The sequence below is a fragment of the Miscanthus floridulus genome, chromosome 9 (assembly GCF_019320115.1).
Source record: "Miscanthus floridulus cultivar M001 chromosome 9, ASM1932011v1, whole genome shotgun sequence".
Classification (NCBI taxonomy): domain Eukaryota; kingdom Viridiplantae; phylum Streptophyta; class Magnoliopsida; order Poales; family Poaceae; genus Miscanthus; species Miscanthus floridulus.
In genome coordinates this window covers 142,262,366-142,374,950 of record NC_089588.1, presented here as the reverse complement: position 1 = coordinate 142,374,950, position 112,585 = coordinate 142,262,366, and the positions used below count along the sequence as shown (strand labels likewise).

The 112,585-nt window shown below is 44.9% G+C and overlaps 6 protein-coding genes, 1 long non-coding RNA gene and 2 pseudogenes across 8 annotated transcripts; 5 read left to right on the top strand and 4 right to left on the bottom strand.

The window, feature by feature from the left end:
• Positions 1 to 19,147: 19,147 nt before the first annotated feature.
• LOC136483157 (putative disease resistance protein RGA4) lies at positions 19,148 to 49,382 on the bottom strand. 2 transcript variants are annotated; one of them, XR_010765326.1, is made up of 4 exons: positions 48,454 to 49,382; positions 44,972 to 47,998; positions 35,662 to 35,757; positions 19,148 to 19,186 (listed from the first exon to the last, which is right to left on the bottom strand). XR_010765326.1 is itself a non-coding variant. In XM_066480241.1 (2 exons), exons 1-2 carry the CDS (start codon positions 49,269 to 49,271, stop codon positions 44,992 to 44,994), a joined length of 3,825 nt encoding a protein of 1,274 aa, XP_066336338.1. In that variant the 5' UTR covers positions 49,272 to 49,382; the 3' UTR covers positions 44,314 to 44,991. The 2 variants fall into 2 exon arrangements, 1 of the variants encoding a protein (XP_066336338.1); XM_066480241.1 differs by lacking the exons at positions 19,148 to 19,186; positions 35,662 to 35,757 and having other exon boundaries at positions 44,314 to 47,998.
• LOC136481153 (uncharacterized) lies at positions 30,552 to 31,007 on the bottom strand. The gene has a single exon (XM_066478510.1). It carries the CDS (start codon positions 31,005 to 31,007, stop codon positions 30,552 to 30,554), a length of 456 nt encoding a protein of 151 aa, XP_066334607.1.
• A 12,970-nt stretch (positions 49,383 to 62,352) lies between the features above and the next one.
• On the bottom strand, positions 62,353 to 63,087 carry LOC136483156 (uncharacterized). The gene is made up of 4 exons (XR_010765325.1): positions 62,996 to 63,087; positions 62,799 to 62,923; positions 62,658 to 62,733; positions 62,353 to 62,570 (listed from the first exon to the last, which is right to left on the bottom strand). It is a non-coding gene; the product is annotated as an uncharacterized lncRNA (long non-coding RNA).
• Positions 63,088 to 73,557: 10,470 nt separating this feature from the next.
• LOC136481152 (protein FAR1-RELATED SEQUENCE 5-like) lies at positions 73,558 to 75,807 on the top strand (annotated as a pseudogene).
• A 448-nt stretch (positions 75,808 to 76,255) lies between these two features.
• Positions 76,256 to 78,573, top strand: LOC136481151 (ABC transporter G family member 39-like). The gene is made up of 8 exons (XM_066478509.1): positions 76,256 to 76,268; positions 76,944 to 77,020; positions 77,109 to 77,163; positions 77,245 to 77,328; positions 77,444 to 77,724; positions 77,803 to 78,084; positions 78,129 to 78,367; positions 78,462 to 78,573. Exons 1-8 carry the CDS (start codon positions 76,256 to 76,258, stop codon positions 78,571 to 78,573), a joined length of 1,143 nt encoding a protein of 380 aa, XP_066334606.1.
• Positions 78,574 to 79,923: 1,350 nt separating this feature from the next.
• Positions 79,924 to 81,434, bottom strand: LOC136481150 (uncharacterized). Its single transcript, XM_066478508.1, has 4 exons — positions 81,090 to 81,434; positions 80,693 to 80,863; positions 80,555 to 80,620; positions 79,924 to 80,478 (listed from the first exon to the last, which is right to left on the bottom strand). The coding sequence occupies exons 1-4, from the start codon at positions 81,432 to 81,434 to the stop codon at positions 79,954 to 79,956; spliced, it is 1,107 nt and encodes a 368-aa protein (XP_066334605.1). The 3' UTR covers positions 79,924 to 79,953.
• A 1,524-nt stretch (positions 81,435 to 82,958) lies between these two features.
• LOC136483155 (scarecrow-like protein 9) lies at positions 82,959 to 85,645 on the top strand. Its single transcript, XM_066480240.1, has one exon. It carries the CDS (start codon positions 83,017 to 83,019, stop codon positions 85,027 to 85,029), a length of 2,013 nt encoding a protein of 670 aa, XP_066336337.1. The 5' UTR covers positions 82,959 to 83,016; the 3' UTR covers positions 85,030 to 85,645.
• A 2,285-nt stretch (positions 85,646 to 87,930) lies between these two features.
• LOC136483152 (scarecrow-like protein 34) lies at positions 87,931 to 90,242 on the top strand (annotated as a pseudogene).
• Positions 90,243 to 98,159: 7,917 nt separating this feature from the next.
• LOC136483151 (scarecrow-like protein 9) lies at positions 98,160 to 100,254 on the top strand. Its single transcript, XM_066480239.1, has one exon. It carries the CDS (start codon positions 98,203 to 98,205, stop codon positions 100,153 to 100,155), a length of 1,953 nt encoding a protein of 650 aa, XP_066336336.1. The 5' UTR covers positions 98,160 to 98,202; the 3' UTR covers positions 100,156 to 100,254.
• The last annotated feature ends 12,331 nt before the right edge of the window (positions 100,255 to 112,585 follow it).

Genomic DNA, 112,585 nt, shown 5'->3' with positions numbered 1-112,585 from the left:
TAGATGAAGAAGTAGATGGACAAGAAAGAATCACATTTAGAGATAACTCAAAGGGCAAAGTTAAAGGATTGGGCAAAGTGGAAATATCAAATGATCACTCTATCTCCAATGTGCTATATGTTGCTTCATTGAGCTTCAACTTGCTATCCGTTGGGCAATTGTGTGATCTTGGCTTCCAATGCTTGTTTACCAAGAAGGAAGTTGTTGTATCCAAGAAGGATGATGATCAAGTGATATTCAAAGGATTTAGAAACAACAACCTTTATCTAGTGGACTTCACCTCTGAAGATGCTAACTTGAAGACTTGCCTATTCACCAAAACAACACTTGGGTGGCTATGGCATAGAAGACTTGCTCATGTTGGGATGAGCTCACTCAAGAAGCTAATGAAGAATGATTTTGTGAGAGGGTTGAAGGATGTGAAGTTTGAGAAGGACAAGCTTTGTAGTGCATGTCAAGCCGGCAAGCAAGTTGCAAACACTCATCCAACCAAAGCTTTCATGTCAACCATAAGAGTGCTAGAACTCCTTCACATGGACTTATTTGGACCAACAACATACAAGATTTTGGGAGGAAATCTTTATTGTCTTGTGATTGTTGATGACTATTCAAGGTATACATGGGTATTCTTTCTTCATGACAAATCTGAAGTTGCATCTTGTTTCAAGAAGTTTGCCAAGAGAGCCCAAAATGAATTTGAAGTGAAGCTCAAGAAGATAAGAAGTGACAACGGCAAAGAATTTGACAACACAAACATAGAAGCCTATTGTGATGAAGTTGGAATCAAACATGAGGTCTCCGCAACATATACTCCTCAACAAAATGGTGTAGTTGAGAGGAAGAACCGAACATTGATCACTCTTGCAAGAACAATGCTTGATGAGTACAACACCCCCAAAGCTCTATGGGCGGAAGCAATCAACACCGCATGCTATGCATCAAACCGCCTATTCCTTCAAAAGTTCCTTGGCAAGACACCTTATGAGTTGCTCAATGGGAAGAAGCCGGACGTCTCCTTCTTTAGGGTGTTTGGTTGCAAATGCTACATCTACAACAAATGGCAACACCTAGGGAAGTTTCAAAGACGTTGTGATATTGGTTTTCTTGTTGGTTACTCATCAAACTCCAAAGCATATAGAGTATTTAATCATGCCACTGGCTTGGTTGAAGAAATATATGATGTGGAATTTGATGAATCTAACGGCTCCCAAGGAGCACATGAGAATCTTGATGATGTAGGTGATGAACCATTGAGGGAGGCTATGAAGAATATTCTGGTTGGAGACATCAAGCCTAAAGATGATGAAGATGATGTATAAGTGATTGATCCACCTTCTTCATCAAATGTGCCACAAGATGGTGAAAAAGATGGGAGAGTAGAAAATGAAGATACTCGTGTCTTGTAGCACCCGGTTTTAAAGGCAAAACCAGATACACACTATATGTGAGCCTAGGTAGTCAAATCTCACATATAGCCACAAATAAGGGTAATATCAAGAGACAATACTTATTACATAACGTATTAGTAAAAGGAAAATAACCTCAGAGTATAGACAGTGGAAAGATAACTCCGATCTTCAGGTGAAGACTCCAAATCCATAGGGACGACTAACTGGTTGACCACAAGCCTAACTCCAAACCAGCAATCTAGTACCCATCCGGGATTTTTATCCAAAGTATAGAAAAGTAAAGCAAGCGTAAGTAGATGTCGTACTTAACAATTATATCATGGGGTTCATGAGGCTCAAAAGGCTGCCACTGGTTTACTGCGATTAGCTTTAATGGGTCATCTTTTTAAGCAATTGAGTGGCAAAGAATTTATCATTCCCATAAACACATGATCAGGTAAACATGAATAATGTATAGCATAAATAATTAATCATTAATACCATTATCCATTAGTGATCATCTCTATTCCATAAGGGTCCAAGGTCGCTCGTGACCGTGAGCACGGCTATTATAACAGTTTTACACTCTACAGAGGTTGTACACTTTCACTGTGAGTCGTGATTTACCCTTTCACCCGAGGTGATCAGCCTCTTGACCCACTACCAAGGAAGGTCGGCAGGGTTCACTATGAAGCCTTTCAAAGGTTCGTCTGACAAGTTAGGGCCGCTAGGTGTATGTGGCCCATCTCTAGGAGTGGCACGCATGGGCGCGCATCATGGTACACACATCCCAGTAGGAAAGGAAACATACCCTCTTGCGCCATAAAGGTAACCACTAACAAGCTAGAAAAGGTCCTCATACTGAGCTAAAGCCAGAGCCATATAGCCCTCACAGCTATACTGTAAGTCCTGAATGATCGCTTACAGATAAGTCCTTAGGGAGAGGAATCTGAAGCATTTAGAAAGTAGCTAAACACTCTAGCCCCAAGTTTCCATGTTACTAAAAAGTCATGTTTTAATGTTTATTGCATATACCATTAGTCAAGTTACAAGATCATGGTTTTGATTAAGCACTAGCAAAAACTACCAAATGCAATATCCCAAAGGTATCAAGATATAAGATATCAAATATCTAGGATATCCTTAATGGCAACAAGGTAGACACATGCAATATGAATTAAGTGATTAAATATGAATAGGTAACAAGGATGGTCCCATGCTATACTTGCCTTACACACTGATCCTTCGGTAAGCTTTAATCTTCACATCCTTCTTCTTCTTCTGGATCACCACGTATATCTCACCGACTGGACGTATTCGTAGAACACCACACGAACATCCATACACATACATGCATAGCATACAATTGCATCTATATCAGAACAGTACACCAATCATAGAAAAATAAGTAAAAGAGATTGAAATACGATTCTACGCATCGCTACGAACACACAATTGCGAGAGGCACACTAATCGGAGCTACGGTTGAAAAGTTACAACTACCGAGAGATTTACTTTAAAAACAAAACTACATACTTCATTTATTTTAATAATTATATAAAACTTGTATAAGATATTTTAGAGAAAATACTTAAGTTGAATTAAGTCAACTTATATTTGGTTTTAAAAATCAAAGTGGAATTTATTATATTTTATTTATAAATCTAGTGACATATTTATTATTTAAGTTGGGATTTAAACCATGAAATTCTAGAGATTTTGACATAGAAATTATTGCTACTAATGCGTAGGTCACGTTGTTATGAAACAAACGCAACTTAAACGGACTATTTCACAGTTAAAATGAATAAGTTATGATTTAAACAAGTTTTCCTTTAGTTAAATAATAAATTAAATCTACCCATGAATTTGAAATATTGGAAACATATCTAACAGTTGTATAAACATGTAGAAAACGTAAATACGATCCTAACGCAATTCAAACGGGTCAAATCGGACTTAAAACATAAAGCTTATAGCGTAAATAAATCGAATGGCAAAACCGTAAATAACTAAAAACGTATTTTTGGAACCAACCGAGCATAATACGCTTTTAAAAGAAGAAAGCGTAAACTGAGAAATGCGTAATGGACTGCGGGTTCTATTTTGAAGAAACTGAGGGGCTCTTATGAAAATTAGCCACGCGAAGGGGTATCGGTGATTCTGGACCGTTGGATCATGATCGAACGGAGGTGATTTGATCGTGGGGAAGAAGGGGAGTGTCGGCCGGTGGCTACGGTGCCCGCGCGGTGACCAGCCATGGGCGACGGCGGAAAGCTCGTCGGTGTCCATGGTTCCGGCGATTCCGGCCATCCCGAGACAAGCCAAGGGCACAGATGCGTAGCGCGGGGTCCTGCGAACTCAACGGGAGGCGAGACTAGGACGGAGAGCACGTCGGGGTGGCGTCCCGCGACGACGCCATTGTTGGCGGCTCGGAAGCTTGCGGATGCGGCGTTCTAGCGCACTAATCGATGAACGGAGGGCATTGGGAGGACGAGTAGCTCACCGCGATGCATATGGAGGTGGTTGCGGCGTCAGGAAGGCCTCCGAAGCGGTGGTTCGACGGTGGCGGCGATCTGGAGAGAGAGAGGTGCGGGTGAGGATGAATCTGAGGAAACCGTGACCAAAAGACGAAATCGGTGATACCTACGGGTGCGAGGGAACACGATGGAGCCTCGGGACACGTTGGCGTCGAGGATAGCGCTCGGGAGGGGTGGATTGCCAGCGGCGGGGAGTGCTTGGACGCGAGCAGAGGAAAGGGGAGAAGGAGGGGTGCGGCTCGGAGCTTTATACACTGGACGGGCACGGCGTAGAAGGAAGGGGAGCAAGAGGCGGGCGAGATTAGGTGCTTTCCATGTAGGCGCGGGCACGGCGGCTTGCCGAGCATGGCAACGCCATCAACGGCGGCGAGAAAAGGAAGGAGGCGTGAGGAAGAAAGGAAAGGGGAAGGAAGAGAATGGGGCCGGCTGTCGGGTGGGACCCGGGTTGCAGCGAGAGGGAGAGAGGAGCGGCGTGTGTGGGTGCGCTGAGGTGAAGCTGAGGCGGGCCACGGGGGAGCTGGGCCGACGCGGGATGGGCCATGCACGGGAGGAAGGAAGAAAGGGGAGGCGCGCGGGGCGACGGCGCGTGCGGGCCACAAGCAGGTCACGCGAAGCAGGCCAAGGGGAGGAGGAGAAGGGAGGGGCAGCTTGGCCGAGCGTGGGAGGGGGAAGAGCGGGCCGAAGGGGGAAAACGTGGGCCTCCGGGCCAAAATGAGAGAGGAGTTTTTCCCTTCTTTTTCCAAATCCTTTTCTTTTCTTAATTCAAAACAATTTCAAATATGAACCGAATCAAGTATAAATATGATTTAAAATACATTTTTTATTCCAACATAAATGAACCAATTTTGGGTAAGTTTTCCAAAAATAACTTTTTAAGTTCTTTCATTTTTCTAATTCCTTTTCTTTTATTTCACAGCCATTTTTAATTTCATTTGCAAAAGCAATTTTAAACAATTTGAATTTTTACTCAAAACCACTCAACCAATAAAATCAAATGCAATGGCATGTATGCTCAACATGTTGCTACCTTATGATGTATTTTAATTTAATGAAAATTTTTATTTTCCTATATTTCATGTGCACAAAAATTCCTAAATATATCATTTTAGCTCTATTTCAAAAGAGGCAAATTTTAGGGTGTTACAATTCGACCCCCCTTAAGATGAATCTCGTCCTCGAGATTTGGATGACGTCGGCTAAGAGATGGGAATACTCCGTCCTTGGATTCTTCTTTACTTCCTCGTGCAGTTCCATCGACTTGATAAAGATCCACTTTACTTTACATACCTGTTAACCTTAGTCCAAGTAATTTGCCTAACTAATTCAAAATTTTGACAGGTACCTTGAACAACTCTCTGGTAACCCTAATCACTAGGCCATAATTCTCTTTCCTCATATGTTCACCTTCCAACGGAGCTTCCTTATGTTCTTGGTCTGAAAGAAAATCTACCACCAATCTTCAAAACATTAATGATCCTAGTGAAGTTGCTCAAACTGGGAATACAACTCTTAATCATTAGTGTCACCCAACCCTTCTTAGCACAATTCTCCATTGCTTAGGGCATCGGCCATGACTTTGCTTTTTGAAGTGATAGCACTTTTCTAAGTCACAATCAATCTCATCCAACGAGGTTATCACAAGCTCAAGACCAACTTGGTGAAGATGTCCTATATACTCTTGTGATCCACCTAGATGTCACTTTTACTTTCAAGAAGATGGTACTTCCATGCTCCACAATGGATAACACCAGATAACCTGTTAGATAGTTCAACTCAAGCTTCCTTAGTTGACTTAATGAACAAGCCACTACATTTCTTTTCGTATAAGGACACATCCCACACCTTGATAATGTGCATCATAGTGGATATAAAGCTCTTGTCCTGATCTGACAAAGCTAATACTTAGGTTCTACGTCAACCTTAATGGGGATGGGGATCCCGATCTTCTGTCAGGTGGTGGTAACTATCGTTGTGGCAGAGAATGACACACCGATCCGGCTTCAGATCGAAAGATCGAACCCTGCAATCTTAGCACCACAACTCCTCTGGTTATCAACCAAGTCACGGACTAGGTTGACCTCGCCAAGAAGGATAATCCCTGCCTGCGCAACGAAGAACACAAGCAAGAACAAGAAAGAACACAACCAAATTGCAGATGATTGATTAATCTCACGAAGTTGGGGTCTCACAAACCGATGAACGGCGAAACTGTTCTTGACAGAATAATCTAAGCAAAACCCCAAACCCTAATGGAGGTGTGGCAGCTGTTTATGAAGACTCTAGGGTCATGCAAGACCCCTGGACGCGCCCCTAATGGGCCCAAACACGATACATGGTCCAAGGGACCAAAAGACGGTGTTGCAGCACCCTGGCAGATTCTGGATGCCGAATTGTGACCACTATTCCTGTTGATTCCTAACAGGTTTTGATGTGAGACTACATGGATTGACTTCCTTATCAAATTAGCTTTCCATCCATATGTGGATCATCGAAAACGGAGTCCGGATGTGTCCTGGGTGACTAGTTTAAGGCAGACTGGTCCTGGAGGCCGAGGCAGACTCGAAATCATGTTGGGTCGGGCCTCCGGTTTCAGTTGGACGTCCTTGCTGGTCATCATCGGCTCCACCATGTCCTCTAAGTCCCTCATGACCCTCTCCAATGTTCCTAAGCAAGATAACATCATTAGGTAGTAGTCTATTCTCAAAAGTATGAAAAGGATCGCTTAAAAACGAGCTCACCTCTAAATTGAGTTGACGCATTCAAGCCCGGGTCATTGGACCTTGCATGACGGTTGGAGGATCAGCGGGTACATCCGAAGGAGTGATGTCCTCATCATCCTCCCCCTCTTGAATCTGAGTCGTCCTTGACTCAAGCTCATCTTCTTCTCCCAGATAAGGCTTCAAATCTGCAATGTTAAAGGTGGGACTAACCCCGAACTCGAGTGGCAACTCAAGTTTGTAGGCATTATCATTTATTTTCTCAATTATCTTATAAGGACCGGCTGCTCTTGGCATTAATTTAGATTTACGTAGCTCAGGAAATCTATCTTTTCTCAAATGTAACCAAACTAAATCTCCCGGTTCAAGTCTATCTTCAATTTAATCCCCTCAGCCTTAGAAATAGATGTAGACTTATCCTTTTTAGGTGGGAAAATAGAATTACCAACTTGCTGATTTTCAGATTGAACATCATTCAAACTAGCAGCGCGTTCTCTATCAGCTTGTACAATTTGAGCAGGGGTCAAAGGTACTAAAGTAATTTTCTTTCCTTTATGCACAAAAGTGTATTTATTACTTCTACCATGGTGTGTAGCATCATTATCATGTTCCCAAGGACGACCCAATAAGAGTGAACAAGCTTGCATAGGTACCACATCACAATCAACAGAATCAACATAAGACCCAATGGAAAATGAAACTCTACAAGTTTGTGTTACCTTTGCTTTTCTAGAATCATTTAACCACTGAATATGGTATGGACGTGGGTGCGGGCGTGTGGTCAAGCCAAGCTTCTTGACCAAATCAGAACTCACCAAATTATTGCAGCTCCCTCCATCAATAATGACACGTGCTCGACGGTTGCTGATGACGAACAAAATCTGGAACAAGTTATGGCGTTGTAGCTTCTCAGGTTGCTGGACTTGTGAACTAAGCACCCGCTGTACAATGATGCTCCTATAGGACGCCATGGCCTCGTCACCAAGGACTTCGCCGTCCTCCTCATCTGCATCTTGGTCTTCTTCATCCTCAATGTCAGAGGTGCTGATGTAACCATCTTCTATAGCAATATATGCCCGCTGACTTGGGCAGTCCTTCTGCACATGGCCAATGCCATGGCAGTGGTGGCACTGAATGCTTGAAGTACGTCCCGTCGATGCAACGGATGAGGAACTCTTGGTAGACACCTACAAAGAATTTTTACCTGAATCTGAAGGTCATGCGGGAGGTGCCTTAGGTGTAGCGGAAACTCCAGAGGCTGCTAGTCGCTTGCTCGCTGGTGTAGGTGGCCGAAAAGTTGTTGGCTTAGTCAGCCCCGAAGATGGTGCCGAGCATGGCGTGTATGTGATGCTGACCTTGCTCTTGCTCTGCTGTTCTCGCCCCTGCAATTCCTTTTCTTCAAGCATAGCAAACTGAAACAACTGGTTGACAGTGTGATTTTTTTATAATCAACAATGTCCTGAATCCCACGCCTCAAACCCGAATAAGAACGACAAATAGCATCTTCGTTTCCCTCCACAACACTACAGCGCATCAATCCCTTTTGGAGCTCACCATAGTAATCCTGTACAGATTTATCTCCTTGTTCTAAACACATCAATTTCTTACGTAAGTCTCTATGATAAGAAGGAGGAACAAAATGATCACGCATAGCTACCTTAAGTTCTTCCCATGTACTAGGTAAAGCATCTTGTGCAGCTAGCCCATTCCACCAAATAATTGCAAAATCCTTAAACTCACTAGTAGCTTGTCGAACTCTATGATGCTCAGGCACAAGGTGGGCGCTAAACTTTTGTTCTACTGTCATCTCCCAATCAAGATATCCCTCTGCATCATAATGACCCAAAAAAGATAGTATTGTGAACTTAATCTTAGCACAAGGATCATCAGGCACACGGTGATTATTACCTTGATGGTGGTGGACACCACCCATACCTGTCGTGTTGTGGCGAAGACGTCGTCATCATCTTGCTTGTCGGAAGGCTGCTCGATCTATGTTCCCAATAGCATCATGCACCGTGTCTTCTGGCAAGAGACCATCGGTGTTGCTGCCAGAGACGTCATTGTTGTTGACCGCCACCAATGTTTCCAACTCAGTAACCTTGTCAGTTAGCGTGGAAATTCATTTGTCCAATCTCTCCATGCTGTTGCCAATGTTGAGTTCAATGAGTGTGTCAGTGACAGCCTTCCTGATGGCTTCATTCATCCTTTTTTGGGCATCCTCTACAACAGCTTGTAGTTGCTCTTGGCTGACACACTCGTTGAAACCCTTAGGGTTGTTATCTCCAGTCTGTTCACCTCCTGCCATTGTAAACACAAAAATAGGAACAAACAGTGAAAGTTATCCCTACCAAATGACTACGTGGTTGCAGTGGTGTCACTTTTCATAGCAAGTGGAAGCGTCTTACTAAGCTCTTACAAAGTTCTTACCAACGCAAGGAATGGGCGGTACAACCGACGGCTGGTTCATGATACCTGTGAGGCAGTGGTACCGAGATTGCAAGGCCCATTTTCTGTACTGATCTGAAGAGTTTGTGGAGCTTGGAAGGCTCACAAAGAATAATATGTATACCTGGCACACAAGTCAGTAACATAAACTAATGTTGAATTATAGTCCAAAGTACTTGTTCTCGTTGTTGGTCTAAAATGTTCCAAGTACCAGGTGTGTGACAAACAAGTATGGTGGATAGCAAGGTGACAGGTGTGTGAAAAACAAGTATGGTGGATGGAAACAGCAACACAAACAAGGAACTAGACAGCACATGCTAACACAGCTCACTTTGGTCTTCTCTATGTGCTCCTCTAGATATTGTTCCTCTTTTGCCCCCTCTCTTTTTTCTATTTTTTGGTGCTGTCGTTGTTTTTTGGGAAATTTTGACTTTTTTATTTTTATTTTTTGATATTTTTCCTTCACTTAGGAGCACAAAAGAAGTAACCACAGAAAATATGAGCTTAAACAAATGAAAGACGTGGCCTGTGGAAAATTCAAAAAACTTGCCCAAAAACGACAAAAACCTTGTGACCACGAAAAGATGATCTTGTGACCACTTTTTGACCAATTTAAAAAGCCGGGGATGGACGGATCTAAATTTTTTTTCTGACCGATTTTGATATATGGAAAGATCGAACCCTGTAATCTTAGCACCACAACTGCTCTAGTTATCAACCAAGTCACGAACCAGGTTGACCTCGCCAAGAAGGCTAATCCCTGCCTGCGCAACGAAGAACACAAGCAAGAACAAGAAAGAACACAACCAAATTGCAGATGATTGATTAATCTCACGAAGTTGGGGTCTCACAAACCGATGAACAATGAAACTGTTCTTAACAGAATAATCTAAGCAAAACCCAAACCCTAATGGAGGAGCGGCGGCTGTTTATGAAGACTCTAGGGTCGTGCAAGACCCCTGGACACGCCCCTAATGGGCTCAAACATGATACATGGTCCAACGGACCAAAAGACGGTGTCGCAGCACCCTGGCAGATTCTGGACGCTGACTTGTGACCACGATTCCCGTTGATTCCGAACAGCTTTTGATGTGAGACCACATGGATTGGCTTCCTTATCAAATTATCTTTCCATCCATATGTGAATCGTCGAAAACGGAGTCCAGATGCGTCCTAGGTGACTAGTTTAAGGCAGACTGGTCCTGGAGGCCGAGGCAGACTCGAAATCATGTTGGATCGGGCCTCTGGTTTCTGTTGGACGTCCTTGCTGGTCATCATCGCCTCCACCATGTCCTCTAAGTCGCTCATGACCCTCTCCAATGTTCCTAAGCAAGATAACATCATTAGGTAGTTGTCTATTCTCAAAAGTATGAAAAGGATCGCTTAAAAACGAGCTCACCTCTAAATTGAGTTGACGCATTCGAGCCCGGGTCATTGGACCTTGCATGACGGTTGGAGGATCAGTGGGTACATCCGAAGGAGTGATGTCCTCATCATCCTCCCCCTCTTGAATCTGAGTCGTCCTCGACTCAAGCTCATCTTCTTCTCTCAAATAAGGCTTCAAATCTGCAATGTTAAAGGTGGGACTAACCCCGAACTCGGGTGGCAACTCAAGTTTGTAGGCATTATCATTTCTTTTCTCAATTATCTTATAAGGACCAGCTGCTCTTGGCATTAATTTAGATTTACGTAGCTCAGGAAATCTATCTTTTCTCAAATGTAACCAAACCAAATCTCCTGGTTCAAGTTTAATCTCTTTTCTACCTTTACTACCAGCAATTCTATACTTTTCATTCATTCTTTCAATATTTGCTTTAGTTGTTTCAAGCAACTTACGAATAAAATCAGCACGCTCTCTAGCATCACTATGTGTTCTCTCAATGGTAGATAAAGGCAAATGATCAATAGGAGCACGGGGATTAAAACCATACAGTACCTAAAAAGGACTTACCTTGGTGGTGGAATGTTCTGCCCTGTTATATGCAAACTCCACATGCGGCAAACACTCTTCCCACATCTTCAAATTGCGCTTCAAAATTGCTCTCAACATGGTGGACAATGTTCGATTCACAACCTCAGTTTGCCCATCAGTTTGGGGATGACATGTTGTAGAAAACAGCAGCTTGGTCCCCAATTTATTCCACAACATGCGCCAAAAATGACTCAAGAATTTTGAATCACGATCTGAAACAATAGAAGGCATACCATGCAAGCGAACGATCTCTTGAAAGAAAAGGTCAGCAATATGAACAGCATCGTCGCTCTTATGACAAGGAATAAAATGTGCCATCTTAGAAAAACGATCAACCACCACAAAAATACTATCCCTCCCCCTCTTAGTCCTTAGCAAACCCAACACAAAATCCATAGATATATCAGCCCAAGGAGTAGAAGGAACAGGAAGAGGCATATACAAACCATGTGGGTTCAACCGCGACTAAACTTTTTGACATGTGGTGCACCGAGCCACATACCGCTCTACATCTCACCTCATCCTAGGCCAAAAGAAGTGTGTGGACAGCACCTCCTCCGTCTTCTTGGCACCAAAATGTCCCATCAATCCACCTCCATGTGCCTCCTGCAACAACAAAAGACGAACATAACCAACTGGAATGCATAGACGGTTAGCTCTAAACAAAAACCCATCATTGATCATAAACTTATTCCATGTACGTCCCTCTCTACAAATAAGCAACACGTCCTTAAAATTAGGATCAAGCGTATATTGTTCTTTTATTGTTTAAAGACAAAAAATCCGACAATCAAGTTGGGACAGCAATGTATATCTTCTAGACAAAGCATCAGCTATCATATTATCCTTCCCTTTCTTCTATTTGATAATATAAGGAAAAGATTCAATAAATTCAACCCATTTAGCATGCCTACAATTCAGATTATTTTGAGAGCGAAGATAATTAAGCGATTCATGATCAGAATGAATAACAAATTCTTTAGGCCACAAATAATGATGCCACGTCTCTAAAGAACGAACAAGTGCATACAATTCCTTATCATATGTGGAATAATTAAGAACAGGACCATGCAATTTTTCACTAAAGTAAGCAATGGGTTTACCATCTTGCATCAAAACACCTCCAATGCCAACTCCACTAGCATCACATTCTAGCTCAAAAGTCTTACCAAAGTTTAGAAGTTGAAGCAATGGTGCGTGTGTAAGCTTGTCCTTCAAAGTGTCAAGGACTCCTCATGTTCCTTTCCCCAATGGAACACCACTCCTTTCTTCGTCAACTCATGCAAGGGGACAGCAATGGTGCTAAAATCTTTGACGAAGCGACGGTAGAATCCTGCAAGACCAAGAAAACTCCTCACCTGTGTGACGGTTTGGAGAACCGGCCAGCTCTTTGTGGCTTCAATTTTCATCTTGTCCACCTCAATTCCATACATGTGGTCCAAAAGGTCTTGGACTTGCCGCTGAATTTCCTTAGTCTCCTCAGGATTGGTTCGATAGGCAGTACGGTTGGGCAAGGTTGCTCCCGGAATCAAATCGATTTGATGCTCTATCCCTCATAGGTGGCAGTCCCGGGGGTATCTCAGCTGGAAAAATGTCCTCATACTCCTGCAAAAGGTTAGTGACAGCAGGAGGCACCGCGCTAACAATATCATCAAGTGAAAACATAGCTCGTTTGCATACCAAAGCATAGCAAATATCATCATCAGAAATTTCGGCAAAGTCACATTTTGTTACAAGCATAACCCCACCCTTCAATTTAATCCCCTCAGCCTTAGAAATAGATGTAGACTTATCCTTTTTAGGTGGGAAAATAGAATTAGCAACTTGCTGATTATCAGATTGAACATCATTCAAACTAGCAGCGCGTTCTCTATTAGCTTGTACAATTTGAGCAGGGGTCAAAGGTACTAAAGTAATTTTCTTTCCTTTATGCACAAAAGTGTATTTATTACTTCTACCATGGTGTGTAGCATCATTATCATGTTCCCAAGGATGACCCAATAAGAGTGAACAAGTTTGCATAGGTACCACATCACAATCAACAGAATCAACATAAGACCCAATGGAAAATGAAACTCTGCAAGTTTGTGTTACCTTTGCTTTTCCAGAATCATTTAACCACTGAATATGGTATGGACGTGGGTGCGGGCGTGTGGTCAAGCCAAGCTTCTTGACCAAATCAAAACTCACCAAATTATTGCAGCTCCCTCCATCAATAATGACACGTGCTCGACGGTTGCTGATGATGAAGAAAATCTGGAACAAGTTATGGCGTTGTAGCTTCTCAGTTTGCTGGACTTGTGAACTAAGCAACCGCTGTACAATGATGCTCCTATAGGACGTCGTGGCCTCTTCACCAAGGACTTCGCCGTCCTCCTCATCTGCATCTTAGTCTTCTTCATCCCAACAGCATCATGCACCATGTCTTCTGGCAAGAGACCATCGGTGTTGCTGCTAGAGACGTCATTGTTGTTGACCGCCACCAATGTTTCCAACTCAGTAACCTTGTCGGTTAGCGTGGAAATTCATTTGTCCAATCTCTACATGCTGTTGCCAATGTTGAGTTCAATGAGTGTGTCAGTGACAGCCTTTCTGATGGCCTCATTCATCCTTTTTTGAGCATCCTCTACAACAGCTTGTAGTTGCTCTTGGCTGACACACTCGTTGAAACCCTTAGGGTTGTTATCTCCAGTCTATTCACCTCCTGCCATTGTAAACACAAAAACAGGAACAAACGGTGAAAGTTATCCCTATCAAATGACTACGTGGTTGCAGTGGTGTCACTTTTCATAGCAAGTGGAAGCGTCTTACCAAGCTCTTACAGAGTTCTTACCAACGCAAGCAATGGGCGGTACAACCGATGGCTGGTTCATGATACCTGTGAGGCAGTGGTACCGAGATTGCAAGGCCCTTTTCTGTACTGATCTGAAGAGTTTGTGGAGCTTGGAAAGCTCACAAAGAATAATATGTATACCTGGCACACAAGTCAGTAATAGAAAGTAATGTTGAATTATAGTCCAAAGTACTTGTTCTCGTTGCTGGTCTAAAATGTTTCAAGTACCAGGTGTGTGACAAACAAGTATGGTGGATAGCAAGGTGACAGGTGTGTGAAAAACAAGTATGGTGGATGGAAACAGCAACACAAACAAGGAACCAGACAGCACACACTAACACAGCTCACTTTGGTCTTCTCTATGTGCTCCTCTAGATATTGTTCCTCTTTTGCCTCTCTCTTTTTTTCTATTTTTTTGGGCTGTCGTTGTTTTTTTGGGAAATTTCAACTTTTTTATTTTATTTTTTTGATATTTTTCCTTCACTTAGGAGCACAAAAGAAGTAACCACAGAAAATATGAGCTTAAACAAATGAAAGACGTGGACTGTGGAAAATTCAGAAAACTTGCTCAAAAGTGACAAAAACCTTGTGACCACGAAAAGAGGATCTTGTGACCACTTTTTGACCAATTTAAAAATCTCCGACCCCGGCAAAGCGGGGGATGGATGGATCCAAAAAAAATTTTGATCAATTTTGATATATGGAAAGATCAAACCCTGTAATCTTAGCACCACAACTCCTCTAGTTATCAACCAAGTCACGGACCAGGTTGACCTCGCTAAGAAGACTAATCCCTGCCTGCGCAATGAAGAACACAAGCAAGAACAAGAAAGAACACAACCAAATTGCAGATGATTGATTAATCTCATGAAGTTGGGGTCTCACAAACCGATGAACAATGAAACTGTTCTTAACAGAATAATCTAAGCAAAACCCAAACCCTAATGGAGGAGCGGCGGCTGTTTATGAAGACTCTAGGGTCATGCAAGACCCCTTGACATGCCCCTAATGGGCTCAAACACGATACATGGTCCAACGGACCAAAAGACGGTGTCGCAGCACCCTGGCAGATTCTAGACACTGACTTGTGACCACGATTCCCGTTGATTCCGAACAGCTTTTGACGTGAGACCACTTGGATTGGCTTCCTTATCCAATTATCTTTCCATCCATATATGGATCGTCAAAAATGGAGTCTGGATGCGTCCTGGATGACTAGTTCAAGGCAGACTGGTCCTAGAGGCCGTGGCAGGCTCGAAATCATGTTGGATCGGGCCTCCGGTTTCTGTTGGACGTCCTTGCTGGTCATCATCGCCTCCACCATGTCCTCTAAGTCCCTCATGACCCTCTCTAATGTTCCTAAGCAAGATAACATCATTAGGTAGTAGTCTATTCTCAAAAGTATGAAAAGGATCACTTAAAAATGAGCTCACCTCTAAATTGAGTTGATGCATTCGAGCCCAGGTCATTGGACCTTGCATGACAGTTGGAGGATCAGCGGGTACATCCGAAGGAGTGATGTCCTCATCAAACCTCTTCTTGGATTTCTTCAAACACTTACCTGAGGTTTCTTGATCCAACCTAATTTAAAAGCTTCTCCGGTAACTTTATCAATATCTTGCTGGTCTTGGATAAACTTCCCTCTAACCAAACCTCATTATTTAATACTCTAAGTTCTCTCTTACATCCTTGAGTACCACCAAACTAGAACGTATGATACTTCATCTTACAAATTCTTCAACTTGACTACCCCTCTTAAGAAAAGATAAACTAGGGAACACCAAAGTATAGCTTGCATCTTCTTCAGATGAGCTTACTAGTATCAAGATGTTCTGTCATCCCAATGATACTCTTGTACATGGGCAAGGACAAGAAATCTAAATATCCTTGCGAGCTGGAAAATAGTAGTGTGGTAAGACAGTTGTACTCCCATTCTGTTGATCCAATGAAGTTGTAGCTTATATTGTTGGAAAGCTTATAAAATTCTCCACGACCTCCTTATAGAACACTTTTCCGAATTCTGCAGTTCACTTGGTCGAAAACAATGCACAAGAGAAAATGTTCCTGGTTCCAAATAGCACAGATGCATCGCCTTGTGATTTTCGTATCTCCATAACCAAAATTGCTATCAGGCTGATTCTTGCGCTCAGAGAAGGATATAGAAGTGTATTGTTGTCTAGAATTTTTCCATAATTCTAGGTCACCCAAGAACTGTGATATAAACCGATAAAGACAGGCAGCTCCGAAGATAGGATAGGAAAAACAAAAGAAAACGATAACCCAACTATTTTTTTCATTAATCCTTATACCTTAGGCCTATAAACTAAATGAAATTGTAGGAACACCCAATAGGATCATTGCAATCATTACAAAGATTCAAAATGATCATAAGCATAATGACAATTCAACAAGCAGTAGAGATGCACAACTCAATCATTGACTCAACTTGTGATACTAACGTTTTTATTACATAAGGGGCACAACTCCTATCCTTAACTAAGGATCTTGGATAGTCTCGCATAACTTCTTCATTCACCAATTTTACCAAATGCTTCTTTCAGGTTGTTTATCACTGACACTTTCTGGTAACAGTCCAGTAGTGATCTGACTCTTCCTTGGTGTCATTGTTGATTCTTCTGTGGGCAAGATTTAACATAATGTCCTTCCTGCTGGCAATGATAACACTTTCTCTTAGCTGGATCTTTAGTGATGTCATACTCCACAGAATTGTTGCTTAGAGTATTGTCAGCTTGCTGACTCTGTAAGTTCATCTTTGTCTAACTGGACCGCTTTTTAGCTCGCTTGATCTTTCAGGGTTGAAACTCCTTGTAGGTGATTGTCCACCCATCTATGCATACCTCATGTGGAAAGAGTGGAGTAACCTTAGCTTGAGAAACTTCTAATTCTTTAGAGTATGAGTTTATCTAACCAGGGATTGGAGCTGGATGTGACGATGTAATAGAACTCGAATGTTGATTGCTTCCCAATTCTGACTCTAGTGAGACCTCCTTTCTCTTCTTATCCACATTATCCTCAGGTATAGGCTGAATACCTTCATACTCAATTCTTTCTCCTGGTGGTGTGGTTAGAAGCACCAAACGCTGGGCATACTTGATCACTCCTTTACATGCTGACATCCATCCCATTCCAAGAATGACATCAATGTCCACTAACTCTAATACAATAAGGGTTGCTTCAAATTTTGCCCCCTTTATATTAAGACTAATTCTTGGGCATTTGCGGTTTGCCTTCATTTCTCCTCCTGGGGACTTAACTATCACTGGTTTCCTCATTGGAAGCATAGTTATCCTATGTTCTTTTACGTATGCACTAGAGATAAACGAATGTGACGCACTGGGATCAAACAGCACTGTGGCGGGAGTTGAGTTTACTAGAATGAAACCATACACAACCTCCTTAGCTCCATGAGTGGTAGTTATATCCAAATTATTCAATCTTCCTTGGATGTAGTTTCTCTTTGCTTTACTTCCTTGCTCTTATTTGTTCTGGACATTCTGTTCTTGCTTCAGCTGTGGTTGATCCTGGCATTCATGTGCCGTCATTCCAACATCTTCGTTGGACTTCATATTCTTCCAAGCTTCTGCTACTTGTCTCTTCACTGGTCCCTTTGGTATGTTTGTTTGACCTTGTGGCAAGCACTATTGGAAACTCCTAGGTTGAGTCATTCCTTCTGGTGCTTGTTGTTGCATAGCTACAAGCTTATCCTTGTCAAATGCAGTCAAGGACAACATAGCTTGGTCCTCCTGATCTCTGATGCTGGTGGTCTCCTCATTACGACCCATCTATATAAACGAAGAAAGAGGATTGAGAATAGAGACAAAGTTTTCATAACAGACAGAGGCTGAAGTGAGCATAACTTTTAGCAAATAACAAGGTTGGAGAGAAAACAAGAACTAAGCAAGATAAAAGCATGCTAAAACATCCAGTTCTATCTAGGCTTGCGTCCTACAGTCAGCATTGCTCTGATACCACTTTATAGCACCCGGTTTTAAAGGCAAAACTAGATACACACTATATGTGAGCCCAGGAAGTCAAATCTCACATATAGCCACAAATAAGGGTAATATCAAGAGACAATACTTATTACATAACGTATTAGTAAAAGGAAAATAACCTCAGAGTATAGATAGCGGAAAGATAACTCCGATCTTTAGGTGAAGACTCCAAATCCACAGGGATGACTGACTGGTTGACCACAAGCCTAACTCCAAACCAGTAATCTGGTACCCATCCGGGATTTTTATCCAAAGTATAGAAAAGTAAAGCAAGCGTAAGTACATGTCGTACTTAACAATTATATCATGGGGTTCATGAAGCTCAAAAGGCTGACACTGGTTTACTGCGATTAGCTTTAATAGGTCATCTTTTAAACAATTGAGTGGCAAAGAATTTATCATTCCCATAAACACATGATCATGTAAACATGAATAATGTATAACATAAACAATTAATCATTAATACCATTATCCATTAGTGATCATCTCTATTCCATAAGGGTCCAAGGCCGCTCATGACCATGAGCACGGCCGTTATAATAGTTTTACACTCCGCAGAGGTTGTATACTTTCACTGTGAGTCGTGATTTACCCCTTCACCCGAGGTGAAAAGCCTCTTGACCCACTACCAAGGAAGGTCAGCAGGGTTCACTATGAAGCCTTTCAAAGGTTCGTCTAACAAGTTAGGGCCGCTAGGCGTATGTGGCCCATCTCTAGGAGTGGCACACGTGGGCATGCAGCACGGTTCACACATCCCAGCAGGAAAGGAAACATACCCTCTTGCGCCATAAAGGTAAGCACTAACAAGCTAGAAAAGGTCCCCATACTGAGCTAAAGCCAGAGCCATATAGCCCTCATAGTTGTACTGTAAGTCCCGGATGATCGCTTACAGATAAGTCCTTAGGGAGAGGAATCTGAAGCATTTAGAAAGTAGCTAAACACTCCAGCCCCCTGTTTCCATGTCACTAAAAAGTCATGTTTTAATGTTTATTACATATACCATTAGTCAAGTTACAAGATCATGGTTTTGATTAAGCACTAGCAAAAACTACCAAATGCAATATCCCAAAGGTATCAAGGTATAAGATATCAAATATCTAGGATATCCTTAATGGCAACAAGGTAGACACATGCAATATGAATTAAGTGATTAAATGTGAATAGGTAACAAGGATGGTCCCATGCTATACTTGCCTTACACACTGATCCTTCGGTAAGCTTTAATCTTCATGTCCTTCTTCTTCTTCTGGATCACCACGTATATCTCACCGACTGGACGTATTCGTAGAACACCACACAAACATCCATACACATACATGCATAGCATACAATTGCATCTATATCAGAACAGTACACCAATCATAGAAAAATAAGTAAAAGAGATTGAGATACGATTCTACGCATCGCTACGAACACACAATTGCGAGAGGCACACTAATCGGTGCTACAGTTGAAAAGTTACAACTACCGAGAGATTTACTTTAAAAACAAAACCACATACTTCATTTATTTTAATAATTATATAAAACTTGTATAAGATATTTTAGAGAAAATACTTAAGTTGAATTAAGTCAATTTATATTTGGTTTTAAAAATCAAAGTGGAATTTATTACATTTTATTTATAAATCTAGTGACATATTTATTATTTAAGTTGGGATTTAAACCATGAAATTCTAGAGATTTTGACATAGAAATTATTGCTACTAATGCGTAGGTCACGTCGTTATGAAACAAACGCAACTTAAACGGACTATTTCGGAGTTAAAATGAATAAGTTATGATTTAAACAAGTTTTCCTTTAGTTAAATAATAAATTAAATCTACCCATGAATTTGAAATATTGGAAACATGTCTAACAGTTGTATAAACATGTAGAAAATGTAAATACGATCCTAACACAATTCGAACGGGTCAAATTGGACTTAAACGTAAAGCTTATAGCGTAAATAAATCGAATGGCAAAACTGTAAATAACTAAAAACGTATTTTTGGAACCAACCGAGCAAAATACGCTTTTAAAAGAAGAAAGCGTAAACTGAGAAATGCGTAATGGACTGCGGGTTCTATTTTGAAGAAACTGAGGGGCTCTTATGAAAATTAGCCACGCGAAGGGGTATCGGTGATTCTGGACCGTCGTATCATGATCGAACGGAGGTGATTTGATCGCGGGGAAGAAGGGGAGTGCTGGCCGGTGGCTACAGTGCCCACACGGTGACCAACCATGGGCGACGGCGGAAAAGCTCGTCGGTGTCCACGGTTTCGGTGATTCCGGCCATCCCGAGACAAGCCAAGGGCACAGATGCGTAGCGCGGGGTCCTGCGAACTCAACGGGAGGCAAGACTAGGACGGAGAGCACGTCGGGGTGGCGTCCCGTGACGGTGCCATTGTTGGCGTCTCGGAAGCTTGCAGATGCGGCGTTCTAGCGCACTAATCGATGAACGGAGGGCATTGGGAGGACGAGTAGCTCACCGCGATGCGTATGGAGGTGGTTGCGGCGTCAGGAAGGCCTTCGAAGCGGTGGTTCGACGGTGGCGGCGATCTGGAGAGAGAGAGAGGTGTGGGTGAGGATGAATCTAAGGAAACCATGACCAAAAGACGAAATCGGACCTACGGGCGCGGGGGAACACGGTGGAGCCTCGGGACACGTCGGCGTCGAGGATAGCGCTTGGGAGGGGTGGATTGCCGGCGGCGGGGAGTGCTTGGACGCGAGTAGAGGAAAGGGGAGAAGGAGGGGTGCAGCTCGGAGCTTTATAGGCCGGACGGGCGCGGCGTAGAAGGAAGGGGAGCAGGAGACAGGCGAGATTGGGTGCTTTCCATGTAGGCGCAGGCGCGGCGGCTTGCCGAGCATGGCAACGCCATCAACGGCAGCGAGAAAAGGAAGGAGGCGTGAGGAAGAAAGGAAAGGGGAAGGAAGAGAATAGGGCCGGCTGTCGGGTGGGACCTGGGTCGCAGCGAGAGGGAGAGAGGAGCGGCGCGTGCGGGTGCGTTGAGGTGAAGCCGAGGCGGGCCGCGGGGGAGCTGGGCCGACGCGGGATGGGCCGCGCGTGGGAGGAAGGAAGAAAGGGGAGGCGCGCGGGGCGACGGCGCATGCGGGCCGCGAGCAGGACACGCGGAGTAGGCCAAGGGGAGGAGGAGAAGGGAGGGGCGGCTGGGCCGAGCGTGGGAGGGGGAAGAGCAGGTCGAAGGGGGAAAACGTGGGCCTCCGGGCCAAAATGAGAGAGGAGTTTTTCCCTTCTTTTTCCAAATCCTTTTATTTTCTTAATTCAAAACAATTTCAAATATTAACCGAATCAAGTATAAATATGATTTAAAATACACTTTTTAATTCCAACATAAATTAACCAATTTTGGGTAAGTTTTCCGAAAATAACTTTTTAAGTTCTTTCATTTTTCTAATTCCTTTTCTTTTATTTCAAAACCATTTTTAATTTCATTTGCAAAAGCAATTTTAACCAATTTGAATTTTTACTCAAAACCACTCAACCAATAAAATCAAATGCAATGCAATGTATGCTCAACATGTTGCTACCTTATGATGTATTGTAATTTAATGAAAATTTTTATTTTCCTATATTTCATGCGCACAAAAATTCCTAAATATATCATTTTAGCTCTATTTCAAAAGAGGCAAACTTTAGGGTGTTACATGTCTCCCATGGGCAAATGGTGGTACAAGCACAAGATGTTGATGCTCCACAACCTCCTCCTCAGTGGTCAATAGAAGGAATACACCTCTACTACAAGATCATCCACAAGATCTCATCATAGGGAGTCCATCAAAGGGTGTAATGACTCGCTCACAAAAACTTGCTTCATTTATTGCTCATCACTCTTTTGTCTCTTGTTTTGAGCCCACTAAGGTTGAAGAAGCTCTTCAAGATCCAGATTGGATAAATGCCATGCATGAAGAGTTGAACAACTTCACCCTCAATGAAGTGTGGACTCTTGAAGAGCGACCACAAGGTGCAAGAGTCATTGGAACAAAGTGGGTGTTCTAAAACAAGCAAGATGATCAAGGTGTTGTTGTGAGGAACAAGGCAAGACTAGTAGCAAAGGGGTTCTCTCAAGTTGAAGGTTTGGATTTTGGAGAGACCTTTGCACCGGTTGCAAGACTAGAAGCCATTCGTATCCTCCTTGCATATGCATCACATCATGAAATGAAACTACATCAAATGGATGTGAAAAGTGCATTTTTAAATGGCTTTATTAATGAACTAGTCTATGTTGATTAACCCCCTGGGTTTGAAGACCCTAGATATCCTAATCATGTTTATAGGTTGTCCAAGGCGTTATATGGGCTTAAGCAAGCCCCAAGAGCTTGGTATGAGCGCCTTCGGGACTTCCTCATTGAGAAGGGCTTCACCATTGGGAAGGTCGACACCACACTATTCACCAAGAAGCTTGATGGGCATATCTTCATTTGTCAAGTATATGTTGATGATATCATCTTTGGATCATCAAATGAAGATTCTTGCAAAGAGTTTGGTGAATTGATGTCGAAGGAGTTCGAGATGTCAATGATTGGAGAGCTTCATTCTTTCTTGGTTTTCAAGTCAAGCAAATGAGAGAAGGGATCTTCATCACTCAGGAGAAATATACAAAATATCTCCTCAAGAGGTTCAAAATGGATGAATGTAAGCCAATCAAGACACCAATGCCAACTAATGGACATCTCGACCTAGATAAGGGAGGTAACACGGTTGATCAAACTCTCTACCGCTCTATAATTGGTAGCTTGTTATATTTAACAGCATCTAGGCCCGACATCATGTTTAGTGTGTGTATGTGTGCTAGATTTCAAGCTAATCCTAAGGAAACTCATTTAATTGTCGTAAAAAGAATCCTTAGGTATCTCAAGCACACACCAAGCATTGGCCTTTGGTATCCCAAAGGAGCTATATTTGAATTAGTTGGCTATTCCGATTCGGACTATGCCAGTTGCAAAGTTGATAGAAAAAGCACATCCGGAGGGTGCCATTTGCTTGGTAGATCACTTGTGTCTTGGTCCTCCAAGAAACAAAATAGTGTGGCTTTATCCACCGCCGAAGCGGAATACATTGCCACGGGTGCTTGTTGTTCACAAATACTTTACATGAAACAAACTTTGCTAGACTATGGAGTAGTTCTAGAAAAAGTACCTCTTTTGTGCGACAATGAAAGTGCGGTAAAACTTGCAAATAATCCGGTTCAACACTCTCGCACCAAGCACATAGATATCCGCCATCACTTTCTTAGAGATCATGTTGCAAAGAATGATATATCATTAGAAGGTGTAAGGACCGAGGATCAATTGGCAGATATCTTCACTAAACCGCTAGATGAGGCAACATTTTGTAGATTGCGGAATGAGCTCAATGTGCTTGATTTTAGTAACTTCACTAAAAGATGAGCTTGTGTTGTCCCTTGCATTGCATTATAATATACAACATGTTTAACGTTTGGTAATGCATATAGGGCTTGTCTAACATGGTTAAGATAACCGCCGAAAAGCGAGTGAAGAAGCTTAACCTTGGATCAAACTTGACAAGCAACTAGATTTACTTTCAAGTATTGCATTGCATATGCATGAATGTTGTTTTGTCGTTTTTCTTCAATTGCCCTCTTATTGTCTATTTTCTTAAAAAGAATTATAGCCTAAGGCAAAATATTTTTGAAAAAAATTGAGGTTTGAGAGAGGTCACTCACATCAGTCCCAATTCGTGTTTATTTGGATCTTATTGAAGTTGGGACTTGATTGGGAACAGGCAGCACGAAGGACATTGAAGATTTGCTGAGAATGAGTGGCCGGACGTTGCACCGGACTCTGATGTCCAGCGTCCGGACAGTTCATAGGAGGTGAACATGCTGGTGAGAAGGAGTGATCGGACGCTGAAACAATGTTCTCCCAGCGTCCGGTCAAAAGGCGATCCAGCGTCCGGTCGATCAAAGACGAAGGCGAAAGCTTGCACCGGACTCTGGCTGCGTCCGGTCAGTAGGGATCGGACAAGTCCGGTCGCGATTCTAGGGGTTTTGGACCTTACTGGAATCGACCAAACACTGGGTGGCAGCGTCTAGTTGCTGTCACCAGAGCGTTCGGTCAGTAGAAAATGTGCGGGATTCAATCTCTTATCTTGTTTCCTTTTCTATCATTGTTGGGGGGCCACCATATAACCGTATGCCACATGTTAACCTAACTCATCCGCCACGCACCCATCGTTCCTGAGCCGCCGACATTGCCGCAACGCCTCCTTTGCCCGAGCCACCGCCTCCAGTGCTCGCCGCGCCCGCACTGCACCTCCCCGCGCTAGCGCCACCGTCTCACCGCTGCGCCCTACTCCCGTGCTAGTGCCGCCCATGTGCCACTGAGCACCCATGTGCTTCAGCCGCCCCAGCATCGCCGCTATGCCGTGCCAGCGCCGCCATAGTGTTGCAGAGCCGCTCGCGCGCCACCATGCCGTCCTACCGTGCGCCCGTAGTTCTCCAGCGCCATTGAGCAAGCCCATGCCCTAGCACTGCCTTTGCTCTGCCCTACTTCAGCGCCACATCCAGTTACCTCATTGCATTGCTCGACCGTCGATTCACTGCTCACAGCGAACCCTAACCCTAGAATTCCGGTTGGTTCCCTGCGTGTCGTTTCTCTTCTCTTCGGATCGCCGGTTCGTCAGGTAGCAAGCCCTCCATTTCAATTTCATACCTAATTGCTTGCTTTCTTAGGGTTTCGTATCTCTAGATGTATAATTACAATTATTTGTATATCCTATCTATTCTATTGTGCAGCGAGTCGGTGGTGTTGAGGTCCTATTTGTAGTTGTCAGTCAACTCGGGGCCAAGCTCGTGAGTACGGATCGAGTCCAAGCCTCGAAAGTGACAGTGGATAGTTGATTCTTGTTAGTGATAGTTGTTCTTCTCAGTTCCATCAGATGGCTCACGTGAAGAATGTCGGAGGTGGTCCTGGTGATGAGGACTCGAGGCCCTCGCCTCGCCAGCCTGTAGATCCAAAAGGCAAGGCAACGAAGAAGCTGGCAACGAAGAAGCGGAAGTACCTAGATGCAGAGACAGCCAGAGCAGCCGTAGTAGCAGAGGCCATAGAGCATGCCGAGAGAGGAGGTGCTCGCAGTGGTGTTCTCATTGCAGATCAGCTTCCACCAGCGACAAGAGAAGCACTAGAGCAGTTTGAGCACCGTCTTGGTGGTCCACCTAGGACTATCATGGTTGCAAGACGGTGAGTTGTCTTGGATGAGAGTTAGCCTCAGGGGGAGTCACAGCAGCAGCCACAGGTAGCAGAGTAGACTTAGGAGGGATAGCAGGCGAAGGAGACAGAGCAGGCACCCCAGCCACAGCTTCGCCGCTCTGGTCGTACCCGTGCTCTAGTCACACCGAGGGCTGATACACAGTGGAGGGGTTCTCATCCATCGCCCAGACCACAGGGTCTGCCCCTAGTGACTCATCTAGATCTGAGGGCCGCCACGGCCAAGCAGGTTTAGCAGCTCAGATTTGTTGATTTTGAGCAGTGGTTCCCACCGAGGAGGGATGAGCGTGCATCAAAGGGCTTCTACACACCACTATTGGAGGACTTCTACAATGCATATCTGAACAATGGAGCAGTTTTCAGATCTCAGAGGGTGTGCAACATAGAGTCTATTATTGCAGCAGCCGAAGAGCACATTCACCCCTACCTTGCATATCTGCCGGGGCTGACAGACTTGATTGGACGGACCGGATTATATGTTCCATCTTGGGTCCGTGAGTTCTATGCTACTCTCTGGATTGACTTGCAGCACAGATACATTCACTTTGCATTCAGAGGCAAAGACTATAGGCTATAGAGCTCTAGGGTCAGGGAGATACTCAGGCTTCAGGAGCAGCCTGTCAGGTTATATGAGGTTTGCTATGGACAGACAGCGCCTCCCAGACGCCCTCATGGCGGTATGGTGCCCCCTATGGACTTGGTTCGTCACTGCTTCACAGTGCCTTTTGGCGAAGGGTCGAGAAGGAACCCCAGTGATCTCACTCCCAAGGCTTGCATGCTTGAAGCTATCATGAGGAGGACACTGCTTCCTAGGATGGGATATAGAGAGGGCTTGACTCGTATACAGCTATGGCTTCTCAACTCCTTGATGCAGCAGACCATTTTTTATATTTGGGATCTCCTTCTTTTAGAGATGGAGGATACTATTGCTGAGGGGTTCAGAGGTCATCGTCAGTTGCCCTATGCTCACTGGATCACATTTCTTATTCACAGGGCAGTTACAGTGAGGCCGCCTGAGATGCTAGCTAAGTACAGTAGTGCTACCACAGAGTTCCCTGCTTATAACCTAACTCGGATGATCCAGCATAGTACACCGAGTGCACCTAGCCAGCTGCACCATCGTCTAGAGGCGCCAGAGACTGCAGCCCAGTAGGATGAGACCATCAGGGGCATTGCAGCTACTGAGGAGGAGCAGTTAGATGCTCAGCAGGAGGGCATGGTCGAGAGCGACCCCAGCAACAGCTCGGATGATGACTACTGGGATATCCCTTAGATGCCTCCACGACGACATGACCATGAGGCTGGTAGCTCCAGTTCAGCTCCACCTGCCCCCACAAACAGATCCCACTCTACTGCTATCCTTGAGCGAATGAGGCTAGATCAGGTTCGCCAGGCACAGGAGACAGCTGCTACATTAGCTCAGTTCCAGACTCAGTAGGACGAGTTCTAGCGACAGTGGCTGGCTATGCAGCAGCAGCAGCAGCAGGCCATACAGTAGTAGCAGTAGGCCATGCATCAGCAGTAGCTTCTCATGCAGCAGTAGCTTCTTAGGTTCATGCAGCATGTTGTGACAGCCATTGGGGCTCCACCACCATAGTCTTCGCCCGAGCTTGGTCAGCCTGCCACCACTTCTACGACTCCAGCGTTACAGCCTAGTGGGCTTTAGAGTCAGGGACAGCCGCCAGCACAGTTTGCTTCACCTACAGAGCAGGTGTCCTAGTGGTTTGCTTCGCTAGTGCTAGCCCCGCAGTTCACACCTTTCCATACGGGCTTCACACCGGCACAGACAACGTCGCTGCTAGTGCCAGACACTTCAGTCTCCAGGAGTCTTGGCGTGACCTTCTGTGAGTTGACAGGGCAGCCTATTCCTCCATACTTACATGTCCTAGGTCCTTCTATAGTTGCACCTATTACTGGGACTACAGAGACGCTCCCTTCGTCAGTGGCATCATCAGAGCCGGCTGCTACAGCTATACCTGCACAGTCTATAGCTATAGAGGGTTAGACAGCTCAAAGCTCAGGATCAGATGATGATGGCACCCAGTTCTAGCTCGCTCCTCGTACCTCAACGCCCGGCTCGTTCGCTGCAGCCCCGCCGACCGACCCTTAGGTTTTAGTGTTTGACACCAAAGGGGGAGAGGGTTCGAGTATGTTAGACTTAGGGGAAGCGACATATCTAGGGGGAGCTTTGTTTACTTATTAGCTTATCTATTATTACATTTGTAGTTTTTTATGTGTGATACACTATTATGCATTCGTCGTGTGTTTACTTTGATGCATGAAACTATATTTATGTGATAGTGATATCTACGTGATCGTGATATATGACATGTGTTCTCTCTATTTTGAATTATTTATATGTCATATCACTTGTGCTATGCTCATTTGTTTTTTGCTTCCGCGTTTTACTCCGATGTAAATGAGCTTTATTACCTGTACTCATGCTTATTTCATATTTTTGGAGTACATTATGTTGGCTTGGGTCATATAAGCTTGCCTAATTCCTTTGTTCTTATTGTCAAAAGCTTATATGATCCAAGCATGTTAAAAACCTCAACTCTTTCACATACTCGAGGTAGTATTGTCATCTATCACCAAAAATGGGGAGATTGAAAGCATCTAGGCCCCTAGTTGGGTTTCGGTGATTAATGATAATACGTGATTACTATGACTAACGTGTGTTTTGCAGAGGCAATTAAGTTAGGTCATGGTAATGAAGATCGATTGGGCAATCATGGTGGTCATGCCCCTACGATGGAAATCGTTTTGGTTTTCAAATGATGGACGACAAGGTTAAGGATGGACTAGTTCTAAGTGTCGATTGGAGTTGGAGAGACACTTAGAGTAGTTTAGAACTTTGTTTTTCCATTGGCCATACTATTAAGGGGGGTATGGATGGGTAGCTTGACCTAGGTAAGTCTAGTGAGTTAGGTGTGGTGCACACTTGCTAAATCTAGCACTAGGTAGCTCCAAAATAGCCCTTAGATTCAATGGAGCAAACTTCATTCACATATGATCGAGAGTTGGAAGTGAATGGAGGGTCAAATACTGACCGAACGCTGGCTCCGGTGTGACCGGACGCTGGCTCAGGGTCCAGTCAGTTCATTTGACCAAGGTGATTTTGTCTGGTGCGACCGGACGCTGAGAGGTGAAGTGACCGGACGTTGAGGGCTAGCGTCCGGTCGACTCCAGTAAGGTTCTAGAGAGGGAAAATCATGACCGAACGTGTCCGGTCAGTGTTGACCGGACGCTGGCCAGCGTCTGGTCACACTTTAAACACTGAAGATCGAGGTGTACTGACCGGAGCATCTGGTCACCCCGCAGAGGCACATAACGGTTCGTTTTTCAGCCGGTGTTATAAATACTTCCTCCATTTGTGTGTGGGGGCACTTTTGCTCATTCCAACAGCTAAGAAACACGTTTGAGAGTGCCAAGAAGAGCAAGGTCCTATTGAGGTGATTGAGATTTGAGAATCCCAAAGAGAGCCCTCATTAGTGAGATCAAGAGTAGCAAAGTGTGCATCCACCCTTCTCATTAGGCTTGTCGTGGTCAAGTGAGAGTTCGTGCTTGTTACTCTTAGTGATCGCCACCACCTAAACGGCTTGGTGGTGATTGGGAGCTTGGTGATCATCCAGAGAGCTTGTGGATGACCTAACTCAAGTTGTGAGTGGTTGTGGGTGATTCACCGTGACAGAGTGTCAAAGAATCAACCCATAGAGAGCACTTGATCCTTGCGCAGATCAAGGGGGAGCTACACCCTTGCGCGGGTGCTCCAACGAGGACTAGTGGGGAGTGGCGACTCTCTGATACCTCGGCAAAACATCGCCGTGTTCCTCCTTCTCTATTTACTTTGAGCATTTACTTTGAGCAATTCAATTCAGGTCTTTACATTCATAGAATTGCCATGCTAGAGTAGGATTGGAACATAGGTTACAAGTATTTTATGCGGTAGAACAATTAGTAACACTTCCTAGGCACAAGTGGTTAATTGGGCTAACCATAGGATTTGATTATTGCAAAGAAATTTAGAATTAGCCCAATTCACCCCCCCTCTTGGGCATCTTGATCCTTTCAGACACCATAGCCGCCAAGGCGTAGGATTCAAGCAGTCCAACCAGTTTTACTCAGCGTTTGTTTCCGCAAACTTTGCTTCTGGGTCTTAACATGAGAGAATGTCGGGCGTAGAGAATGTCTACCGAATAGGTACACTCTTATTAGCCCCCGAGTGAGGCCCGACCCCTTGCCGTCGCTGGGGTCAAGTGTCACAAAAGATCAGGGAGTTCGATAATGAAACTGATAAGACAAAGTGTGTGTTTATTAAGGGTAAAAGCGATGTAGCTGCTTGATGTTCCAGGCATTGGCGAAGACCTCACCGTCGATGGTCTTGAGCTTGTAGGCGCCTGGCCAGAGCACTTCCGTGATGACGTATGATCCCTCCCATGGCAGAGAGAGCTTGTGGCGGTCCTTGCTGCTCTGGACGAGGCAGAGGACTAGGTCTCCGACGTTGAAGGCCCGACCCCACACTCAACGGCTGTGGTACCGGCACAATACTTGCTGGTACTTGGCCGAGTGGAGGAGGGCAACATCGCACGCTTCATCCAACTAGTCCATGGCGTCCTCGAGGGATGTCTTGGCTCCCTATTCATCGTATGCCCTGACCCTTGGCGCTCCATAGTCGAGGTCGGTTAGGTGGATAGCCTCAGAACCATAGACCATGAAGAATGGTGTGTAGCTGGTAGCTTGGCTAGGGTCATCCTTAGGCTCCAGAGCACCGTGGGAAGCTCGATGACCCATTGTCCGCTAAACTTGTTCAACCAGTTGAAGATCCTAGGCTTGAGGCCCTATAGTACCATGTCATTTGTGTGCTCGACCTGCCTGTTCATGCAGGGGTGCTCCACAGCAGCCCAATCGACCCAGATGTGGTATTCATCATAGAATCGAAGAAACTTCTTTCCAGTGAATTGCATGCCATTGTCCGTGATGATGGAGTTTGGGACTCTAAAGCAATGGACAATGTTGAGGAAGAACAGCATGGCTTGCTCGGACTTGATTGCGGAGATCGACCGAGCCTCTATCACTTTGTAAACTTGTCTACGGTGACAAGCAAGTGGGTGTAGCCCCCGGGCGCCCTTTTGAGAGGTTCGACCAGATCGAGCCCCCAGACCATGAATGGCCACGTGATGGGGATCGTCTGGAGCACTTGGGCTGGTCGGTGAGTCTACCGAGCATAGTACTGACACCCTTCATAGGTGCGCACAATCTGCTTGGCATCGGCTACTATGGTCCGCCAGTAGAAGCCTTGTTGGAACGTGTTTCCGACCAAGGTTCTTGGCGTGGCATGGTGACTGTAGACCCCACCGTGGATATCGCTGAGCAAACGCTTCCCCTATTCGATGGGGATGCAGCGCTATAGGATCCCAGCGTGGCTTCGCTTGTAGAGTTCGTCCTCAACAAGGACAAAGGACTTGGCGCGACACGCAAGCCGTCGAGCCTTCGTCTTGTCCGTTGGCAGTGCCTCACGGAGGAGGTAGTTGAGGTAGAGTGTCCTCCAGTCGATCAAAGGGTCGGGCTCTGTTGCTGGGTCTTCTTTGAGCTCCATGACTTCAGGGGCGGATGGAGCTGACGGTTGGTCAGCCCTAGAGCTCGGGGTAGATGTCCCATCACTGGCTTGTTCTGGCTCCTCATAGAGAACCAAGGGCTTGTGCTGATCACTAGCAAGCATGCCCATTGACACCAGCTCTCGGACAGATGCCGCTTTTGCTAGTGCGTCGACTGCCTCGTTGAGACGCCTTGGAATGTGGTTGAGCTCGATGCCGTCGAACTTATCCTCTAGCTGGTGAACTTCTTGGCAATATGTAGCCATCTTGGTGTTGTGGCACCTCAACTCCTTCATGACTTGGTCGATGACCAGCTGGGAGTCGCCCCGGATGTCGAGGCGTTGGATGCCCAACTCAATGGCGATGCGTAGGCCATGGATGAGGGCCTCATATTCGGCCACATTGTTGGAGGAGGGGAAATGGAAGTGGACCATGTACTTCATGCATACCCTGAGGGGTGGAATGAAGACTAGCCCCGCATTGGCACCTTTCTTCATCGACGATCCATCGAAGTACATCGTCCAGTACTCTTGGTCGATGACCACTGGTGTCATTTGGACCTCGGTCCACTCTGCAACGAAATCGGCCAACACCTAGGACTTGATGGCCATTCGGGTGGCATACATAATGCCCTGCCCATGAGCTCGAGTGCCTACTTCGTGGTTCTTCCAGTGACATCCTGGTTTTGGATGACCTCACCAAGGGGGAAGGACGTCACGACCGTCACCGGATGTGACTCGAAGTAGTGGAACAGCTTCCTCTTCGCAATGAGGACAATGTACAGGAGCTTCTAGATTTGGGTGTAGCGGGTCTTAGAATCGAATAGGACCTCGCTAATGAAGTACACAGGGCATTGTACTTTGAGGGCGTGTCCCTCTTCTTCTCGCTCTACTACTAGGGCGGTGCTGACCACTTGCGTGGTGGCCGCATTGTAGAGCAGAAGGGGTTCTCCTTCGGTCGGAGGAACCTGGATCGGGGCCTTCGTCAGAAGTTGCTTGACCGTGTCAAGTGCCTCTTGGGCCTCGGACGTCCATTCGAAGTGGTCGACCTTCTTTAGAAGTTGATAAAGGGGGAGACCTCATTCGTCGAGGTGCAAGATGAAGCGGCTGAGCACGGCGAGACACCCTATAACTCGCTGTACCCCCTTTATGTTCTGAATCAAGACCATCCTTGTGATGGCCGAGATCTTCTCTGGGTTGGCCTCGATGCCATGCTCGGAGATGATGAAACCAAGAAGCATGCCCCTCGAGACCCCAAAAACACACTTCTCGGGGTTGAGCTTAATGTCATTTGCTCGGAGTTTTGCGAAGGTATGCTCAAGATCATCTATGAGCTGGTCAGCCCATTTGGACTTGACCATGATGTCGTCTACATAGGCCTCAACGGTTTGCCCGATGAGGTCTCCGAAACACTTGAGCATACAACGCTGGTATGTAGCCCTAGCGTTCTTTAGACCAAACGACATCGTGACATAGTAGAACAATCCGAAGGGGGTGACAAAAGATGTCGCGAGCTGGTCGAACTCTTTCATCATGATTTGATGGTACCCGGAGTACGCATCAAGGAAGCAAATGGTTTCACACCCTGAGGTAGAGTTGACTATTTGGTCTATGCGCTGTAAAGGAAACAGATCCTTTGGGCATGCTTTGTTGAGACCCATGTAGGCAACACACATCCTCTATTTCCCACTCTTCTTTCGTACAAGAATAGGATTGGCTAACCACTCGGGGTGGTACACTTCCTTGATGAACCCAGCTACCAAAAGCTTTGCGATCTCCTCACCGATGGTCCTGCGTTTCCCCTCGTTGAATCAACATAGGCATTGCTTCATCAGCTTGGAGCCTGGGTGGATCTTGAAGGCATGCTCGGCGACTTCCCTCGGAATGCCCGGCATGTCCGAGGGTTTCCACGCAAAGATGTCTCTATTGGCGCGGAGAAAGCCGATGAGCGTGCTTTTCTATTTGGAGGAAAGTGTGGTGCCAATTCGCACCACTTTGCCCTCAGGGTTGCTGGGGTCTATGAGGACTTCCTTGGCGCCCTCCACTAGCTTGAAAGACCCGGCTGACCGCTAGCTCTCCAAAGGCGATGATTGCCATGGCGTGATCATAGCACTCGACCTCGCACTCATAGGCGCGCTGGAAGGAGGTGTCGATGGTGATGACCCTGCTTGGGCCCGGCATCTTTAGCTTTAGGTAGGTGTAGCTGGGGACGGCCATGAACTTTGCGTAGCATGGTCATCCCAGGATGGCGTGGTAGGTTCCGCGGAACCCAACCACTTCGAAGGTGAGGGTCTCCGTCCTATAGTTGGACAGACCCCCAAAGTGATGAGCAAGTCGATCTACCCAAGTGGCACAGTCTGCTTTCTAGGCACGATGCCATGGAAAGGCGCTCCGATCGGTCAGATGCGCTCTCGGTCGATGCCCATAGCGTCGAGCGTCTCGGCATACATGATGTTGAGGCTACTGCCTCCATCCATCAGTACCTTGGTGAGCCGCTTCGTGCCAACGATCAGGTCGACCACAAGCGGGTATCTCCTAGGTTGTGGGATGCTCTCCGGGTGGTCGGTCCGGTCAAAGGTTATGGTGGGCTCCGACCAACAGAGGAAGGTAGGTGCTGTCGGCTCGGCCGTATAGACCTCATGGCGCGTGAGCTTCTGGCAACGCTTGGAGTCGTAGGCCACCAACCCTCTGAAGATCATGAGGCAGCCATCTAGCGTCAGAAAGCCACCGTCCTTCCCCTCGGCATCGTCCGTGGTCGGGTCGGGGTCCTTCCTATGCTCCCCTTTGTTGGAGCCTCTGGACAAGAACCGCTTCATGAGGTCATAGTGCTTGTATAGATACTTGACGGGGAAGGCATGGTTCTGGCATGGCCCCTCGAGCAACTTCTTGAAGTGGTTTAGGGTGCCCTCCGTGGGCTTCTAACCCCCCCTATGGTCAGCGGCGGCCACGAGAGAGCCCTCGTGCTGCTGCTTGTTCTTCTTCTTGACGGGACGGTTGGAGGCGCCCACACTAGCGTCCTCGTCCCGCTTCGCCTTGGCTTTTAGTCGGTCGAAGATCGCTTCAACTGCCTCCTTGCCTGAGGCATGGCTGGTGGCAATGTCGAGGAGCTCCTTGCTGGTTCATGGGCCCTTACGTACTAGCTTGTGAACCAGGGACTCGTAGGTAGTCCCAGACAGGAAAGCTCCTATAACGTCAGCATCGGCAACGTTAGGAAGCTCATTGCACTGCCGGGAGAAGCGCCGGATATACCATGAAGGGTTTCTCCACCCTTCTGTCGGCGGTTCTTGAGATCCCATGGGTTCCTAGGGCGCTTGTACATGCCCTGAAAGTACCCCACGAAGATCTCTTTTAGGTTCGCCCAACTTTGGATTCTGTTGGGTGGAAGGTGTTCCAACCATGTTCGTGTCGAATCGACCAGGAACAATGGGAGGTTGCGGATAATGAAATTATCGTTATCCGCTCCACCGGCTTGCAGGTGAGCCGATAATCCTCGAGCCACAGTCCAAGGTTTGTTTCCCTAGAGTATTTCGGGACGTTGGTTGGTGGTCGGTACCTTGGTGGGAAGGCGGCATTGAGGATGTGTCGGCCAAAGGCCTAAGGCACCAACAGGCCGAGGCTCGGACTTTGGTCCTCGCCGCTGTCGTAGCGTCTGCCATGATGAGGGTGATAGCCGCGGCTAGCTCCCTCTCTCCGATCGTCGCGGGTACGTCTGCGGGCGTTGAGGGTGTCGTGTGTGTCACAGTTGTGGCCGAGACGCTCATGCACTGGGACCGCGGGGCACTGCCTGCCGCCTGGTGGTAGCCCACCCCTAGAGGTCGGGCGAGGTGGAGCCACCCTTAGGGGTCGGGCGAGGCGGAGCCCGCGGCCTTGGTGTTGGGCGAGGCAGAGCCAACCCTCAGGTGTCGGGCAAGGTGGAGCCTACGGCCTCGGTGTCGGGCAAGACAGAGCCCGCCCCCAAAGGTCGGGCGAGGCGGAGCCACCCTCAGGGGTCGGGTGAGGCGGAGCCCATGGCCTCGGTATCGGGCGAGGCAGAGCCCGCCCACAAAGGTCGAGCGAGGCGGAGCCAGCCTCAGGGGTCGGGTGAGGCGGAGCCCGCAGCCTCGGTGTCGAGTGAGGCAGAGGCAACCCTCAGGGGTCGGTTGGAGCTATAGTCACGCTCTTGACTGCTCGGACGAATCAATGTTTGATGATTATTTGCTCATCCTTCGGGGACCCTAGTATTGGTCCCCGACAGCGTGTGGCGGAGGTGTCACTGACCACGACCGGATGGTGGTTCCACGGCGGCATGCTGAGTAGGTCAACGTTTGTCGTGGGCTTGGGCGGGCCAAAGTCTAGTGGATAGCCCTTCTCGTCCTTCGTACATACATCAACACCTAAGGGATAGGGGGATGGAGGATTGTAGATGCACGCACGGATGGCCTCCAACGGGGCCTCATCTGGAGAAGCGGTCATCAGAGTTGTAGACCGGCGCTCTGGTGAAGGGCCTCTCACGGTCCGGCTGACAGTGAGCGAGACTGCGAACTCCTCTAATATTGGGTCATCTGTGACGTCAGGACCAACATGTGTGGCGTCCGGGCACGACGTTAGCATCAACGGATCACGCTAAGAGAGGCATTAAAGCATACAAACAACACATATTATAGATTAGCTATATATTTATAGACATTTCGCAATCATATTGGGATGACATGACATGGTTAGAAGATTAACACCAAGAAATGCATGTGCTCCTACTACTGCTGGTGGACCCAGCCAAAAATATGAGCTAGGGTAGACCGCTATATACATATAGCGAACTTTGCCGATGTATCGGTCTAACTATGTACGTATATCGTATATATATTGGTATATCACATAATAATTATATTCTAACATGTAATTCAGAAAACAAATGGTGTAGAAGAAGTTTGAACATGATTACCTTTCATGTGAAAAGCACATAAGGAGAATTTTTGTTCCATAATCCAAATAATTTACCATACATGAAATGATCAAAACAAAAAAAAACATAAACAACCTGCAATTAAAATAAAATTTAGCAATGAGTAAGTGATAAATGAGGAAACATGTAACAAAAAATGTCAAACATACCAATCCTAAAACTCTAAGAGCATGGAGGCCGCTTTGGAGGTAAACTCATCTTCCCCCAATCCTGTGTTAAACCCATCACCATCTCCAGCTTCATCTCTTCCCCCCATGGCTTCATCTTCCCCATTCATAGCATCAGCATTCAACAACAACAATCACCAAAAAAACAAACAAAACAAAGCCACCCAGGTCCAGCCGCCAGGGGCAGGCCACAGCGGGCAGCGGCGCAGGCGCGCTAGCCACAGGCATGCCTGGCCGGCTGCTGCTGCCTACGGCTGTTTGCCGAGCCCGGCCGCCCGTCGTCGTTGGGATTTATTAGGCGAGAGCAGGGTCAGAATCCAGGGACGCCGGGACAAGGGGCATGGGCTGGAGCCAACGCCACGCTGTCGAGCGTCCGAGACAGCGAGTGGTTGTGTGCATGGTTCCTGCTTCTGCTTGCCGACTGTCCCTAAAGGCCAAAGCCAAGGGGCCTAACAGGCTAGAAAATGGGCGATTGGGTGGGCCTAGTTGGCCAGACGGAAAAAGCAACGCTGGTGCATCTTCAACCTCCCGTCGCTCGGTCGTTGTGACCAGCGCTCACACACTACCAGAATCCTTAAATTTGCCTGAGTGTTTTTATGTTTACCGAGTGCATTCCCTCAGGCACTCGGCAAATATCTCTTTGCCGAGTGCTTTTCGAAAAACACTCGGTAAAATTAAAACACTCGGCATACATGTTATTTGCCGAGTGTTTTTATTAAAACACTCGGCATACAAAGTATTTGTCGAGTGCCAGATCCAGCGCACTCGGCAAAGCCCCCACCCGACGCAAATAAACTTCCCTGCCCCCCCCGCTCCCCTCTCCCACACCCCCCGCACGCCCCTCCTTCCCCTGCCCCCCGCTCCCCTCTCCCGCACACCGCCTCCTTCCCCTACCCCTCTCTCCCGCACCCTCGCGTGCCCCCTCCCCTCCCTCTTTGGCTCGGCCCCACCCTCCCCTCACTAGATCCGGTGCCTCCCTCTCCTGGCCCTCCTCCCCCTCCTGGATCCGGCGGCGCCAACCCCCTCTCGTCCCTCCCTCTCCCAGATCCGGTGGCGCTGACCCCCTCCCGGCCCTCCCTCTCCAGATTCGGCGGCGACGGGCGTGGTGGTGGTGGCGGGCGTGGCGGCGGCTTGGGCGTGGTGGCGCGGCATGGTGGCGGCACGGCGTGGTGGTGGTGCGGCGTGGTGGTGGTGCGGCGTGGAGGGGCGTGGTGGCGGCGTGGCGAGAGGGAGGAGAAGACGGCGGCTTGGTTTTTCTTTATTTTTTCTGAAAAATTGTTGGCCGAGTGTTTTTTGGGCACTCGGCAAGTTCCTGACAAAAAAACACTCGGCAAAGTTAGTTTGCCGATAGAATTTTTGCCATGTGCCCTTTGCCGAGTGTTACACTCGGCAAAGGGTTTGCCGAGTGTTTTAGTGGCTTTGTCGTGTGCCCTAGGCACACGACAAAGCTCCCGTTCCACATAGTGACACCTGGGGCTTGGCGGACGCCGTCACTGGCCGGAGGATAGCAGGGTAGGGTCCTAGGGCGGCCGCCCTTGCTCGCCCTATAGGTCGGTTCGCCTCTCTCCTAGTATAGAAGCGCTTAGCAAGCTAGAGGAGACTCGTGCGGAGTGGATAGGAAAGGTCCAGGCCTGGTAAGAGAAATGGGCTGCAAGCATGGACCTTCTTATGACTTTATATTAGGCCCGACAACCATATGGGCCACCATCGCGATTGGATTGGCAGCCTTTCGTTGGAAGGAAAGGCAGATGGAGGTAGCTGATAGTGATAGCAGAAGCAGTGCCTCTCTTTCCGTCCCTCCTCATGTTCTATTTTTATTTTTATTTTTATTACTACTCCGATCATATGCGTTGCATGACTCCATGTTCAGCTTTTTGAGTCCATGTTCAGCTTTTTGAGTCCTTGCAAATGCAAAAGCATCCTTTTAGATTTGGATCGCCGATGACGAGCCGCTGTCGTTGCTCCTCCATGTCAATCAGTGGCGACGGCGACATTTGGGTTGGGGTCTTTACTCTTGAGCGAAGACCAAGTAGTCAACAGCCGGTATAAATTTGGTCCAATTTTAAATAACTCATGGGCATGGTCGAGAGTTGAGATATGAAAACTCTAGTTGATAAATTAAAGCCACCAAGGAGAAAGAGAGGAGCAGTGAGGTAGAGACGATGCCCAGGCAGCCATGTAGAACACAAGAACAATATATGCAGTAGAATCATGGAAATTCAATAAAATTTAAAATCTATATGTGCTAATTTCGATCAAAAACTTGGCCTCGAGTTTCTTGTCAAGAAAAGAGGCTAGATGAACTAGATCCAATTTAAAATACAACTCTATTGTGAATACGTCGACATATGCATGGAAATGCAGTTGAGAATGTAGAAAACCCTGTTAGTTTGATCTCCACCAATTGGCCCAACAGCCAATCGGACCCCTTGACCGCGTCCTGATCGGGGACGCTTAACCGACCACTGGTCGGCGGGCCCCTGTCACACAACGCTATATATATAAAGAGAAAGGTGGGGGCTAGGGCACAAGTGACGAGGTTCATCGCCGCAACTCTCCCACCGAAGTGACCCTATATAGCCCCTCCAATCGCGGGCGCGCTGCAAGTGATGGGAAGCGCTGCTGGATGCATCGCCGTCCTCTAGACTACACTGCCATGCACTACGTCGCCGCTGCTGTGGCGATTTCTTCCCCTCTACCTCCTCTGTCAAACCCGAAGGTATGGGCCCCTACACTGTTTCCCTCTCCTGAGTTTGCCTTCAACTCCCGATTCATGTTCCAGATCAATTTGAACCAAACAGAATTGAATCAACCCGTAGATCTACACCTAGATGATCCTAAGCACTTAACAATGGTATCAAAGCCATTGATCTAGTTTGTAGATCGTGTCAGGGGTAGCAGTTTAGAAGCAGATGAGATAGATCTTATTCGGATCAAAGCAGAGGGTTTCAAACCATAACCCTAGAAGGGGAAGAACAATAGAACAAAGAAGGTTCGATTCGGCCCGATTCGGATCGACCCACACCCAAACCTGAAGTCACGTAGATGGATCTGGGTAATAAAAACAGTAGCAGTGGGTTCGGCCAAACTCTAACTGGTTGAACAAAATCATAACCCTAACCCTAACCCTAACCCAAATCGGATTAGCTCCGAGAAGAAGAGAAAGAAGAATCAAACAGAGACAAGAAGCAGGGCAAAGGGAAGGGCTAGGGAGGTGGCTTACCTCGCCGGCCTCCACTCACCGGAGCTCTCCGGGAAGGATCTCTGCACCTCTGCTCCACAGCCGTGCTAGGGCGCCGCCGCTAGGCCGCTCGACGGCGGCACGCTCACCCGCTGGAGAGCGCGTGCGCCGGTGAGGGGCCAGCGACTGCGCCACCATCCCTCCACCGTGGGCTCGCTCCGGTGGCTCTCTGCACTCACTCACTCGGTGACCGCTGCGCTCTGCCATTCGCTGCGCTGAGAGAGAGGAGAGGGAGACCCGAATGACCTAGGGTTCGGGAGAGACGACGTCGCGTGGGGTTTTTGTTCGCCCGAGATCACCGCGTGGCCGTCGAATGAAAATAGACGGCACAGATCAACCGGGCCGAGTTTAAGCCCAGGCGGGCACAAGCACTAGGCCGCTTTCCTAGCCCAGACCCATGTTGTCGCCTAGGAGGCGATGCGGGCGCGCGCGCGCGTAGTTGGGCCAGGGCGCTTTGCCGGTTGGGCCCAAGGAGCAGTACTGAACAGAGTCCATTTCCTCTTTTCTATTTTTTTTCTTTTTTCTTTTTCTAGTAAATTGTTATTTCCTAGAAAATGATTAATGGCTTAAAGAAAAATTAGTAAAGAGAATTTTCCTGTGGGTAAAATTCATAAATTATGTTTAAGTTTCCGCTGCAAAGTTTAATGTTTATTATCTACTAATTAAATTCGAACCAACCGGAGAATTTAATTTGAAGAGCAGTTATATTTAGTAAATTATGATTATGTTTATCCTCTAATTAAATTGGAACCAATGAAAAATTTTAAATTAGAAGAGTAGTCCGTTTTGTTTAAGTAAGATTATGGTATTGTCATTTTCTGACCAACATTGATGATGACAATATTATAATGAGTTCAAGTTTGAGGTTTAAATCTCTGATAAATTTCACACCAATATGATCAATTTTTCAGAGAGTAGATAAGGACCAAGAAATGCTCCTTAACTAATAGAATGTATTTTATTAACATGTTTCTGCTGCAATGAAGTTGATTATCTTCTAATTAAATTCGAACCAACGGGAGAAATTAATTTTGAAGAGTAGTTATATGTATTTCAAGTTAATTTATAAGTTTTATGCATTAAATCTATTTTCTGCCCAACGGTGATGTAGAATTGATGTAGAAGCACCTTGTTTATTTAACCGACGAAATCACTCGGCTGCATGCCAACGGGCTGCAATGCTGGGCTATGTGAATGAAAAGGCTTGAGTCAAGCCAGTTTAGAACTGTTTTTGTTAGTTTATTAATTTTCTGATTAAATTGGAACCAACGGGAAGATTTAATTGGAAAATAAAGTATAAGTGAATGTTTTAGTCATCATGACTAAGTTTTGTATAGATTTATCCCGCGTGGGGAGAAGTTTTGGCATAGTACTTATGCTAGTCAATCCTGCATGGCGGGAGAAATTTTGTGATGATTCACATGTTTTGTATCCCGCATAGCGAGAGAAGTTTTGGTAGCTCTTATGATGTCCTAGTATTGACCGTGGCACCATAAAAATGCATCGTCATGGTCAATACTAACCAAAAGATAAGAAAAGATGCAAGTGTGACTTGCAAAAGTACTGCTAATGAAAGACCTCGTTGAGTTCTTGAAGTAAAATAAGGAAAGTATACTCCTAAACAGGTCAAGAAATAACTTTGTTTACGTGACATAATCATGTGAATATAGTAAGTTATAAGTGTCTCCTCGTTCACAGGCTTTCTAAATAGTTCTCAAAATTATGGCAGAAAAGTTAATGCCTTATTTTGAGGGGGAGAATATTAAGATCAATTAAGAAAAATACTCTTCATTAAGAGTGAGATAAAAATCAATTAAGAAAGATACTCTTCATTAAGAGTGAGATAAAGGTTAATTAAGATGAATGCGACCATTGGAGGAGTACAACTGTCACAATAATGATACCCCTAAGTAGAGAAATAGCTAAATTCCTAGACCTTTTAAAGTTGCAACAGGAAGATAGCGTAGTTAGCCTCAAAGATGTTAACAGATTAAACCCAAAATAAGATATTTGAAGAAACACCATTTTTAGAAAAGATGGGAAGATCAGGGGGAGCATGGTATGTAGAGGTATGTAGAGACCTAAGACTTGAAGAGAAGAGGGACTGTGTGCCCACTCCAGTGACTCAGGAACAACAAGTTTCTCAATACTTGTTGATGTTGTATGACCAATACAACACCTTTTGTTAGCTCTTCGAAGAATATGAATAATGTAAACAAGGATCTTGTTATACAGGAGCATGTAGAATCAATTGCCTCTTAGCAATGAAGAGCAACAACAGCCCCATATGAAAGTGCCAGTAGCTGAGACCCTAGAAGGTCTCGAAGAATTAGTAAACAAGTTTTCTGATGACTATGAAGTCTATGTTAGTGAAAAAATTCAAAAGGAGGATGATCCCACCTCATTTGAAGAAGCCATGAGAAGCGTTTACTCGTTTAAATGGCAAAAAGCTATGGAAGTTGAAATGAATTCGATGAATACCAACGTTGTTTGGGACTTAGATGAAATTTCTAATGGAGACAAAATAGTAGGCTGTAAATGGGTCTACAAGACAAAATGTGACTCCAAAGGGAATGTAGAAAGATATAAAGCATGACTTGTAGCAAAAGGCTTTACGTAAAGAGGATGAATAGATTACGATGAGAGTTTTCTCTCTAGACTCATGCAATAATTCTTTAGAATCAAAATGGTGTTATTGGCACATTACGATTTAGAGTTACATCAGATGGATGTAAAGACGGCATTCCTCAACGGGGATTTGTATGAAAACGTTAATATGGCACAGCCAAAAGGTTTTGTCATGGAAGAAAAAGAATGTATGGGATGCCGCCTGTAGAAATTCATTTATGGGTTAAAAATAAGTCCCTAGACAGTAGTACTTGAAGTTGATGAAACGATAAGAAAGTTTGGGTTTTAAAAAAAATGAGAAGGACAATAGCGTTTATGTGAAGTTCAAGAATGGAAAATTCATTTTCCACATCCTATGAATAGATGACATTCTACTCACTAGTAGTGATGTTAATCTGTCATTGGAGAAGAAGAAGTTTTGTCCTCAAGTTTCAATGTGAATAATCTTGGTGAAGCGTCATTGGTTCTAGGAATTGAAATTCACCGAGATAGAAGAAAATGGGGTATTAGGACTATCGCAAAGGCATACTTGGAAAAGATTCTAAAGAAATAAAGTATGCATGCGAGTAAACCTACGCCTACTCCTATAGTCAAGGGTAATAGATTTGGAAACTTTAAGTGTTCCAAGAACCGATATGAGATCGATCAAATGAACATAGTTCCATATGCTTTAGCTGTTGGAAGCTTGATGAGTGTACAAGTACAAATAAGAACTTACCCTGACGTAGTTTACGTATCCGGGATATTTTGGCAGAAGTCCAGTCCAGATATAGATCACTGGAATAGAGTTGAGAATGTCTTGCAATTTTACAAAGTATCATAGGCCTCATGCTGAGTAAGAAAGAATAAGTACTCTCAAATAGTTGAGGGTACAAATGTTAAGTCTTGACGAGATGTGTAGTAAAATCCACAGTAGTTGCTAACACTCGCAGTTGAAGTATTATTGTGTAAAACTCTAAAGAAACAGTTGTGATGTCATCAGTGATGCATACCATAGTATAGCTTGACATGAGGCTTAAGGAACAGGCAAAAGAAGGTTAAGAGAATTAGTACCCGGATTTAAGAATGGTAAACAACAGCAATAACCATTTAAAGTAAGTTAACTCCTAAGTGATGAGGACATGACACTCATGCATATGACCATGTTTGGCGCATGGTATGGAGGGGTAGGAGGCCAGCAAGGGTGTCCAAGTCAATAAAGAGGTCCGAGGCTAATTCGGTTTGAGTCCCCGAGGTGAAGGCCCAAAGCAACTCAAGTTTGAGTCTGCCTCGGCCTCCAGGACCAGTCTGTCTTAAACTGGTCACCCAGGACGCATCCGGACTCTGTTTTCGACAATCCACATATGGATGGAAAGCCAATTTCCACCCTGTTCGCTTGCTCGTAAACGATCGTAAATTTCCAGTCGGGAGCAGTGTTTTTCTCTCACACCAAACCAGCCAGCAGTAAATAATCCACGATCGTTTACGGCCTCCCAAACAGGTTGTTCATAAGGAAGCCAATCCAAGTGGTCTCACGTCAAAAGCTCTTCGGAATCAACGGGAATCATCGAAACAAGTCAGCATCCAGAATCTGTCAGGGTGCTGCGACACCGTCTTTTGGTCCGTTGGACCGTGTATTGTATTTGGGCCCATTAGGGGGCGCGTCCAGGGGGTGACGCCCAAGACTCTATAAATAGTAGCCATCGCTCTCCTTAGGGTTTGGGGTTTTGTTTAGTTCTTGATTTCCTTGGGAAACAGACATCATTTTGCTGCAACTGTGCCGCCAAGGCTGCTTGCTGTGAACCAGGGCCCCAGTTCTTGATCTTGTTCGCCTATGACGATTAGTCCTTTCGAATAATGACTTGAAATCCTTCTCGTTATCATAAGCCTCATATTTATTTACAATTTTAGATTGCGTTTATCCCGTTCTTGCTTGTGTTCTCGATTCGCTTGCAGGAGAGCCTTCTCGGCGAGGTCAATCGCATTCGCATGGTTGATAACCAATGGAGCAGTGGTGTAATGGTTGCGGGGGTCCGAATCAGTCTTGATTCGAAGCCTAGATCGTGAACGTCGAGTCTCCACCAATCGACGCTATCATACCTTTCGGAAGATCGGGCCTAGTCTACATCACTAAGACAACAGGTCAAGTGTGCTGCCAAACACATTGACACTAAGTTATATGTTGTAAAGGAGAAAATCCAGAATCATTTGAAAGCATTGAGCACATAAGTACCGAGTAAGTACTTGCGGATCCGCTTACCAAAAGCTTACCACCCTGTGCGTTCAGACAGTCGACATGGGTTTACGGGAAAGCCTATGATTTCTGGATACTAAGGGCCTAGTTGAGTATCTGTTTCAAAACAGATAGGTGCATTGTAGCTGTTAAATCTAATGGCAACTGACTGTGACGATGAGGCACGCTCTATGCACTGATCTATGATGGAATGGGAACAAGATAAAGTAAGTAAGATAAGTTTAAGTCATAAGGTGAGATCAAGGGGGAGAATGTTAGTTTGATCTCCACCAATTGGCCCAACGGCCAATCGGACCCCTTGACAGCGTCCTGATCGGGGATGCTTAACCGACCATTGGTCGGTGGCCCCCTGTCACACAGCGCTATATATATAAAGAGAAAGGTGGGGGCCAGGGCACGAGTGGTGCGGTTCACCGCCGCATCTCTCCCACCGAAGTGACCCTAGATAGCCCCTCCGATCGCGGGCGCGCTGTAAGTGATGGGAAGCGCCGCCGGATGCGCTGTCGTCCTCTCCTCTGGACTACACCACCACGCACTACGTCGCCGTTGCCGTGGCGATTTCTTCCCCTCTACCTCCTCTGCCGAACCCGAAGGTATGGGCCTCTACACTGTCTCCCTCTCCCGAGTCTGCCTTCCACTCCCGATTCATGTTCTAGATCAATTTGAACCAAACAGAATTGAATCAACCCGTAGATCTACACTAGATGATCCTAAGGACTTAACAAACCCGCCGTGCAGTGCTGGAAGAGTAAAACATATTCGCCAAAAAAAATGGACAAGGCTGACACGCAAAGCCTATCTTATCTATCAAAGAACATGGGGCACACATGGTTCTATGATGCCAGCACCAGCAGTTCCCACCAGCAGCACGCCAGCACCAGCGGTCGAGGAGGGCAGCTGTTGGATTTCGGCAGGAAACAGGCATGCAACTACGTACTAGGTAACAGCTACAAGAGGATAACACAAATGAACGCAAGATTTATGCATGCACCATATACGGGAAAGAATATTGCTGCGTACCTTCAACTTCAAGACGGGAATTATCTACAGACGCAGCTTCCACGAGGCCGCTGTCCGGGCAGTCGCTGCTGCAGAGCTGAAGGGAGCGATTTGATACCTGTGCACTCCCTAATTGTAAGCCGACGAAGAGATGAGTATTCTTCTGGTTCTGGCCCACTGGGCACGGATGCCAGGCTTTTGCAACGACACAGAACGAGGGATTCCAGTGCTGAGAGATCTATGGTGCATAATAATTCTAGTGACCGCAACTCGGGGCACTTGTAAATTAGCAGATCTTTGAGTGCATCCAGCTGGCCTGATATGAACCGTAGTTTGGAGCAAGTTTGAATATCTATTTGCCTGAGGGACGAGGGAAGATTGACAACCTCTAACAACCCGTCACAGTGCCATATTCTTAGAGATTCTAAAGATGGTGGAAGGAGCACATCCGGGTCCGCCCATGGTGACAGCTTCTCCTCAACAGGTGTGGATGTTGCCACGTCATGGGTACTACTAGTCTCTTGATTCAACTGTTGCCTGCCGTATAGGGACTCAAGCTTACAACATCCTTGAACACCCATCCTCTTGAGAGCAGGGGAGTTGAAGACCTCTACCAGACTTCCACACAGAAATATTTGCAGAGACTCAAGATGGGGCAAAAGTTGGCTCCTTCCTGATGTTTCCTGGTCAGGAGCATTTGCCGCTGCGTATCCAATTAGATTATCGCAGTTCTGAATCCGTAGCCTCCGCAAGGAAATCAAGCTTTGGAATACTTTCTCCGGCCAGTACACAAGCTCATCGCAGCTATCAATTGTCAGATCCTGCAGCTGCCCATAGCAAACCCACAGTGCTAGTGCACGTGGTTGGAAGAACAAACTGCAGCTGCATAGTTCCATATCTACCACAGACGACGGATGGTCCCATTCCTCCTTATCATCCAGTTTGACGCCCTTCAAAGACAAACTGGACAGTGACGTCATATTTCTGATTCCTCCTAGAGAAATCTGTCGATTTGCTTCATGCAAAACCAGTTCTTTGACCTTTGGTGCCCTAGGCAGAGTTGTTAACTTTGGGCATTTCTTGATAGCAAGAATCTCAAGCAAAGGGAACAGTGCATGTTCTTCTTCAATTTCAAGGGCAGACTCCCATCTCTCAAAGCTATATAAATCTTCCAAATTGAGCTTCTTCAGTTCTGGAAATGCTGAGCGGGCCACTGTATAATCTCCACCACCATACGGTTCTCTGAGCCCCGATGCTTCTGGTAATGCTGCCAAATTTTTACAGCCTTCAATGTGCAATATCTCAAGCTGAGGAAATGCTACGGTGCCTCCATGTGTTGCCTCACAAAATCTATCAAAAACCTGAAGATTAACTAGCTTAAGATCCTTAAGCTTTCCAAATGTGGAGGATGTACAGCTGCTACACAGGAATTGCAATTTTCCCAATCCTTCCAAATGAAGGACTTGTAGTTCTGCTAGCTGTTCCAATTCAGGAAGCTGATCCACTTTACTACAATTAGATAACCGAAGCTCAACCATGTTTTTCAACATACCCATCCATGATGGGAAACAGGTGCCTTGGTAGGAATATATTTCTAGAGCCAGCAGTCCATCATGAGCTTCGAGACTCTGTAGCACCTCATGACATTGTTGTTCATCCTCCTTACCACTTGTCCACTCTAGTGACAGTTGTCTCAGATCCTTCTTATTCTCAAGGTTGGCTGCTTTTGCATTTCTTCTCACTGTCACATTTTCGAGCTGCTTTAGCATTAATGAACCACCAATATTTAAATCCTTTAGCTCTCCAAGACTGCTACAATTCAAGCCACTTCCCACTACAAACCATGTAATTGTTCGAAGCGAGGTGATTCGTCCAAGCTCTGGAGGCATGCACTCCAGCTTCGTGCACCCATCTGTGTAGAGATGACGAAGTCTTTTGAGACTGCTGCAGTTAGAAAGTTTTAGTGTCTGGAGACTATATAGGATGCTTATATCATCTGGAAGTGCTTCGATGCCATCATTATCTGAGAGATCAAGGTACCTAAGGTGGCACAAGCGCTTTGGTTTTATTGACAAATGAGCCACTGATAATGGCATAGAAAGTGCTCGGAGAGAACTAAATTTTGATGAATGTGGCACATCTTCAAAGTAATAAAGAGATCTATCAAACATCATTGTTTGTATAGGTGGAAACTTCTCCTTCGAAGTACCAAATAAAAAATTTAATCTCTTTTTGTCCAGGCTTGTTTCAAAAAGTATATGGCGGGCAGAACCAGGAAGCAAGTCACCACTTTCAATAAATTCATGAGTTATACAAACACACTCCTTCTCTGAAGCAGAAAGTGCAACATCATGCATGAGGTCATGGATCTTCACAAAAGTTGTAGAACTATACCCAATCCTTCTTTGCTCCTCATACTGGAAGAATGACCTTGAAACCATCTCATTGACAATCCGTTTACCCATGGTTTCAGCAGGTATCTTGTTTTGATCTGAGATATAACCATTGGCCATCCATAGTTGGATAAGCTCTTCAACATCAATTTGATAATCCTTTGGATACATAGCACAAAAGGCAAAGCATTGCTTCATGTCAGTTGGCAAGTCATTATAGCTGAGCTTGAGTATAGGTAAAATCCCGGTCTCGTCATCGCATATCCTGCTTCGATGTAATATGTCCTCCCATTCTTCCTTAGTGGTCTTGTTACACAATACAGACCCCAATGCTTTGGCTGCCAATGGAGATCGAACACATCTCTCTGCAATCGGGCCAACCAACTTAACTAGCTCCTCTGGCTTAGTCTTCTGCAAACCGAAAGCTCTTGTTTCAATAATTTCATGTATGAATTCTATGTCCAAAATTGCCACATCATGGTATTTATTTTTCCATGATGAGTTGTTAGCTACCGTACCCATGAATTCAGCTATTTCTTTATCACGAGTCGTCGTCAATATGGCACTACCGACATCGCCTTGATTAAGGCATTCCTTCAACTTTCCCCATTTGTCAACATCCTTATTCCATACGTCATCCAATACAAGAAGATACCTATTAGGAACATTTTTTTCTGTTAGTACCTTTCTATGTGCATGGCCCTAAATCAAGCATAGAGCCTATGTTGCAATGGAAGTTGTTATATAGACCGCAGACCTCTAGAAAAAGATTAGTTAGAGCTAATGCCATGTCTGGATGTGCGTGGGGTGGGGTGGCTATATAATGTTCTTGGTCAATAATTCAAGCTTCCATTTTGGAACCATGCTGTACTTTTATGGGATTGCATAGTGGTAGAACACAGTAGTAAATATTTCTTACATGTGACAATCCAAAAAAAAACATGACTACTTTATTTTACAACCCACGCACAATCTTATGTTATCTAAATATTACATAGGGGTACACAATACATGACATGATGTACTGAGTGTTCAGCAAGAATAAATAAAACATAAAAGCATGATAGAAAGCGAAAGAATTGAGTTAGCAATAAGCTCTAGCAAGAATACCTCTTTCCTCTAAGATGTTCCTTAAGCTTGTTGAGTGCCTCCTCCAGGATTGTCTTTGACTCATTACATATCTTGTTGGCAAGATTACAGACATTGAAATTATCTGAGACACACACCCACTTTAGTAGCTGGAAATGCTCCTTGACCTGAGGGTCGTTGTATATGAGTTGAGCGAGGGTGGTCTTGCCCAATCCTCCCATTCCAACGATGGGAAGAACTAAGAGATGCCCACTGCTAGCTTGATGGCTGAGCAATACCTCAATAATTTTCTCCCTCTCCTTATCTCTAGATCTTGTAACAATATTTTCGGGGTCGACGATAATGGAATCCATCTCACGCCACCTGTTCCATGCTAGTGCCTCGAGCTGAAACTTGTCGAATCCAAAAATGTTCATTTCTTCCACAAGGACCTTGATGGCCTCAACAATGCGACTAAGCTTGTTTCCCATCCTGCAACGGAACGCAACCCGGTTGTGAGTAAGGAAGAGTTTTACTCGAGCCATGTCGAGCTTGGTGATGTGCCCATCCTTCTTGGCTTGACGGCGGAGTGCCTCATACTCGAACTCGTCAAAGACGTCGTTCGCCTCGTACGCCACTGTCTTGAGCTTCTCAAGCCATGCCTTTACTCCTCCTCGGCGAGACGCCTGCTTCTCGGCATCGGCCATGATGTCGAGGATGGCAGGTAGCTTGCGCTTGAGGATCTCGTGCTGCATCTCTATGCCCTCCATCACGTTGTACCGGTCCAGGAGAGAGCTGGACACCTTCTTCAGCAGGGACACCAGCGGCCCAACCACCAGGCTGGCTGCTAGTTCAGCCATTGGAGCACTCAGATCTCTCGAGAACGCACGCTCAGAGCACAAAGGGGAACACAATGGCTGAGCGGAGAAGGAATGGTAGTCTGGGAAAGTGCCCGGCCACTTTTGAGGAAAATAAAGGGGTTCCTTGCATCTCGACATCCTAGCTTGGGGCCAAGTGGCCAAGTGGATGTATACAGCCACATAGCCAAGTTGCCATACGGTAAGCATAGTCCACGGAAAATCGGAAAATCGTCCTTCCAGCTCGCAACAGCTCAGCACTTTTTGGACCTGACGGAGCAATAGTAAATATTTAGCTCAGCCCGTCGGCAGGGCATCATGATTTTTTTGTTCTCGGGTGCAGGGCATCTTCCAGCTCGCAACAGCTCAGCACTGGGAATCCTTTTGGACCTGACGTAGCAGGGCATCTTGATTTTTTTTTTGAGCATCTTGATTGATTGTTGTATCCTAATCAGCCCGTTCGCTGGTCTGAAACTTGGCTGAAACTGACTGGTTCTGTGAGAGAAAAACACTGTAGCGGCAGGATGATGAACAGTATTTTGTGAGAGCAACCAGCTGGCTGGTCTGGTTTTGTGAGACCAGCGAACAACGCCAATAACATATAGTCACAGCTAGCCATTAGAGAGCATGTTCATTCAGCAATTAGAAATAACAAAAAAGATTAGAAAACATCTTCTTCAGTCGCCCTGAGTGGAAAACGAGTACCCCATCACATGGTTAGCGCTAAGACCAACAAAGCAGTGGGGCCTAGCCTTCGTTACCTGACTAGTTTACCGTTCTTTTGATTGATCATAATCAAGTGGCAGATGATTAATTATGCGCTATTCATACTATAAGAAACATGGCATCTTGATTGATTGTTGTATCCTACTCCCTTCCCCGTCACCAGATAAATCAATTCCTAAAATCCGTGCCAGTAAGTTTAACTAACTTTATAGAAAAAAAATAACAACATCTATGAAATAAAATGAACACCTTATAAAAATATATTTTATGATAAATTTAATGATACTAATTTAACATCATAAATCTTAACGTTTTTTTTCCTAGAAATTCGGCGTCGCCGATGATGTCGATGATGGCAGGCAGCCAGCGCATGAGGGTCTTGTGGTGCTTCTTCCTGCCCTCCATCACGTTGTACTGGTCCAGGAGCGAGCTGGACATACACCTTCTCCTTCAGGGACACCAGCGGGGCGACCACCAGGCTGGCCGCTAGCTCAGCCATTGGAGCGAGCCAGCCACCCTTGACTGACTGCTATCAATTGTTCATCAAAACAATTGATGGAGGGACGTGGAGCCTTGGCTGACTGCTATCGACACAAAAAATCTCTTAGGTAACAATCAAGTTGAGTCAAGTCTTCCTCAACAAAATCTCTTAGGTAACAAAAATCTCTTAGGTTTTGTTGAGTCAAGTCTTCCTCAACAAAACCTACTCCATTATTATCTATTCATAAATTTCTTGATATCTCATCATTTTTTCCCATGTGAGACATCTCTGAACTTCCACCAAGAATGGCTTTAGTAACAATCTCGTAGTCTAGCTTCTTTTAACAAAAAAAAAATGTCGATCAATAAAGGCCCACAAAGGACATAACGTGCCTCATTGTCACCTGCTCCTAATTTTATAATCTCAATACACATCATAACTTTTAAAAAATAACTTTAAAGAAAACAGGCATCATCTAAATATGATTAAGACATTTAACAACATCAATCAAGTTGTGCAAGTGGGCTGTTAGCATACAAATAGTAGCAGTTAAATAGTATAAGTTTTGGTGGTTGGCATATTCGATACCGCCTTAGTCTTATGCAGTGAGCCCTAATCGAACTGTAAATTAATGTACGCCGGGCCTTATTCCAAGCACAAGTGGATTAATTTTGATTGTGGCACAAGTTTTGAGCTCCAATCACCTTTATTTGTATGTATATGCCTGGCGCATCTGGATGCAACAAGTCTTCAAGTCTTCGTCAACAAAACCTACTCTTTCATTATGTATAATATCGGCCAAGTGAGCATATGCAAGCATGTTTGTCGGCATCATTATTTCTGATTAGGCATCGCTTGGTAGCCACTGACCACATGGGTTAGATTCCCCGACAAAACACTAGAAACAACACATTCCTACAAAAACGTCCTTGTAAGCAACATAGGACCAAGATGTCTAGATTTGAGTTAGGCTTTCCTCAACAAATGGAATATGTAATTCCTTAATTACGTATTTCAAAAAAAAATATTTGTCATGCAAATAGTTTCCTAAATTGTTGTTGGAGAGCAGTTTTATTCAATCTTGCAAAAAAAACATTGGGAGTGAATTTTGGAAACTCTTGGAGATGCTCTTACATCTTATGATATTTTAGATTGAACTTTTTTACTATGGTTGAGGAGGCATCAGGAAGCGTTAGCTGTGTCTATGATTGGTGGGCCCATAAGAGGGAAGGCGTTGAGAGGCGTCAATGAGGGAGGCGTCGGGAGGCGTTAGATGTGTCTATGGTCGGTGGGCCCATATGCGCCGTAACGCCTCCCAACGCCTCCAAAGTTGAGAGGACTAGGACTTTAAATAAAAGAGTGATAATTTCTTTTTCGTAGTTATTTTTTTAATCAAGGGTAAAACGGTAAATTCATAAATATAAAAATAATGTTGTGAGTAGTATAGTTGGGACGTATGATTGAAGTACTATAGATGAATATTTGCTTTTAAAAAAAGATGAATTTTTTTTGTCTCTTTAGGGTTCATTCGCCGCCGTCGTCCGCCATCCATCTCGACACGTTGCGCCGCTCCGGCATCGTCTCCGGCGAGATCCGGGCCCGACCCCTCCTCACCAGCCCTCAGCTCCCCAACTCGCCCCAACCTATCTTTCTCTCGGTCTCCCGAGAGGCGACAGCGCCCCCCGAGCGGCGCACCGGCCGCCCCCTCCCCCTCCGTTCCTGTCACCGGTGAGTCCGCACTGGCGGCCCCTCCCCCTCCGTTCATGGCGCCGGTGAGTCAGCACCGGCGGCCCCCTCCCCCCGTTCCCCTCGCGGGTGAGTCTCCACAGTCTCTTCTCTTCCCTTCCATCTCTCCCCCCATCTCTCTCGATGCGGCAGGGCGGCGGCACGGGCGAGTCTCTGCCCGCCGCTGACTCCAATCTGAGCTTGGCTTCAAGCTCAGTCCCATGTGTCCACATGTAGTTCAGAATTCAGATATGATACTGACACATGCATGTCACCAACACACCCTGCCCAATCATCATCGTTGTCGCCGCCGACCCGCCGCAGACTCCAATCTGACCTTCGCTTCGAGGTCAGTCCCATGTCTCCACGTGTAGTTGAAGCCAACGAGCAGCTCCGTCACGGCGGCCTCCGTCTTCCTCTGGTCCGCGAAGTGGAGCGTCTGCAGCAGCAGCACGGCGACGCGAACGCGAAAGCTGGGTGGCCATCACCCTGTTCATGCTTTAGGACGACGGTGCCAAACCCACACCCAGGTATCCTGCTACTACTTGATTATAAGTTGAATTTTTTTGTTACATATAATGCCACTGTTCTTGTGAAGATTCTGCAATCACTGTGTACCTCCATGTTGGTTTTCTTCAGTGACATGGAAAGCTTAATGCAGTGTCTAACCCTATGTCATCATAAATTAGTTAGTGCCTTGGTTTGCTTCCTTGTTCTAAATGTCCTCAGCTATATGAAAACTGAACCACAATCTATTCTCAACTGTATGCCCAAAAAGCTTAAGCATTGATCTAGTGTAGAAAAAAACTGTAAATTGATACTTGTCAGTGTCAGGTAAAGCTGTGCTATTATTGCTATAGATTTGAAATTAGTCTGTTAATGCTAGCCGTTAATATCTTGGAGGAAAAGGCATCAGCTCATACCTGATCGTAAGAAAGAATATCATTTTAAAAGAAACTAACCTGTTAATGGTTTGAACCTGAAAGATGTTCGACCTCTGACAAGGACATATGGACAAGTGACTAAGGAAAAAAACTATTAGTGCTTCAGAAAAGCTCCATATAATTTGCATAGAAAAGTGTATTAGGTTGTAATGCCTATGGTACCACTGTTATGCAACATCCTCATTGCAGGTAGAAGTCCTATGGCTTTAGGTCTGTGGACATCTTGATAACTAATTATTGTTTCCCCTTGGGAACAACTTGGACTGTCAGCCAAATCCAATGGGACTCGCATTTCATATTAGCACATATGAACTTGTAGTTGTGCCCTGTGCTCCTGTTTATCAATCTATTACATCACCAGAGCCTTGTTCTACCACAGCATAATCTCTCTTGGAATGCTAGTATCCCTCGTACTATAATGTCGTAAGGCACACCATAAATTTATATACATTTTGTTCTTTTTTTTAGCTGAAAAATTTGGAGTAGCTGATCTCCTTCCATTTTTCAATCAGAATATGGAGGAGAATAAGCAGAATGAATCATTTCAACATATGGAAAGCAATGACTTTACAGTGGGTGTATTGGGTGTCCCAACTCATTTCCAAAATGATGGATCAGCCCTATGTTTCTGTATATGTTTCAGGTTATATCAACTATGATGAGGGAGTCCCAGCTGATAAGGAAGAGGCACACAGTTGTACTTTATCACGGAATTCTCCTACCAGATTTACTAAGGAGAATTCTGCAAAAAAAATTGTTGTGCACGGAGATGTTATGGAATCGGCTCTATCTAACAAAGAAAGCAAACATTTGGACGGATGGCATGATTTTTCCCAGATATCAGCTGGAAATGAGAAGGACTCGTCTCAGTCAAATTGGATTTCGTGACCCTGCTAGTATCGGTGGTGGACAACAACCGACTATACTTAGCATGGAGGTTCTACTTCATTCTTTTCTATTCTGTTCTCAATAAATATACTGCCTTTTCTTCATTCATTGATGGATCCAGTGGGATAGTTTATTCACTGCAGACCAACCAACAAGAATTCTATTTCTTATCACACATGAAAATTTGACTTGCTAATGACTAAAGGATATTTTCGTGTCGTTAGGGTTCATTCGCCGCTGTCTCCGGCAGTTAGGGTTCATTAGCCGTTGTCTCCATCTGTGTGCCGCCGTCGTTGTCATCAGCCATTGTTCAGGGTCGGGTCGGAGGATGTGGCGTCAGGAGGGGGTGGGGGAGGAGGGAGAGGAGGGAGGCGTTATCAATGTCATCAGTTTCAATTAGCAATATGCATTTTCTTTTGACAAATATACTGCTGTTCTCTTATCACCGGGTTGTACTGAAATGCTCACTCTTGATATGTAACTGCTTTCATTTGAAGGCACAAGCTCTTGGCAGCAGTCATTTGAAAGAAGAACCAAGAGTATGGTAGGCCACTTCTAGACAGGGCAGCAACTCAATTTTCAGCAATAGTTTGATCAAAATATCTGAAGAGCCATGTGCTTGGGAATCTGCAAGGAGAAGCATATGTGAAAGAATGATCCGGCGTTTCTGATGTCTAAAAGCTATAGAAACTAACACCTGTACTTGTTTGCAGAAAATGATATTGGTTCTAGGAAGTAGTTCACAAGGTGGGCACCCTACACCCTCTACTCCACCTTTACGAGATGACATGCCCTGGGCTTTGGTACCATCAGGAGTTCAACCAGACCATGAGAGCCTACATTTCATTGAGGAGAAGATCAGGGGCCTCGAGAAGATCAGGGATGAGCTGAAGATCAAGAAACTGCAAAACGAGCTGATTGTAGCCAAGAGTGAGCTCAAACAGTCAATGAGAGTGATCAATGGCAGTAAGAAGGTTTTGCTGATAGTGCTTTGAATCAGCTCAAAGCATACAAGAACCTAGAGGCACTTAGTCAGTAAAGTTATGCCAGCAATTCTAGGGCCTGTAAGGGTCTTGTTATAGTTGCTGCCGCAGCACCATGTTTTGTGAAGGCGCTCTGTAATTTAACTGTGGTTTGCTACTAAGTAAAAGTTATTAGTTATTGGGTCTTTTGTATCTATCAAACCTGTGCACCCTTTTTGACTACCAAAACACCATTCGGTGTCAATTTCCTTCCCAATAGGGCAGTTATCCTGTATCCTGCATGACCTTTTGGTGAATTACTGGATCATTTCCTCCTTTTTCTGATATCTGTAAGTGGTCTGAGAGTTAGATGATATCTAAGTAGCGGATTACACAGAAGTTTCAGCAATGAAAAAAATTTGCTGCCTCGGGCCAGCACCAGCTAGGTCGGGCTCGACCACGGAGGGAGCCTAACCAGGCCGCGCCAGCCCGATTGGCCCAGGTGAATATTGAGATAGGTAGTGTATAGTTTAGAAGTTCAATATACGATACTTCTCATGTTCTTTTAAGCTACGTTCTTAGCTGCTGAGCGAGCGAGGTGGGACTAAACCGGGTGCAGATGGCTGACTGCCGTATTCACATGGCTTTGTTGGGCCACGACCTCGTGATGGGTAGGCCCAGCCGCCGCCCGCTCCCCCTCCTCGCTTCATCGCGTGCGCGCAGGCCGCTAGGCCCAGCAACCGTGGCCGAGCGACCGCGCCCCCCCGACGTGGTCCCTTCTTCCCCGCTGCGCCGCATCAATCGGGCGAATCCACCCGCCGCCCGATTCCCTCGCACGCGCCCCCCGAGGTTCCCCGCGCCCGTGCATATAAAGAGTAGGGCCAGAGCACCGCGCCGCCCCCTTTGAACACTACAGGAGCCGCCCTGAGCCCTAGCCCTAGCCCGCGCACCGCTAAAGCCGCCGCCCGGAGCTCTACCCGTCGCCGCGGCTGATCTCCGCCTTCACCGCGTCACCGGCATCTAGAACCCTCCACGACCTTCGCAGCGAGGTGAGCAATTCGTCGGTGCCATTCGTGTATTTCTTATGTAGGTATTGTTGGTTTGGTTGATGGAAATCGACAAGGTTTTCAGTTGCAAATGCAGTTGTTCTTCACTGTTGCTTTCAATTTAAGTCAATTTTTGTTATGTATTAATAAGGATGTATGTGCATAGTCTACAACGCTTTTAAGTCAATTTTATTGCTGGTTCTTGGTACCAATTTTTGTACCATAAATTCTTGCGATAGAGTATTAGACCATGTTTTCTGTTTGACCTTTTCTGTTTCATGCATTTCTCATGTTTCGGTTGTTGGATGAGTGTTCTCAAAACTCTGAGGCTATGTATCTGTGTTGATTAACATTTGCAATATGTTTTTCTCCTTAGTTTTATAGGAATAGGATAATTGAAACAGCTCATCTCATGAGGGATCTGTATTACAAAAGGAATCCACCAGCAAAAGGTAAGGTGGGTGCATCTACATGTAGTACACCTACATGCTTACTGTATTGTACATTGAATGGTTAGGGAAGCTAAGGATGATGACCTTTTCTTACTGATCCAGAAACTGAAATTATTGCTGTCAATCATCCAGCAGTTTTCTCCAGATCACTGTTGTTTATCAGAAATATTTCCTTGGCATATTATGATTTGAGGTCGCATTCATCATTTTATCTCGAATACGCACAAGATTTGTGCATCATTGTATTAAGAAGAAGAATTTGACCATACAAACGACTCATACCTTGTTTGTTTTATGGTTCTATTTTTGGGTGCCTCCTTGTGTCACATGCTGAAAAGACAAGCATTTGTGCTCAGGTTACTTCTTGTAAGTCAAAAGCTTAGTCCAGGCTGATGCAAACTGCCCTGAGTGAATTGCTCCTATTTTTTTGCATTCCCTAACCAGCTTTGTGTGCGTTGTACACTTCATGTCCATGAATGTGATATTTCTTTGCAAAGCATGTATAATATTCTCTTCTTTGTTCTTTCAGAAAAAATAGACTCATATTAGTTCAATTTTGGTTTTGCAGATGTCTTGAAAGAGCTATTATTGCAGGCCTTTCCTGTGTTTCCTATGACAACAAATTTTGTAAATGCCACAGCTTTGGACACTGCTGCAACTCAGAGCCACATTGACATCATTTAACTGCAATCTTGGAGTTTGTGCGAATCCTAGTGTCTAATTGTTTTTATGTAATCAAGGGTGATCCTAGTGTCTAAAAGTTGCTGACTTGCTGTATTGTCAGAAAAGTTTGGCAACTAGAAAAAATCTGCTGTGAATCATTGTTTTATGGACGATTGTGTCATTCTATATGGATATGAGACACTGAGACATTCTATATGGCTGGTACATGTATGTTACATGTTGTACAAAATATTATGTTTGGAGGACCCATTCTGTTGGAATGTCTAATTATTATGATGATTTAATGTAATTGGTAATGTGATTTATTATTTGCGTCGTCTTTGTGCTGCATGCGCCGAGCTCTCCGTTTAAGGGCTTAACGACTATACAACTCTCTTTGGAGTCTTTGAACAGTTGCACGTAAATGGCCTGTCATCGAAGGTTTGACTACTTTTGTCGGTTCACAATCATCACGGGCATGTCGGTGGGTTGAATTTAACATTGGAGAGCAGGCCGGAGTTCTTGAAAACGCGAGAACCCAGTCAAACGGTCTTCTCTCTGCAATGTCCTCAAAAAACTAAACTTTATAGCTGTGAAAACTTGTAGCAGCAACAGATTTAGCTAGGGTTCCACCAGTGAGACCAGGCCCTTTTTATTATTGAAGCTAATGAAATTTGACTCCCTGACTCAAACTTTGCTTGAAACGAAGCCCAGCCATCAGTTTTCTGAACTACTGAAATGACTCATACAAATGCACCAACTGAGATGGAGCAGCAGCACCAACCGAGATGGAGCAGCAGCAGCACAGCAGCATTAGTGACCCATACAAATGCACAGAAACACAAAAGCTACCGCATCACCACCATACAAACGACTCATCAAGAAGACTTCAATAAATTGAAGAGACCACCATACAAACGACTCAAAAAGTTCTCTGAACTACTGAAACCACAAGAAAATTTATTTAAATTAAACTAGGCACTTCTAAGGCTTCTAAATCTTGGCAAAGTTGGCATCGACCTCCTTTTTGAGGTCCACAATCTGACTAGACATGGCGACCTGCTTCTTTTGGAGGTCGTCGATCTGCCTAGCCATGGCTTCAACATTCTCTTGGAGCTTCTTGATCTGCAGTTCCTGAATGTACCAGCTCGGCGATAACTGTGGCGATAACTGTGGAAGATAAAGTTCATTAATTAGATGTTTTTGACTTGTAGGGGATCTAATAATCCCCCTCAACTCCCAATCCACATGGATTTGAGGTAAAACGAACAGGCCCTAAGGAACAAACGTGCAATAAGATACCTTGTAGCTTGACTCACCATCGGTGCCCGTATCCGAGGATAGACATCCGTTCACGCAGGTGCGCCACTCTGGGTTCAAGCAGTTGCAGCACATGTTGACACTCCCCGGGGACAGACATGGAGCCTATCCGTTCCTACAGTTGCGGCATGACTTGACGCCCCTGACGATCTTAGAGTGATTGGATACCTTCTTCGCGGACGAGGATGGCTTCACGGTGGCTTTTCCTGGCTTTCTCATCTCGGCGGTGGTGGCGGTGAAGGACGACGAGGAGAGATAATGCGTAGGGGAGGAGGTTGCTATGATCAGGAAAGAGCGATGGATCCTATATTTATGGAGGTGCCACGATCTCCATATGGGGAGTTTCCAAATGACGAGCACGCCACCGCCAAGCTGAGCGGCCCATGTAACCCGCGAGAGGAGACTGGAGGCCCAAGCCGAGCGGCCCATGGGTGACGTGAATGTGGTCGTGGCCGAGCCCGAGTAGCGCCTGGCGAGCGTGCGCTCAAGCTAGTGCTTGTGCGCGTTCTAGTGTCCGCCGAGTGCCTACGAGCTGTAGAGCTACCACCGGCATTAGTGGCACACGAACAGCTGTGGCGGCTCAGACTCGACAGCCGCCGCCAGTGACGGCGCCACATCCGGCGGCACACGACATCCACATGAAGCGGCTGCGTGGCACGCACGGCGTTTTGGCGGTGTGCTGACCATCCCAGCCCGGAGGACGCCGCGGTGGTGACCACCGTGACCGTTCAGCCCGCAGAACTTGTCCACCGGCGCTGCACCACGCGCTTGAATACCCGCGCCGTGAAACCAACGTGCCGCGCCACCCAGAACGCGTACATCCCGGCTCTATGTAACAAAGAAAGCAAACATTTGGACGGATGGCATGATTTTTCCCAGATATCAGCTGGAAATGAGAAGGATAAGCTCACTCCTCTCAGTCAAATTGGATTTCGTGACCCTGCTAGTATCGGTGGTGGACAACAACTGACTATACTTAGCATGGAGGTTCTACTTCATTCTTTTCTCTTCTGTTCACGACATCTTTACTCCTTTACTTAACGACATCAATGGGCTTGGTGTTGTTACCATCTTGGTAGTTGACATGGCGTCTCTTATACATGTAAATGAAACCCCCATAGACAATCTTTGTTTCTTTCCAGCTCTAGTTCAGTGACTTCTCTGCCAAATGCTTGTTTTCTGACTGTTGCGTTGCACCTGCAGGCAAACACATACGACGAGCTCTCAGATAGGTGGGTACAGATGGAGAAGTTGGAAAACCATGCGCTGTTTATTAGGCTGGATAGAAGGAACCCTGCAATTTCTTGCTTGAACCCTGAGAGATGGGGAGGAAAGAGTAACTGCGGTTACGTTGGCAGGCTATTCGATGATGCTAATCCTGAAGAGACTTGGACTGCGTTGAAGGTTGGTTAGTCAGTGCCCCACCACCGTGTATTTGACATCATGATGTATGGCAATTGCTCTTGTCCTAAATTTTAGTTAGCAAGGTCGTTGTGACTCGAACAGTTTCCTGAGTTGGACCAGCGTTATGTGTTGGAAATACTTTTGATGTTGAATTGGGCAAGCCTGCTTGTAATCTGGTGAAGAACTGAACATCAGGATTGCATTTTGCATTCGCCATTTGAACCCTGGTACCTGTGCACTTGTAAATCGAGCTGATGGTTTTTCAGGTCTTGTTACCATTTGCTGTTGCTATTATGGTTATTGTTACTGGAGCAGGAGAAATTGGAGAAACGAATTACAAAAGTTTTGTACCCAGTTGTTACTGACGGTGGCTTTGTCATCTCTTCGCTTCCATGCATTTTCCCATTGTTTCAGTTTTCTTCTTTAAGTAGGTTTCAGATTTAAAATAAATGGGGGCAAAAAAATTGTTGCCACGGGCCAAAGTGCCAGCCAGCAGCTAGGTCGGGCTCAACCACGGAGGGAGCCTAACCAGGCCGCGGCAGCCCAATTGGCCCAAGTGACAAGAGTGAGAGTATGCATTGTACTTCAGTAGTTCGATGTCTGCAACTTCGCCTGTTCTTTTATGCTGCGTTCTTGGTTGGTCCTTCAGTGAGGTGGGACTAAACCATCCGGCGCCTGCCTATCAACGAAGGCTCTGGCCATTTATTTCATGATGGGCCGAGCATGTAGTCTGTGGACATACGAAACAGAATGGAAGCCCAACACCGGACCGGCCTGGGGAACGAGAGAGAAGCAAAGGTTGTGTAGGGTCCGCGTACTAGTGTGTGTAGAAACTTGTGGACAGGAGAAGAGCTCTTCCCCACCACACCACCCATTCGGTCACCAGTGTTCCTCCTCTATCCTCTCCCGCCTCACGTCTCACACCAGCAGAAATGCCAGGCGCCAGCAGTAGCGGACCACCACCACGCCGCCACCTGCCGCCAACCCTAGGGTCTACGAGGAAGGAGGAGGAGGGAGCAGCGCAGCGGCAGGACGATGGTGTCGATGAGCACGACGCCTTACCCGCTGGATCCATCGGTCCCGGCCATCGCCGGGGGAGGAAAGGAGGAGGAGGAGGGGCGGCGGGCGCGGGAGGGCGCCGCTGCCGCCGCGCCCATGGCCGTGCCTATGGACGTGCCGTCGGTTGGGAACAAGGAGGATGAGGGGCCCCGGAGGGTGCGCAAGCCGTATACCATCACCAAGTCGCGCGAGAGCTGGACCGACCCCAAGCACGACAAGTTCCTCGAGGCTACAGCTGTGAGTCGTCCCGTCCCGCTCTCCCCCCCATCCTATTCCTGACCTAAGGGCCTGTTTGGCCTAGTACACCCTAGAGTCTCATCTCTTGGGGGCAATCACTCTTTATCCCACTGTGGAACATGACTGGCAGACATCCTAAATTGTTCATTATCGTCCCGTAGTTAGATTCTGCCTAGTTGCCTCTATATTTCACCCTACTAAGTTGTTCTGAATGGCAATGTCTTACCCTAAGGATAGCCGTTAGGATTTTAGTCACATGTATCTAATCCATTATTATGGATCCTGGTCACATACATGGCTTGTCACCTAAACAGATGCTTTAGCAGTTTATGGACATTTCATACTTGTAGAATGCCTCGTGCCACACATCTGGAGCAGCTTTCTTACATATTAATCCTTCTTACATATTAATCCTTTCTTACATCTAGAGCATCTTTCTTACATATTAATCCTTTCACCTAAACAGATGCTTTCTTACATATTAATCATTTCTTACATCTGGAGCAGCTTTCATACTCAAGGTTTTAGGATAGTTACGGTTTTTAGTCTCACTGTTTTAGGTGAGGATATATACATTTTTTTAAAGGAGATGCATACTGAGTAACTATTGGTTGCTCTGTATACCAGTGACCAAGTGAAGCACCTGCAAGAAAATACCTTTCATCGTATGGCCTTCAACTTAATTTTAGTTACAGTAGATAGGATAGGAATAGTTGCATGAAATCTGGTGTCAGTAGCTAGGTACCATCACTGAAAGTGGCCTCTCTTTGTGTATCCACTATGTGGTTCCTACTATACAATTATTCCCTCCAAGGGCTACCATTGAATCGCCCTGTGCGTCGCACTCGTTTATTCAAAGTTTCGGTGCTCTCCAAAGTGAGAACAGGAGTTTCGACATTCTTTCGCGGTCTTCCTCGTCCTCTTTTCTTACTTTCAGCTGCTGCTGTATTTCCTTCAACACCTTTCGTTCACGGTCGTCCCCGTCCTCTTTTCTTATCTTCAGTTCCCGATGTTGTCTTTTCGTTCCCTTCTCCTGATGCTTTATTTGCTTCCCCTCCTTTCCTTCCATTGCTTTCTTTCATGCTAGCCGCAACGATTGTTGGAGTTCCCCATTGATGGCGATAGTGTCTGCACATCGTCTGCATCTTCATTCCATTCGTTCCCCCCTCGTTCCTCCGGATATTTTGCAAAGTACTCTTCCTTCTAAGTATCATCCACCAAAAAAATGTTAGATACACCCGACAGTCTGGAACAAGTTGTTGTAACTCAAATATTTTAATATGCAGTAAAAGCACAGACCGTGATAGGTTTTCCGTTTGAGGGTAAGTATTCCAGGTTGTGCTCAGAATGGAGCAACCTCGTGCATATTCTGAATCTAAAACTTTTCATTTCCTTCTATACAAGCGAAAGTAGCGCATGTCATGTAACCGTTTTTGTTTCAGTATGTAGCAATTTGGAAGTGACAATAATTCTAAGACTCACCGGTGTGAAATCATGAGCCATTTGTTCTCCGTCCCATGCCAGTATATATTTTATTACATACGCCCCACACGAAATACTGCAACGGAACATAAACATAAGTAATTGGAGTACAACGTTAATACAGCAAAGGAAAAAGAGTACCTGTCGGTTTGTTGCGGTATGTTATCATAGGGAACTATATCCCAGTCGTGCAAGTTAATTGGTTTTACAAATATAACCAAGTCTCTCTTGACCGAATACTCGATGCATGTCTGTATGCCTTCCACCTAGTGGACGGCGAGATACATGTTTAGTTTCATCAACTGGTAGTTGTAGTTACATAGAGGATCTGTACTTACCAATGCCTTCTCTAGGTCTCTGTCTCGCATTCCTGGTATAGAGTTAAGTATTTGTACCTCTATCTTTATAAAATTCAAGACTAGGAGAGCCCCGTGGTTGTTGTTTATATGCATTGGCACAAAAACCTGGGAAAAATAATTGAAAACTATTGAGTGTATGGCTATAATCCAAACTGGCAAGATTTCCAAAATTCATAGTACAACACGAGATAGCAAACAAGCAAAAGTGTCAAAACAAAATCAGTATTACGTACCAAATGCCTTCCTTCACATTTTTCGGCAATTATCTTCCTGAATGTCAAGTGTTTGTCAGGACCCAGATTATTTGTTGCCAACTTATGGGCTTGGAACGTTGTTATATATGATGTCGACTCAGTCTCCACATTGCTGATATGAACAAAGGCATTTATGACCTGCAAAAGGTTGAGTTAGTACATAGTAGGTGTGTGCATGTTTGTACTGACGACATGGATGTGAAATGATATTACCTCATCTACTATAAAGCCCCCTGTGACATTTTGGCGCAGCTGATCTGCTGTAAGAACATGGCCATCTATGTGTACAATCGTAGCGTGGTCGTAACTTGATACTAAGAAGATGGCAGCGTCTGTGTCAATTTGTTTCAAATTGTAATCATTATCGATAATGGGTTGTCTTGGTTTGATATGTGTAGAGGGGTTGCCGATAATATGCTTCCCTGGTTCATTATCGCCTTGCTGTTGCATGATGTTTTTTGTCGTACCATTTGTTGCAGTGGGTGCTTCGTCATTTATTCTTGCCAATGTCTGTTGGAAACGTTTGCGGTGTGATTCCTGCAATTGGTATTTTTTTGTAAAATTCCAAAGTATCTATTGTAGCACCAGACATGAACTAGTGATAACTGAACTTGTGCAGATGTAATACCTGCAGATGTGAAGATGTAGTCATAGAAGATGGCTGAGCATTTGTAGATGTAGGCATAGGTGGCAGAACTTTTGCAGATGTAGGCATAGGTGGCTGAACTTTTGCAAATGTAGGCAAAGGTGGCTGAACTTTTGCACATGTAGGCTTAAGTGGCTTAACATGTGCAGTTGTAGGAGTAGGCTGAATAAGAAGCCGCACTAGCTGTCGGAGTTCCTGTTTTTTGACACATTGTTAGATAATGAAGCATGGATGGGTAGCTAAAATAAGTATTCTCACGCTGGTTACCTTGATTTCCATTTTGATTTGTGCATTTTCAGTTTCAATCTTACTCACCCTAGAAGCTTCCAGTCTCATTTCTTTTTTAAACCTAGCAAACTCCTCATTTTGTGATAGTATTTTAGTACCAAGTTTGTATTCCATCTCAATAGTTTTTTTTCCACTTGCAGTCCAAGGTGAGTTTCGGTGTCGTTTTTCCATTCTTCAAGGCTTTTCATCTACATAATTAGGATATAATGAATTAGGCACACAGAACTTGGGCACATAAGTAGATGCCATACTTACTTTTTGGTTGCTTAGACCCTCCTCGCGTACTGGTGAATTTATCATGTACCCCTCGTGTGCATATTTTGATTGTCGCGCTTGTGACATTGATTCTTCTGTTGGTTCATTTTTTTTGATGGCTGGAGTGACAAACACGGGGCAAAATAAGCTGCAAACAATTAAGAAAGTTAGATTGTACGCATGACAACAGCATCATATTGATGCTATGTTTGGAAACTTACAGTTCCTCCATTTATCCCCTTCTTCATAAAAGCCTTCATTTGAGCATTAGCATTGGTGTCATTCCACATCACCATCCGTGGTTGGATTGTCTGGTCGTACTTGACCCCGTAAGTGCTGTCCTCAATAATGACACGCTCCCAGTACCAACACTGTGAACAAAATGAAGAAAACACGTAAGATCAAAAATAAACACTATTTATAGGTGTTGGTTGTACCATATAGAACTCGCCTGTAGCAGAGCCAAATTGCCCTTTAGGGTGGCTTCTTTTTGTGTGTTGTAAGTATGGCATGAGTTTAATAAATGGGTCAGAGTGAATTGTCCCCAATTAAATTTCCGAATGAGTGATACATGTTCAACAGCTTGTATATAACTATAATTGACATGGGGCTGTGTATTTGGTGCTAGAATGACACCAATTGTGAACAAGACAAATGCTCTTTTGAAGTCATCATCCGGAGTTTTTGAGTCACGAATCATGCTTTCCAGATTCCTTAACTCGAGCTTGTGGTTTGCATCGGCATACCTCTTAAACAATTCAGTTTCCACAGTTTTCTCTTCACTGGTCTTTGTTTGCTCTACATATTCGTCTACATCAGCGCCTTCAATTCCCAGTCCCATTATGTCTCTCACATCCTCTGGATAAATAGTAATATCTTGATCACATATTTTGAAACATTGGTTGCTGACTTGGTATGTTTGTGCAACGTCCTTTATCATTATTTTCCTGATACTCATCTTTGGCATACGAAGCAGGCCCCCAAATCCCATATCCTTAATAGCAGCCTTGAGTTCTTCCGACAAACCACGTACGACTTTTTCAAATCTTGTAGGTGAGTGTGTTAAATGAAAAGATGCAGTCTGCAGCAACCAGTTGCTCTTTGATAAGTTGCTAAAAATGTAGAGGCAACTTACACAAAAACTGGAACTGGATATGGAGATTACCTGATCGTTGTTGTCACCTCGCTCTTTTGTAGTACTACCCGTGGTACCATTGGCATCTGCATCAAATTATGTGAATAAGAAATGTTAAAGTTGGCGAGAGAAGTAGTTTTTACTTTGCTGATTAACAATGAATGCTGCAATTGTAATCTGGTGATAGATTGCCACTGATCCTGTGTTTTTATTTTCAGGAATAGCAGCAATGCAACAGCAGCCGAGCAGTAGCAGTAGCAGCCAAGGAACAGCAGCCGAGCAGTAGCAGTTTCACTATTATCAGCAGTTGATTTGGTGGTAATTTACTGTAACAAAGCAATACACACCGTGGTGAGTGTGCCATCTACCTCTTGCAATTTAGTGTCCATGTACTGTGGCTTTGACAAAGATTAGGAGTCTGGTGGTTCATTGTACTGTACAGGATACATTGTTTAATCTGATTACCAAATTTCATTTGAGTTTATAAACTCCAATGACAGATCAATAAAAATAAGTTTCAGTAAGGTGTGCTAGCTTTTGTAAATTGGGTAGGATAGCATCAAGTTTTTCTTGCAAGAGTTGTCACCCAATAGAGATCTTATATATTCTTCCGAATAAGCAAACAAAATACCAATAGAGATCGAGATTGCATGTGATTGCATCTTATCTACCCTACCCTATAATATACCAGTTAGAATAAATTTACAGCCACACCACAAATGCCTACTTCACAGTCATGACTTATGCTACATCCACATCCATGAATGCACCTAGAAAATATAACACCATCAAAACGGATGCACCAGATTATCGGTCTGTCGTTACTCACCCAGATCCAACGGCTGACGTTTAGTGTGTCTGCCCTCCCGCGGACTTCCCACGCGCACGCGCACCCGTGACTCTTCTCCGATCCCGCGACTCCTCCCGCCGCCACTCCTCTTCCCCACGACGACTCCTCTCCCCACGCGCCTCCCACGCGGCGCGACTCCTCTCCCCACGCCGTCAGGCCACCGGGCGCCGGCCACAAGGCTAGGGTTGCGTGGGGCGCCGGCAGTGGCATGGAGCGGCTCGATCCAGCATGGAGCATGTCTTCACCCCTCTCGGCCGCGATGGCGGCGCCCTCGCCCTCCCGGCCGTGATGGCACAACGCCTAAATCGGCGGCGGCGCGCCCCCACACCACAGGCAAGAGGCAGCGGCGCACGGCGTGGCCGGGCGGAGCCGCCGGCGCCGGAGGCGGGGTTGGGAGACGGCGACGGCAGCTAGGCCACGCAGATCCCCCACTCCCGTGCGCGTGCAGGTTCCCGACGCTTCGATCTACCCCTCCTCTCGCCCGTACCAAGGCCTACTACTATGGCCGACGAGGCGGACGGGGCGGCACGGTGGACTCGGTGGCGCGACGGACGCGGCTACGGTTTCCCGGCCGCCGCCCCGCCGGCGCTTCCCCGAGGCTGGCCTGACCACCTACACCCAACCGCCGTAGGTTCCCAGGGTGGCCGGGCCAGCGTCCGCGTCCACGGCGGCTGCCGCAGCCCCGACACCCGACGCCGCAGTCGCTGGTGTCCCGCGCGCGCACCGCGATCCACTCCGCCGCCGCCCGCGTGCTCACCAACATCAAAGCTGACCTCCGAGGTACGTGCGTCTGCCGTCGCGCGCGGGTCCTCTCGCCTTCGCTGTTCGCTTTCCGCGTCCGAATCTGATGAGCTCCGGGTGGGGGATCGGTTGTGGTGGGGGGGCGCAGATGCCGACGGATTCGGCGGGCGTAGCAGGGCGCCGTCGCCGAGGACCTCCCTGGATCGGGAGGCCGAAGTGAGCGCCACGGGGCTGGAGCCGGACGTGAAGCCGCCGTCGCCGCGTGATGATGTACGTGTTCTTGTCACTCTACTCATCCAATTGGACTCTGCCCTGCTTCATTCAGTCCGGTGCTCGCGCTGTCATGGTGGTACGTGGTGACCAACGAGATGGTGAGTTCGGTGCTGAATCCGTCCACTTGAGGTGGAAGCAATTGGGCTGTTGTGATGGTGGGATCGCCGGTACCTCGTTACTGACAAGTGGTGAATTGATCGACTTGTGGTGGAAGTGTTGCTGTTCGAGGCAATTGAACTGTTATTGGCTTGTGTGCTTTTCTGTTCTCATAGTGGTGCTTAGAAAATTGAGACCTTTCAGCTAATAATAGTAGTTACCTTGTTACTTATTTTTTGGGCTTGGTCAATGCTCCAGGGTGTGGATTCCATGGAAGCATATGGCTGAGCTGAGCTTCTTTTGAGCATTTTTCTTATAACAAATCGGGGGCAGTTGGGTGTGTTAAACACAGTCAAATGGAGCATTCAGTTCTGGTCAATTGGACTGGATATTGAGTTTGTGGGAGCAGTCAGGGACAATATGCATGGTTCTGTGATTAGTGTGGAAACCTATTTTTTTGTTCAAGTCCATAAAAGGCCTCTTTGTTGAATGCTTAAATTTCTCTAATTTAATTCATTTCTTGTTATAAACACAAATTGGTTATTTAATCAGCTGGATCTTCACGTATGCTGCTAAATCTTTGTGGTTCCGGGTACTAGAAATAAGCCCCTCGGGGAATGAGGATTGCTCAAGCATACCAACTGAGTCAACTTGTTCAACAAAGCTGACCTTTCCTCTAGGTTCAATAGTTAAACAACTGGTGTCTGCCATTGAGTAAGTCTGTGTTCCTTAGCAAGCATTGCAACACCCCATCCATCATACTGTACTTACTATTCAAAATATATGCAACTGTTTTGAAAATAAGTTACATTATCATATTAAATTTTCCATTCTTAGAATACCATTTGTCCATTTTATTTTTAGAGTAAGAGTACATTCAGTTCTGCAAGCAAAGTTGCATCATTTTGTGATTCACATATCCTGTAAGCTTCCTATTTATATGAGTGGATTCACTTTGGTTATTCTTAATATTTTGTATGCAAAATGTATCATGTTGTGCTCTTGTAGAAATGGGAAAAGTTTCAAGTCAATGAGTGATATGAGGCATACTGGAGACCCGCGGCAGTGACGTCCGACACCCGCTCCCCCACGAGATCGCGCCCTAGCGTCGCAACGTGGCCGCGCGTCTGGTTGTCGTGCAACCCTTCTTCAGCGATGAGGCGCCTGACGGAGTCGGAGCTACGGCTCCGCGAGGCCCCGTTTGGGAGCCCCCTGCCCTAGCGACGCCCGACGCAAGAGCCGCATCGACGCCCCATCGAGGCCGCGGCACCCCCGGGCGAGAAGCGATGCGACCGCTCCCAGCTACGGCGCAGAAAAGATCGCCGACCTCCTCAACCTCGCGTCCCTAGCCGCGACATCCACCTTTTCGAACCCAGACACCTTGGCCCACGGCTCCATCTCGGCGAGAGGTACGTGTGCCGCTTCTTGCGCCCAGCACGTTGCAGGTGTGGATCATCACGGTGGGGCGTCGATGCGGCTCATCGTGAACTATGGAAAAAAACATTGGTTGTTTTCATGTGCGTCTCCAAGATAAATCCGTTGCGTTAGCACGGGTATTATACTAGTGATTTGTAGGACACAAGCGCTTCTGCTGTAAGAGCAAATGCAATTGGTGATTTTAAACTCAAGGGAGATGGTGATGGTCACAACTCAGGGGAAATGGGGGTTTCTGGTCTTGACGAAGAGCCAACTTCACCTGGTTTGGTGTCGAAAGGATCAATCAATGAAGTTAGATGCCTTTCTGATGATGCAATTAAAGAGATGGTAGCATCATCAGGAAAGAAGCATCTATTGCGTACAGAGGTATGTTTTGTGGCTTCTTGAGTTCAAAAGGGAAATGCAAGCTTTGGAAGCAGATCACTAAGCATTTTATTACTCAATTTGTTCAGGTTGAATCCATTCTCAAGGATTAGTGGAAAAATGAAGCTAGGTTCTGCATGTTAATTTCTGACTTCCAGAGGAATACGTTAAGTGAACCAGAAAAGAGAAGGGGCTGTGAAATGTTTCTGTTGAATAGTCTCCTCGTGGGACCAAATAGATTCCGCCCATCACCTAGCTCTAGTCTTGGAGTAAGTATCTCAGTCATCTAGCCGACTGAATTTTGTTCTAGAGTTGACTTAATATTTCGAGTTTGTTGTATATGGTACATGTATGCTGTATCAACAGATAATAAATGTCTATTTACATTGGAATGATTTCATATGTAGCACAATAGTGATTGGTTGGAAAAAAACAGGGCAAACTTACCTGTAATCTTTGCCTCATTTTGAACCCAGTTGGCGATTGCAGTCGGAGTACGGGGCTGTCCTCCATCTGTCGTTGTATCCATAGTGCCAATTCCAGACGATGGATTACTCGGCTGGCCTCTATCTTCTGCCGTACCCATTGCCGGCGAGATGAAACAATAAAAAGAGATGAGAAAGTAGAGAGAGGATGCGGTTTGTGAAGGATGCCGTAGGGTTGATACGATCAGGAATGAGCAACTGCGAACCTACAGGAAAGAGCAACTGTGATCCTACAATTACGGAGGCCACGTTCTCCAGTGGAGAGTTTCCAAACAAGAGCACCGTACCGCTAAGCCGCGTGGCCCTTGTAAGGAGAGTCAGGAGACCCAAGCCGAGCGGCCCATGGGCGGCGTGCATGTGGTGGTGGCCGAGCCCGCCGCCGCGTGAACGTGGTGCCTGGCGAGTCCTCATCGATCACCGGCATTTCTGAACCGAGCCTGCCGCCGCGTCAACGTGTCATTTTTTTCTTTAGCACTAACAAGGAGTAGTAGTTTGTTGCCACCGCTGGTCGTTGTTAGAGATACATCCCCGATGCTTGGTCTAGAGGACAACGTTTCGCTGCTTCCGTCACCTTTTCATGGGTCTCGAGCATTAGGAACTTGGGTGAAGCAGATCTTGAATGCATCAATGGCAAGGGAGAATAGCTCAATGGCATCGGATGGCTGGTAGACGGCGCGAGCGATTCACAACGATTCTCCGCATTCTGCGTTGCTCACAGCTTGACATGATAGGAAGTGAACCGGTCATTCTCATCTCTTGCCAGAGTGATGAAGCACTAGGCATAACATGATAGGAACTAACCCGCCACTCTCATGTGCCATCCGAGTGGACCAATAGGCTAGCACGATAAGAAAACACAGGCGATCACTCTCATCCTTTGTCTGAGTGGACTCCTAATCTTGCACGATAGCAACTCAACCTACACTCTCCGGGGCTAGTCCGAGTGGACTCATAGGCCCAACCTGAAAGGAAGCGAACCGATCACTCTTACATGTACTCCAAGTGTACTAATAGACCTAACATGATAGGAAGTGAACCGGTCATTCTCATCTCTTGCCAGAGTGATGAAGCACTAGGCATAACATGATAGAAACTAACCCGCCACTCTCATGTGCCATCCGAGTGGACCAATAGGCTAGCACGATAAGAAAACACAGGCGATCACTCTCATCCTTTGTCTGAGTGGACTCCTAATCTTGCATGATAGCAACTCAACCTACACTCTCCGGGGCTAGTCCGAGTGGACTCATAGGCCCAACCTGAAAGGAAGCGAACCGATCACTCTTACATGTACTCCAAGTGTACTAATAGACCTAACATGATAGGAAGTGAACCGGTCATTCTCATCTCTTGCCAGAGTGATGAAGCACTAGGCATAACATGATAGGAACTAACCCGCCACTCTCATGTGCCATCCGAGTGGACCAATAGGCTAGCACGATAAGAAAACATAGGCGATCACTCTCATCCTTTGTCTGAGTGGACTCCTAATCTTGCACGATAGCAACTCAACCTACACTCTCCGAGGCTAGTCCGAGTGGACTCATAGGCCCAACCTGAAAGGAAGCGAACCGATCACTCTTACATGTACTCCAAGTGTACTAATAGACCTAACATGATAGGAAGTGAACCGGTCATTCTCATCTCTTGCCAGAGTGATGAAGCACTATGCATAACATGATAGGAACTAACCCGCCACTGTCATGTGTCGTCCGAGTGGACCAATAGGCCAACATGATAGTAATTTCAACCAATGACTGTAGCCACGTGTTTTTAAAAGTGTGATCGCGAGTTTTTCTTTATTTTAAGTTCTGGCTTTTTACTATCAATTAGTAGTTTAACTCAAAAAAATTAGCTACATTAAAATTGGATATGAATGGTGACAGCCTCCCTGGTGGCAGATATAAAAAAAATTAAAATAAATGGTGGCAAAAAAATTTGTTGCCACAGGCCAGCATCAGCTAGGTCGGGCTCGACCACGGGGGGAGCCCAACCAGGCAGCGCCAGCCCGTTTGGCCCAAATGACTAGTGAGAGTAGGCATTGTACAGTTTAGGAGTTCGATCCCTGGTTCTTCTCCAGTTCTTTTATGCTGCACTCTTAGCTGCTCAACGAGCGAGGTGGGGCTAAACCGGTTGCAGATGGCCGACGGCCGTATTCATGTGGCTTAGTTGGGCCACGACCACGTGATGGGCAGGCCCAGCCACCGCCGGCTCCCCCTCCTTGATTCATCGCGTGCGCGCGCAGGCCGATAGGCCCAGCAACCGCGGTCGGGCGCACGCGTCAGCGACCCGGTCCCTTCCCCACTGCGCCGCATCGACCGGGCGAATCCACCGCCGCCCGATTCCCGCGCACGCGCCCCCCAAGGTTCCCCACCCTCGTGCATATGAAGATTAGGCCCAGAGCATCGCGCCGCCCCCTTTGAACCATACAGGAGCCGCCACGAGCCCTATCCCTAGCCCGCGCACCGCCATAGCCGCCGCCCGGATCTCTACCCGCCGCCGCCGTTGATCTCCGCCTTCACCGCGTCACCGGCGTCTAGAAGCCTCAACGACCTTCGCAGCGAGGTGAGCAATCCATCGGTGCCATTCGTGTCTCTCTTATGAATGAATTGTTGGTTTGGTTGATGGAAATCGACAAGGTTTTCAGTTGCAAATGCATTTGTTCTTAGCCTAGTATGTCTCTAATTTGAAACATGTGAGTTGACATGTTCTTCACTTTTGCTTTCAATTTAAGTATTCAGAATTCCATACACTGCAGAGGCAGGAGCAAACCTAAACTCATTTCAGATAAACACATACCATACTTCAGAGAAAAGAACATTGTATAATATCATCTAAATTTTGTCAAAAAAAAAAGTAATAGGCTATGTTGCTGTACCATACAGATAAAGTACCACCCTGCTCTGCTATGTTGCTTCTCCAGTTTGGCTCCAAAGCAATAATGATGCTATACATATAATACTCAGATGTATTGATTCTTCAGTTGAGCTGCAACTGCTGGTTGCAACTGTTGGCTACTTGAGGTGTGGGTGCAGAGCAATTTTTTATAGCAGCAGCTGCATTAGCAAATACCTACATGTTGAGTGTTACTATGAGATTTCCTTTACCATGAATACTTGTGGTCATATCAAAGGGATTTTTGTTCCCTTTAATTCCAAATTTTATCTTGTATTGGTAGATGGCCACACTTATTGCAACAAAGTCTGATACTCTGGTCCTTGGAGAACGATTAAAAATGTCCGCATATCCTTTACAGCGGCTAAACCCTTTTTTAGCCTAGTGGATAATGTACGAACAGTAGGGCTATTATTCTGGGTGGTTCCTTGAGCCAGCCCTCAAACCAGCATCCCAGGTTCAATCCCTGGCCTTGGCACTGGGAGGCTCCTCCGTTCGCTTTCATTGTGGAAAAAAAGATATCTATGAACATGAACGCTGTTGATGCCATAATAATATAGTAATATGTGGGAATGGGAAAGGAAAACAAGTGTTGTCATACTGTAGTCCTGAATATTTGTTGACATTGCCGTACGGATGTTTGCTGCTGCTAGTTATAATTTTTTTTCCTGTACTTTGTTTCCTATGTTTAGGCACTTCACCATCAGCGCTACTAGGTAGAGCAACCGAGTGACTTGTATGTGAAAATGTAGCATGAAATCGTGCCTTTACAGAACTATTCCTTCAGACTTTTCTCAAATGTCGCTGATTGATGCAGGAGGAAATGTCGGATCTTGATTCTTTGCTGGAGTACAATGAAATTGTTAGGAAGAAATTTGGTAGTGAAACAGAAGGATATCTGTTTTATAACAAATACGCTAAGGGGAAATGATTTAGTGTTAGGAAAAGTTATTGTGAGTGGGGCAACGGCCACAATGAGAGGACCCTTCGGAAGTTTGTTTGCAGTTGTGAAGGTTTCCGCGAAGAGAAGGAGCTGAAGAGGGAGATTAAGAAGCGGAAGCCACGGAATATAACTCGTGTTGGTTGCCCTGCTAAATTTGTGATTGCTTGGGATGAGAACACAGGGCAGTGGTATGTGAAGGATTTCATCTATGAACACAACCATCCAATGGCGGAACGAGACCTTGCTTGTCTTCTGCGTTCACATAGAAGAATCAGTGATGAGCAAAAAGCTGATATTGTGGCGATGCAGATTTCTGGGATCCACAAACACCAGATAATGGATATTATGGAAATGCAGTATGGTGGGTATGATAAGGTTGGATTTACAACAAGGGACTTGTATAATTTCTGTCATCGCAATAAGGTGGAGACAGTTGCTGCTGGTGATGCTCAAACAGTCATCAGTTACCTGATAGAGTGCAGATGTAGGGATCCTGATTTCTTCTTCGACTACAAGACTGATGGGAAAGGGCACCTAAAAGGACTGCTCTAGTGTGATAGTCAATGTCGCCTTGATTATGCAGCATTTGGTGATGTCATCGTATTTGATAGCACGTACAAAACGAATCGGTATAACCTGCCCCTTGTTCCTTTTGTTGGGGTGAATCACCATGGCAGCACAGTTCTTTTTGCATGTGGAATTCTTTCCCAGGAGACAATTGAGTCATATGTGTGGATTCTTAGGACATTCTCTGATGCCATGGTTCAGAAGCATCCTGTTTCCGTGATCACTGATGGAGACCTTGCTATGCAGAGAGCAATCGGGCTGGTGTGGCCGAATTCATCGCATAGGCTATGCATATGGCATATTGAGCAGATCATTGTGCGTAATCTTCACGGTGATGGTGTGAAGGATGATTTCAGGTATTTCCTTTATGATTGTTGCTCCATAGAAGAGATTGAGAGGAAATGGCTAGAATTCTTGGATAAGCATAACGTTACAGATAAGGAGTCCTGGCTGTATCAGATGTATGAGAGGAGGAAAATCTGGTGTGCTGCGTACCATGCGGATAAGTGCTATTTAGGACTGAGGAGCAACCAGCGGAGCGAGAGCCTAAACTCTAGGCTTCAGGTAAATCTAGATCGTAAAATGACATTGTTCGAGCTGGTTGAGCACTTTGACCACTGCCTTTCACGGCTGCGCAGTAATGAAGCGAATCTGGACTTTGAAGCATCGAATTCTTTGCCATGCCTAGAACTAGATGCTTCAATTATTGAGAAAGAGGCTGCGAAATCGTTCACACCAAGAATTTTTGCCAAGGTGCAGTTCAGCATAAAAGCAGCCAAAAAGTGTTTTGCGAGAGAGATTCTAGATGACTATGATGCGATTAAGTATATTGTTGGCAGGGAGGATAAAGGAGACAGAGAATACCATGTGGAATGTGAGATATGTGTTGATGAAGGCAATCTGAAGGGAATTTCTTGTTCTTGTCTTAAGTTGCAGTCCCTTGGAACCCCCTGCAAACACATCTTCTTTGTATTGGGATATCGCAAAGAACGTGAGCTTCCAGGCTGTTGTGTTTGGAAAAGGTGGACAAGGGGGGCCAAGAGTGCATTTCCTCCTATAAGGAAGAGCACCATGTATGACTATTCCGATAGCCTACAGAGATACCATGAGCTACGCAATATCAGTCACACTGCATCCTTTTTAGCATCTCGTTCACCTGAAGCATATGAGCGGCTAAAACGTGTTCTGCATGAGGAAGCTGCTATGATCCTGCCAAACGGAGGAGAGAACGGAGACAAGAGGTATGCTCCGGTGCTGCCGCAATGCATGGATGTTGATTCTGCAGAGTCCAGAAATGTCTTGGATCCCCTGCATGTTCCTGGCAGAGGGGCCCTAAAGAAAAAGTTGAAGTCAGTTTCAAATAAGAAGAGATCTAAGGTGAAATGTACCCTATGTAAGGGTGAGGGTCATAATCGGCGAACATGCTCCATGAGAGAAGAGGTAGTTAAGAGTAATGTTCATCAAAACTAACAACTGCCTGTCTGTGAGGATTGTCTAGTTATGGCTAATGTTACTCTTCATTTGTAGGAAACAAAGCTCCCTGAAGATGTGCTGGATATATGATTTGCCAAGGATCCGCTTGCTGTTGCACAATAGGTACGATTTGTCTGTAAATGTATTCGTTAGAAATTGCAAATACATCATGGAATCATGCTGCTTGGTTTGTTCATATCGTCGGCTTTGTGTTCGTGTTGATGTGTTGCTGATCCGGGCCAATCTGACCCTAAAATTATTATCTGTCTAAACTACTTACTGTAATTAGTGCATTATCATTTTGCAGTGTGATTTTGCTTAGTAGGTAAATAAGCAATCTGTACACAATCAGTAGATGTGACAATTCCCTATACTTTGTTTTTCCCAAATGCTAGGAGGCACTGAAGGGCAATCGATTCAGTGAACCAGAAAGGCCAAGCTGAAAAGCGTACAGGGAGGAATCAATGTACTTTTGCAAAATGGATGATAGTCGGTGCAAATGGAAATGGAGTTGATGTGTCAATGCTTGAGATAGCAAATGGAGTTTTCAGGTAATTTTCTTCTCATATCATGTACATATTCTCTATGCAGATTTTGAAATAGGTGATGTGATTCTTCATTTTGACACCTTTTTTAGGTCAAGGCAACCAATGGTGATACTGCCCTGTGTGGTGCAGATTTACATGGTAGCTGAACCAGTGTCTCTCTAACTGTTCTTCAGCTTAATGAAATGGGTCACAGATCAGTAGCTATGAAACAACTGCTACTATGAACAGTTGTGGTTTGCCATGGTGAAAATGAATTGAAATGAAACCCAACCTTACTTGGTTTTGAGACAGAATTGTTGCCAAACCTCTAGCTGTCTACTCTCTGATCCATGGTATCCTCATGTCACATGTTTTTGTTCCATCATTTTGTTTAGTCCATCTTGGCAAATCAAGATAATCAATAGGCAATGTCTTGTTTTGAATGCTAACAATGGACAACTCCCATCTTGGTTCAGCTCTTTGGGGGAATTTCAAATCACCTTTGTAAGCTGATCCGTTCCTCTTTCCATCCATCTTCATGCCTACTTGCTTGCTATAATACCTTTTCTATAAATCACAGTTTCCTTAGATGTCCAGGAGTTGGAACACGTTATGGTATGTAACACTGACATTGAAAAGGAACAAAGATAACTATACACCTTTGGTAAAGTAGATCTGATGGTGTTTTCAATTACACAGACATGCTTACTGAACTTTCAAGAAGGGAGAAAGAAGCCAACATTCAGCCAGATCCTGATATCGATGTTTACATGAAGGTATATTTCATTTAATTCAAATCAAACCCTGTATTTACATTGGAAGTAACAAAGGTTACTAAGATATTGTGTGCTTCTGTGCAAACAGGCTATTTCCGTGGAAGGTCAGGAAAGTGTGGTCATAGATTACATCCTCAAGGTGGGTAAAAATATACTGAACAAAAAGAAATAGGAGAAATGGATATGCCCCCTAACACTACCTATAATTCTTTTGCATATTCTAGGTCTGGAGGTCTGTGCAGATACAATGGTTGGAGACTCTATGATCAGAGGTATCTCAGGAGGACAAAAGAAGCGTGTCACAACCGGTATGTGCAATCTGCAGTTAAATTAAGATTTGTGCATCAAGCCCTTCGACCCTGATCGAAAAATCTGACTTCATGTCTTGTTGAATTTTCACAAGCGAGATGCTTGTTGGTCCAGCTAAGGCGCTATTCATGGATGAAATCTCCACCAGCCTGGACAGCTCCACAACATATCAGATCGTCAACTCTCTAAGGCAGTCGGTCCACATCCTTGGTGGAACTGCACTTATCGCTTTGCTTCAGCCTGCGCCTGAAACATACGAGCTCTTCGATGACATTGTTCTCCTCTCTGAGGGCCAAATTGTATACCAGGGTCCTCGGGAGAATGTCCTTGAATTCTTTGAGGCCATGGGCTTCAAATGTCCTGAGAGAAAAGGTGTTGCAGACTTCTTGCAAGAAGTGAGTGCTCCTGCAGAATCCTATTTACTGCACGTTCAGACTTGGAACCCAATTTGACATTGCTCTCTATGATCACAGGTTACATCAAGGAAGGATCAGTACCAGTACTGGTGTAGAAGAGACGAGCCATACAGATACATCTCAGTTAATGACTTTTCAGAGGCGTTCAAAGCATTCCACGTTGGGCGTAAGCTGGGATCAGAGCTCAAGGAGCCCTTCGATCGCACCAGGAACCATCCTGCAGCTCTCACAACGTCAAAGTATGGTATCAGCAAGATGGAGCTTCTAAGAGCATGCTTTTCTAGGGAGTGGCTGCTGATGAAGAGGAACTCATTTGTTTATATCTTCAAAGTAGTCCAGGTATTCATCTTGCTTCCTAAAATCTTCTCAACTTCCAAATTCAGACCTGGCTTAGAATACCCGTGTTTTGGGCATTCCCTGAGCGCGCTGTCTTTATCGACAATGAGATCCTAGTCTCACTTGACAATGTTGGTATCTGGAATCTGCATGCCGAAAAGCTGGATAACTGGTACAGAGGGCAGGAGGTCTATGTGAAGGTTGCTGATCCACTAGGCTACAACATCACTGAAATGGTCATCCCGGATAATGCCCTACACTGTGGTCTACTGAAGGAGAGGCAAACGTATGTCTCAACTGAATGTCTTTTAACATCTGATGCAATGATACATTTTACTGTTCTTGACATGCAACTCACATTCTGCCCCAAAACCATGCAGGCCACAGGTTCATGAGTCAAACAGCAAGTCGTCGGCGCAAGGCGATGCTGGATGGAGCAACAAACTCCTCACAACCATGATACTGGTCGTCGCAGCTGTGATCTTTAGTTGATTCATTCAAAGTTTTTTGCTAGATTTTTTCCTACAAGAAATAGAACATTAAAACATCTACCTTACAAGTTCAGCATAGGGTAGTTTGTGGAGATAGGATCTGGTGGTGACTCTCAAGCTGGTTCATAGTGTAGGACAACTTGAAATTATGGCTGTGGCAAAGGCAAGATGCTTGATACTGGAGTGAGAACTTAACAAAACCCAGTGCGTGTTGTCATTTGTATCGCTGCAGTTTGTCCTGAGGTTAGCAGTTTCATGACTGCTTAACTGGCAGTTTCACATTATGTGATGAAGGCATAGTCACCTTGCATTATTGCTGGCTCAGAAGATATCTTTGAATCTGAACTTAATTTTGACCTGAACCACTTGCATCCAGGTAAACTCCATCAAACAGATTGTAGCAAACGTACAAAAAGCAAAACAATATCAACAATTTTGTACTGGTGTAGTATTCTTATTGCACATGAAACATTGTGCCTTCATTAGAATGTTAGTTTACACAAAGGTGGACGTAAATAGGTGAACCCATGCAATTCTAGCTTGCTTGTGATTCAAACACCAGTAACAAAAACAATTAATCTTGCCTGTGGAGAAAAGAGTAAACCACACTAGGTCGATGATTTCGAAGATTTGTTTGAGCAATTGCAACCAGCCATTCAGTTCACAGATTATCAAGAATTTAGCGTGATTTTTCAATCACTAGCCAAAACATGAAAATTCATGTGTCCATTACATTCATGAGCATTTCAAAACAAGCTTAAGAAATACCAACGATCGAAATTCCGTGGATTGGTACACAACACACTTCTACAGTAAAAGTACATGTCATCTGCCTGCAATTCCCAGCATGTGGTTCATTGAGTTGTCCTCCAGAAGACAGGTGCATATCAAAACATAGGTCAATCAACAGAACACCATAGCAACACGCTGGTTTTGTACTTGAGGAGTTCAGGTTATACTATCTGCAGGACATGCTCACTCAGCGTTCTAAGCAACAAAAAGTCAATGCAGAAAAAATAGACAAGCTAGTGTTACTATCCAGTCCAGCAATCGACATCTAATGGACATTGCAGCACCTGTTTCTACCATTGTAGTTAGTAGAGCCCAGGCCATCTAATGGGCATTCCCTGAGCGCGCTGCCTTTATCAACATTCTAATTAGAAGTAGAATAGACAAAGGACAAGCCACTACAATTTAGTTTTCAGAAAAAAAATATCAGCTTGCACAATCACAGTAACATGCATTCAGTTTTCAGAAAAGTAGCAGCTTGCAACACTAATAGACCAAGTGTCCAAATAAAAGACCAAGAGCAAGTGCATTCAGTTTTCAGAAAAATAAAACAAGTGACCAAGTAAAAGACCAAACTCCAACTATCCAATAGCTAAGAAGCATGTTTGTTCATCGCATGAGACATGTCGTCTTGTTCAGCTACCTCATCAGCGCGTCGTTTCTTCATCACACGAGACGTGTCATCTTGTTCAGCTTCCTCATCAGCGCTGCCCGATAGACGGTCCTCCTCATAAGGCTGCCATGGATGGCCTTCGTCATCAGGCTGCCATGGACGGCCATCCTCATCATAAAATCCAACTCCGTTCACTATGTACAGATGACAAATCTTTGTCCTTTCATGAGCATGTGCATCCACCATTTTGTCTACATCTTCTTCTCTGTCAATCTTTACCAATGCAGTTGATGGCTCACTCCCGTGAACAGGATTCAGGTAGTACAAATGTGCGTCTCCTTTGTATCCAAAATAAGCTGTCAAATGCTGTGACAGAATGTAGTACTCAACGGTGGCTGGCTCTGTAATTGCAAACTCGGCCAATTGTTCTCGACTGTCGTAGTACTTCTGTAGATCCGAGTACATTTCCTTCATGGAGTGAATCTTAAAGCGCATTACCACATGCTGCATGTATAGATTAGATGAATAAGAATCATTTCAGATCAACGAGTAACCAAAATTATATGAAAAATTCATATACCGGGCCACACTCGTTATTAGTTATTACACACATGTATCTCCGTGGTATACATATCATATCTTCTACCTGAAAGTGCAAACAAGGGGGGCGTTCAGCTGGTTATATATATAATATAAATTAAAAGAGTACCGTAGTTACCTCTATATTCATGTTGGCACGGACCTCCTCTCGTTGGATGAAGGACTCAATGAGGGTCTTCATCTTTAAGCGCTCATTCTCCAACGTTGTCAATTGTGCCCTTGCCTGCTCAATCATGGACTCAAAGCGTTGTTTCTCGTTCTTTATATTGGCATCATTTTCTTCACGGGCCTTTTGTAAGAAACAAGAATAAGTGGCATGCTAAATTCAAACCCTTTTAAAACTACATCCAGTAGACTAAAAAGTATGCTACATCAAAGTACGAAATCATGTTATGCTTGTACAAGTGTTGTATTAACATGAAAAAAGAAAAGAAAATGGATAGTGATTAATGCTACTCTACCTATTAACCAAGATAAAATAATAATGCAGAACAGTGAACACACTTAAACATTACCTTTTGCAAGGCATCATTTGAGAGAGCACGCTCCTGCTCTATCTTCTGGGCATAGGTGGCATGCTGATCAGTTAATGCTTTGTTCAGCAGGGCAATCTGTTCTGTCCGCACTCTTTTGGCCAATTCAAAATGCTTAGTCTCTACCGCTTTGTCCAGCTCGGCACGCTGAAGTGATATGTAGTTGTCATATTTACATCGTTGTTCTCTCCTCCTGATTTCAGCTTGGACATGTTCAAGCTGTATATCTAAATCCAGATCGTGCCAGTCCGCCTTCTGTTTGCTAACCATCTCCTCCCCCTCTTCCAGGGACCTCCGAACTCGTTGCATGTCGTTGCTACGATCCATGCATGACACCTAGAGATTTAAAAACAAGAATAAGTGCCATGCTACATTGAAACCCTTTTAAAACTACATCCAGTAGACTAAAAATCCATTGCAATAAAAAATTACATAGGAAGACACTATTAATTTGCTAATGCAGCTGCTGCTATAAAAAATTGCTCCGCACCCACACCTGAAGTAGCCAGCAGTTGCAACCAGCAGTTGCAGCTCAACTGAAGAATCAATACATCTATGAGTATTATATGTATAGCATCATTATTGCTTTGGAGCCCAACTGAAGAAGCAACATAGCAGAGCAGGGTGTTACTTTATCTGTATGGTACAGCAACATAGCCTGTTACTTTTTTTTGACAAAATTTAGATGATATTATACAATGTTCTTTTCTCTGAAGTAGTAGAAAAGACATGTATTGTTTGAGTTGTTTTCGCAGTACAGTAGGGATTAGAGTAGTATGGTATGTGTTTATCTGAAATGAGTTTAGGTTTGCTCCTGCCTCTGCAGTGTATGGAATTCTGAATACTTAAATTGAAAGCAAAAGTGAAGAACATGTCAACTCACATGTTTCAAATTAGAGATATACTAGGCTCACAACAACTGCATTTGCAACTGAAAACCTCGTCGATTTCCATCAACCAAACCAAAAAATACCTACATAAGAGATACACGAATGGCACCGACGAATTGCTCACCTTGCTGCGAAGGTCGTGGAGGCTTCTAGACACCGGTGATGCAGTGAAGGCGGAGATCAGCGGCGGCGGTGGGTACGGCTCCGGGCGGCGGCTATGGCGGTGCGCGGGCTAGGGCTAGGGCTCGGGGCGGCTCCTGTAGGGTTCAAAGGGGCGGCGCAGTGCTCTGGGCCTAACCTATATATGCACGGGCGCGGGGAACCTCGGGGGTGCATGTGAGGAAATCGGGCGGCGGTGGATTCGCCCGGTCGATGCGGCGCAGCAGGGAAGAAGGGACCGGGTCGCTGACGCGTGCGCCCGGCCGCGGTTGCTGGGCCTATCAGCCTGCGCGCGCACGCAATGAAGCTAGGGTCGGGGTTGTTGGACAGTACAGCACTTAGCAGCAGGTGTTTGATCATTTTTTAATAAAAAAAGCAGCAGGTGTACCCTGGACTTTTTTTTATCAAGCACTGGTAGGACTCTCGGTAAGCCGCCACCACTTTAGCATTCGTCTTCTCCGAACTTTCCTTTGATAAAAACGGGTCGGACACGGACGGATATCACCGATATTATATTTGTTTTCATATTTTTGTCTGGATTCGGATTCGAATACGGATAGTGTCAACTATGTCGGATATGATAACGATTGGATATCGACATCATAAATATGCGATTTGAGTATTCGGATACGGATACGGATACGGTATCGGATGTTGGATATCCAAACTCAAATACGAACAGATCTCAACTCCTAAACGGATTCGGTTTCGAATACGGTCAGAAAATATCCGTATCGCTAACCACCAGGACCGCTCCTTTCCTTCTGGATGGCGAAGAGAAACCAAAATGCTTGAACTTTCATCCACCCACACTCTAAACAAAGCATCGCCGTTCTTGGACTTTTATCTCACCAGCAGCCATGGCCGCCGCGCCGGAGGGCGAGGGCCTCTTCGCTGACCCCGAGACCTTCTCCCCGTCCATCTTCCTCGACCTGCCCCCGACGCCCCGCCCCGATGGCAACGGCGAGGTCCTGGCCTCGTCGGACGACCTCGTCCTCCCCTTCATCACGCGGATCCTCATGGAGGAGGACATCAACGACCAATTCTTCTACCAGTTCCCCGACCACCCCGTGCTCCTCCAAGCCCAGGAACCGTACGCGCAGATCTTCTCTGACGCTGCCACGGCCACCGTCCCGCCGTCCTCCTCCGACGGCCCAGCCCAGCTCCTCCTGTCACCGCCGCACCCCGATACGGGACTGCACGGCTTCACCGACGACGGTGTCGGCCCCTTCTTCTTGCCCGCACAAGATGGTGGCAGCCCGGAGTTGGAGCAGAGTCCGGCGCAGCTAAGGGCCGCCGGCGACCACGCGGCGCTGGCCTCGGTCTTCTTCAACAGGGGAGACGCGGACGCGGAGATGCTCAACAAGGCATTCCTCAAGGGTATGGAGGAGGCCAAGAAGTTCTTGCCCACCACCAACAGCCTCCTAATCGACCGTGAGGCAGAGGAGGAGGAGTTGGGCATTAATGGCAGGGGCCGCAAGGACAGGGACAGGCTCAGTTGGGATGACTTGGAGGCTGAGACGTGCCGGAAGAGCAAGCTGATGGTGCCTGAGCCTGAGGAAACTGGCGAGGTGGTCGATGAAATGATTGTCAATGGACTGGAATTGTGCCTCAAAGAAATGGAGGCCCTGCGAATCACCATGGGCAGTGAGGCTAAGAAGAAGGCAAGGAAGGGCAAAGGGAAGTGGGCTCAGGGAAGGTCTAGCTCCAACGAAGCGGTGGAGCTGAGCACCTTGCTCATCCACTGTGCACAGGCCGTGGCCACGGACAATCGCCGCAGTGCGACCGAATTGCTGAGACAGATCAAGCAGCATTCCTCACCGAAGGGTGACGCCACACAGAGGTTGGCACGTTGTTTTGCAGAGGGATTGGAGGCGCGGCTGGCAGGGTCAGGGAGCCAGCTCTACAGGTCTCTCATGGCTGAGCGCGTCTCGGTCGTGGAGTACCTCAAGGCCTACTGGTTGTACCTGGCAGCTTGCTGTTTCAAAATGACGGCATTCAGGTTCTCCAACAGGACAATCCTCAAGGCCATCGCTGGGAGGAAAAAGGTTCACATCGTGGATTACGGCGTGAATTATGGGGTTCAGTGGCCAGCTTTGCTATACCATTTGGCGAACTTCGAGGGTGGACCTCCTGAAGTGAGGATCACTGGCATTGATCTCCCCCAGCCCGGCTTCCGCCCAGCGGTGCGGATCGAGGAGACAGGGCGGCGGCTTAGCAATTATGCTCGTCAGCTCGGTGTGCCATTCAAGTTCCACGGCATCACGGTGAGGTGGGACACAGTTTGTGTTGATGACCTGAACATTGACCCTGATGAGGTACTCATTGTCAACAGTATCATGCAGTTTGGAAATTTGATGGATGAGGGGGTCGACATTGATAGCCCAAGCCCTAGGGATGTTGTCCTCAGAACCATTCGCAAGATGCAACCTGATGCGTTCATCCTTCATGTCATGAATGTCTCGTTTAGCGCTCCATTCTTTGTAACACGTTTCCGTGAGGCGCTGTTCTTTTACTCTGCAATGTTTGACATGCTGGATGCCACGGCTCCACGGGATAGTCACCAGCGCTTTTTGGTTGAGCGGCACCTCTTTAGGCAGTGTAGCCTCAATGTTGTTGCCTGTGAGGGCACGGACAGGGTGGAGCGCCCGGAGACATATAAGCAATGGCAGGTGCGGAACCACCGGGCAGGGCTAAAGCAGCTTCCATTGGATCCAGATATTGTAAAGACCTTGAGGGACAATGTTAGGGTTCAGTATCACAAGGACTTTGTCATTGATACGGATCATAATTGGCTCCTGCAAGGATGGAAGGGACGCATACTCTATGCCATGTCGACATGGGTTGCAGATAATCCTGTCTCAGAACTTTAGCTGCTTTTCTCACTACATACAGAAATATCGATAATTGCAACTATACATATATGATTCTGAATTTCTGTCTTACCAATGAACTTCATGAGCTGCTCAGCAGCTGTGGTGGAAGGTATGCATACTCTATGCCATGTCGACATGAGTTTCAGAATTCAGATGATGCTATCTCAGGACTTTAATGGCTTTTCATCACAAGATACAGAGATATATGCATCTGTGTTATGTGGTTCAACACACTTTATTTAAAGATGCTTGGATATAAGCAGTAGATGCATTAAAATGTCTTCTAATAATGTAATAGTAGATGCTTCTTTGGGTGTTCTTGTTGCTTCTTATATCTGCATAGGATCTTAGATTAGTTCTCAGTGTGTTGCTGCAGAACCTGTGTAAATGTACGACAAACTGAAAGGCCACTTGTGGTACCTGTGTTGTGAAGTCCACTTTTTGTTGAAACATTGTATTCCCTTGCACCTGGAAAGAGTAAACAGACACGTGATTAAGCGTTAAAAGCGCACCTATTATTCTGTTATTCAGCGTAGTGATTTCTGCTGCTTTATTTTTTGGTGATTGTTTCAAATGCAAACTTACTGATACCATACTTTTCCCATTTTCTCTTTTTTTGAAAGAAACTTTTCCCATTTTCTACCTAGTTTCAAATTCCTGGGGACGGTTTCTGCTGAATATTTTCTGAATTCTTTCATTCAGAGTACAGTTGAAAGAGGTGTTTGTCTTTTTATTTTGGGGATCAAACTATGGCAGGCTTATTCAGCATACCTGACTGATTCTTTTGCTCAAAGCATAGGGAGTACAAATGATATAGCAGCATGCACAGACACAAGGGCCTTGCAAAGAAACTGTTTCTGCAATTTCAGGAGAGGTGCTGGATGGCATCTGCTTATATGTGATGATACATAGTATGACAGTTGTGATAGTTTCTGAACAAAGATGGACAACTTATGGTCATCGTAAGTTTGCAATGATCCTTTATCATTATAATTTCTTCACAGTAGTACTGGGTCACTGGCGATGGTCCTATGACAGAGGAAGAGGCCCACAATTGCACATCTGTAAATTGGCTGTCAGTTAATTTAGTACGATTCTCTACCTATTGGGATTCTCATATGAACCTTGAACTTTAGGCATCAGAGTAGCAGTGTTTGCAATATTGATACTGAGTTACTGGCTTACTGGTGCGTAGAATGCTGAACCTGCTAGGATTCCTGTAAGACTTTTGAGCTTTTGATCAAACTAGAGTAACATGGAACAAACTTCAGATCAGAGATGATTTTTGGTTGCCTCAGTCATTTCTCACTATGTTTTCTTAAGACTATTTCTTCCTCTATCGAGTGTTCTAGCATAGAGAATCGTACCTTTTTTTTGGAGGGTGTAATGAGCTCACTCTATGCATCTCTGTCATGTTTATTCATTTACTTTTCAGGTTTTGTACAGTAATGGTTTTGTTCAAGAGTCCATGTTTGGAGCAGGGTATGAACACCTGAGGAAAGGTGAGCAGTCTGATTATTAGAGGCTGGCATATGCAGATCTGAAGCAGGTGCAACTTGGTCTGTCTTTTGCTCTGTCCATCCACTTTATAAATTATTCCACCTTTCTGATGCATGTTCAGCATGAGCAAATTCAGAATATTGTCATTGTCATGCGAGGTGACAGAGACATACCACTAATCATGTATGAGGTGCAGTGCATTGTGTGTTTGCTGCGTTCTAGTAATAAGAAAATTCAAAAAAAAAAAAATTAGGAAGCCGTTACTCTGTTTCAATGTAAGTCCGTAGCAGCCTAGAAGGTGCCTGATACAGCAGCCTGGCACAAGAAGACTGTTTGTTTGCAAATTGACGTCTCCGGAGGGTCCACGGACGGGAGAAGACAAAACAAGAGTCGCAGCAGACTCCATCACAGTTGCGTTTGGCCTCATCTCGCAGCCGCCGAGGTCGCATCAGAATTTTCAGAACGACCTTCTCGGCGCTTTCCCTTCCCAGCATCCTCTCTCCCCTCCTTTCTCCCTCTGAAAAGAAAAGAAAAAGATTCCGTTTTTATCCACCCACCGGTCCAGAAAAAAGTCTACTGCACTACATAACCCCTCAACTATTAAATGGTCTGATTTTACCCCTCGAACTTTCCAAAACGTCTATTTTACCCTCGCGGTTTTCAGCGGCGGTTTTACTACAGTAACGGCGGTTTACTACAGTGGCGGGGTTTTGTCTTTTTTCTTATTTCCGCTGAATCTTTGAAAAATCATAGTAAATCACAGAAAAATCATAAAATGGAAAATCTAATTTTGTTGGATTCCACGTGAGTAGATCTACACAGTGAATATATAATATGGTACACTTTAGCAAAAACTTTTACTGTAGATTTATATTAATTAGAAAATCTAATTTTTTCTGTAATTAATTGGAATTTATCTATAACTAAGTTATACATGGTCCAATGAGTACGAAATTTTTACTATAGTTTAAGCATATAATAATTAACCTACCATAAAAATTTCACCACAATTGGACCATAGAAGCTGCAACTATGAATTATTCTAATTAATTACAGACAAAATTGGATTTTCCAATTAATCTAAAGCTACAGCAAAAACTTTGTACTAAAGCGTACTATATTATATGTTCACTGTGTAGATCTACTAATGTGGAGTCCAACAAAATTAGATTTTCCATTTTATGATTTTTCTGTGATTTACTATGATTTTTCAAAGATTAAGCGGAAATAAAAAAAAAGACAAAACCCCTGCTACTGTAGCAAACCGCCTCTAAAAACCGCCTAAAGATAAAATAGATGGTTTTAGAAAGTTCAGGGATAAATCAGACCGTTTCATAATTGAGGGGTTACCTAGACCACCGTGTGTCGGGGAGTACACTTTTTCCCACCAGTCCACCACAACGGCAACCGCTTCTTCCATTTTTTATCCCACCCAGATTACCCAGCCTGGCAGCCATGGCCGCCTCGCCGGAGGTTTCCTTGGCTGACCTTGACGAGCCCTTCTCCCCTTCCATCTTCCTCGACCTGACCGCGACGCCCCGCCCCGACTGCAATGGCGAGGGCAAGGACCCGGCCTCCGACGACCTCGGCCTCCCCTTTATCGAGCGCATACTCATGGAGGAGGGGATCGACGATGAGTTCTTCTACCAGTACCCGGACCACCCCGCGCTCCAGCAAGCTCAGGAGTCGTACACGCGGGTCCTCTCCGACGCCACCGCGGATTCGTGTTCGGACGGCAGCCCCACCGTGTCGGGGTCCTCCGGCTCCGACGCGGGAGTGGGGGCCGACGACCTCACCACGGACGCCAGCACCACGTCCGAGCAATTTGGGGATGCTGGCGTCCGGAGTGACGAGAGTCCGGCGCGATTGGGGGATGCTGGCGTCCGGAGTGACACCGCCGCCGAGGAGGAGATGGAGAAAAAGGCCAACCGCACCATGCTTGCAGTCGTAGATGGTGACCACGCCGCGCTGGCCTCGGCATTCTTCAGTGCCCAGCAGGATTGGGGAAGCAAGGCCATGTTCCTCAAGGGCATGGAAGAGGCCAACAAGTTCCTGCCTAGAGACATCGACCTGCTGCGTGGCTCTGCCACCGTCCTCCAAGTGAAGGAAGAGGCAAGTGCCAATTGCAGGGGCAGCAAGAACCGGCACAACCGGGACGATGTCCTAGAGGCCAATTTGTGCAGGGAGAGCAAGATGATGGCACTGGAGCCGGAGGAATCTGGTGAGGTGATTGACGAAATGATTGCCAATGGGTTCCAATTGTTCTTCAGAGAGATGGAGGGCCTCCGCATCAGTATGGGCAATGAGGCTGGGAAGAAGAAGAGCAGGAAAGGGAGTGCGCGGAGTGCCAACGGAGCGGTGGACTTGTGCACCTTGCTCATACATTGTGCACAGGCTGTGGCAACGGACGACCGCCGGAGCGCAGCCGAACTGCTTTGGAAGATCAAGCAGCACTCTTCTCCACGGGGAGACGCCACACAAAGGCTGGCGCATTATTTCGCGGAGGGATTGGAGGCGCGGCTGGCTGGTTCAGGAAGCAAACTGTACAATTCGCTCATGGCAAGGCGCACCTCAGCCGTGGACTTCCTCAGAGCCTACCGGCTGTATGCAGCAGCCTGCTGCTTCAGAGTTATGGGTTTCAAGTTCGCCAACATGACCATTTGCAAGGCTATTGCAGGGAGGAAGAAGGTACACATTGTGGATTACGGCATACATTACGGGTCCCAGTGGCCTGGTTTGCTGAAACTTTTATCTATATGGCCGGGTGGGCCACCGGAAGTGAGGATCACTGGCATTGATCTTCCCCAGCCTGGGTGGGTTCCGCCCAGCTGCTCGGGTCCAGGAGACAGGGCGGCGGCTTAGCAGTTATGCTCATCAGTTCGGCGTGCCATTCAAGTTCCATGGCATTGCAGCTAAGTGGGAGATGGTTGGTGTTGATGATTTGGACATCGACCCTGATGAGGTGCTCGTTGTCAATAGCATTCTACATTTTGGAAACTTGATGGACGAAGGTGTCGACACGAGTAGCCCAAGCCCGAGGGATGTTGTTCTCAGCAACATACGGAAGATGCGACCAGATGTGTTCATCCTTTTCATCATGAATGGCACATATAGCTCGCCGCATTTTGTACCGCGGTTCCGGGAGGCGCTATTCCACTACTCTGCAATGTTTGACATGATGGATGCCACGGCCCCATGGGATAGTGATCTGCGCGTTCTGGTTGAGCGTGATCTTTTTGGCCAGTGTGCCCAGAATGTCATCGCTTGTGAAGGCTTGGACAGGGTGGAGCGCCCTGAGACATATAAGAAGTGGCAATTGCGGAACCACCGGGCAGGGCTGGGACAGCTGCCGTTGGATCCAGATATTGTCAAGGCAGTGCGGGAGAGTGTCAGGGACAAGTTTCACGAGGACTTTGTCATTGATGTAGATCGTCAGTGGCTCCTGGGAGGTTGGAAGGGACGCATACTCTATGCAATGTCGACATGGGCTGCTGCTGATGCTATCTCGGATTCTTAGCTGCTTTAATTTACAGGATGGGTTCACAGATATAGATAATGGCAGCTATTTATGATTCCTGATTGTTGATGATGCTGAGCTTCTTTATTTTTATTTTTTTTGTTCTTTTGGAGACATGTACAGATGGTGAACTTATGTTAATGTACAACAAACTGAAGAACATCCCTCCTTTTGTTTAATTGTTGAATGTTATCCTGTGACTGAAGCAAATTTGACTCTCATGTCATGTTTCGTGAAGTTCATTTAGGTTGTGACATAAGTTTTTTTTGGTGTTTCCCTTTCATAAGATTTTTTGGTGTTTCCCTTTCATTAGGAAAAGGGTAAACAGAAGGTTTGATTAAGCATTAAAGCTATACATGTTATTCTGTGTAACTTCCTAGGCGGTTTCTACTAATTATTTTTCTCTTAATCCTTTCATTCAGGTACAGCAAAAGGAGGTGGTTAGATTCAAGATTACACTACCACAAAACAGGTCATGGCACACTGTAAAAAATCATCATTCAGATGATTTTTGAAGCGCCTGGTCTACTTTTCTTCACCAGATACAGAGATGTTGGTAATGGCAACTGTACATTTGTTTCTGACTTTCTGTAAATGAACTCATGAGCCCACTAGGTCTGTCCAATTAATTATTTGTCTACTGGAAATCTGTGCTATGTGATTGATATTTCCCTGGTTAGGTGCAGAGCCTGAACCAAAAAACTGATGTAAAGACGTGTCCTGGTATTTGGCTCTCTGGAACTCTAAATAATGGAACTCTTGAACTGCACAGCAGCTGTGGTCCTGACTATAGATGAAATTTATAATGACATACATGTCTTGCTTAGAACAACACAGGGTCTTAGATATAGTTCCCTGTGTACTAGTGCAGAACCTGTGAAAATGTACGACAAACATGAAGAACCCTGTTTGTTTATTGCTAGTATATGGCTTTATTATTATATGTAGCCTTGCAAATTGATAGGCTACTTATTTGAATTTAGTGTGTGAGATATCTGTCGTGCGAAGTTCTTGTGATATCAGAACTTTGGAGCTTCCGTTGCATCTGAAAAGAATATATAAAAGAAGCATGACAAAGTATTAAGTTGCACAGGTTGTTCAGAGCATTAATTTCTGCATTTTCACTGTTTTGGAGATAGTTTGAAATATCAAATTAATCACAAAGTACATTCACCCATTTTCTACCTAGTTTCAATTTTCTCAGGCAGTTTCTGCTGAGTATCTTATGTAATTCTATTATTCAGACAAGTGAAGCTAAAGGAGATGGCTGTATTCAATTTTTTTGTGGTGTTTCTGCAATTTTTTTACTCAGCACAATATTGAGTGCTGAAACTTGTGGGCTAGAAATAAGGAGATGCTTAGAGAGAACTTGTGTGCAGCTGGGGAGAGAAGCAAAGCATGGAAAATTTGATTGTTGCAAGTCGCAACCTGACAGGTACAGTTTATTCTAACTTTTCCTGTGCCTTTCAGACGCAGACGCATAAGCAATGCGTGGGGGGGGGGGGGGGGGGGGGGACGTGTTGGAGCCTAACTTTTGCTGTGGCTTTCAGACGCCTAAGCAATTCGTAAGAGGGGGAAAAAAACGTGTTGGGGCCACGAACAGAGGCTGATACCCAGGTATAGCAGAGCCGTGTTTGAAAAGAGTCTCAGCATTCCCTTCCTGGAACTCTCATTCCCTTTGTTACAGGTATTTGAAACTCAAAGCTTGGGATTGAGATCGTATCCACTCACCCCTCCACAAAACACTGTCTACCGAGTTTTTTTTAAAAAAAAGCACTGCCTACCGTCTGAGGAGCCAGCTCATGTGGTTCCATGGCCAGCCAGTATTGGCTTTGATTGTGGGAGCAGCCACAACTCTACAACCACCCTCTCTGTTTTGATTAATGGTGAACCCATTATTTCCTTCCGTCCTCAGAGAGGTGTTAGGCAAGGATGCGTTGGATATAATATGGGCTTCGCCCATATAATATTTAATAATTAAATAAAACTCTATGGTGCAAATCTAGCAGGTGGAAACTTCACTAATCACGGCATAAACAACTAGATTATCCTAGTACATGAACTAGAGAGGAAGAAGAGAGGGGAAGAGGGGTAGATGGGTCGGTGGCCCCAACACGTCCTGCTTGGAGGCGGATGAAGCCATGGAGTCGGTGGCGAGGTCGACGTCAGGGTGAGTGGCTCCGGTGAAGGCGCTGAGGTGCTCGTCCCGACGGCGTAGATCCAGTGGTGAGGGCGGTGGCGCTGGCAGTGGCGCTTCCCGTCACTGTTAGCGTTGCCCTCTCGATCGGACTAGGGTTAGGATGTCGGTGGGGAGTTGGTGGCTGTGGTGAACCTCGTACCGAATACCCCGGCCCCCACCTTCATCTTTATAGCTCTGCGCGACGGGGGCTCACCAACCATAATTGGGTTGGGCGCCCCAGATCAGGGTGCGGATCAAAGGCCCAAATTAGTCATTGGGCCAATTTGGTGGAGATCAACCTAGCATTCTCCCCATTGATCTCACCTTATGACTTAAATTTAAAATACTTATATCTTTTTTCCATTCCATCACATATTAGCACATATATGTAACACCCTGTTTTAAGAATACAACCAGATACACACAATATGTGAGCCCAGGAAGTCAAATCTCACATATAACTACAAATAAAGGGAATATCAAATGACAATGCCTAATATATAGCGTACTTAATACAAAGAATATAACCTTAGATAGTAGACAGCGAAAAGACAACTTCGATCTTCAGGTGAAAGCTCCAAATCCACAGGGACAACTGACTGGTTGATCACAAGCCTAACTTCTCCAAAATCTAGCAATCTGGTACCCATCTGGGATTTTTTCCAAAGTATTAAAAAGTAAAGCAAGCGTAAGTACATATCATACTCAGCAATATAACATGGGGTTCATGTAGCTCAAAAGGCTGACACTGGTTTACTGCGATTAGCTTTTAGTAGGTCATCTTTTAACCATTGAGTAGCAACAAGTTCAGCAATAACCCCAAATAACCACATAATCATGTAAACATGAATAATATATAGCATAAGCAGTAATCATTAGTGAGCATCTTCATCATCAATATCATTAGTGTTCATCAACTATTCAGTAAGGGTTCCAAGGCCGCTCGTGACTATGAGCACGGCTGAGGTTGTACATCTTTACCTGTGAGTCGTGATTCCCATATGCCCGGGTTTATAATTCTCAAAACACTTCCAAGGTGAGCAGGCAAGGTTCACTATGAAACATTTTGAAGGTTCGTCTAACAAGTTAGGACCGCTAGATTTTCAATTGGCAAACAGATGTAGGACTCCCCTTTTGAGAGGTATAATGACACGTAGCCTATACACTAACGGACAGAGGCCGTGCTATACCCGATTCGTCAAACCCCTCTTGCGCCATAAAGGTAACCTCTAACAAGATAGAAAAGGTCCTTGTACTGAGTTAAAGCCAGAGCCATGTGGCCCTCATAGTTGTACTGTAAGTCTCGGATGATCACTTACAGATAAGTCCTTAGGGAGAGGAATCTAAAGCACCATAAAAACCCAATGCTCCAGCCCTCTGATTCCATATTGCTAAAAAGCATCTTTTAAACGTTTATTGCATATACCATTAGTCAAGTTACAAGATCATGGTTATTTATCTTGAGCACTAGCATAACACTACCCAATGCAAAACACCCGTAGGCATCAAGGTACAAGATAACAAAGCACTAGGAAATCCTTAGTGATAATCAAGGTAGACACATGTAATATGAATTAAATGATTAAAGGTGTATAGGACCACAAGGATGATCCCATTCTATACTTGTCTTAAACTCGGAGCAAATATTCTTCTGATTCTTAACCTCCAAAGGATTACTTCTTGATCACCAACGCAAAACTCACCGACTGGACAAGATTATAAAGCACCACACAAGCATCCATGCAATCATACACGAAGCAAACAATAATAATGAATTAGAACAGTACACCAAACATATGAAAACAACATGTGAAAAGGTTCTACACGTTGCTACGAACACACAGACGCGAAAAGCACGCTAATCAGAGCTACAGTGAAAAAGAAACCGCTACCGAAAGATTTACTTTAGGAGAAAATATAAAACTATAAGCTTCATTTATTTTAACTATATAAAATCATATAGATAAGATATTGCCTAGATAATATAAATTGAATTAAGTCAAATTTAGATTTGAATTATAAAACTAAAGTAAAACAAATCTTATTTTATTTACAAAATCCAGTTGCATAATTATTATCCAAGTTAGGATTTAAACCATGAAATTTTAGAAATAGTGACATGATAAACACTATTACTAACGCATAGATCTCGTCTTAATGAATCTAACACAACTTGAATAGGTCAAATCGGAGTTACAACATAGAAAATATGGTCTAAAGAAGGTAGTGGCATTTTTGTAAATAACCAGAACTTATTTTTGATTAAAATAAATCAAAATCAGGTTTAAATCGATTCAGGAACTGCGCTGCAATTATCCTAAAGCTGAGGGGCTCTTTAACAAGAATACAGGGATGTCGGGTTCTATTTCCAAAAACCGGAGGGGCTCTTTTGGAAGTATTGCTAGCGAAGGGGTATGGGTGCATAACAGTTGTTGGATCGAAACTGAACGGCCAGGATTAGATCGCGGGGGAGAAAGGATAGAGTAGCCGGCCGGATTTGAAGAAGGACGCGGTGGCGGCCATTGCCGACGGCGATGGAGCTCACCGACGCACACGAATCGGGCCCTAGAGGCCACGATTTGGCTCGGGGAAAACACTGGGAGCAAGAGAAGAAGACGGAGAACTCACATAGGGGATTTTCTAGCTCGGAGAGGGCTCGGCGATGGCGTAGAGCTAGGCGTGGCGGACGGCTTCGATCTGCATGGTTCAGCAATGTGGGGTGAGCGAATCAAGGCGAGAAAGGTTCAGTAACACAAAGGTGGAACGTGTCGGTTTTGTCCCAGATAGTTCCAATAATGTATGGCTTAGCAAGCCAATAAATGAATAACCATCGACTAGACAGTTGATATTCGATGATCATTAAATGAAGTTTTTATAATAAAGAATGAATCGGTTGTTCATATATAAGTTGAACTTTAAATTGAAGTGTGTTTTATGATTAGGAATAAACCAAGACAGAAACAAGTACAGCACACTCAAATACGAATAAGAATCGATATCTTCATTATATGAGCTCTTACTCTAACCAAACATCCAATTCAAGGAAATATGAAGATCATAGTTTATACCAATTGACCGTTAAACGCAAACAAGCTTATAAATTGTCACCTCTAATCTACCATGATTAATAGTGAGGGTCGATCGTATTGATACAGCTATATTAATCACAATAAACTTTGAGATAAAAATCCATGAGCTTATCCATGTTCAAAAATCGCATGATATAATCATTTAAATACAAACGAATCTATAATCGAATCGAATCCCGATCTATCATGTTCATCAATAAGGGTCGATTGTTTCGATGCAGCTATGACATCCATGACAAACCTTAAAATAAATCTTTTATAGATCTATCTATATTCAAGAGATCGCAATATACGAACTATGCACGTATCAGCACATGAAAATCGGCTAAACAGCCAATTTCTACATATGGGAAACAAACTAGCGCGTGACCCGCCCATAGTTCGATTTGCTAGCTACCAAGATTCAATTCTGTGCTTACGTCAGTGAGATTCGATCGTTTTGATGTAGCTATGACAGTGACCGCAGACCGAGGCTCGATAGCCGTTAAACCTCTTTATGGATGACTCACTTTTCGAATGCAGCCCATGCAGGATCAAAACCGAAATAAAATAGCCAATAAAACATAATTCATCACTTAGACTTATAAGAACATCACGTTATATCAAGATTAAATGATGAACCCAAAGAATATGAGGCCGATCTAGACCGATTTTAATCGGGCGAGTTGATATTGCTGAGAAAATAATATTAATAAAATATATCAGTAAAATCGGTAACTTAATGAATCTATCCGAAAGTGCCACCTTTAGATAGAGCCAATAACTTGACCTTAATCTAGTTCGAGCAGTGGAGGTCAAACTTAATCGATGCAGTCGTACAAGAACTAGGCAAGAGTCGATAACTAATCTATACTACCACTCGCAAGAGATCAATCAGTTGATGCAGTCTTACGAACAATAACATAGATCAAACCTTATATTATGCCTTGCAAGAGATCAATCAGCTGATGTAGCCTTACAAGTAATAATACAAAGGGTGACGGTACTTACAAGCAAACCGGAGGTCAATCAGCTGATGCAGCCCTGCTTGTCGAAAAACTCGCCGAAATCAACTTTACTTCTACTCCTAAGGGTTTGGCGTTGAGCCGAAAAGGTTGTATATTGATTGTGTCGTCGTTTTACAAAACCCGAGGTTTAATATTATACCCGTAAACCAAACAGAGTCCCATTCGAATACGAACTCGTTACAAACTATGGAAATAAAGAGAAAACTTTCTAATTCTGTGGATAACTTAGAGCCTAATATTTCATTTCATAGACCCCGACCATATTCTTCTTGACGCCATCCCGAACGCATTCTGCCGACGTCACCCAAGATTTAGCCCATTCAACCTTTTTCAAAATCAGCCGATATCGACTTCTTCCAAAATCGATTGCAATCTCCCCTTTTGGAAAATTTCACACTCCCTCGTATCTTTTGTCCAAATTCGGGTGCAAACAGTAGCTAATTATATTTTTTTAAGGTCAACTTCAGGGAGATAAAACGATGATGAGGCCAGCGGCGGACGTGTACTGGAGCTCGACTACTCCTTTACCACTACCACCGACGATGTCAACCAGGCGCCGCAGCTGGCGAAGAAGAACGCGGGCGACGCCACCGCGCTGCTCCCTGCCGGGCCTGCCGACGGTGGTGACCAGACCTTGTTCAGTGGACACAACGCGGAAGAGATTTGTGATTAAGCATGAATACAAGAGTACTTGTCTGTCCCACTGCTGACTTGGCTTGGAGCTTTTTTAACATAATGACAGAAAACATCAGGCTTTATCTCCATAAGTGAGGAATCAAACCAAAATTATTACATGACAAAAATGCTTAAAACGAAACTGTCTCGTACACCAAATAAACTTATTAGTTTGTATGCCTAATGATATAAGGCCAAACATGTGAGGCCAAGAAGGTCATTGCGGCAGACTCCAACGTGCGACAAACAAATAAACTTGGGTTGGAGCTGCAGCGGCATGTTCCCTGGCTACGCCCGCCTCACAGGCACAACGTCCCCCATTCTCTGAAGATCTAGCAATAGCACTAGAACCTGCTGACTAAATGATACATTATTCCTTTTGAAAAAACTGCCGGCAGGATTATGCCAGACAAATATATCGATAGATAGAGCGGATAAAATAGCCAAAATAAAGAAAACGGCGAAAATACAAACTGCCCAAATGAGGAATTTAGACCCTCAAGGCAAAAGAGGCAAACGGCCTAAGTCAAAGGCAAAATTTCTCCTCTTTCAGTATATATTTTGACACTGATATATATGTGATACTGATGGATGGAGAAATTCAGCCCATGTACTGTGTACGGCTTCAGATATTTTTGACAAGTCTTCCTTCATCTCCTTCGTCCCCACAGCTTCGTCCCCGGCGGCTTCGTTCAGGTCTTGTTTAGTTTTTTCACTAAAACTTTACATCCTATCACATCGAATATTTAGATATATACATGAAGTATTAAATATAGAATAAAAAAATAAATAATTGCACAGATTGCGTGTATTTTGCGAGACGATTTTTTTGAGCCTAATTAGTCCGTAATTAGACAATGTCATGCTACAGTAAACATTTGCTAATGACGAATTAATTAGTATTAATAAATTCATCTCACGGTTTACATACGAGTTCTATAATTAGTTTTTTATTAGTATCCGAACACCCCGTCCGATATTTCATAAAATATCCAACATGTGACATCTAAAACTTTACACCCCTGGAACTAAATGAGGCCTCATTTTTCCCTCAAAAGTCCAAACAGCTTCAATAGTTGCTGCAATAATGCAATCCTAGCTGCCTACAACTACAAGCCAGTAGCCAGTAGCCAGCAGCCCAGCACCCAGCAGTGCACAAAGCAAGCTAGCTTCCATCCCTGCCTGCCGTGGCCGTGGCCGTCCATGGCACCCATGCCGGAGGAGCTCGAGCTCATGGGTCAGCAAGACCGGCGAGACGTGCTGGCTGTGGCTGGGGCTGACCCTGAGCCCGAGCCGTTCTCTCCCTCCATCTTCCTGGACCTCCCTCCGACGCCCAGCCGTCCCGACTGCCACGACGAAGACCTGGCATCGTCAGACGACCTCGTCCTCCCCTTCATCTCGCGGATGCTCATGGAGGATGACATCGACGACACCTTCTTCTACAAGTACCCCGACCACCCCACGCTCCTCCAAGCCCAGCAGCCCTTCGCCGACATCCTCTCCGACGCCACCCCTCCGGACCGGCCAGTGGAGCCGCTCTCACAGTCACAGCTGCTGCTCCAGCAGTTCCCTGCCGACGGCGACGACCTGCAGGTCTTCTTCAGTGGCTGCAACGGGGACATGCTCAACATCGCATTGCTCAAGGGCATGGAAGAGGGCAGCAGGTTCTTGTCGTTGCCAACCAACAACGGCCTCCTCAACAGCAATAAGCAACCGATCCAAGTGAATACGGGTGGCAAGCTTAAGAACAGGAGGCGTACTCTGCAGCAGGACGAAGATGAACCGGATGAGGCCGAGACGAGCAGGAACAGCAAGCTGATGGTGCCTGAGCCGGAAGAAACCGGCGAGATGGTTGACCAAATAGCTCTCAACGTGTTCAGCTGGTGCCTCTCTGAAATACAGAGCTTGCGCTTGACTATCGGCGGCGAGCAGGTTGAGAACAACACCCGGACCGGGACCGAGTCCAGGAGCAAGACGAACAAGAAGAACGGCAAGTACTGGGCACATGAGACCATGGACTTGCACACCATGCTCCTCCACTGTGCGCAAGCCTTGGGCATGAACGACCGTCGAAGCGCGACGCAGCTGCTGGGGCAGATCCGGAAGCGTTCCTCGCCAAGCGGAGACGCCAACCAGAGGCTGGCGCACTGTTTCGCCCAGGGACTAGAGGCGCGGCTCGCCGGCACGGGCAGCCAACTGTACAGGTCACTCGTGTCAAGGCGCACCTCCGTCGTGGAGTACCTCAAGGCCTACCAACTGTTTGTCGAAGCGTGCTGCTTCAAAACGATGGCGTTCCGCTTCTCCAATCTCACCATCTGCCATGCCACCTTGGGGAGAAACAAGCTGCACATCGTAGATTACGGCATCGAGTACGGTCTACAGTGGCCAACTCTGCTGACCCGTCTCGCTACCCGGGAAGGTGGACCGCCGGAGGTGAGGATGACAGGCATTGATCTCCCACAGCCAGGGTTCCGGCCATCTTCTCGGATCGAGCAGACGGGGCGCCGCCTCAGCAGCCGTGCCAGTCAGTTGGGCGTGCCATTCAAGTTTCGGAGCATCGCCGCCGCTAGGTGGGAGACGATCCGCGTGGATGATCTTGACATGGAGCCTGATGAGGTACTGGTTGTCAATAGCCTTGTCCCGTTTGGACATCTGATGGAAGATGGTGTCACCGTGGATAGCCCCAGCCCCAGGGATGTTGTCCTGAACAACATCCAGAAGATGCGTCCCGATGTGTTCATCCTTTGCATCGTGAATGCCTCGTACAATTCACCTTTCTTTGTCACGCGGTTCCGTGAGGCGCTCTCATATTACTCAGCAATATATGACATGCTTGATGCCACCACTCCACGGGATAATGAACTACGCTTGCTGGTTGAACGCGACCTCTACGGACAGTGTGCCTTGAATGTTGTCGCCTGTGAGGGGCTGGACAGGGTGGAGCGGCCAGAGACATATAAGCAATGGCAGGCGCGGAACCATCGTGCCGGGTTAAGTCAGCTTCCTTTGGATCCATGTATAGTTAAGGATGTCAGGGAGTGGGTCAAGAGCCTATACCACAAGGATTTTGTCATTGACATCGATCAACACTGGCTCCTTCAAGGGTGGAAGGGGCGTATACTCTACGCCATGTCAACATGGGTTGCATGCAAATGAGTCAGTCTAGCTTTTTACATAGCTTATGGATCTATCTCTCTGTGTGCCAATGTGCCTAGAAATAAGTGGAGACACTAATAAATTAAGATAGGGGTGCTGTGTGTTGACGTACAATCAATGAAGAACTTTGTTTTATTCACTACGCCAGATTCTTCCTGGAGGAACGGGGGCATTTTTACTGTAGGGGCGGCTGGGGTTGGAGGCGCCCCTACAGTGGGCGTCCCCGGCCCCAGCAGCCCAGCCACCCCTACAGATGTCACTGTAGGGGCGGCTGGTAACCTGAGCCGCCCCTACAGTTGGGGTTGATCTGTAGGGGCGGCTCAATCACCAGCCGCCCCTGCAGCAGATGTCACTATAGGGGCGGCTGGTAACCTGAGCCGCCCCTACAGTTAGGGCTGATCTGTAGAGGCGGCTCAATCACCAGCCGCCCCTACTGATGGCGCACGAATAAATAGCAGCCACCCTCTTCTTCCACCTCGGGACATACTCTTCTACACACAAAAAAAGGTTGGGAGGCCTTGGGCTCCTCCTAAAAATTGCTTACTAAGGGGGGAGGTTTTGATCTCAAATCCTTTGGTGGAGAGGCTCTAAAAGGTAAGGAAATGCGTCTCCAACTCTTTATTTAAGTTTAATTTGTTGGTTAGTGAGTAATTTGATTTGAGGTTTTCTCTTTCTTCCATGGAGCTTGAGCTAGTTATGAGTGAAATTAGACCCTAATTTTCACTATACTAGGATAAATTAGGTAGGAAAATAAGATTGCACCCTTTATTAGTACATCTTTGTTGATTTTAGTGTAGTATTAGTGAAGTTTGATGCATGTGTCATGAAACCCTATATCTAGATCTAGGATTTTGTTTTTTTTTCTTTTTCAATTTTTCCTTTATGTGACTAGGGTTTGCATGTAGGTGAATGTGTAAGATTTTAATTGTTGCTAATGTGTAAAATATCCTCTACCATGGCTACTAATTATCATTTAATATTTATTTTGATTCCTTTATATAATGTGTGTTTTTAATTAGTTATGGATAAATAGGCCATTAATTAATTATCCTCTACCATGAAATTGGAATGAAGTTTGCATGAAAGGTAGTGGATGAAATATTAAATGTTGCTAATTGTTTTATGTGAAATTGTTTATTTGAACCAATTAATTTATATTTTAAAATATTTATGCATTAATAGTCAATTAATTAACTATCATCTACTACCATAGTGCGTGTCTCAGGTATATACAATTATTCTCGAGTAATATTCTTTCTTTGGTTATTTTGTTTCTATAAGATGGACTACAGGAACTCTTGGATGTATGGTTCGTTAAGACACGACGCTCTTTTACGTGATGAGGTGGACAAATTCATCAAAGCCGCAGAGAAGCATGCAGCGACGTTGAAAGAGAATAGCGACACGATTATTTGTCCCTGCAAAGATTGCAAGAACCTTATTGCATTTTGAGATGTGAGTACCATCAAAGAACATCTTATTAGAAGAGGATTTGTTCCGGACTACACAGTGTGGATTCATCATGGTGAAACAGTGGTTGTTGATGACATCGATGATGATCTAGCTGATGAAGCTAAAACCCAAGCATACTTGTCCCGATTCACAGACGATCTTGAGCAACAAATGGATCGTGACTATGGTAATCAACAAGGTGGTGGCTTTGGCAATGAACAAGGTGGTGGCTTTGGCAATGAACAAGGTGGTGATGATGCTGGTGGTGCCAGCAATGATGGCGAAGCACGTGAGGGGGATGCAGATGACGGTGACAACTTGGACGAAATGCTTGGGGCCTTTGGACCAGAAATATTAGAAAAGAGCAAGAGAGGTCTAGAAAATCTTGAGAGGGTGACAAAAGCATCGAAGAAGACTGTGTATGATGCTGAGAAGGGTTGTCCGACATACTTCACACTGCTACGTTTTGTGCTTGAGCTACTCATCCTGAAGGCTAAGTACGGCTGGTCGGACTGCAGTTTCGATGATCTGTTGTGCCTCATGTCACGGTTGCTCCCACGGCCAAACACAGTTCCCGCCAACACATACCAAGCGAAGAAGGTTATAAGACCACTCACATTGGGGGTTGAAAAAATCCATGCATGCCCCAACCACTGTATCCTTTTTCGACGTGGCACATCGTTCGAGACTTTAGATACATGTCCTAGGTGTGGGGCTAGTCGGTACAAGAATAATGACCTTCAAAGTGGGGTGGAAGCCTCCACAGGAAAGAGGAAGAAGGGTGGGAAGAAGGTGGTGCAAGAATCTCAGCCCCTAGAGGAAACTCCATTAGGCAACGATACAAATAAGAGAAGAATTCCTGCCTTGGTTATGTGGTACTTGCCAGTGATCGACCGCTTAAGGCGTATGTTCCTAAACCCTAAGGAAGCCGCACTGATGACATGGTGGGATGATGAGCGCAAGGTGGATGATGATACGATCGCACACCCGGCTGATTGTAGCCAGTGGCAAGCGTTCGATGCCAAGTACAAAGCAGAATTTAGTGATGACCCACGGAATGTACGGTTCGGCTTGAGCACCGATGGAATGAATCCCTTCAATGAGAGGATGACCGACCACAGCACATGGCCAGTCATCTTGACCATGTACAACCTCCCAACATATTTGTGTCAGAAGAGGAAGTACCTTCTCCTCACCATTCTTATCTCCAGCCCCAAACAACCAGGCATTGATATAGACGTGTTCTTGGAGCCTCTGATGCAAGAAATGGAGAGGCTATGGAGGTATGGGGAGCCAATGTACAATGCGTTCCGGCGGGAGGACTTCATATGCAAAGCAATAATATTTGTTACTACCAATGATTACCCCGCGCTGTTTGCCCTATCTGGACAGTTCAAAGGCAAGACTGGATGCTTAGTCTGTTTGGATGGTACTAAATGGGTGTTCCTAGATGGATCCAGGAAGATAGTTTACATAAGGAACCAGCGCTTCTTAAAGACAGGTCACAAGTACCGCAGCAAATTATACCTAAGATACTATGGCAACATCCCGGAGGATGAACCCCCTCCAGAGAGACGTCATAATGGAGAACATGTGTTTAGAATGGTCCAAAACATACACGTCGTCTATGGAAAGAAGAATCCGAATGGAACGATCAGAGATAGAAGCACACCTCCCATCGAAGGTGTACCATTCAAGAAGCAATCGATCTTCTTTCAGTACCTACCTTATTGGCCAGACTTAGAGGTTCCACATGCCATTGATGCGATGCACGTGCAGAAGAATGTCTTTGAGAGTCTCATGGCTACCTTGATGGAAACGGGCAAGTCAAAGGATGGTCTCAGATCACGGAAAGACATGGTGCAGCTGAATGTGATGCGGGAGCTTTGGCCGGTACAGCAGGATAATGGCAAGTACAGTCTTCCCGCGGCTAGCTTCAACCTAACCCTAGAAGAGAGGAGAGCTATATGCAATTTCCTTAGGGGGGTCAGAGTGCCGACTGGGTTTTCGGCGAACCCGAAGAAGCTAGTGTCGATGAAGGACCTATCATTAACATACTGCAAGGCTCACGATTGTCATGTGATGCTGACAGTGTTTCTACCAATTGCAATCAGGGCTATAAAGCCAGAGTTCCTAAAGATGGCCATCACCCGCATGTGCTACTTCTTTTCGAAGATCTCACAGAAGACAATTCGCAGGCAAGAGCTGAGTGACCTACATGAATTCATGGTGGAGACCCAGAACCAGCTAGAGATGTGTTTACCTCCCGCTTTTTTGATATAATGGTACATCTCATGATTCACCTGGTACATCAGATCGAGGCGCTGGGCCCTAGCTTCTTGCATGAAATGTGGTCCTATGAGCAGTTCATGTCGGTTCTAAGCCGATACGTGCATAACCGAACACACCCAGAGGGCTCCATGATAGAGGGTTACAATTCCAAAGAAGTCGTCGAGTGCTGCCAAGAGTGGCTAAAAGTACAGAGAGGGATTGGTAATCCCGATTCTCGTCACAAGGAAAGGCTAGCTGGGAAGGGCACAAGTGGTAGGAAAGTGTTCCTTGACAATGATTACAGAGAGGTGAGTCGGGCGCATTATAGTGTCTTGCAGAGTATGGCAGTGATGCAACCGTACATTGATGAACACATGGCTATCATTATGGCCGAGAGGAATGGCCGTTCAGATGATTGGGTCATGAAACAACATAAGCAACGCCTGACATCATGGTTGAAGGACCAGAACATACAGCCTGGAGAAACCATAGATTCTATTACCATCAGTCGGTTGGTGGCCGGGCCATCGAAACAGGTGACGTCTTGGAATGCTTATGACATCAATGGGTACACATACTATACCGACACAAAGGACAGGAAATCTGTGAATCAGAACAGCGGCGTCCGAATAGAGGCTCTCGACGGAGTGGGGCGAAAGGTCCTGTACTTTGGCATAATTGAAGATATATGGGAACTTGACTATGGAAGGGATATAAAGGTGGCCCTATTTCGATGCCGCTGGATCAAGCAACATCAATTCAATGAGATCGGACAGAGAGTCGTCGACCTCCAGAATGTAGGCTACTAGGATGATCCTTGGGTGCTCGGTGAACGTGTCGCGCAAGTCTTCTATATGCTCGACCCGCAAAGTAACCTCCCCCAAAGAAGAAGACAAAACACGTGGTGGCCTCCGGGAAACAACATATCATCGGAGTTGATGGCGTGGACGATGTTGAAGCTTACAATAAGTGCAATGAGATGCCGCTATTCACAAACTTTTGTAAGAAGATCGAGGCTGTGGAAAAGAACCTGCCCAAAGATGTATTGCCATGGGAACGAAAAGGTGTCAAGGGGAAAGTTATCACGGTGGGCTAGCTAGTTTATGTAAGTGTGTCTGTGTTCATAAGACTACATTCATGTATGTGTATGTGAGACTACATTCATGTATGTAAGACTACATTTATGTATATGTGTTTGAAACTACATTTATGTGTGTGTTCGAGACTACATTCGCGTATGTTTGTGTGAACAATGTGTACTAAGAATTTATCAAATTATGAAATTACCAAAATAAAAGTTGTCAATATATACATATGAAAAGTTTGAGCAATTTAAATTTTGAATTAAAAAAAATGCAACTTCAGACAAGATTTTGGTACCCCAAATAATTTCAGCTGAAAAGGTGATAAATACCAAAGTTGAATAACTCATCAAGATCTACAACTTTTGTATTGGTCATTTCTTCATATGACAAAGTGGTAATGATATTGATCACAAATGTGACACATCTCTCGTAAGGTTTTATAAACTATGTGAGACATGTGTAAGATTAGTGAGCAATGTATGCTAAGAATTTATCAAATGAATAAATGATCAAAATAAAAGTTGTAGATATTCATGAGTTGAACAACTTTGGTATTCATCACTTTTTATGTTGAAATCATTTTGGGTCTCAAATTTTGGTTCGAACTTGTCATTTTTCAAATTTAAAAATTTGAAAGGTTCAAATTTAGTCAAATGATAAGAGGACCAAAATAAAAGTTGTAGATCTTGATGAGTTGAACAACTTTTGTATTCATCACTTTTACATCTGAAATCATTTAGGGTTTGAAAATTTGGTTTGAACTTGTCAAATTTCAAATTTCAAATTTTAAAACGTGTAAAACATTATCACATCCAAGTTTAATCACACTTAAATGCTGAAGCATGATTTTAGAAATTTTTAGGAAAAAAAACCATCACATTTGGAGTTAGTACGAGGGAGAACAACTAGTTACAAAGTTTACCCACAGATTAAAAAGAAAAATCACACTGTTCTAGATGATCCTTACATGATCATAGTGAACAGTGTGATTTCTTTTTTTAATCTGTGGGTCAACTTTGTAACTAGTTTTTCTTCCTCATACTAACTCCAAATCTGATGATTTTTTTTCCTAAAATTTTCTAAAATCATGCTCTATCAATTTATTTTTTTGGTTTTATCAATATATACATATGAAAAGTTTGAGCAAATTAAATTTTGAATTTAAAAAAAATGCAACGTCAGACAAGATTTTGGTACCCCAAATGATTTCAGCTGAAAAAGTGATAAATACCAAAGTTGAATAACTTATCAAGATCTACAACTTTTGTATTGGTCATTTCTTCATATGACAAAATGGTAATGACATTGTTCACAAATGTGACACATCTCTCGTAAGGTTTTATAAACTATATGAGACATGTGTAAGATTAGTGAACAATGTGTGCTAAGAATTTATCAAATGAATAAATGATCAAAATAAAAGTTGTAGATATTCATGAGTTGAACAACTTTGGTATTCATCACTTTTTATGTTAAAATCAATTTGGGTCTCAAATTTTGGTTCGAACTTGTCGTTTTTCACAATTTCAAATTTGAAAGGTCCAAATTTTGTCAAATGACAAGATGAATAAAATAAAAGTTGTAGATATTAATGAGTTGAACAACTTTGGTATTCATCACTTTTTATGTTGAAATCATTTTGGGTCTCAAATTTTGGTTCGAACTTGTTATTTTTTAAAATTTCAAAATCGAAAGGTTCAAATTTTGTAAAATGACAAGATGACCAAAATAAAAGTTGTAGATCTTGATGAGTTGAACAACTTTTGTATTCATCACTTTTACATCTGAAATCATTTAGGGTTTGAAAATTTGGTTTGAACTTATCAAATTTCAAATTTTAAAACGTGTAAAACATTATCACATCCAAGTTTGATCACACTTAAATGCTGAAGCATTATTTTAGAAAATTTTAGGAAAAAAAACCATCACATTTGGAGTTAATATGAGGGAGAACAACTAGTTACAAAGTTTACCCACAGATTAAAAAGAGAAATCACACTGTTCTAGATGATCCTTACATGATCATAGTGAGCAGTGTGATTTCTTTTTTTAATCTGTAGGTCAACTTTGTAACTAGTTTTTCTTCCTCATACTAACTCCAAATCTGATGATTTTTTTTCCTAAAATTTTCTAAAATCATGCTCTATCAATTTATTTTGTTGGTTTTATCAATATATACATATGAAAAGTTTGAGCAATTTAAATTTTGAATTTAAAAAAAATGCAACTTCAGACAAGATTTTGGTACCCCAAATGATTTCAGCTGAAAAAGTGATAATTACCAAAGTTGAATAACTCATCAAGATCTACAACTTTTGTATTGGTCATTTCTTCATATAACAAAGTGGTAATGACATTGTTCACAAATGTGACACATCTCTCGTAAGGTTTTATAAATTATATGAGACATGTGTAAGATTAGTGAACAATGTGTGCTAAGAATTTATCAAATGAATAAATGATCAAAATAAAAGTTGTAGATATTCATGAGTTGAACAACTTTGGTATTCATCACTTTTTATGTTGAAATCAATTTGGGTCTCAAATTTTGGTTCGAACTTGTCGTTTTTCACAATTTCAAATTTGAAAGGTCCAAATTTTGTCAAATGACAAGATGAATAAAATAAAAGTTGTAGATATTAATGAGTTGAACAACTTTGGTATTCATCACTTTTTATGTTGAAATCATTTTGGGTCTCAAATTTTGGTTCGAACTTGTTATTTTTTAAAATTTCAAAATCGAAAGGTTCAAATTTTGTAAAATGACAAGATGACCAAAATAAAAGTTGTAGATCTTCATGACCTCTACAACTTTGACGTTTATCAATTTTTTATTTGAAATCATTTGTTGTCTCAAAATTATTTTAGTAGTTTTGATTTTAATTTTTAAAATTTAAAATTTTTTCAAATTTTTAAATGTTCAATTTTGCAATTTTAAACTGTTGTAGTTGTTTTAGTTATTGTATATGTAAATATATCTATAAAAAAATAAATATAAAATTTTGTATTGTATTACTTATTATTTACATGTGAATAATTCATTTTGATTTAGAATTTTGAAAAAAAAATCAACTATAGGGGCGGCTTATAACCTTAGCCGCCCCTATAGTGGCTAATTCAACTGTAGGGGCGGCTTATAAGGTCAGCCGCCCCTACCGTGGTCTGAGATATATCAAACTCCGCTGGTCACTAGAAGCTAAATTTGGGCGAAATTAGTTTCAGACGCCGTCAGGCTGCTCGCCCGCTCCGCGCCGCCACCCGCTCGCCGGCGCTCGCCCCACCGCGCCGCTCGCCCGCTCCGCGCCGCCACCCGCTCTCCCCTTCCCCTCCGACCACCACACCACTCTCTCCTCCGCGCAGCTACGAGGTTAGGGTTTGGGACCTCGACCTCCTGAGAACCAAAGCCCGTCCATCCCTCCGGCGCGCGACGCTCGTCAAGAGCTTCTCCACGGCGGAGGCCGACGAGGACCAGCTCACGAGCTTCCTCGCGGAGGTCAGCGAAGCCGAGCGGGACAACGAAGTGCTCAGGTCTTCGTCCCCTCTCTCCCTTTCTCATCTTCTCCACGGCGGTTCCCTTTCGTTGCGAATCACCGTTGCGCGTCATGTAGCTTCAGATCCCATTCGTTTCGGGTTCTTCGTCTCTATTGTGCGGCCTAGTGGATGTAGCAATTGGCTGGGCGCCAAGTCTCGCTGAGATTTGGGGAACCCTTTAGCTCGAATGAACCCTAGGTTGCGTTTGTACGGTCGTTCGCTTTTTCTAGTTGCCTCTGTACTGTGCTAAGCGCGTGGGAATTATTGCTTAACCGTTTTTTGTTGTTAAGTGTACCAAAATTATTATTTATTTTGTTGCTGTGGAAATCCGTGGTACAGGAAATTGGCTCCTGCCACTTCCTTATGCAATAATTATACCCTGGTATAGCCATAGAATACACAGAATGTGCGGTTTTGAGCAGTCGTTGGTGTCTGAGTTAAGTAGCAGAGCGTTGGAATTGGAATTGTTCAAGTTTGGTTGGCAGGAACTAGACCTTGCCAGTTGGATGACTGACCTAATGTTTGAATTTAAAGTTAATCTTTTTGTGCACGATGGCACCAAACAAGTAAAGAATGAACTACCCTCCACTATCTCTGAAAATCTCCCCTAGCTTAGAAAGTACCCAGTACAAGAGATTAAGAAAACTTTTTACAAAACAAACACGCAAAACACAGAGACACACAATCAGAAGAAATCCACATGGGCCTTCCTCCAGGTTGGCTTTTAACTTTTTTAATTCATCCGCCTTCTCCTTAGTGGGATTCATGTATCAACCAGAAGAGACCTGTGCATTTGTTTTGTGGGATTCATGTATCAACAGTATTCATAGAGATTTAATGTTTGTCCTTGTTGCTGATCTCCAGCGAACCAATAGTAGCTATGGTGCTTCCAAGAAAGGATTACTCAAACACACCCTCTGGGTGAAAACTTTTTTGGAGACTACCCCAATATGCAGATGACACGCTCCTCATCCTCCCAGCAGATGCTAGACAACTTCTCAACTTGAAATGTCTCTCTAAGATCATTCTCTAACTCCACAGGTCTGCATGTTAATTTTCACAAATCCTTCCTAGCCCCTATCAATGTGCGGGTAGAAAATTGTTTACAGCTCTCTCTAGAACTTTTGGATGCAGTGTGGGATCCATGCCTTTAATTTCACCTATTTGGGGCTCCCCCTAGGTGCCACTAGACCCACATTCATAGATTTCACCCTTCCTCTCCAAAATTGAAGGTCGGTTAATGGGAGTTAGCAGATATCTGTCCTACCATGGCAGGCCAATCTAGTAGCTTGCTGCCACTGTATTGATCAATTAACTGGTGCACTATCATACCTCAACTTTGATATTATGGTTAGTGACCTATTGTGTGAATTACACCTCAACTTTACGGTTAGTGACTTATTGTGTGAGACTGAATGCTGCTAGCTGTTTAGGATCGCTGAGTGGGATCCTAAACCCTCCTTGAGAGTTTTTCCTTGTGATCTCTGAAAATGAATCCCCATCCTCGTTTATATTAGAAACACAATCTCTTATGCGTCATCTCTTCATCTTCAACATTCATGTCTGTCTCGAGTCCACTTTCATCCCCTCTTGTCTTCTTTACTACTGCAGGGTTTTTCGCTGAGCGAGAGCAGCTGGGCTGCGGCCCCATTTGTGTAATCCGGGAGCGAGTATCCAGCAGGTGAGCACCAGATCTATCTATCACTAGAATTTTACTTCTTCATTGTACTATAGTTTGGATTTTAGTACTGTAGGAGTGCACATTTTATTTCATGGACTTGTTGTTTATGAATTATGCTTAGCAGTGCTTTTCATAACATGGGATAGAAATCAGTTTCAGTTGTTTGGATTTTAGTATGGTCATTGTTGTGTTAGTTGTCTTTTTTTTCTGGTTTGAGATTGTCAGCCAGTGCATATTTTAGTTTAAAGGTTAGGAGATTTATGATGAGAGACTTTATGATACTGTTGTACTGTTGATCATTACTCGAGGGTTGAGAGACTTTATGATGAAAACCCAGTCATGTCAGGCACGGATAAATCTTTAGGCTGAGCAAATAGCCAAATAGTATATCGTTAGTGGAAACAAATATCTAAACTCATGCTCTACAAGCAAGTTGCCCTGAGCTTAAATAATGTTCAAGTCTAAATAATGTTGGTCTCTGCAAAGGAAAGGAATAAATTGCAAATGATGGGCATCTGTTCTATATACTTCAGCAAACATACTGTACTGCAGTCTCTAACAAGTTGCAGGAGAGGTGGCAAAAATGAATGCCCTCCTGATTAATCAATAAATTGATTGTACAGTGGTAGCTTAGTTTGTACTTTGTCCTACTTAATATTCATCAGCTACTGATTCAGCTTATTGTTTACATAATTCGTCTTCCTCTTGTGCAATTCACTAACTATTAACAAATAGAAACATGCACTGTACTTTAGCAAACTGTTATAGAGAAAAAAAGTTTACCAATTAGTTAAATGAAGCAACATTATTCCTTCACTATCAGGCAAATAAAGCATCCCAAGTACTTCTAGATTTCAGTAAATGGCAATAGAGCTGAAATTGTGTGAAATAGATGTAATCTCTCTTTTTTTAACAGCATGATAGACAACTATACTACAGAAAAGAATGTAGAATTAGGACTGAATGTGTTCCTTCCTACCGTTTGCTGCAAAGTTCACTCTACTGTTTGTTGCAAACCTCACTATTCTCCAGTTTTCAATTGTTTAAATCAGATAAAAACACTTATTTGAGTCAAAAACTCCATGTCCCAGCCACTCACGAGAATTAGATATTTTCCCTGATGCTACAAAATAGAGGGGACAAATAAACTTACTGTAATATTATAGAGGAGACATACCTGACAAATAGGATCTGTAGCTTCTTTGTACTCGCACACTGGAAGTTTAAATACATTCAGTATATTTCTGGTGTTGGTAGATACGGGTCCTCTCTGTGTTTGCTACTTTGAATCTGTTGACTTGAATAACGGAGGTTTCAATATGGTTGGTGTCTATTTCAGTATATGCTGTCTTGTAGCGTGATCGCGCTACTAAAATTCACCTTGGTTGGAACTTGCTGTGAACTCTGGTGGAACCTTCTTTTGGTTTGTAGGGTCCTGCATTAGTCGTCAAGCAAGAATCTGGGTCATCCTGTTTTTTTTTATTTACATGTGAATTTGATATATGTTAATTTGACATATGTTAATTTGATTTAGCACAAATAACCGTATTCCTGTGAATAGCAAGGTTAACTGCAGGGATTTTGCCCAAAAGCTACAAAGATTAACATATATGTTTATCATCATTCATTTTCAGTTTAGATTCTGGGGCTTTTGTGAATGAAATATCTAATTCTGTTGAATAGTAGTAGCTCATTATATATTGGAAAAAAATGGAGAGATTGGCTTGTAGAGAGCTCTTTCTGTTTAGGTATGTGACATTATGTTTTTTTTATCATTGGATTGGACACATTAATGTAAATAAACTGCTGCTACTGAGAAATGTATGATGAATTTTCTAAAACTACTCATATGTGTCTGGATGGTTAAATGCTTCCTACTGTGGTTGGTTCCTTTAGAAAGGATTCTACATTTCTGTCAATTGATAGCAGTTAGCAAACAAATGCACTTTGTATATTTTATAATTAATCACTACATTTCTGCCGAATAGCACAGGCCTCCTCTGTAGCCTAGTGGTGTTTATTTCAGCTGCTAGCTGCAAAAGATTCTCCTCTGTAGCCTTAACAACTGGCTAAGCCCCTGCAGATGATTCCAAGTTCCAACAATTATCAATTAGTTTTAGTATATATTCATCTGTACAGTCAACGAAAACATGGGCTTGGTAACTGGCCGGGTGATGGCTGTGACCTTCTGTCATTGAGCCTGTACTGTCAGTTCCTGGACTGTAGGAGAATCATTCTATTCTTTTTTCGGACATCTACACGTATTGACAGTAGGGGTTGTTTATGGTGACTGTCAATCTTAGATCTGTCTGCAGCTTATAGGGATAAGCTGTACATATATGTATATGAGTGTCTGTATTTGTGCTGAGATTCATTAAAAAAACTATACACTTTACATGTACTACTACTA

What these genes read in the sequence shown, in the direction of transcription:
- LOC136481153 (XM_066478510.1), bottom strand. Translation starts at nt 31,007, where the DNA reads ATGGCTACATATTGCCAAGAAGTTCACCAGCTAGAGGATAAGTTCGAC.
- LOC136483157 (XM_066480241.1), bottom strand. Translation starts at nt 49,271, where the DNA reads ATGGCTGAACTAGCAGCCAGCCTGGTGGTTGGGCCGCTGGTGTCCCTG. An exon ending in GAACATCTTAGAGGAAAGAG is followed by an intron (nt 47,999 to 48,453) that starts GTATTCTTGCTA and finishes TGTTCCTAATAG; the next exon opens with GTATCTTCTTGTATTGGATG.
- LOC136481151 (XM_066478509.1), top strand. An exon ending in AGATTACATCCTCAAGGTGG is followed by an intron (nt 77,164 to 77,244) that starts GTAAAAATATAC and finishes TGCATATTCTAG; the next exon opens with GTCTGGAGGTCTGTGCAGAT. An exon ending in AAAGAAGCGTGTCACAACCG is followed by an intron (nt 77,329 to 77,443) that starts GTATGTGCAATC and finishes TTGTTGGTCCAG; the next exon opens with CTAAGGCGCTATTCATGGAT.
- LOC136481150 (XM_066478508.1), bottom strand. Translation starts at nt 81,434, where the DNA reads ATGGATCGTAGCAACGACATGCAACGAGTTCGGAGGTCCCTGGAAGAG. An exon ending in GTGCCAACATGAATATAGAG is followed by an intron (nt 80,621 to 80,692) that starts GTAACTACGGTA and finishes TTGCACTTTCAG; the next exon opens with GTAGAAGATATGATATGTAT. An exon ending in CTAATAACGAGTGTGGCCCG is followed by an intron (nt 80,479 to 80,554) that starts GTATATGAATTT and finishes CTATACATGCAG; the next exon opens with CATGTGGTAATGCGCTTTAA.
- LOC136483155 (XM_066480240.1), top strand. Translation starts at nt 83,017, where the DNA reads ATGGCCGCCGCGCCGGAGGGCGAGGGCCTCTTCGCTGACCCCGAGACC.
- LOC136483151 (XM_066480239.1), top strand. Translation starts at nt 98,203, where the DNA reads ATGGCACCCATGCCGGAGGAGCTCGAGCTCATGGGTCAGCAAGACCGG.